The following is a 127,161-nucleotide window of genomic DNA, read 5'->3' as shown; positions in this document are numbered from 1 at the left end:
CATTCAGAGAAATATTTGCTTTTTTCCCCCCTCAGAAACACGAAGTACAAATTTGCTGTGCAGTTAACTAATTTAGTTAATAAGCAACTTCTGTTTTCAGAAAAAAAAAAAAAAGACTGATCTGGACTCCCACACAGTGTGACTAACTCGGGATGCTCCTGTTTGTAAGCTGTCCTTGGCACTTTAGGAAGGACCTATTTTCCCCTCTAAAACCCCTTCTGCAGTCTCGTAACCTCCGCAAGGTAGTGAGGTCTCTTTCACATGAGTCCTGACAAGAAGGCTCTTTCCACACTCATAGTAAGCCAATAAATGCTGACAGATGTTAACATCATTCTTAAAATTTGAGCCCCGCCCCCTTCAGATCTATCATGCATTGATGGTCAGCTTAAAAACGGCATAGCTGATGGGGACGTGTCAGTATTATTATTAGTGCTCATTTATATGCACAACTTCAGTTTGTAGCTTTGAAGTCTCCATAACTTTCTGTGTTGAAAAAAGTGCATAAGGATTTTCAGGTGAAAACAACAGTGTTAGTGTCTTAATATTCCAAATCCTGCATCACTGTATGACTCCATCTGCTGTTTTCGAAAGAAATTTGTGCCGTTCTAAGATTGGAGATCAAAGATTGGAGTTGGATGGTAACTAAGGATCAGTAACTATGATGTAGACAGGGAAGCTGCACTCCTGGCTGATTTCAACAAACCGAGATGACGGGGTTCTTTTCCTTTTGAGCTCTGTTGTTGCCCTTGTTTAAAATACATATTTACGGTATTTGGTGCAGATTCTCCAAGTTTTTAGTAACATTTGTTTTTTTGCAATATTTGCCTTTCATGAAATGGTAATTCCAAGTATATCTCTAAAGGCCCGGCAAAGCATTTGAATGGATTGCGTCAGCCATTGTGGAAGATTTCCCATTTTAGACCAGGAGGAATTTGTGGGGTCAAATGCTGAACAATGAAAGAGATTCTTGCTCATTTCAAGGCCAAGGAATCCAGTGGCAGTTGAGGGTTTGAATTGTAAATCAAGCCTGTCATCTCCTTGTCAACTAGGAAAAACCTCTACTCACTGTATGCACTATTAGGGTTTATTATTAGGGTTTTGTGTTGTTTTCCAAAAATTTGAAGGAAATTAGACTCATAGGCATTTGGTCTAAGTGAGCATTGAATCTGAACTTTGGAGAAGAGGAAGAAAAAAATAGAACTATTTAGAAACTCCTAAATGATTAGACAGTGTCTGCCACAATTATGACTGTATCTAACCAAATGTATGGGGTCACTCAGTATTTCTCAATGGGTGCTCTGTGGGGATCACACGGAGCCAGTCCATGGCTAACAGGCTGGACTTTACTGGCTTCACTATCCATGGCAATACTAACAGACTGAATTTATAATGAACGAATACATTTGCACGTGACATTTAATGAAAACTAGCCTCGTCTCGTTGTTTTCACCAAAAGCCATTTCAACATTTTTTTCCCCACAAACTCTGGTGAAACTTCTTCTCTGATCCTGACCGAGAATGGGGGGAATAAGGGGTCTGCACAACCTCTTGCCTTGCTGAAAACTTGGTTCTGGGCCAAAAAGCTTGAGAACCACTGCCTTAGCGAAGAAAAGGCACACTGTTTGGGGTGGTTTATTATGATGATTCAGGATTCATTATCCATTCCACAAATATTTATTGAACGCCTACCACGTCAGCTCGATGCAGTGGAGCCTGGGGTATGGCAATTGCCAAACAAAACTCGGTCCATTAAAATGTCCCAGCTGGTAAAACAACAGAATGGGAAATCAGAGGATGAGGCCTGACTTCTGAGGTCTTAATGCAGAACAACGTGGCCAAAATCATGGCTGGGGGATTTGCCCCACTTGATGGATGATGTAAGAGTATTTGCAGGTCTTTCAGAGGAGTCTGTTGAGAGAATAGTTATTACACTATTTGCTAGGAAAGAACTTTAATAATAGGCCATAAAAATAGGCCAATGGTCCTTCACTAATACATCAGACCAGATCGTACTAGTTGATAAAAGTAATGAAACCTGTGTGGTAGAGTGGTACCATTTAGTAAAACTATCGCAAACACCCACGCGGCAAGGAATGAGCAAGGGCGTGCTGTTTGCAGAGGGCGAAATGTGGGAACCGCAGTGCATCAAAATAAAGCAGTTGAGGTTCACACACTTATATATACACACCCACTCACCTCAGACTTTATTAATCACTTAAGCCCATTTTATTTTAGCAACTGCCGTTTTACCTTAGGACTTTTTTTCCAACGCTGTGTTGCCAAAGCATTTGGTCCATGGCATCCGTAGCGTGTAATAAATGGATACCAATTCATTCATGTTTAAAAAATACAGTAGTAGGTAGAGGATCCCGGATGGCTCAGTTGTTAAGTGTTTGCCTTCAGCTCAGGTTATGATTGAGCTCCCTGCTTGGCAGAAGCCTGCTTCTCCCTGCTTGTGTTCCCCTCTCACTGTGTCTCTCTCTGTCAAATAAATACAATCTTTAAAAAAAAAAAAATACAATAGTAAAATGACAGTGATCGCCAGCTGAATATATTGATGACGGAAATCTAAACTATTTGATATCTGACTATGTTTCTCAGATTAGTCATATCCCTCTAAATATAATATCCATACTCTGAGGGCTCAGTAAGGCAGAGTAAATCTGCATGCCTGGAGCTTATTCTTTCTTCAAGCATCAACACTGTAGAGTAATTTGGTGGTATTCACTGCGGCTCATGTGTACATTACACCTTGGTTACAGCCCATGGTAACCAATAATTAAGATAAAGCAGCTAATGGTGATATCAAGCAGAAATGCTGAACTCCTACCATTATAGGCTTGAATTTGTGGGGAAAGTCAGCATTTTGGTGAAGTAGGGTTTGGAGTAGAGTTGTGATTATGGTAGAAAAATGCTTTCTTTTCACCCTTACCTGGCAGGGCTTGGCTGAGCTCTTTCCTCACTTTGGATTGATGAATCTCTTTTAACCTTCAGTAGTGGCACTTCCAATCTTGGTACCACTTCCATTAATTAGGCACTAATCTAATTCCATTAGGCACTAATCTAATTATTATCACTAATTACTACTTTTAGCTGTACGCCATAAATATATTTATATGGAACTTTCTCGTTTTACTATCAGGTAATCTTAATATTGGTTAGTAGTTACTAGTGTTGGCATTCTTTGGTTACCTTAGCAACTAAAACTCTTATGTGGTAGCTGAGAAAGACTCACCTTATAGCAAATTATCTTTTTTAATAGGGAAGAGTTAATGTTAGTACTGGTAATGTTAGTACTGGTAATATTTGCTTACAGAACCTCCCCCACCCCACCTCCAAACACCACACACTTAAATATGAAGACCTTCCTCCATAATTCGGGCATGTCTTACAGGCCTCCCAACTGACCAGTGTGATTTTATGCTAAGTGAAATAAGTCAATCAAAGAAAGACAACTATCATATGATCTCTCTGTTATGAGGAATTTTGAGAGGTAGGGGGCTGTGGGGGATAGGGAGGGAAAAAAATGAAACAAGAAGGGATCAGGAGGGAAACAAACCATAAGGGACTCTTAATCTCAGGAAAAAACCTGAGGGTTGCTGGAGGGGAGGGGGATGGGAAGGATAGGATGGCTGGGTGATGGGCATTGGGGAGGGGATGTGCTGTAATTGTGTAAGACTGATGATTCACAGACCTGTACCCTGAAACAAATAATACATTATATGTTAATTAAAAAAAAAAAAAGAAATGAAGGAGCTGAAGATTATGTTCATAGGCTTATTGTAAAGAAGGGGAAATTGAGGTCCAAAGCAGTTAAATGATCAGGCAGTAGTTAAGTAGATCATGGTCACAGAGACAGAAATGTTCCAGGAAAGCACTGAAAATTTACTAGAAAAACAAAGCATATTTAATTAATGTATAACCCAATTACTCTGGTTTTTTTTTTCTATCTTGGATCACAATCACTTTCTAACCCTTTATTTTGGGGCGTAGATGTAAGTCAGCCTTCACAGGGGAGAGGAGAGATGCTCTGTGATAAGTGATGGCAAAATCAAATGAATTATGAGATTTGAGAAGTTATTTTAATTACTCATGACTCTCCTCAGACAAGGACAAGTGGGAAGCTTCTTCTAAAGATATTTGTGTTTTTCGCTTATTCTAAATGTAATAAAGTAATTTACACAGTGTGTGCCTGATCCAGGAAAGCTGTAAAATTATGCTAAGTTACTGTGTTGGTAGGTGATGGGTGAGTGGGCTGTCATTCCAGACATAGAGAGTGGAAAGGGTAGTACTTAGTAAAAATTGAATAATGAGGAGGCAGCGTGAAGAAGAGTTTGTGTGTGTAAATTTGTTTTGTTCTTTAATATCTGACTAGGAGTGTTATCTAAGGCAAGTCTTTCTGCTCTGCCTTTCAGAAAGTGAAAGCATGCACCTATTCCCCAAAGAAAGTCTGTTCGTGTCTGGGGGAAGGGTATAGTGACCAACAGAATAGCATTGGGGCTTTTTGCAAGACAATAAAGCTTCCTTGGAGGAAGGGTAGCTATTTCTGGAGTAGAAGCAGAGTTCCCTCTTTCCATGGTAAAGGTGACTTGCGATTCCTTTGGTATCACCTACAGACATCATTTTAAGGAAGCAATATCCTTCCTGTGCTTCAGAGATAAAGCAATAGTTTTTAGTCCCTTGATAGAGCCATGTCCCATCAGCAGCCCATGTAGCTTATTTAAACTCAACTCTAAAATTAGCAAAAAGTAAGATTTAGAAAATGGTTTAGATTGTGAAACTTAAATTTCCATAGTATTTTCTGATGTTTAAAAAATGTTTTTGTGTAAAAAAGCCACAAAAACCTGTGAACATCTCTGGAGTCATTTGAGGATGTTCCTATAATGAACGCCTTTGTTTTGTCGAAAAGCATTGTTTTATGTTACTGTAGGTTAGTGACCATGAAACTGTGTGTATGTACTTATGTCAGTTTTAGGGAAGACTTGTAAAGGTAATTTTGATGACGCTCAATTTTTGCCCAATAAACTTACCTTAGAGCCTACTCCCTACATAAGAAGGGAGCACACTGGAATGTAACATGGGACAGAGACTATAACATAAGGTTTCTCCCACATCCGAAGACTGGCAGGGTGATCGTGGCTGAATTATTGGACCGCTGCTCAGGTTGGTCACCACATTGGTGCTAACCCTGTTTATTGTCCCCTCCCTTGCTTTTCTAAGTAGCCAGCTCCAAAGGACAGGTGTGAGCTTTGCTTTGGAATCTTCTTGCTCAGGTGCAGTCTTACGGGTAATAACACAGTCCAGGTGGTTTTCCAGAGGCAGAATTTCTGCTGCAACAGCCCCATGGCATTTTTCTTCAAAGTACAATAAATCTACACTCAGGCAAACAATAGGAGCGCAGACGGCAGAAAGCCTGGCGAACTTCAGCAAGGCGGGACTCAGGCTTGCGTTCATGTTTATCTTGTCTAATTTGGGGATTGGCATAGAAAGGGGCTCCGAGCAATTGCTTTTCTCAAGTTTCTTAGGTAGAAGCAGGGGATATTCATGGATTTCTGTTTTCCTTCCTCCCTCTCCCCCTGTCCCTACAGATTTATGAGGAATCCAAGATGAATTTAGAGCAGGAGAGGCCATTCGTCTGCAGTGCCCCGGGCTGCTCTCAGGTGAGTGTGGGGATCCTTTGGTCTGTTCTGCCAGGGATGTAGCTGCCTTTTGACAGGGAAACAGCTCTCACTTGGCAATCTCACCTAATGTAGGCTTTGTTTCTTCACTAAGATATTGTGAGAACCCCCTCTCTACCATCACCACCACCACTGCCGCCATCATCTTCATCACCATCTTTCTCCTCATTATTACTATTTTCTACTTTGAATAGTTTGAACTGCTTCCCTCACAGCCCCTGAAATACATCAGCATTAGCCATTTCCATCCTTAACTTTTCCCTTGGAAGTCAGCCAGACACCTCCTGCCCACCAGATGTTCAGGACTGTTATTTCAGAAAGGGGAGGGAGGATGCTGCCTTTACAATAGTCACTTGATACGGGGCCTCTGGATTACTGGTGAAACAGCTCATCATCAGAGCTGAGTTGTTTTTTGTTTTGTTTTCCTCTTTGAGGACAATAAGCCCCCTATAACTTTTCTAGAACCCACAGTTTTTCCATTTATCTAAACTTTAAGAGGGGAAGTTGGCATGCCGTGCTAGAGAGTAAACCTCTTTGCCTCCAAAAGCTCTCATCAAGTGGAATCATTGCGAGGATTAGAAGAGATACTACATGTATTTTGTGTAAGGACCACACATAATAAATGCTCAATTAACGTTCACCATTGTTACTATTACTGCTGCTGTAATATGGGCTGTGTAGCAGAAATTCCCAAGCTTGGCACTGGTAACTCTTGAGACAAAATAATTCCTTGTTGTGAAGGGCTCTCCTGTGCATCACAGGATGTTTGACAGCATCCCTGACCTCTACCTTCTAGGTCTCAGTGGCCACTTCCCAGCTGTGAAAACCAAAAATGTCTCTTGGCATTGCTAAATGGCCCCCAGTTGAGAATGACTGCCGCCTGATGATTTTGCGTTTTGACTTTAGTTTTGCTTTTTTAAGATCCCTTCTTGTTTGGGGGGCCCCCTGATTTTTAGCTGATGCTCTCCCATTCCATTTTATGTGTTGCTGTAAGCTGTCTTTTCTCCTGTTTGGAATCAGGCAGGGTATAAATAAATAATGCCACAGACATGTGGTCACTGGTGTCAGACGCTGCTAGAGCTGGGACAGTGAGAGAGAGGCTGAGCAGAAGCTGTTGGGTTTGGCAGTTGGGTCCTGGCGGGTGACCTATGAGAGAAGAGTCCGGGTGGGGGCCAGGTTGGAAGGGATTAATGAGTGAGTGGGTGGTGAGGAAGTGGAGGTGGCCAGCATAGAGAACTCTTTCAAGAGCACTAGGGAATGATGGGAAACAGTGATATAATGGTAGTCTGGGAAGGAAGCAGCCTTCATTTTTAAAATGAAAGGCTAGCTGGGCGGGATTTAGTCAAGGGGAAGGAGAAGTGAGCATGCTGGATTGAAGATCCACAACCGAAGCACAAACCCCCAGAAGACAAGGGTGTGCAAGAGCCCGTGAGGGAGAAGGGGGTGCTATTTCTCTAAGGCAGGAAGGAATGGAAGCAGCACTATGAAGTTACATGCGAATTCTGAGGTAGAGACGGTAGTGAAGGTTGAGGAGTGCATTTCTAATGACCTAGAACTCAGGTCATTGAACAGGTCATTTCCTTGAGAAGGCTGTGAGTGAACTGGTTGGACAAAATGAGAATTGAGGATTTCCATAGTTTCTTGGTTTTAAGAAAAAACTCCAAGTCTTTCTCCTCAACCCCTTGCGAAGCTGCATCTAAAACTTGGTGTATTTTTTTTTTTTTAAGATGAAAGTGTTTCTTTTTTGACAAGTTCTTTAAAACAATGTGTGCATCTTTCAATTTGAAGATGCATTAGAATTGAGGAAATGTAGCAGTTGCCTAGTGATTCCAAGGGTCTCTTGGTGGGGTGTTAGCAAATCACAATTAAGTCTGCTGTTGTAATCATGGCATTTACTGTAGTGACCTTCCAGAACTTGGGGTCCTGCATGGGGAAGAAATGATGGCTGGGGATTGGGAAGGGGGAGCAAATGTGAGTTACCAGTGCCTATGCTACTTTGGCAATGAAGGAAGGATATTCCCCCCTTTTCCCTCATGGAAAGAAGCTCGGTGCTATTAGGAATGGTCTACAATACCAGGGAGGTTTTTTTGTATGCAGCTTTGTTCCAGGAGTAGAGAAGCTTTTCTTGCTCTTCCTGAGCGCACAGAGTCCATTGTTAATTTCACCACTCCTTTGCCCTTGGCGTGAACATGCTTTGAGTTCAAAGGGTCTCTCTCAGCTGTGTATCTGTAATAGACTGGACATCTTGGTTACATAAAATTTGCTGCTTTTTTCCTGCTAAATTAAAAAAGCCCTGTGATGTCCTGTGTTGTCTCTTTGAGGAGGTATTTATAGTTAATATGTCATATTATGGAAATTATTGTTATTTAGTAAGTAATCAGGTTAATATTCTGTTTTAGGCTATTATTTTATGGAACCAAAAAGTGGCTTACAAATACGAAATGTAGGATACTACCATGTTGTTTCTTGATTATATATATCCCAATAAAAATTATAATATGGATTTTAATGGAAAGACTAAGAAGTTTAACTTGTCTTTAAACCACACATGGTAGTGTCTTATATTTGATGTAGTCATTATAAGGTGTGATAAAGGAGCAAGAGAACAGATGAAGCTGCAGCAAAACCCCATGTCCTTATAAAGCAGACTTCTATGTAGTTAGAACTTGACATAGTTGCCAGGCTTTGCAGATTCTATATGCTCCAATTTATATGATACATGTGACAAATAACTAAGTGATATTTATTCCCCAAACTACTTTCAGAATATTCCAGAGGATTTAGCCCAGTGAATTCCCTCATTCACATGAACACAAATCTGTACTATTTGCAGAGAAGATTTCTACCACAGTATATAATGGTAATTGAAACTTCTAATGACTATCCTGAGGAACTGGGAAGCTCTGGGAGACTTTCTAAATTGTCAAAGATTCAGAAATGTTCAGCAGAGTTTATTGTCTTTTGTTGTGTTTTCATTTGACCTTGGTAAAGCAGATGCTCTATTAAGTTCAGTTATTAAAACACACCAGCTTGAGTGAGGAGAAGCTAGGATGTGCTGCAGTAACAAATCAACTCAAAGCTTCAGGGGCTTCAAACAGCAAAGTCTTATTTCAGTTGCCAGGCATACATTTCTATTGTAACTTGGCAGGACCCTCTTCTTAATCATCTAGAATTCAGAGATGCTCTTCGTAAATCTTCAAAGCTTTAGGATAATTGAGCAGTCGCTATTTCTAATATTGTGAATTGCCATGTTAAAGGGGAGAGGGTCTTGCACCAGGAATTAGGTGCTGACATGTGAGGGACATGTCACTTCCATTCATGACTCCATGGATAGAACTAGTTACATGGCCCCACTCAACCACAAAAGGGTCAGAAAATCCAATCCTACCATGTGACCAGAAGCCAGACAACTGAAAACATTTGAGAGCTGCATTTTATTTTTTTAAAGATTTTATTTTATTTTATATATTTATTTGACAGACAGAGATCACAAGTAGGCAGAGAGGCAGGCAGAGAGGGAGGAGGAAGCAGGCTCCCTGCTGAGCAGAGAGCCGGATGTGGGGCTGGATCCCAGGACCCTGGGATCATGACCTGAGCCGAAGGCAGAGGCCCCAACCCGCTGAGCCACCCAGGCGCCCCTGAGAGCTGCATTTTAAACAACTGTAATATCACTCTCCGAAAATTAAAAATGGCTTACTACATGGTACAGAGTATAGAATACTAAAAATTATTTGTCATATGACTATAAGTCATCTGTATACTTCTAAAAGATCACATAATGAGTGCAGTGTGCAAGGTCTTCATGAACAGAACATACTATACAAATGTTACAAGCATATTTGTAGGTGTTTATGTCAAACAGTTAAGCATGACATGTAATTCTTAATGTCTGACATGAATCAAAATTCTTTTCCTACTTCATGCATTTTTCCTACTTCTGGCTAATCTATAGAAAACATCTAGCATACTTATTATGGCTTAGACTATTTCATACTATTTTGTAGTATACTATTTTATACTGTTACGTAGAACAGTAACTACGAGACAAAAGTTCCAAATAATCTTGCGAAACTCCAGTGCTACTTGGGTCTAAATTCATTTTTTTATTTGCACATATTTTCTTCTCATATATAGGTAAAAATGAGAGAATTTACTTTGTCATGATGTCATCGTTAATTTCTCTTGTGAATATATATAAGCATTCATCCGAACACTCTTATTCTTCGAAGGTATAGCATAGTTCTATTGTATAGAATATTTGAATACTTTCAGCATTGTTCATTACCTTTTCCTTACTTATTCTTTAAACACAAATTTAAAGTCTTCCCCAGATGCAAACCTTTATTTCCTAAAGAAATACCTAGTTGACTGATGAGTCTTCACAGCTGATTATATTCAAAGACTATTTAGGAAGTAGAGGCCTATACAAGGAATTCCTGGGGAAGGTGTGGGGAGTCAGAGATGATGGCAGGCAAAGGTCTCCTATTTCATATTACTATTCAGTCAGATTTTACTGCAGCCTATTTAAGCCCCTGGTAAACTGTAAAGGAAATAATGATACATATATTTGGGTACAATTCAAAGGAACATCTCAGCACATTTGCTTGCAAAAAATAATTTGGCATTTAACTTAGCATGCTTTCACACTTTTTCAGAACTAATTTTTTGTTTTGCCTGTCACATGTGCAATGCTGAATACAACTTTTTCTCTGTGATGGCAAATATATATTTTAAGACTGAATGGCTCCTTTCCCCTCCCCCCCACCCCCCTTTTTTTTTCTATTTGTCTGACAGCGCTTCCCAACAGAGGACCATCTGATGATTCATAGGCACAAGCATGAAATGACTTTGAAGTTCCCCTCAATAAAAACAGACAATATGTTATCAGGTAAGGAGCCATCAGGAAAAAAGGCTCTGGGTGAGGGCATCAGCCGCATGGGAGATACTTGTTCTTATGATAGCATGATTTCCACTGGCATATTCTGTGCCTTGAAAACGTATATTTCTAAGGTACAGCAGAGGCTTCAAATAATGGTAAGCAGAAGTGTAATCAGTTAATGTGGTGTTCACTCAAATAACCAAAGAGCTGTGATTTCTCATTTTCAGGAATGTAAAATATTTATTACTGTGGAAGTTGGCTCCATATAAGTATTTTTTTAAAATCACATACCTGTAATCAGTCAAGCAGAACATCTTCATTGAGCATCTATGATGCATACTGTGCTGTTACGAGTAGCACGGGAGATGCAAAGATTGGTGTGCTTGCTGTTCTTGAGGACACCCCAATGTAGTGTATCTGTGGAACTGTAGCTAAACTAGAGGATGGGCTAAGATCTATTTTGCATGAGAATTGTAAGGAAAATGGTATGTGGCTCTAGTAGAAGGAGAATGCACACACTCTCTCTTTTGCAACAGAGGTGATCAGTGAAACTTTTTTTAAAGAAACTGTACCTTCCTCCTAAGGGGGAGATTAAATAAGATGATAATGTAGGGAACCAAAGCAAGGGCTCAGCAGCTGTGAGCAGAAATAAATCAGCATCACAATCAATCCATCAAGCAATTACCATTCCTTCCCATTTTGATGGCTGGTGCAGTGAATTAAAACGGGACAGAGCCAGGAGTGGGGAAACTTGAACTCTAGCATGGGGTCTTTCCTAAATGACCTTGGGCCATGCTAGTGAACAATTTGGGGCCTCGGTTCCTTTTTCTGTAAAATGGGAATGATTTTGTCTGCCCAGTCTATTCCACAGGCGCATTGTGAAGATCTAGTGCAAGAAGGTAAGTGAAAGTGTTTCCTAATCTCTGGCAGGGTAGTTGAAGCATTTCCTGTTACCCTTCTTAGGCTAGGAATATTTCACGAAGCCACTGTCTCCTTGGCATCATGAAAGAGATAATACACCCGTAAATTTGCTTTAAATGATATCAGAAGAGAAACGGACTGCCCTGGCAGGCCCGGCTCATATAATTTAGCATCTCTATGACACTTAAATTTTACAACTATTTTATTATCCCTAATATTAGTAAATCCTGTAAGAGTGTTGTCAGGCAGGTTAATATTACAACTCGTATTTTACTGATAGAGAAGAAGGGGCTTAGGGTGACGGAGCAGCCTTCCCAAGCTGCCCACACAGGGCAAAGATGAGGGTCCTTGATGTGGAGTCCTAGCCCCCTGACTTGCTCAGCGGGGACTGCCTTGTCTGGTTTCAGCAGCTGATACGCACAATCTCATACTTCTAGAGACAGAGCCATCCACACGTCTTCACAGTCCCGCCAGTGACTTGTTAATGGTGCAGATGTGTTGTGGTTTGGCAGAATCTCTAGTTGAAAGGCAGCCTCTTCCCTTGCCTCCCCTGCCACCCACCACCTCTCTCTCAGCCTGTTTGTTTGGATTGAACTAGTTAGCTCTTCAGAAATAGTTTTATCTTCCCTTAAGTCTAGAAACAGAGATGCAGAAACTTCAGAAAGTTCTGTAAGCATTATAAAAGCCTAGCAGTGTTAGGAAGAATGGTCCATTCTTTCCGTTTTATCATTGAGTTTGTTCTATCATTTACAATGTGGTGTAACTTCATAGTTCAACAAGGAGCAGATATATATGCAAGTAGGACGGTTGTAGACTGTGCGCGGCTCCTAGTATTTAAATGTATAAGTTTGCCTTTTATTTTTCCCAAATAGAATTCCAAAAATAGGCTTCTTGGTGGGAGAAGAGTGGGAGGTGGGTGTTAGGTTATGTGGTGATATTACTGCTTCGTGGTAAGTACCAGGCAGTATCTTTCAGGTAAACGGCTGGGGTGGCCCTGTAAGGAGCCCCATCCAAAGGTCTGAAAAAAAGGAATTAAGGATGTGTGAACACTTCTATGTGCTGCCTATAAACAGGCTTTTGATTAAGCTCTTGCAACTTTTCAGTTGTTCTTAACCAGATCTTTGTTAGCTTGAAGACATTGCTGCCAGTAATTGTAGTGCCAGCTGGGAAATTATTGAGAGGAAATTCTCTCTAATTTTTATTATGTCAAACTTGAAATAAGAAAATGAAGGGAGAAATAAATATGAGGGAAAATAGCATGAATAAAATAATGGCGCATTTTTCTTCTGCTTTCTCATGGTTTGTGTTGAAGCTAATATGACGCCATTTCTTACTCCAAGTGAAATTAGGTGCTACATTTTTAAACTTTCTGTCCACTTTCCATGCTTGTAGTGTCATAGAATTTTCTTGCTGGAACAGAAACAGCTGTCCAGTGCAGCTCATTACTTTGCATTTAGGTGACAGAGGTCTATGTTATGTCATGGGCCAGTGTTGTCCACGCTCCACTGTAATAGGCTGTTGGGTATTTTTGCTTTGTTACTTTTTTTTTCCAAGAAAGACTTTGATGTATGTATCTCAAATCTCATGTTAGTTTTAGCATATTAGATTGTAATTACAAATGTGACTGAAGTTTTACTTGTCTTATATCTTGATTTATTTAGGTTTGAATTTATCAAAGTCTCCAAAATCTACTGCAATGTCTTTTAGAATTTTATTTCTGAATGTACTTTAAGCTTATTTTGTGGTCTATCTTAAGGATGAAGGATTTCCTACAGCTTGAGAGAAAGTAACAGAAACAATAAAAAATAATATAAATTAAACCTGAAATCAGCAAGCATCAGTAGGGCAAAATTCTTCAGGTCCCTTTTAGGCCACTTTTTTTTTTTTTTTCCCAAGCAATATTCAATTACACAAAATTTCATTTCGGATGAATTGGAGTTTGGCACATATTATGAAGAGGAAGTATGGTAGGAGTGTTCATTACTAATTTCAGGATATCTGGTTAACTTGTATTTTGGAAAATTACTTTGTCCTACATTAATTGCAAATATTTCAGTCAGCAAGATAATTAAGATGCCACAGACTTTTTGAAGGTAAGTGTCCAAAGAGTTATGAAGATCTGAAATAATTTCCTAGCTTTGCCATAAAGTCCGCTTTATTTAGACCAGGTACAATCTACAACTCAAAACGATTGTAAATGATCTTTGACATGCTGTAAGGCAGAGTAGTAAAAGTGATAGTTACAATGTTTCATTAAGATGAGTCAGCTCGTTCGGATAGAGAGTAACCATAAAACCTCATTCCAGAGGGACAGCAATAGTTGGGGCATGAATGGGGTGGTGATGGTGGATTCTGAGGACAAAGACTTCTAGCCCCTTCTACCTTGGTCCTTCCATTCTTATTTGGTCCTCGTGGTACATTTCCGGAGTCCTGATATCATGATGGGCTTTAGTCTTTCCCTTCAGCTGTTCTTGTTGCAACTGAAAATCATTTCACGGTGAGGGCAGTTGCGATATCAGAGGTTTTAGGTGCCAAGTTTGAAATGGGAACCCACTGAGGACAATATACTTTAACACATGGGTTGCAAAATTATCAGCCATTATGTGACAAGAGATCTGTTTGGTTTGAAAATTATGATCAAATTTTTGTACTAGAGCGAAACAGTATGGTATTTGGGTCTATTTTAATGGTATCATCGCTAGGTATTCAGGAATTTCTACATCTTGCCCTGTCAGAAATTCCCACCTCACTTATTGACAGAGTTCCCAAGTTCTGTACAGGCAAAAACCAGAATGCGAATCAAAGTGCAGTTTTATTTATAGCCAGACAAGCAAATAAGCAAAAAATCTAAATGAGAAGAATATGCGTGTGTGCCTCTGTGTGGTGGAGGTGTATGGTGGAAATAGTGATCTAGAAGATGATGAATTTTGCTTCATGAAAAGGAAGTGAAGAGTGTTGCACACCTTTCCTCAAAAGGTTAAACCCAGGAAGCCTGAGAAGGGGATGCATGAAACCATGCCTTCGAATACCTAATGAATCACACCAGACATCACAGCCCAATTAGTGCCGAAGGCAACTGGTGTGTGCTTGGAGGGAAACGAGGGCAGGCGGCAGGAAGGTGTGGGAAGAGGGGCTGAGATTGCCCATTCATTTACACTTATTGATTCATTCAACAAACACTGAACGTGTCTGCAAAAATCCTGTTGTGCTCCGTGCTGGGGTTGCTGCACTGACCAAGACAGATGACCAAGTTCTCTTCCATGGAACTTACTGTATTCTACTAGAGGTGGGGAGGAAGAGAGATCATTCATAACACCCCTCCCCTGAGATTAGTAAACAAGAATGTATGAGTTAGTGACAAGTGCTCTGATGAAGATGAACATGACAAAGTGAAACAGGTGCCCAGTGAGCTGCTAAAGGAGGTCAGGAGAGGCCTTTCCACATTAGCAGCATTTCAACAGAGACCTGATGCTCAGCATGGTGGGCTCAAGTGACCTTTCTCCCTGTCTTCTGAATGAAGACTGAAAGCAGTGACACCATCCCACCGGACATGGTGTAGCTCACACACAGAAGAGATGTGAGAGAGACAGGCATCCTCAAGCATTCCAAGCATCTATCACAAATGATAAAATAGCTCTTCTCTGAACCCAGTTGTGTCCCTGGATTAAGTCTAGAATTAGGGAATGTCTCTAGTTCCAGGCTCTAAACCTAATTCTCGCCCTGGAGAAAGCAAGATTGTTGTTCAGTGGAGTAGAACACTTGTCTTCCAAGAGACTGATCATGATAAATTAGATAATTTCAGAACCCAGAGCCATTGCTCATGGCTGTTTGCTACAAACCTACTTAATAATCTGTGGACATTTTATTTTTTAATTGTTTTATCATTTTTTATTTTTTCAGAGAGAGAGGGCAAGGAGGGGCAGAGGGAGAAGGAGAGAGAGCCCCCAACAAAGGGCTTGATCTCACAACCTGAGATCATGACCTGAGCTGAAACTGAGTTTGATACTTAACCAACTGAGCCACAGAGATGCCCCTATCCATGGGCATTTTAAAGAGGAAGTCAGAGAAAAGGTGACATATCTCACTCCACATTCATTTTGGAATCCTGACTAAATAAGTAAATCTCTCTGTCTCTGTCTCTGTCTCTCACACACACACACACACACACACACACACACAGGGGCCATATTTACCTCCTCTTCCATTGATGGCAAAGGTACACCATGATTTCTCACTATTGAAATTATTCAGATCTTTATGGAACAGAGGGTGTTGGAAATGGCTCACACCAGAGGGCAGCATGATAATAATGGTAGCTACCATTTATTGCCTTATCTTATGCCTATATCGTGCCTCCTGCTTTATATACATTATGTCATTTAATCCTGGTCACTCTTTTCATATGAGCATATAAGATCGGGAGGATAAATAGTTTGTCCAAAGCTCCTGTCTGTGTATAATTCTCTCATTGTACATCTAGATTTGGTAGGCTCCATGTACTAAGAACATGTTTTAGTTTTAGATTTATGTTTGGATATACATTTATGAACTGTTTTCTCTTCTATTACTGGCATATTTCTTCAAGAGTCATCAAATGGAAAAAAATAGTCAAAGGTTTTCAGAAGGAGATTATACTGACACATTAGCATATAGGGGAACAAAGAGTGTGTTTTTATATTTATTTATTTATTTTAAAATATTTTATCTATTTGTCAGAGAGAAAGAGCAAGAGAGCACACAAGCAGGGGGAGTGGCAGGCAGCTCCCTCTGCTGAACAGGGAGCCCAGTGTGGGCCTTGATCCCAGGACCTTGGGAACATGATCTGAGCCAAAGACAGAAGCAACTGACTGAGCCACCCAGGCGCCCCAAAGAGTGTGTTTTTATTTTCTATTTTATTTTATTTTATTTTATTTTATTTTATTTTATTTTATTTTATTTTTTTAAAGATTTTATTTATTTATTTGTCAGAGAGAGAGAGCAAGAGCGAGCACAGGCAGAAAGGCAGGCAGAGTCAGAGGGAGAAGCAGGCTCCCTGCGGAGCAAGGAGCCCGATGTGGGACTCGATCCCAGGACGCTGGGATCATGACCTGAGCCGAAGGCAACTGCTTAACCAACTGAGCCACCCAGGCGTCCCAAGAGTGTGTTTTTAAATCAGATTTTCCCCTCCATTGTGACAAGTGGCAATGGGCATTTATATTTAGCTTCTATAGAAGTTAGCTTCTCATTCATGTTTCTAGCTGGTCAAGTAAACCTGAATTTTTTTTAACAACTCACCTGAACACCTCAGAGGCCTTGATCAGAGGCCTTTTCATATAGGAAAACCTGGCTTTCAGTCTATTCCATCTGGAAGGCAATCCTTTTTGACAAAGGCAATTAGGGAGTAAGTGGAAATTTGAAGCTTTAGCTTCCACAGTCCAGGGCAGGGCTTGATAAGAGATTCACCTTGGATCCCCTCTGTTCACCTAGCTTGCAGAGACATGATCCCAGTGTTCATAACCCTTTCTACTGGCTTAGCTCCTCTAACGTCAGTTAAAATTGTGCTTTGATTGTTGTTGGAACACTCTGGCTAGACCATGGCTGACAGTGAGTAGGGGTGGGTTATTTACCTGATTAATTTAAATCTCAGTCTGTGTTTTCTTGGAGCCATGTGTCATAGGAGATGCCCTTGTCAGAGAATTTTCTAGTTGACTCAAGGCCCTCTTAAGGGCATCTAGTCTGCCAGCTCTCCATCTTGACCATAAGTGGATCGCAGCATTCTATTCCAAAGTTCTGCCAGTGTGTCTCGTCTCTCAGGGACCTGGATCACCCAAGCCATGGGCAACCCTTAAACATTCCACAGCTATTGTTTAAAAACCCGGAGTTGCCTTGGTTTGTGCCATGGAAGCACTGCCTCTTGGATAGATGCAGGGAAATAGTAACCTCAGTGTTATGGAGAGGACCCCATTGCTCCTTTGTGTATTCACACTCAGTAAAAGGCACATTTATTGTAAAGGAGCCTATCTACAATTCCATGGAATTCTGTCAGTTAGTGATTGTGCCCCTTATAAAGGAGGGTATATTTTAAAATTCACTTAATGTAGACTTTCCTGATTAAGACTTTATTAAAATTCACACAGGGATAGGAACTAAGGAAATTTTAAAAAAGGCATTTGCTGAAAAATTCACAGGATAAATGTAACTCTAGAAAGAATATTAGAACTGCCTGAGAAAAATGCCTTTTCTGAGAAGCCCAACTCTTAACTAAAATAGATATGCTAATCCCAATGCTTTTCTCTCTTGGTTTGAGCAGCATTCTTGAGGAGTTCCATTAAGCTGCATTTTGTTGTTTGAATCTGAGTCATGCAAATAATAAAAATGCAATACCTTTAAAAAAATACCCTATAATTAGAATGGTCACCAATCCAAACTGATCTTTCTTATAACTGGTATGAATTAGTAGGGCTTTTATAACATTCCCAGTCACTGTCAATTTAACACAAAATGATGTAAAATTACCTAGCATAGCCCTTTAGTGATACCATTGAAAATATTAGATCAATGGGAAAGAAAATTCTGCTTCAGAAGTTTGCATTCTTCTTCTCTGGTATATTATGAGAACTCTACTTTTACTTTTTTTTTTTTTTTTTAATTGATGACTTGTTGCCTTGTCTTTTTATCATTGAAGAAAATGAAACATAGACAAACATGTAACTCAAGTGCAGCTCTGAAACGAAATAAGGTAGCAACCTATTATTAAATGTAGAGCAGACTAAACACTTTTTAAAAGAAGAATCAGGTTTCAGGCTTTAGCTTTGTGCTTGTCATTTAGACTTTGGAATGATCAGACTTGCTGGGGCTGAAGCACTTGACGCTAGGCAGACTAGGGACTGATTAGAAAAGTTAGTGAGTCCCCCCCCCCCTAATAGCTATAGCCACATATGTGTTGTCCTTCCCAGAGGTAGCGGGGTGCGGGATTTCCTGTTGTGTAGCAGGTGGGTGAATTTCCAAATCATCATGTCAAGCTTGTGGCACTCTTTCAGGTAAATACACAAGTGGGGTCTCTGCATGGCAGGAATCCTCTACCTAGCTATTTACAGAGGCAGCAGTCTGTGAAAAGGTGCTCCTTTTTTGAGGTACAGACTCACTATTCCAGGAAGGGAGACAGATATTGAAATATGACATTTGCAAGGGATTTTTAAAAAATCCCTTTTGCTGCCAATCTTGTCCGAGTGGTAAAAGAATTCTGAGGACATATAAGACAGGTAAAAGTGGCTAAGCTGCCTTACTTGCACAGGTCCCAGCTGTCTGGGTGACCTGAGAAGCAGCTGTGCTCTTTGCAATCTCCCCGCGAGAAAGCAGCCTGCAGGTTTTTTTTGTTTGTTTGTTTGTTTGTTTGTTTTTTTTTTTTTTTTTTTGCAGGGCCAATTTGGATTTGCAAAGGTAATAGCAAAAAAGTACTTTCAACTTAAGTAAAGCCTAAACTCAAAAGTTACAAACGTTGAGTTTAGCTTGAGATTTGGGGTTCTTTGTTTCTCGCATTCAGTTGGTCCTCACGCAAGTGGAAATACTGAAAGAAAGGTGAGCATAAGTCCTCCAACGAGCATCTGGGCTCTGAGTTCCCACTGCAGCCAGTTCCTGTAAGGCCTTGGATGGGGCCTGTAACTACTGAACACACCGTAGATATTATTCACCAGCGGAGCACCAGCCCCTGTTACTCACCATACAGAAATGGCTGTGGCTATGGCTGGTGCTTGCCCTTGGTTCTAAAGAAGGTGAGGTTTATCAGAATTTTAATTTATGGCCATGGATATTACTCACCTACATCAGGTCTAATTTCAGCTGGAATATTTATTTGACAAAGCATCCGTGGCTGAGAAACTGACTCTTTTATTTAAGCTGCTGATAGATTTAACTGTCCCCTTTTTGAAGATTGGCTCATTTCCTGGCTTACTTGGAACTGGTACCATGTGGGATCAAAGACAGCTAGAGACCTTGTATTAATTCTATAAATGTTAAAATAAAAGTTAAGCTCCATTTTCTGGTTCCTGTTGTAACTGGAAAGAATAGCTCATTCACAAGAAGAAAATGAATTAAAAATTAAGAACAGTGTGCCTTATCTCTTCCAAATGTGGATATAGATATGTTTTGCTATCCCCTTGTTATATCACACAGCAAAGAAAGTTGCATTTAGTAACAAAGCTGTGGCCCCCATCTGGGTCTTCTGCTCTAGGGATAGGAGGGAACCAACTCTCTTTAGGGCCCATGGCTCCTGTTGCTGAAGGGATAATTTTGCTGAAAGAAGACAGAAGACATTTCTCAACTTCCCTAGGGCTTGCCCTCCAAACATCAGTCTGAATTCAATCTGATGGCCCATCTCATGAACTCATCTCAGAGTTCAGGAGTGCTATGGACCCCACTAGGATGACTGTTCTCTCCACCTGGAATCATGGCCCTCAACCAGTAAATCTCCAATAGAGAAATATAGAGGAACAGAAGAAAAATTAAAACCCAGCAAACTAAATCCCTACTGATGACCAATGGTCTAATATGGCAGTTCTGTCCTGGGTTGTTTTCTCGGGTTTTTTACTCACAAAATGACCTGCGAGATAGTAGAAGGTCTGTAGGATTGTAACATGCTTCTATTATAGAGGGGTACAAACGATTCCAAGATATTTTAAAAGAGCCGGGGAGGGTTAGGATTGCCAATTATCAATACAGTTATGTGACTCAGTTTCTAAATGGGGCCTGGGGAGAGTTTTAGTTTCCTTCTAAGTAAAGGGGGTAAGAAGATTTCTTACCAAATGTGGTTGGTATGAAAATTAATGAGATGATGGATCATACACAGCACTTAGTATTATGCCTGACATAGAATAAGCACCCACTCAATGGAAGAATACGTACATACACACATATACACACACAAATGCAGACATATCCCTTTATTTCCACTCTTGGAAATTTGTGGTGTATTGTTTGTACACCACACCCAGTGCTCCATGCGATACGTGCCCTCCTTAATACCCACCAACAGGCTCACCTAGCTGCCCACGCCTCTCCCCTTGACCTACATACAGTGATTTTTGAAGAGAACCCATCACGGTGGTGATTTTAGGATTCATAGAAACATGTAACTTTAGAATTGTATTTGAAAGATGAGGAATATGAGGTCCAGAGAAAGTAGGTAATTTCCCCCAAATCACGCAGTTTTCAAGTCTAGATTTCTGGGTTGTCAGCATTGTCTTTTCCTTCAGATCCAGGGGAGAGTCTGGGCAAAGCACAGGATTTAGATTGAGAAGGGGTTATGTCTGAAGGTGAAAGAGGACTTAACAGTGATAAAATGTTTATGAACTGTGACCTTGTGCAAGGTACTTATCTCTCTATTTCTAAAATAATATGTGCCTACTTACCTCTTCAGACTTTGTGAGATCTAGACTCTAGACAGGCTGGGTGAAAATGTTTGTAAACTGCAAAATGCTTGTAAATACTAACTTTATCTTTTATAAGCACATAACACACTATATATATGCATATGTGTATAAATACATATATGTATTATATATATATATATAGGGGCATAGGTATATATGTGTGAATCTTAATAAATTAATGTGCTAAAAAACCAAACCCAACTTTTGCATGGCTTTTATCTGTGATGTCTGATTTATGACCATCTGTGGTGGGCTCTCTGTATATTGAGGAAGAGAGCTCAGTATCTGGAATTCGGGCTAAGAATGAGAAAGAATGCAGAAGGGGATTTTTGCTGCTTTGAAATTCAAGTCAACCAGCTGGGCACTTAACAGGTAGAAAAGCTGCAGGGAATCAGAAGACCTTACCTTAGAAGGGCTGACCATAGGAGCTATCAAGCTATTTTGAGCTTCATGAATATTAAGCTATTTCTTTGAATCTCAATGGGTAATTTACTGGGATTAACTGCTCTCTGTATGAATTAGGAAAGTAAATATGATTCTAGTTCCTCATCATACGGGACTGTATAAAGAGCATGTAGAAATGGCACATTTGTTTCAACCCTCTTCAGTTGCCTAGTAGTGATGTGTTCAAGAACTATGAAGAAAGAGATTTGGCGACTGAGTATGGTTTTAGGTGGACAAGTGCCATCATCAGTCTCACTGTGTGTGCTGTTGCCTTAGGTGGGAATAATACATGTGCCTATTGGAAATGGTGCCAGGGCTTTGGTTATAATCCTGGTGTCATCACATCTACCTGGAAGATCTTGAATGAGACCCTGAATCACACAGGACTTCCATTTTCCTCATTTGCAAAATGATTGGCTTGGCCATCTGCTGTTTCTGAGACAAGGACAGCATACAGTGTTATTCAGGAGAGATAACCATCCTTAGTGATTACAAAGGTGTAATTCTACCCCATTTACCTGACAGTATCTTGTGAGATCTAGATTATAGAGAACGTGTGTGAAACCACTGTGTAAACTGCAATATTTATGTGTCAAAAGCCACATAAATATTAAGTCACCCCCCTGGGACTAATAATACATTATATGTTTATAAAAAAATTAAAAAATTAAAAAAAAATTAAGCCACCAATAGCAGCTTCAGATTCTCCACTCTCCTAAGTAGTAGGCTGGCTAGACAGTCAAGAATATGAAAGAAATTCTATTCCTTTTAAAGAGTTTTCTCAGAACATTCCTTTGGCTATAGCAAAGGAAAATGAAATTAATAATTATATTTTTAATGGATGAAAGCTGAATGTGTTTGACTTGGAAACTTTCATCATCCTCTGTGACTTTCAAAATGAGAGAGAGAATTGCTGTATTTTCCATTTTCATTAAGAGAAAGGAATTAATGTGCTTGTTTGTTTCTTTTTGTTTTGATATAAACATTTACAAAACCTTTTTTATTTATTTATTTTTTAACTCCCAGCTCCCTAAAGTCAAGCTTGACATTGGCCCAGCAGATTTTTTTGGCCTGATTTTCGCTAAATCATGTTTTTTTTCATTTTTGGAAAAAGAAGTCATTCCACACATTGTGACACGTGTTCAAGTGATAGGAACCCCAGAAAGTTGATGGTGGGCTCCCTGGCGGTTGTCTGGCAGTTTGGAAAACCCTCACATATGCAGCATGCTACACATTGCATTCCTCCTATGAGATTTGTGGTTTTATTTTCTTCCCTATTGCCATCTTATTTAAAAGGGTAGAAAATTAAAGATGACGAGCTGGCATCTTTATTAGGGTGAGGGGAGGGGGTTTGTCAATTGAGCTCATGCTTGCTCCTGGCTTTTGAGGAAAAGAACCCATGTATGATCACTCGATCTCTGTTTTCAGATCAGACTCCGACTCCAACAAGGTTCCTGAAGAACTGCGAGGAAGTGGGGCTCTTCAATGAGCTGGACTGCTCCCTAGAACATGAGTTCAGGAAGGCTCAGGAGGAGGAGAGCAGCAAGCGGGTAGGTTGGCTTGAATGGACACCTTGTCAGGTGCCTCCCCTAACCCCCATGAGAATCTTCTGTGTGGAACCTTCGACGGCACTGCAGATTGGTACGAATGTCGCCCTAAAACAGTGTTTTATCCATTTGCATGTATTCGTCTATTTTTTTTTTTTTTTTTTTTTTTAAAGATGAATCCCTGATTCTCCAATATGGGAGAAACAGACATCTGAAATAGGAAATTCAAGCAAAAAAAAAAAAAAATTACCTGATTCTTGAACCTTGATTTGGATAAACACATAGACTCTTTGTATTCAATACTAGTTGTTTTACTTTGCGAAGTATTTCGTAGGAAGCCTTACATGGGTGTTACACACAGAAGACAAGAGGCAAAGAATAATTGTAGCAGTAAGAGACGAGGTTTTGTCTGATTTTTGTCCCAGGTTTTCATTGTCCGATTTCCATAATCTTCCTGGTAGACCTCCACCACTTTCAGTTATGTCCCAGTCATATTATTGAACGTCTGTTATTATTGGGAAAAATGGTTTAAATATACGTGTGGATTATTTGTTCTTACAAATGTAGAAAACCCACTTTATGCATGCCTCCAGAATATATTCAATTTCTCTTAATGTTTGCTTGCATTTTAAAATCACTTTGCAAGATTAAGGAAAAGGAAACAAGGTCACAAGTAAATGTGATAATGAAACTCTTTAGCATTTTTTTAATTGTTACCGTAGAGCATTACTGAATGCCCACAATGTACCAAAGAACAAATTAGACGCATTCCATGAACAGAGACTTAAAATGCGGAAGTGGGTTGAAAGGAAGGGCTGGTTAGGTTGTAATGGACTCTGAAGGTCCAGCTGTTCCATCCGGAGAAGATATTTTAAAAGGCTCTGATATTTCAAAACCTTGAAATTCTCCTCTACGTGAAATTGTAGTAATCCCCCTCCACCAGATTTTTTGTCACATTCCCACATTAAAACAGTCAAGGGCTTGCCCTAAGTCTGGGCTGCTTTCGGAAAAATCATGATAATTGGTGGAGGATACAGAGAGGTATAAAACCTCAATCAGCTCATTTTATTTATGTATAATTAATTTATACAGCCACTTCCCCCACTCCTCAAGTGACATGAAAGGCTTCCCCCTCACCTTTTTAAATGAATATTTTTTTAGCACTTACTTGCCAGGCACTGTTCTGAGCACTTAAAAATTTAACTTAAAAAAATAAATAAATAAAGGAGGGGTACCTGGGTGGCTCAGTGGGTTAAAGCCTCTGCCTTCAGCTCAGGCCGTGATCCCAGGGTCCTGGGATCAAGCCCTGCATCAGGTTCTCTGCTCAGCAGGGAGCCTGCTTCCCTTCTTCTCTCTCTGCCTGACTTTCTGCCTACTTGTGATCTCTTATCTGTCAAATAAATAAATAAATAACTTAAAAAAAAAGGCATACATTCTATATTTCACTGCAATAGAAATGTATTTTTTAAAGATGAAAATTACAAAGACAAAGAAGAACCAAAACGTCTAGTAAATTTTCTCTGTGTTGAGTTCTACATTTAGTTCTGGTAGATGTGGTGTATGAAAAAAAACTGAGGGATTAGGTACATTCATTCCCTCAAGATAGTCACAGTTGGCTTCTTAGATTAAACTGAACTGCAAGGAAGGTATATGCTCATTCCTACTGGTTTATATTGTCTTCATTTCTGAGAGAATGGTTTTAACTGAAGTATATGTTCTTGATTTTCCTACATTTACCAAGGACAGCTGTAGGAAGCCTACGGTAGGGGCGTGGTTTTAGATGTTCTCCTTTATGTAGTACTCATGATCTCCTATATGATGCCCCATGGGAGGAAATTCTTGCAGATCTGAATTCCAGGAAATCGTTTACTTCCCCTAAGGAACTGAAATATTTTCTCTGTGTGGACATGAGAATCATGTAACTGGTTCTGTTTCTCTTTTCGCTTTGACTGCTCGGTTAACAGAAAGCTGAGTTTACTGCTTAACTTTGAGAACTTTTTAGAACACTGTGATGAACATATTTTACTTCCCTTCAGACTAGACTTTCAGTTCTAGTTTATTATTCCCTCTGGTCCTGATTTTTTTAATTTAAAAAACATTTTTATGCTATACATTTTTTTTTCCTGAATTGTTTTTGAGTCCTTGTGGGTTGAGAAAGAGTATAAATTAACTTTATAAATTAAAATAATCAGGCAAGCAACATAGAGAAAAAAGACAATTACAGTTGTAGAAATACATATTTTAAATACATATTAAAAATATCCTTTAAAAAGTATCTTTTGAAAGTTGCTTTTATTTTTTAATTTAAATTTTAGTTAACAGATAGGGCAACATTGGTTTATGAAGTATAATTCAGTGATTTATAACTTACATACAACACCCAGTGCTCATTACAAGTGCCCTTCTTAATGTCCATCACCCACCTGGCTCATCCTCCACCCACCTCCCTCCATCAACCCTCAGTTTGTTCTCCATCCTTAAGAGTCTCTTACAATTTGTTTTCCTCTCTCCCTTTCTTCTTTTCCCCCTTTCCATAAGTTCATCTCTTTTCTTTCTAAAATTCCACGTATGAGAGATCATATGGTATTTGTCTTTCTATGATTTATTTCACTTAGCAAATATACTCTAGCTCCATGTCATTGCAAATGGCAAGATTTCATTCTTTTTGATGGCTGAGTGATACACACACACACACACACAGACCACATCATCTTTATTCATTCATTAGTCAATAGACATTTGGGCTCTCTCCATAGTTTGGCTATTGTAGATAATGCTGCTATAAACATCTAGGAGCATCTGCATCCTTTGAATCTGCATTTTTGTATCCTTTGGGTAAATACCTAGTAGCACAATTGCTGGATCGTAGGGTAGTTCTATTTTTAAGTTTTAGGAACCTCCATTTTGCTCTCCAGACTGGCTACACCAGTTTGCATTCCCATCAACAGTGCAAGAGGGTTCCCCTTTCTCCGCATCCTCGCCAACACGTTGTTTCTTGTGTTGTTAATTTTAGCCTGAATGTTGCTTTTCTGGTTTTGTGACGGCTATTCGGATGGGGAATTCTATAGCCAGCTTCCCTTGTGGTTTTTGGGTTGGGTGTCTCAAGAGATCACCTTCTCAAAACCCAACTTTACTTGTCCACACTGAAAAGTGGACAGCATTGAGGCTGTTGAGCTATCCTCTTCCCTCGCATCTTTTAAACCAGCAGCCAAATCAGCCTTGGGTGGCCGTAACTTCTCAAGACCTAATGCACAATGACTTATCCAGCAGTCAAATGGGCTGTGTTGATGGCTTCTGCCTAGCATTTCTTTGGAAGCCACAACTGGGTAAAGGAAAGTTGGGAGATACTCCTTAATCTACCATCATACTTTTATCTAAACTTTTGACCACATTTCTCTAACTACCAATATCCCTGACACGCTGCCACCCCCTGCTCCTGCTTCATTTAGTCATCTTCTACTTGAAAAGTAGGAATAAAAGCTCTCTACTCAATGCATACCTTATTATTACTGAAGGCTGTCTCCTTCCTTCCTTCATTTTGCTCTGCATTCAGATAATTATTTCTTTTTAATTCTCCATCTCCAACTTTCTTCTAATTTCTTTTCCTCTGAGTCTAATTATTTTATTTAAAAAACTGTGGAAAAATTGTGCTAGTCCTTCCCTCCACCTTTAACTTTCTAGCTGCAGCTTGGTCTAGAAAATTCTTTTCAGGAACAAAGAGAGAATAGATCCTCACTTAACCCTCTTGGCTGTCAATTGGGGAATTGTCTGTTCTATGGACAATCTCTAATCCTGATACCCCCAGCTCCTGCTTCATTTATTCATCCCCTGCTTAAAAAGTGGGAATACAAGCTCTTTATTCAGTATATCCCAATGTATGTATAGAATGAGGACAGGCTAGATGCTGGTCATGACAATGGAAAAAGCCTTAATATCTGTATCTATATTACATATAGAAGGCAACACATTCCAGTTACGTCAGTCTTCCACAGAAGTATAATAAGCTCATGGTTTCAAAACTCTTTAATGAGAGATTTTTTTCCCTTGGAAATGCATCCATCACTAACAAGCATCACAAATCTCAGTTCGTCTATGGCTTAGAAGTCAGGCTAATCCACGTCCTGAAATAGGTGAGAAACTTGTGGTCCTCATTTATTCATTCAGTAAATATTTCTGAGTGCTCATCACATGCCAGGCACTGTCCGAGCCATTGAAGGATACATTGTGGACTAAAGCTTGTTAAAAACAAAACCTTGCCTTCAGGTAGGTTACGACTCGTGGGCAAGACAAACAATAAGCAAGCAAAAACCATAAGATGAATAACATGTCAGAAGGTGATGCGTGTTCTAGCAAGGAAGGGGCAGAGGCAGTGCTGGGGATGCTCAGGGAGGGCGTTGGTGCTAAGTGGACAGACAGCAGAGGCCGGAAGCAGGAGAGCAAAGGCCGGAAGCTCTGCGTCAGAGCAGGTGTGTGTCAGGGAGAAGAGTGTTCTAAGTGCAGAGAGTAAAAAATGCAAAGCCCTAAAGCTAGAGGATGCTCTGTGAGTCCGAGGAATCACAAAGAGGGGGGATGTAATAATGTGGAAGAGTGGACACAGGAGGGCAGAGTCCAGAAGTGAGATGGGGAACCAGAAAGTTTCAAGCAGAGGAGTGATAGAATCTGACTTATATATTAGAAAATTCACTTCGGCTGCTGAGTTGAAAGTCAGTTGTTGGGGGACAGTAGCAGGGAGAGAGAGAGACCAGTTCCAGAGGCTGATGGAAGACTCTAGATTGAAGATGATGGCAGATTGGTCCAAGGGGGACATGGATGAGGGGGTGGTTGTTGCATTCTGGGTCTGTTTTGAAGATAGAGCCAGCAGGATTTGCTGGTGAATTAGATCTGGGGAGTGATAGAAAGGATGAAATCAGGAGTGGACCAGGTGTTTGGCCTAAACAACTAGAAGGATGGAGCTGCCCGTGGGAGGAGCAGGTTGGAGGGAAAAACCGTGGAGACTGTTTCTTGACTTCTATCCATTGAGTGAGCACATGGATATAGTGGTCTGTAAATCAGGAAGAAGTGACCCATCTGTGATCTAAATTTGGGAGTCACAGGCTTGTAGGTGGTGTTTCAATATATGAGACTTGATGGAATCACCTGGAATGAATGAAGATGGAATTGAAAAGAGGTCTGAGCATGGAGCTTGGCAGACCCCTCCAGAACCTCTGAGACAAGAGTATTCAGCTCTCCTTAGTGACCAGAGATGACACAGAAGGCCCTGAAGTGTGAAGAATCAAATCAAGTGTGGCGAGGCTAGTCGTAATCCTCAGCAGAACCCAGTAACGTGCAGTCATCCTGCTGATTTCATGTTCCACATCAGAGGAAACAACAGAAACAAAAACAAAAAGTTTTTTAAAAAGAAAAAGCAAGAGGATGGTGAATTGACCCTTTACATTTGATTTTTTTAAAAAAATGGAAGAAATAATGCTTGTCCAGGAAGTAGGATAGAGCTTCATCATATGATGGCAGTGGTGTGGGAGTGTGTGTGTGTGTGTGTGTGTGTGTGTGTCTGTGTAAGAAAGGAAGGGCAAGGGGCGCCTGGGTGGCTCAGTGGGTTAAGCCGCTGCCTTCGGCTCAGGTCATGATCTCAGGGTCCTGGGATCGAGTCCCACATCGGGCTCTCTGCTCAGCAGGGAGCCTGCTTCCTCCTCTCTCTCTCTGCCTGCCTCTCTGCCTACTTGTGATCTCTCTCTGTCAAATAAATAAATAAAATCTTTAAAAAAAAAAAAAAAGAAAGGAAGGGCAGTTGAGAGGACTAGAAATGAACCCCTTTGTCTTGCTGAGAGAAATATAACGTTACAGCCTAACGTGGTTGAGGACCCTGAAGATGAAAAGCACGGTGTGGAAGTGCTGAGCGCTGCCATTCTCCCACAGGACCCAAATTTGACTCATTATGCTGATGGCGCAATAGCAAATGAGGACATTTCCATGCTCTAGAATTCCTACCCAAATGATGAAAAGTGCAGTGTATTCCCAGAGGGTCCTGACTGTTGAACACAAGGGAACAAGGGACAAGCTATAATCTTAAGATCTTGGATCCCAGCTCGGTAGGAGTCACGGAACAGGGCATGGCCAGGTCAGCCTCAGCTCAGAAACGTAGGCTGCTCAATCTGATTAAATTCTGTACCTGGAAATCGTGTTACCCGACACCACCAGTGACTCGAGGAGAGAGGGGACGCAGAGGGAGGCCTTCTGCCCTCATACACAGTCTAGCTCAGTTAGTCCCTAGCTGGCACGCCTGCCCTCTGGGGAAGGCATGAGAAATGCTGAATGGGAAAGGAAAGATAGGAAAGATAGAGAGTGGAGCAAACACGCAACAGCTGCTCTGTTAGCCTGTTGCTTCTATGGAACTGGCGTAAAACAGTCCATCCCTCTTGCGGAAGTCTGGAGAAGACTCTCCGAAACTTAAAAACTTGGTTTTATTCTGGTTTTGAAAATGTCATCATGTTTGCTAAATCCTGGGGGATGAAACAAACTGGTTTTGATCTTGGTGTGTTTTGTTTTGTTTTTAATCAGCATGACTGAAAGGAAACACCCACTAGCGATGCTTGAAGAGATAACAATCTTATTTCTTCCCCCTGGAAAACCTAACCTTTATCTTACAAGGTTTATTTTTGTCATCCCATCTCAGGACATGCCAAATGTAAAGCTTTTTTTTTCTTTTTCTTCCCAGATTTTTCCTTCTAGGTTTACACTATGCCCTCAGCTTGAGTAGACTTTGATACTGGAAGACAAGTTGGCTTGGTCTTTGCATCCCACTCAGGGGAATGACTAAACCAGTGGAAAAGACCAGAAGCTATTTCATGTGTTCTAGCTCCTAGAATTTAGGATTAATGTGTGCGGTCTTACCAGAGGTTATTTAGAGTTGGTATCTATTGCCATGTGTGCTAGCAAATCAAGATGTGATCCGAGGCTCTGCCTCAATTTTAAAATGGAGTGGGAAATAAAAACTTACAGGGTTTTTTGGGGGCAAGGCGCCTGGGTGTCTCTATTGGTTAAGCAGCTGGTTCTTGGGTTCAGCTCAGGTCATGATCTCAGGGTGCTGGGATTGAGCCCCACAACGGGCTCCGTGCTCAGAGGGGAGTCTTCTTGAGATTCTTTCTTTCCCTCTGCCCCTCCCGCTGCTCACCTTCTCTTGCTCTCTAATAGTAAATAAATAATTCTTTTTTAAAAGACTGATAGGTGTTTTATTTAATTTTTTTTTTTTTTTTTTTTTTTTGGAAAGTCAGGGTATCCTCCAAGTGGCAAATGCACGGTCTGTTGCCTTGCAAAGATTGAGTACCTGATATCGAGTGTATTTGATGTGGATGATGAGGGCGGGCTCACGGTTTGGAGGAATAATGACCTAGAGGGGTACCAGGGGTTTGGTCATCTCTTCCCTTGGAGAATTTATATATTTGGATAATTTAGACTCAAATGGATGAGTCCTCACAACCTAACTTTCACACTGAGGAGAAAAAAATATGTTATCTCTTAAAGCTGAGGATCTAATCTCTAAAGCTGAATTATTTGGCAGTTCATGGCTCTGCCTCTAGCCCGTGTTCTAATCAGAATTAAAAGGGGGTGATGGCAGTGCAGAAATTACAGATAAATGTCTCAGCCTATGAGTGGCAGGTTTTATTGTGCTCTGAGTTCAGTATGAAGCATTTAAGTTTTTTTTTTTTCCATAGGTCTTATTGATACTTGTTATCCCATGGCATGTGTCCCGGCAAGAGAGAGGTCTTTGCCTGATGTCTTTTGGAGAATCTGTCACAAGACTTCCAGAGGCTAAAGCTAGAACAAGAGAGGGTTTCACTCATTCTGTGCTGTGACGGGGGTCGGCGGTGGTGGGGGGGGGTGTCTCCTATGAGGTACTCAGGTTTCCAATCGAAGCTACAAGGCGGAAGAGATTGGGAGGCTCGGACGCTGAGAGCAGGAAGATAGGTAGAACTTTAAGATACAATAGGAAGGTCACTGTTTAAGATAGAACAGGAACGTTACTGGAGAGAACTGGGCATTGATTCTGAAAACTGCTTACTTGTGTTGGGAATATCGTGGGATAAAATAGTATTTTCTTGCACCAGGATTTCCTGTTCAGTTGTGACAGGCTACAGTAATGATCAAAAAGTACTTATATATTCATGAAGTATATTCAGGCCCACGTATGACATTATGGGCATGTTATTCATGATCATCTGATTTCAGTCCTCTTAGTTCACGGGGATTAATTATGGGGGGTTATACCAGTACTGTGTTCCCCATCGAAGTGCAGAGGGATGAACTATCAAGAGAGACAGAGTGTGGCTAGGCCCCCACGGTGGAGAGCCGGCCGTAGGGCTTCTCTCCCACCTCCCTGTTTTGTCTCTGCCTCCTTGTCTACTGGCTGCATCCACTCCCAGGTGGTTTCTGTTTACACCTTCTTTTCAGAAAACTCATAAATTCTGACTTTGTAACAGCCACTCCTGACAGTTCCTTCAACTATACATCGAGTCTTCAGACTTGAATATTAGCCTCTAATCTCCAGCTGAGACCCACATTCCCATCTAATACACCTCTGCTCCTCTCAAGGGCCCCCAAACTGTGCTCAGAGCTTCCCTGAGCCAAGCTGCCACCCAGTCCGTCAGAGGCCTGTTTCCCCTACCGCAGGAGCCAGCTCTGCCTTCCCAGCCTCCTCTGCCCCCTTCACTGGGTTCCAGAACCTTTCTAAGAAAAGGGACCTTTCTTTATTTTCCCTTTCTGTCCCCTCAGGTCTAGACCATCATCACTTCCTCCTGGGTTATTGCTGTGAATTGCAAGAAACTTTCTGACCACTCACCTAACTTCAGTGAAATACCTAGCATTAAGTCTTGAAACATTGAATGCATTTTTTTAAATACATAAAAACTGACCAGAATTGTTCTTGCTGCTCTTTTGCTTCTGACCTGTAGTTAAGTCCAAAGTTTCTCCAGATATTGCCATTGTTAAGAGGGAGAGGGGTTAGTGTGGGAGGTCAGAGATATAGAAAGGAGTGCATTGGGAGCTGTTAGACATAGTCCTGATTCTGTGACCTCTTGTGCATGGAATGCATCTAAAAGGCCCAAAGCAGGGATGGGGAAGCTCTGAAGGGATGATGAAAAGAGCACCCCAAAAATAGCCCCAAACGCAGGAGAGCCCCAAAGGTCCCCAGGCACAGCCATCAGCCCAGACTCGGCCATGAGGATGACTTGTTCGCCCTGCCTTCCCATCAGGCGGCCTTCCTGTAGCTGAAAATTAGCCCAATTGAATTATTTGGCCGGGAGGCCTCTCCCTAAAACGATTACAAAGCTCAGCTTTAAGGGCCCAGAACAGGACAGCTTTTCCCAGCAGGAGACTTTCTCAACAGGGTGAATTTTCTGTTCCAGGTTGGGTTGGGTTCTCAGCGAGTTAAAAAATCACTCGTTACCTGTCAAGCCCAGCAGAATCACAACAGTGACTAGATGCCCTCCTCGGAAGGCATCCGTTTCCAGCTGTGAGTAATTCAGGCCTCGCCACTCGCCATACAGGCCGGGGGAGGCGGGTGCGTACCTGGGCATGGGGGGCTTTCTGCATCTGCAGAGGAAACTCACGCTGTCCTCTGGGAGGCCCTGCATGAATGCTCCCAAAGGCAGGAAGGAAAACAGAGCTGTTTGCAGGGCCGGATTAAAACAAAATGACTTAAAGATGAAGCTTCCGTTCTAGGCAGAAAACAGCACTCACATTTGGAAAATTGGCCCACATGTTCGACTCTGTGTGCATCTGTAGCTATGAATGACCTACCTGGGCCCCTCGCAGAGATGTGAGAAAAAAACCTGACATTGTAAAAAGAGAATAGGAAAATAACATAATGGTTACAAGCGTCTGTGCCTCCATCGTCTCATAAATCCAGGTGAACATTAAGTACAGTCCGGAGCAGGTATGGGAGTGATTTACTCTGGGAACCCTGCTTCAGCATTCGCGTGTTGTTAAGTTATTTCCATATTGATAAGGCTGAGGCCAGGAAGTGGCATTCCGAGCATTCCGCCTGTCCATATTTCCAGCATGTTGGCTGTCAACTCAAGCCTGTGGTGCAAGTACTGATTTTAGCCTCAAAACCCCCTAAAAGGACATTTTCTTTGTTCTTTACCCAACTACCACCAAAGCCAAAAGGCCTAGGAAATAGGTTTTTTTTTTTTTTTTTTTTGACCCCCTTGAATGACTTGTACCACGTTCTTACATTGTTGGGAACTGGCTGTTCTGGTGACCCGGCGGGGCTCACCAGCTGGCTGGATCGGAGAGGCGGTCAGGCTCCTCTTCCGTAGGCCCATAAAACGTCCCCTGCTTGCTCCTTGATATTTGGCTGGGTGATCTTCACACCCCAAATATGACGGGATCTCAGCTGCCGTCTTTTCCAGAACATCGCAGGGCTTCACTTTGTTTTTTGCTTTCTGGGATATTAGAAGCTATTTTTAGCCTGTTTGAACCTGTGACTCTTCCGTGTGACGAGGCCAGTTGTCTCTTTTGGCTCTAGAGTGAACTGGAATGCCGAGAGGCCTTACCCTCAGCATCTCCTCTGAGCACGAATTTTCTAACAAGATGCACGCACACTGGCAAAATCAGACTGTTGTGTATGTTGAAGACATTTTGACCTTTGTCCCGAAGGCTAATGTGAGCTGTTTCATTTGACAATGTTGGAGCTAGAAGAAGGGATAGTCCCACCTGCAAGCTCTCCCTTCTTTGTCTGGCCCTGTGGGGGTGTCTCCAGTTCTCTCCGTGGAGTGGGGCTGAGCCCTACATTTTTAATTTAGTGTGGCTGTAGTCACAGGCATCCCTGGGATCTGAGTGATGTGCAGAGCATACCATCTGTTACATGAAAACTTAAGAAGTTGATCCCGGTGCTGTCTGAGCCCCGCCTGAGCTGGCTCTGGGCCCCACCCTTTTCTGTGGCTTCATATTTGGGTGGGGGGCTGATTTGGGCTCTGTAAGCAGTCAGGTTCCCCAGAGAAGAGAAGCAGTCGTGTTCCGTGTGGCTCTCATGGGGCATGACTGCAGATGAGACGGCACTGGGCGTTGTGAGTGGCAGCCCCTCTCGGAGAACTTTTCCTGGCTTCTCTTCGTGTGATTTGTCATGCACAGAGCTCAGGAACTTTCCCAGAGGATTGACAAACGTGAGGCTTTTGTTGGATCTGTTGGTACAAGGAGGGGGAGGGGCAGGCATTCCTGGGGTGCATGTGAGCCCCACCCTTCTTGCCCCAATTGATTGGTCCCCAAGAGGCAGAAGGGAAGAAGACAGCCCAGAATTCTGGTGGGCCCTTTTTGGTATGATGTGCCAAAGTGTGGTGTGTAGGGTGGGAGTCGTGTGCTGCTGGTCCACCTGAAAATGGCCTCCCAGCACTCCCAGTGCTATTCCTAACAGCCCCGGCGTGGGTGGAGGAGAAGTAATGAATTCATGATGGGGGCAAGAAACCCAACTCTGTTCCATCACTCTCTAAAAGTCATGCATGACTTCATTTTCTCAGTGCTAAACTGGGCCTTCTGACAACTTTGGAATTATACGCACACATATAATTCGAACACAAAGTCTGGAGAATAAAAAAAAAAAGCTCATTCTTAGGTACATGGTGTTAGATGCACAAGTCACTAGAGCATCTCACCTTGAACGTTCTTTCTGATGTTTATTGAAATAGGTGGTCAAAAGAGGGTCCTGGGGCCAGATCCGCCAACTCCACATTCACAGAGACAGCACCGCAGCAGGGACATTGCTTCCTGAAGGAGCTTCTCTTTCCTGCACAACGGATTTTTGTTCTAGATCTCTGCTAGATGCTTTTGTCTTTATCCATATCATAGTAATGCACACATATGTGCGTACTTGTTTTAGACAAAGTGGGCAACCCGGGCTTTGGGAATAATTCCTCGTCATTCTGATCAGGAGCTAGAAATGCCTACAGGGTCCAACACTGGCTTTTACAGACATTTAATGTCCAAATAGAGCTACCTGCGGCCCTCCGATTTTGAAGAGGGTGCCACTGATTTGCCCACCAAGTGTGAACCTAAGAGCGAATCGACCATTTGTGGTGATGGATTTGTACAGATCCACATACACGTGCCTTCCCTTGGACCGCCTCCCCCCCATAAGCAGAGGTGCATATTGCCAGACAGCTGGCTAGGGCCAGGGGTGCAGGCTGGAATCACAGGGGAGAGGAGCTGCTCTGACCCCATTAGCACGGTTCTTCTAATGGAGGACTTACAGGCACAGGCTTGGGTTCCTGAGGCTGCTCTTGATACAATGGGCTGGTGCCTCTTAACAGAAGATCAGTTGGGGGGACTGTCCAAACACCCTTCTCTTTTCTGAGATTTTATATTTTGCCCCGTGACACAATCTCACAACACTACTGCAGGGCCTGCCTCAATCACATGGCAAAGAGGACTGAGAGGTCCCGTTTGTGCTGCAGTCACCCTGTGCATGGACACGTCGGGCGGTGGTGCTTGGGAAGCTCAGAGGGAGAAAGGGGCAGTTGTGGCTGTGATCTGTGTATGCGGGTCCGTGCGAGCCATGAATGGCGCTTTGTGTGCACGCGGGGAAAGGCTTGAAAGGGTCTTAGCCACTAAAGCCCTTGGCTTGGATGCTTTGTGGGATGGACTCACTGGCTTTTTATCAAAGAGCACATACCACTCCAGCAGAGCCATACCCCGTGAGTGTAAAATGGTTGACTCAGTGCAGTTTTCAAACATCCGTTCCTGACTTACGGCGCTCACATGTTTCGATCCGGTTCCTCCTCCTCCATTTCGAAGTCACGGCTCTTACTCCCTCATCCCCCCTGCTCAGGGTGTCTGCAGAGACTTTTTCTTTCAAGTCTGCCGCCGAGACCGTTTGACGTATTAGCCAGCGGGAGAATGAGGTCGGAACCGAGATGACTAATATTTGCGCTTGCCTCTCCTTGCCGCACTATAGAAGAAAGAGACCAGATCTGATCTTTAAAGTGGTCCTCATTTTCTACAGTCCCCCTGGCAGAGGGGACCTGCCCCGAGAGCCAGATGCCTTTCTTAACAGCTGTTTGATGATTCCGTGTCACCGGGCTCACTGCAAAATCAGGCATAGCCTTTTAATTACCTGTTCATGTTTTAGCCGTGCCGAGCTCCATGGCACAGAGAGCACGGCTAAGCCTTCATTGTAATGGATTTTTAGTAAGACTATCTCTGAGATAAGAGTCCTAAATCTTGGCAGTCTCTTTAGAGCACACACTCTGTGATTGCACACAAATTCTTGGCTCCCCAGAGCCATGTTGTAAATGGAGTGCGCCGCACAGGGCTGGGTAATAAGATACTGCAGATACATTTGAGAGCAAGGTGCACTTTTGCTTTATTTATGAAGATAGACATGCTGGTTGAGGGCTTAATCACAGCTGATAAATCATTTTAAGAAAGCCTATTAGAACCATATGCTGATTTTTTGCATTAATATAGTGTGTCTGTTTCCAGTCTAATAAGACAGGGTTTTCTCGCATGCTCTCTGTGTCTCTCCAGTGTGGACTATTTATCTGTTTAAGTGGTATCACTTGTGTGGGAGCATTTATCTCTTTAAGAGCTACCATTAATAAAAGAAGGTGAAAGGAAAGGGGGAAGGAAAAATGAGTGAAGGCACCCTTCACACAATGCCTGAGTGTGTGTGTGCGCGCACTGCATGTGTGTGTGTGTGTGTGTGTGTGTATGGTATTACAAAGGAAAGAGTCCAAAAGCTGAGAACAGGAAACATCTCAATTAGAGTTTCGGAAGACCATGGATTGGTCTTCACTTGGCATAAGGTAGTCATTTCAGCCCAGGTGGTTATAATACCGTAGGAAAAGATTATCTGAGTATGGGTGTGTGCGCGCATGTGCGTGTGTGTGTGTGCGCACACACACTGACATTTTGGTTACCTCACTTCTCCCCAAGCTAGCAGAGGTCTGCCCCAGGGATAGGTCCCAAGGCTCTTTAATGAGAGCCATATTGGGGCTCCAGCTCCGAGCCAAGTTCTGTTGATCACTAATTGCAGGGGTGCCTTGCAGATCTTTTCTATTATTTCCTGAGCATACCCCTGCTCTTTTTATTATCTTGCCAAAATTCAAACAGTCATAATTGCATGACTTATTGTTTATTTATAATCTCTTCTACTGCATCAATCACTGTATTTAATAGATTTTTTAAAAAAAAACAGCAAGAGTTTTTACCAAAAGACTAGATGTCTTTTACCTTCCACGGAGAAGTCATGTATCTGTGCATCCCCCTTGCCATTCTTCAAAGTGCATCTGCAGTACTCCTCCAGAATCCTGTTTCTGACCATATAAATAAGGGCTGTTTTTTGGGGCACAGAGAGAGCTTGTGTGCCAGAAAGATGTTTTAGGGAAGGATGTTAATTTATCCTTTAGGATTACATCCAGGTTGGGTTATGTGACTCCTAAGTTTCTTTCCAACTCACAGTTTCCAAGTTTCTATGAAAACAGAGTTTAGAGATAGAGAAAGTTGAAAATCCCATTTTATACAGATTTAGAAATATGACACCAAATCATTAGAGGTGGTGATTGGAAACTAGTAATAGTCAAAATCACCACCGTTCATTGGGTTCCTGCTGTTTGTTGGGCACAATGCTAGAATTTTTAAAAAGATTTTATTTATTTGTTTGTGAAGGAGAGAGAGAGGCTGAAGGGGGAGAGAAACAGAGGGAGGGGGACAAGCAGACTCCATACTGAGCGTGAGCCTCATGCAGGGCTTGGTGGATCATGACCTGAGCCGAAATCAGGAGTTGAATGCTCAACTGACTGAGGCCCGTCCCCTGCAGGCACCCCACAGTGGTAGAAATTTCATTTATATCATTTCCTGATCATCCCAACAATCTTGCGAGATACATGTTTTTACCTTCATTTTCCATAATAAGAAGTTAAGGCTTACGAGTGGCAGAAAGCCACAAAGCTAGGAGGTTACAGATCCAGTATTTGTGTATAGAACTGTGTGCTGGAATGTTTCACCTGCCTCCTGCTACTTCAGATCACCTTTTCCCATCTTTATTTCCTTATGGTGCATGTACGTTTTAATATACATGCTAATTTGCTGCTGGAAAACTGTTCACTGGAAGCTTTGCAAAACATCAAGCTGTGCTTGACCTTCACAAACACATGAACGACTCTGGGATGCACCCAGTATATCCTGGTCTTTAAGTATTCTAATTTAGACTTCCAGTCTCAGCTCCAGATTCTGCCATGCTCTGGGACTACAGACGGCAGGCTGGCCCCGAAACTTCAAGGGTACGCAGTCCACCGTGAATTCCCTACTCACCGAAACCCATTATTCCAGTTCTAAACCAGGCATGGGACAATGCTCTCATTTCTAGCATTTTGTGAGCAACGTCTTCTTGCTGTCGGGACATTTCCTTCCATGCCTGGTCCAAGTGACCACTCTTTTCCCAGAGTAAAATGAGTATGTGTCACATGGAGTTGTACTTGGAATGTACATTAGATTTTAGTAAAGTAATATGTACTCGGAACTACTGCCTCTGAGAAGAGCACACTTAGAATGCTGCTATGTATGGTCTCCCAGGGCATGCCTTGAGATTTAGGGGGTTGCTTATGCCATTATTTCTGGTGTCATAGGAGTTTTGACAGTAGGATAAAGAGTAATTTCTGGGCTATAGGCTGTGGGCAATATTTCATGTTTAAACATTGGATTTTAAAGGACAGCATTGCTGTGTACCGTCTCTTCACCCTTAACTTCCACCAGTGGAAATGTTTCTATTATGTCCTCCCAATTCAATCCAACAAACTTTTACTGAGGGCTTAATATGTCCCAGGTGCTGTGCTAGGTGGCTAGGCGCCAAAGCCACATTCTAGTGGGGGAGCTGCTAGTTTTGGGGTCTGAGGGAATGTTTGGATTTCTTGATGGGTTCAAAGCTCCTTGGGACTGTATGTATGGCCGAAATGGCAATGGCTGTGGCTCCATTCTTTATGATTTGACCCTGACTTCATGTATCAGTTTTCTCTTTTGTGTCATTTTTTTCTCTTGTGTCTTTTCTGCTCCAGGAAAATGGACTTTATCTCCCTTCCCTAAACCTATCTGTGGCCTCCCCACCTCAGTGTACTTGCCCGTATAGTTGTCTCCACCAGGAAGGCTTTCCCCTTCCCCTCTTCTTTGACCAAATCTAACCCATCCATGAAAGCCTGTGTCAAGTGCCACCACCTCTGTGAAGCACTGTCTGTTTTCCCCTCACCTGATGCAACCTTGGCCTCTCCTGAATCCCTATGCTGTTTTTCAAGTATTTTTCATGGCCTTCTAACGGCCTGTCTTGTGCTCTGGTGTTTGCTGTGTTTTCCTGTCTCCCCCTGGACTGTAAGCCGTGCTCTCGCAAGGCTCTCCCTATCCCCTTGTATGATGCCCACCGTACACACAGAAGGAGCTTCATGAAGACTTGTTGGAGTGGGTGAATGAAGGAGTGAGTGAATGTCCTTGCACATACGATCACATTGCCTGGTTTCTCTGTGCAGCAAGGAGAATGGAAATACCTTCTACCTCCAAAGAGAGGTGCCTCTTCGAGTTCCATTATCCAATTTCTTTTCAAGAAATGCGTTCATTCATGATAACTGAGGATACAAAGTATCTGATAATATGGTTGTCAGTTAATAGCCATTCTGTGCAGAGAATCTTGAATTGAAAGCAAGAAGGCTTTGAATGAGAAATTCTTCTATTCATTCAACAAAGTTTTATATGTGTTAGTCGTTGGGTTACATTAAGATATCCCTGAAAATGCCAGCACTTACAATCAAGGGTAATAAACGTCTTTGTGCCATAATGGTATAATGGGGTAAACTAAGGATTTCCAAGCCCATTACTGTGTGTGTGTGTGTGTGTGTGTGTGTGTGTGTGTGTGTGTGTGTGTGTTTGGTGGGGAGAATAGTAGGTGTCAGTGGTAGGTCTTGGTTAAGTGACCTAACATTATGAGCCTTGATCGTCCCATCTTTAAAAGGGTAATAAAACCCAACTTGTGGGTTGTTGGTGATGATAAAGCAAAGCTCCTGTATCAATTGTTGTAATGGATATGCAGCGGTGCTCGATGATTCTTGTCCTTTCCTCCTCGCTCTGCCTGCACCAAAGGATCAGAGGCTGCTGAGACTTTGATGCCAAGCTGGAATGGGAAATTAAGCAAATATTCTACGCCCATAATTTTTCCTGGATTTTGGGTGGCAGTTGTGACTCAGAAGTCCCTTTCACCACTGCAGTGGGCCAAGAGACTGAAGCCTTCCAAAGGTTTTAGTCATAGCTCAGAGGTGGGTTTAGGGTCTATGATCCATACCCAATGGGAGATAGTCTTTCTGTTGTTACAGGTGGATTCTTATAGAAATCAGAAGTCTCAGGGCTTCTCCAGCATTTCCTTTCACAGCCCAGGTAACGCAGGATACCCGCTATTTATTTTTAGGAAGATTTGGCAGATGTTGGGTAGGCCGACTTCCAGGTCAGAAAAAAACGTCCAAGAACGATTTCTTCAGAGCAATATGATAGAAATTCCTATGGGACAAATCGAAATTAAAGCATAACATCCTCAGAGCGCACTCGCCTCTTCCTCAGTTCCGGCTCCTGCTGGTACCATCTCATTTTGCCTTCTTTGGCATTTGAGTCACTTCTGGGAAAGACGTCCTTCTGGTGTCTGGGGTGTTTAGGACTACCAGAGTTTTGGTGGCTACAGAACATTGTTGGGAAAGAAAAAATAAACCCTCTCTTTCGGTACATCCACCGTCATGGCTGAGTTCAGGGTTTAGGCGGGTTTGGCCTGATGGGAGAAGAGCGTCTCTGCAGCCATGTGGGCTGGCCACACTGGGAGTGTCAAGGCCAGGTATGCACAGGAGAGGTTCTGCCTGCCTGTTAGTCCTTGTCCTTCTGGTGTTAGGGATCCAGGCCAGGATACTGGTCCACGCACAGGTCTATGCTAGCTTGGAACATGGGCCCTGCACCTTACAGTTCATTAATTCTTGCTTTCTCTTTTGTTGCAAATATTACAGATGAGGCCCTCTCTTCTTTACTTATGATACCTAAATCATCCGTGCTCTATTATACCTATGATGACAGGCGCTTGACATTTAGACACACACTTTGCATCCCTTACCAAAAATGAGAAAATTAGGGGCGCCTGGGTGGCTCAGTGGGTTAAAGCCTCTGCCTTCGGCTCAGGTCATGATCCCAGGGTCCTGGGATCAAGCCCCGCATCATGCTCTCTGCTCCACGGGGAGCCTGCTTCCTCCTTTCTCTGCCTGCCTCTCTGCCTACTACTTGTGATTTCTGTCTGTCAAATAAATAAATGAAATCTTTTAAAAAAATTGAGAAAATTATGAAATATTAAATTTATAATAGTGGCAGAATATGGACTTTTCCCGTTTGTATCAGATGAAGGCAACTTAGTAAATTAGAGCTGAGATATGCCTGCACCCTGCCCTTTTGTGAAAATCTGGTTAGTTGCAGTGATGCATGCCTACAGGGCTTTCCAGTTTTCAAGAATGAGTTAGGGACCACCGTAAGCACAATTGCTAATACCCCTTACTAAGTAAGGCGGAAAGACCAACTTTCTGCCCCAGTAAAAGCCTGTCCCCTTGTCTTTCCATTTGTGGCTAGAACCAATATTCAAAGGTCAGTGCCACACAAGTATTTCTATTTCAGTGTTTACCAAAATGACTTCCTTGGAAAATTTCTCCCGAGAAATATACTGCATCGGGGTCACCAGCATCACCTTGGACCTAGCTCAAAATACAAATTCTGGGGCCCCACCTTAGACTGGTTCACTAAGTCTGGGTGTAGCAAGTTCCACAATGTTGCCAATGCTACTGGGCTGGGGACCACACTGTGAAAACCATTGTTCTAAGAATTTGCATCGTCAGATACGTTCACTGTTTGTTTAGTCCTGTTCTTCTCCTGGGGACTCACAATACACATGGACATTTTAAAGGCCTGAAAAAGTGCTACAAGAAAGAAACTTTGTTCAACCCATTATTTTACTTATTTTTCTTACTTATTATTTGAACACAGAACTCTTTTCTTTGTGTGGAACAGCTATTAATATCCCACAAAGCCATGACCCACTTTGCTTGACTGTAATGGAAAGAGCTTGAGATTTCTAGACTTACTGGTCATGTGCCCTTGCCAGGTTACTTTTCAGCCTTCGTTTTTATCCACCTTCTGCATTTTTTATTATGCGGGTTTATGCATAGTTACATATAAAGGGTCTAGCACTTAACTTGAATATATTTAGGGGTGCCTGGGTGGCTCGGTTAGCTGGGTGTCTGACTCTTGATCGCAGCTCAGGTCTTGATCTCATAGTCGTGGGATTGAGCCCTGCATTGGGCTCTGCACTCAGTGTGGAGTCTGCTTAAGATTCTCTCTCTCTCCCTCTATTTCTGCTCCTCCCTCACCCTTCCCCCACCCCTTTAAAGATTTTATTTTATTTTATTTTTATTTGACAGACAGAGATCACAAGTAGGCAGAGAGGCAGGAGGAAGCAGGCTCCCCGCTGAGCAGAGAGCCCGATGCGGGGCTCGATCCCAGAACCCTGAGATCATGACCTGAGCCGAAGGCAGAGGCTTTAACCTACTGAGCCACCCAGGTGCCCCTCCCCCACCCCTTTAAAAAAGGAATATATTTAATAAATGGAAAGTGTGCTTTGTTTAGTTCAAGTTAGAGTTATGTTGACATTTGTCCCACTTTCTTTGACATTTTGGATGTATCCAAAGATTTCTTGAAACTTGAGGCCCATAGTTTCTGTCTTCAAGTGAGCAGATCTTAATACAAGCATAATTGAGTCTGCATTCATTGTTCTGTAATTATCAAGGGGGATGTTTTCATGATGAAGAAAAATGACCGGCAGGAACGTTTTTGAGGATGCCGTGACATCAAGAATGTTTAGCATTTTACTTCTAAATTATGTGAAAGTCGTTTATAAGCTTCAATGTGCTATAAAAATGAGTGGCCGATTATAATTATTATACTTTAAAAACGTTTTAGATTGAAAAAAGAGGCTTGCCATTGCAGAATAGGGTGTTTCTCACTTTCCATGGGAGAATGTGGTATCTCTTTCCCTTCTTTGATCATCCTCTGACCATTATCCTTCTGAGAATCTCTTTGGGAGGGGTCTCCATAACCTTAGGGCTGTTCTGGGCCTGTTACTTCAAGGTGGGACCCTAGGGAGGCAATGAGAATATAGTATATCAAATGACTTTGCGGTAAGTCCCCATAATCAAGGAGACAATCCAGTTGTTTGGAGGCAACACACCTGGAGGCGGGGGAGTGCGAGTTCTGTGGAAAGACAACAGATTCCTGGTGAACAACATGGGCATAGGGGAGTGACCCTAAAGCTATGGTCTGGCGCATGCAACTGATTTCTGTGACTGAGTTGTGTGACCGGCTAGCATCCTGGAAAGAGATCTCCCCCCAAGAATGCAGGGAAGGCATGAACAGACTGCGAGGCTTTCTGAAGCCAGAGGCGCAGGGAGTAGATGCTGAGGGCGGGAAGAGAGACTTCTCCCTGTGGCTCCCTACAGGGACCCCTGTTGGCAGGAAGAAAAGGGTGGATCAGGAAAGTAGGAAAGAAGTGAGGCAAGGGGGAAAAAAAAAATCACAGATGTCCCAAGTTTCCACAATTTTATCAAAAAATTTTCCATGACTCATCTTGTGACTTTTCCCCAAATTCAATATGATAAAACCACGACTCGAAGTATAATTAAGCTGTAATTACCCAAGAGTAAGAGGGTGGTGCATTTTAATCAACTTCTTCATTCCCTTAACCACCCAGTCCAAGGTGGGGAAAAACACAGAACAAAAATGGTCTCTTTTACTTCTTCTATCCTAACTCTCCCTGCTCTGTGGCCCTCTGGGTGGGGTGGAGGTGGGGGTGGGAGCAAAACAGAAAACATTCCAGAATACTTTCCTTCTTCTCCAAAGTAGTGAAATAAAGTGAGAGCCACATAGAGGGAGCTGGAGGACCAAGGTTCTCTGCTTGTTTGTTAACTCAACCCAGCTCCAAGCTATGTTTGCCTTCGGTACACTTTGCACTACCTTTCCACACGCTGATCTGCCAGGCAGGTCTTCTTGATGATGAGGATATTTGGAACCCTTGATTACAATTTGATAATAATATCGCTTACTGAGCATCTATTATCAGCCAGGTGCCTTCTGAACATTATCTCTTATGCCAATATGAGGTCCATAAGCTTACTGGATAAGAAATGAAGCTCAGAAATCCAGTTACTTGTTCTTAGTCACCCAGTGGGAGAGCAGGGATTTAAAATCAAGATCGTGAGATTCTCAGAGTCCTCTCTGACTCTGGAAGGAGCAGTGGTGAAGGTTAACAGGAACAAAAGCAGTTTGGATACACTGTTAGCGTTCGTGAATGCCTGTGGACTGTTTGTCATGGGCTCCCAACCCACCCAACCCTGTTTTCCTCACTACACCGGATGAGAAGGGTCAGGCTTGACCTGGAAGGTGTTGAAAGACTGGCCACTGCGTGCAGCTCATCCAAGGGGACAAGGTTCACCATTGCCGTGACCTGGGAAGGTGCTGTGGTCCAGCTGGACCCCTCTCCAGCCGCTCAGGGGTGGCTCGGGCTGCTGTCCAGAGTGCACTAAGCCATAGCCAATGTCAAGGGCTCCTAACGTCCAAGCAGGAAACTGTGACTGAAAAGCTGAAAAAACATATGATCCCATAAAAAGCCGCCTCTGGGGAAACAAGCCATTAGTCAGCCTTATTTATTTATTTTTCCTTCTTGCCGCAAAGTTCAATACAAACGGAGGAGCTGTGATTATCATATAAAAGGCTATGCAAAATTGCCCTCCCTGTAGATGCTGAAGAAAACTTTACCCTGGCCCTTGGCCATGTTAACTTTGTTTATGTTCCTCAGATTCTGAATGCTTTGACCACAGTTGTGTCAGAGCACAAGTGTGTCTCAAAATAAACAAGCAGAGGGGGAACTCTCCAGAGCCCCCTCTCATCTTCACCCGCATTTCTGCCTTTTATCCTGTCTGATGACAGAGGCTGGAGGCACAGGGTGGTGGTGGCCTTATTAAGACAAGCTCTTCTACAGGAAAAATGTGCTTAATGAGCTTAGGAAATACCTTGTGGTCATGAAAGAGTAATAAAATTTCTGCTTTCTTGGGCGAGATCAGGAAACCTTGACTGTCCACTCAGTTTTTGCCAGTTTCACTTGGGAATGTTCTTTTGGAAGGTCAATTTTTTTTTTTTTTTTTTTTTTTTAATGCGTGGCAGGAAAAAAGAACAATATAATAGTTTGAGGAAGGCCCCATGGTCCATCCACGGATGCAGGATAGCAACACCTCTGGTCTTTTAGAGATCCCTTGGTATTAGAGATGTCTGTTTTTTTTTTTTTTTTTAAATCTCTTACATCTACATTAGTTCACTGTCACTACTGTAATAAAGTACCACAAACTGTGGCTTAGAACAATAGAAATTTACTGTCTCACAGTTCTGGAGGCTGAAAGTCCATGATCAGGGTGCTGGCAGGGTTGATCCTTCTGAGAATAGTGAGGAAGAATCTCCTGCATGCGTTTCTCCTAGCTCTGGTGGTTTGCTCCACTCATGGGATATTCCTTGGCCTGTAGAAGTATCACCCCAATTTCTGCTTGCGTTGTCATCTGGGTTCTCCTTATGGGTGTGTCTCTGTCCAAATATCCCCTTTTTATAAGGACACTAATCCTATTGAGTTAGGGGCCCACCCTGTTCTATCTTAACTAAATACATCTGCAGCGACTCTTTCCAAATGAAGTCACCTTCTAAGAGAGGGGGGCTGGAATGTCAACAAATAAATTTGGGGAGGGACACGATTTGACCCATAACACCATCTGACAGACTTATCCAAGTTCTCTTTGACATAAGAATTCTGAAAATAGGCTAATAAAGAGGGGTGTGTACACACTAACTAAAAACCGAGGTTAAAACTCCATTGGTAGAGAGGGGTCTGGCTGGCTCTGTTGGGAGAGTGTGCAACTCTTCATCTCAGGATTGTGAGTTTGAGCCCCACATTGGGTGTAGAGATTATGTAAATAAATAAAGCCTACAGAACTTTATTGGGGGAAAATTAATGGTTTAAGTTGAGACTACAGTATTTGCTTGTGAAGCAGGGCATTGTAGGGTTTGGGGGAAGGCAGTGCCATTTTGTGAGGACACTCAGATGGTCCTAAGGAGAGATCCATGTGGTCAGGAACTGGGGCTTTCTGCCAACACAGCTGTATAAATGACCCGCCTTGGAAACATCTTCCAGTCCCAATCAAACCTTCAGATGAGTGCAGCCCTAGCCAATGTCTTGACTGAAATCTCATGAACCATGAGCCAGACCACTGACTTACATCACTGTTGAATTCCTGACCTGGTGAAACAGTGAAGTTACAAATATCTATTGTTTTAAGAAACTAAGTTTGGGGATAGCTTGTTATGCAACAGTAAAGATCTAATACAGCTCCTGGTACCCCAACCCTGGAAAAACAAAACTGTATTTACTTGGTGAACAGTAACCTGAACAGCAAGATTGTAAAATGGTAAGAGCACAGAGTTCTGAGCTAAGATATCTGTGTTCAAATCCCAGCTATGTGATCTTGGGGAAGTTGCTATACCTCTCAACTTTAGTTTTCTCCTTTATAAAATGGAATAATAATAATAGTACCCATCTCATAGGAAATAGTTAACATGAACAATAATTTAGAACTGTGTTTGCATGTAGTAAGATTAATTCCCTATTTTTGAGAACACAGGGGTGGGAAGATAACACTTAGGACATGAAATGTCTTACAGTTGAATTAGGGTGCATATTGAAAGGGGTGACCTTTTAGAACGTGCATAATGAAGGTAAGACTGGCTTTCATAACCTACCTTCTTCAGCCTTGGCAAATATATGAACATAATAAACATTAGGAGGATAAGTAAGATATCTTGTTACAGAATAGATACTGAGGCTTGTTCGAGGCCATAACACACAAGAGAACAGTAATTGCAACATCGGTCCCAACCAAGCATCTATCCTCCTTTCCTTTCGTTTATATGTACACTTTATATGGATATGGTGAGTCAAGTCATCTTGTGGAGAATTCCTGTCAGAAAGTGTCACAAGGATTTCCTGAAGGAAACATATTTTAACCACTTCACCCAGGCACCCCAGGACAACATATTTTAAACTCTACTTGATAAAGAAGTTTCCCATTCATAATTTCTAAAAGGCTCGAGGATATATTTATGAGATTTTGAGCTCTGCATTTTACATGACATTTTCTAAGAAGCTTTCAATGGGCTTAGTCCTGTACTGGGCAGAGAACGCCTCCTCCTCTGTTCTGAAGGACCTTGAAATTCCTACTCTTATTTTTACTTCTTGGAACAATAACCAAAGCTGAGTATATTGTGGGGTCCCCCTCCTGAGCCAAAGCCCCAAGAGGTTCATGTTCACCGTCTTGCTCCTCCCTCCTCTCCCCCCACCTCTTCTCCTCCTCCTCCCTCTTTTCTCTCTCTCCTCCTCATCCCCTGGCCCCCCCTTCTCCCCTCCCTCTTCCTCCTTCTCCTAAATGATGCTGCCCTATAGGCCGGGTCAATATCTCCTTTAAAATTCAAAAAACAGGGTGCCTGGGTGGCTCAATCGTTAAGTGTCTGCCTTCAGCTCAGGTCATGATCCCAGAGTCCTGGGATCCAGCCCGGCATTGGGCTCGCTGCTCAGTGGGGAAGCCTGCTTCTGCTGCTCTCACTCCCCCTGCTTGTGTTCCCTCTCTTGCTGTGTCTCTCTCTGTCAAATAAATAAATAAAATCTTTAAAAAAAACAAGTGTAAACATTTAATGAGTCGCAAGACAGGTCACATTTGGGACTAACATTTGCTTTCAGCACAGGGTGTTTCAGTTATATTCTGGGGCCCGGTGCCTGTCACTCATCCCTGAAAAAAAAAAATCTGTATCCGCTTTGTGAACAGTATCATCCTGAAAACCTCTGGTGAAAAGAATCTTAGACCAATGGTGCCTCGGGCCTCAGGGATAGGAATTTCTAGAAGAAAAAGAGGAAAATGAAGAAAAAGTCATTTTGATTCAGTTGCTCTTTCATATTATTGTCTCCCTCTCCAGTTTACCAGAGAATTGCCCACTGGCTCTTGTCTTGTTCTCAGATTGGAGTACAGTCTTTCAGAGGTTACTCTGTATCCTATAAGACAAGGCACTCTTTATTAAAGAGAATGGGGAGCCCCTGGTTTCTAGGAAGGGCTGATGGAGGCTCTGGCCTCCATGTCACAGCCCCGCCCCACTCTTCCAGCCAGAGCCCTTTCCACGCTCTTCCCTATCCCAGTGGAGGGGAAGAACAGTGTGGACACCTTTACTTTAGGGAAGTGAAAACACTATTTTAAGCTACCTAGCAATTAAGGCAACCTCCCCCTTAACTGGGGGGCCTCTCACAGAACTATTACTGCAGCAAGATATTTCCAGTCCTGCGTTCCAGTGTAAGGTGTGTGTTTGGGGCTTACTCCTTCTTTGTCCACTTTTCTCCAACTTTGAGAATTTTTAAACAAGAGTAGAATTCTCAGATCATACTTTCTTCTCTTCATGTCCACTTCCTCTTTCGCTTCTCTTGCTTTTCTTCACTTAAAGTTTAACTAAAAGGCCTGGATTTTCCAACACCTTCTTCCTTATCCTCACAACCACCATTTACACAGTTCTTCCATGTGAATTCATTTACTCCTCACAGCAACCCTATGAGGCAGGGGCTACTGTTTCTCCCTGTTTGGAGATCCGAAAACAGAGCCACAGAGAGACCAAGTCCTTTTCTTAGGGCCACACAGCTCCTAAGGGGCTAAGTCCACCTTTGAATTTCCCTGGTCTGGTGTTGGAGTCTGAGTTCTCAAGCCCCCGATGTCCCACGTCACTTCCATTATTACTTGCTTCTTTTTAGAAATTCAGTCTTCCCTGACAATTTATTTCTTACCAGAGGACTTCTGTGTTGAAGCTCCCACTTGAGGTTCCTCCCAGTCTTAGGTGAGTGAGTGAGATAACGGTGAACCCTTGGCAGTAGCGGGATCCCCCGTTTATTCCCTCTCCACAGCCATGCGGGGACAGCCATGCCAGAAGCATTGGGTCACTTTGATTTGATAACAGACTCACACCTCTTTGCAGGAATACTCATACTCTGACTGGTGTAGGCTTCGTCCCCTGCTGCCTGTAAATATCCTCTAGAGTTAAGCTGTTTTCTTTAGGAATAGACAGGAGGGGAGGAAAGATGAAGGATGGGAGGAAGAGGGACAGGGAGGAAGGGGAAAGAGAAAGGAGGAGAGAAGGAAGAAAGGAGGAAAAGAATATTTACTGACATGGTGACCATGAGTTTCTTTGGAAGGATCTTTTTTCTGCCCTCCTATGCCTGGTCATCTCTGTAGCATGCTTCTTTTTCTCCTGGGTTGGGCCATACTAACTGCCCTCCCACTGAGATTGTACATTTGGAAGCCTGGTCATGTTCTTTGGATTTCCTGTCTAAAAAGAAGGAATGAGGGAAAAAAAAAAGTTGAAACACATCAGTTCTACTCAGGGTTCCAAGCCCGGAGCTGTGAATGGGTCCCTCCAACATCCTGAGTCTTTCTTGTGGGAGCCAAAGTGTTTATTGTCACGATTCACTGCTCACAGAAAGTCTTGATTCCCATTTGTGTTAACAGGCAGCCTGCTGGAGAAACCAGCAGGCCAGTGCTCGGAGAGCACCTGAAGCCTATAGAGCACTCTGTGCAGCTTCCTTCTTTCTATTTCAAAGACACAGAATAGCTTTAAGAGAAGAGTGGAGAACACGTGCTGTCAACTTTGCAGAGGCTCTCCAACATGGCGTCCATATTTCTCGATCCCCTTTTGGGGTGGGCTTCACCTTCCTTGGCTTCTTTTCCATTCCACGTTGAGGTGTCTCTCTCTCTGGCTTGTTGTCTTTGTTGCTGGCCTGCCAAGTCCTGAATTCCCTTCCTGGTCTGAAAGTCCATAATTCTAGGGGTGGGAACTCTGTCTCGGCTGTTTCCAGGCCTGATCCAGCTCAGACCTCAAGTTCTTGCAACAGGGTTTGAACAGCTTCATGAGGCCGCAGTGTGTTGGTCTGACCAGCCTGAGGTTTGTGGAATCACTTAATGAGTGAGATTCGCTTCTGGCATTCCAGTTCAGAGACAGTCATCCATCTTAAATTATTAAGGTTATTAATAGTATTAGTACCATTATGAAGAGTGTCTACCACTGGTTTCTTAACATTCTCCAGGTACGGAGCATATACAAATTCCTTGAGAGTGTTTCTTGTGGCCCATGTCGTAGTATTTCATGCCAAGTATTGTTTAGTTTCACTTAAATCCTCACAGGGCCCTAAAAAGTAGCTACCTCATGCCCGTTTTATAGATGAGACTGAAGCACTGGGCAGTTAATTAACTTGCTTAAGGTCAGTCAGTCTGCCAGCAAGGAGAGAAATGTGAAGTTGAGCTACTAAGCCTGGCTTGTTTTTCTCTGAAGCCAGTACTACTCTTACCTACGTACGTCATGGTCCCTTCCAGACACCAGCTGTGTGTCTCATGACTGTGCTGGAAGCTTAACATGTTACACTTGGATTTAATCTTCATCCTGCAAGTTGGTAGGATTAGCTCCATTTTTCAGGTGAGGAAGCTGAGATTTAGAGAGGTGGAAGATGACTACTCTGGTGTATTCAGTGGAGTCCAATAAATGTTTGAATAGCCCTGAATTTCACCATCAAACCACCAAAGGAGTTTCTATAACATGCATTTAAAGACTTTCTGTTTCTCAGAAGAGCAGAGTGTCTGCAATTATTCAGAGCCTGCGGTCGTTAAAAATTACACCCTGGGACAGCTTTACCTGATGTGGGGGCCTCAGAAGGGACACGGAGGAGACGCAGCTTGCTGGGGTTACTTGGAGGGGTTTGCAACACGATTTAAAGATGGGCTGGGCCAACAGAGGCAGAACTGGGGATCAGCTTGACGTTCCTGTCAGTGAAAAAGAGGGAGAGAGTAGTGAGAGAAACATGAACGCACAGCAAAAAGGATCACGTTTAGAAATCTTGAGAATTCACAACTCATCTGCTGCAAGCAGTCAATTTCAAGGCTCCTATGTCACACTCTGTATATTCACCTCCTTCTGTTTCATTCAGTCTTTGTTTTGGGTGAGCAGTTTGGGGTCCAGTTTGAATTTCTAACCATGCATCCCTTACCTTGTGTACAGGAAGATTTAGACCTTTCACTAATAAATCCCTGTAAATGAAATGTGGCCAGGTTCAAGTAAAACATTTTAAAATGTCATTTGAAAAGTACTGGGGGGAAAAAAAAATCTATATGTCGCCTCCATGGTTCCTTAACTCATTTCAGCTAGGCCCATGGACCCAGCCCTTGCCGCAGTCTCTCACCCTGCTGTTTCCTGAAAGTATTTGTAATGGAGCTAACATCATTTGCTCAGCTGTAAATCCTCTATTCTGGGCACTATGTAAGTATTCAGAGGGACAGTGTGGTTCAAATGCCAATGTTTTTCTTTAAAGAACAGTGAGCAAAAATAGACTTCGGTTTTTAAAATTGAAAGCCAAGATAAAGTTGGAGGTGATGATGGACTGGAAAAGGAAAGACGCCTGACAGGTATATCTTGTTTTTTATCGAGAGCTCAACGATGTGCCCGTTAATGTTCTGAGCGCGTTTGTGTTACTTCTCCTAAAAGGAAAAAAGCAAGCAATGGAGCATACCTATAAGACAGATGCCGCTTTCACCCCCACTTTACAGATGAGGAAACAGAGGAAGAGATAGATTAAGCAGCATGCTCAGAGTCATGTAGCTGCTCAGTGGTAGGGCTAGGATTTGAACTCGGGCGAGCCTCACTCTAGACCAGACACTGTCTTTATATAACACTGCGAAGGAAAGAAGACCCCTGTGTCATCATTCTGGGCCACCCTTCTCTGAAACCCGTAGGAAACAGCAGTGCCCCAGCCTCAGCTGACGCGTGGCGATGCCTGCATCAGTTTTTCTAAAAGACTTTGTGCTGACTCTGAATAGGTTACTGACTCATAGAATATTCTAGCCTTTGGCCCCCCTGGCTCTTGGAAAGAGCACTGAATCTGGAACCTAAGGGTTTGTGTTCAAATTCTAACTCCATCCATCACTGCCTACCGGAGCCATGAACAAATCCCCTGAATTGTTAAATAGCAGTAATGGGGCTACAGTAATATTTCTGTCTACTTCACAGAGTCGCCCGAGATGAAATGAGGACTCTTCTCTTGTAAACAAACTCTAAAAACTCTCCCATAGTCTACAGAGATTGAGGGAAAAGAGGGAAGTCCAACATCATCATAGTTCTGAGATCTTAAAACTTTAAAGGGATCTAGAGACCATGTCTTTGCTTGACATTTGGGGAGAAAACTTAAAACTAATTTACACTCATTGGAGCTAAGGAGAAAACTTGGCTTTGGATTTTAATTTCTTTTAAGTAAAATCTGAGTATTCAAAGGTTGATTTTGCCAAAGACAGTGGCATGGGAAGTGTTGAAAATGCTTGCATCTTTTTCAAATAATGGCCGCGTAATCGTATTTTAGCAGTGGCCAGATATATTTATACCCTTCCTTTACAAAACAGTATCTCCAAACACTGTGGGAAGAATGTATCTTCTGCCTCCGTCTGTCAAGATTTTCTATTTTTTTGGTGTCAATTTTCTAAATTGGTATTATCTAGGAACCTATCCCTTTAAATAAAATTTCAAACTTATTGGCATAAAGTTTTAGAGAATAGCCTCTCTTTATCTTTTTGTTGTCTGTGGCATATGGAAGTAATGTCCCACTTTTTATTCTTGATATAATAATTTGTGTGCCTTTTTTTCCCCCTGGATAGTCTTGCTAGGTGTTGTTCAATTTTGTCAGTGTTTTCCAAGAATCAAGCTTTGGCTCTGTCAGTTTTCTTAGCTGTATATTTGTTTGTTTTATTGAGTTCTACTTTTATTTTCATTAAATTTCTTCTACCTCCTTTGAGTGTAATTTGCCCTTTTTTGGTAACTTCTTTTTTTTTTTTTTTTTTTTTTTAAGATTTTACTTATACATTTGAGAGAGAGAGAGAGTGAGTGAGCCAGGAGTCAGATCCTTAACTGACTGAGCCACCCAGGCACCCCATTTTTGGTAACTTCTTAAGATGGAGACTTAGATTGTTGAGTTTTTAGCCATTCTTCTTTTCTAATTGTATAGCCAAGACTATGTATTCCCTCCTAAGCACAGCTTTAGCTATACTATATCTCACAAGTTCTGATATATTATATTTTTTATCATTCAATTAAAATATTTTCTAATTTTTATTGTGATTTTATCTTTAACCCATGAGTTACTCAGAAGCATAATATTTCAGATCCAAATGCGTGGGAATTCTCTACTCATTTTTCTGTTATTGATTCTAGCTTAACTTCATTGAGATCAGAGAGCACATTCAGTATAATTTTAATTCTCTGAAATTTGCAGACACTTGCTTTATGGCTTGAAACTAATAACCTGCTATTGCATTCTACTTGAACAGTTTTCCTCTGCTATCTTTTAGTGTCCCGACTGGAAAAGCTGTTGTATATACTATTGGCAAGTTGCTTAACCTCTCTGTGCCTCAGTTTTCTGTCTCTAAAGTGGAGATAATAGTAGTGTCTTCCTCAAAGGGGTTTACATTAGATTTGGTAACATGTTAAAAGATTTTAGGATGGTGCCCGGCCCATAGTAGGTACTCAGTAAATGTTAGCAATTACTAATTAATTTGATTATTGGTTATTATGTTGGATTTAATATAAATATCCCCTGCCTGTCTGTAGTGCACTGAACCTATCTGTTCTCATTTGCTGTTAAACTGTAAGGCATGTGTTTTGAATATTATTTAAGTCTTGCAGCATTCTGAAGAGGTAGATACTATTGTTATCTGTGTTTTACAAATAAGAGGATTAAGTGCAAACTAGGTAAGAGACTTGAATGGAAGTCTCTGTTTCTTAAGATATTAGCAACCGCCTGTCTAATTCACATCTATATTCTTAGCTCATATTTCATTCTAAACCAATAAAAGAAGGAATAATTTTGCAATCAAGTGTTTTTGTGATTGACATCTTTGTCAGGCATTCCCCATGGATGTCTCCATCCTTCCGGCCAGAGGGAGATATCTTCCCTAATTGGCAGATTAGCCTCACCTCAGCCACTCAGTTTTAGTCAGACAAAAGGCAGAGTCCCAGTGAGCTGAAATTCTGTCCGGGCTCCCAGCCCTTAACACCCTCCAAAGGCAAACCCCACCGTCATTAGCTTGTGGGAACTCAACAAATGGTGGCTGATGGACCGTCATGGTATCGTTCTGAAAATAAGCACAGACATTTTTGGTTACCAGTCCACCGTCGCCCAAGTCGTAAAGCAAGTGAAATCAACATTCTTTCTCATTCATTGGGCATAAATTGTTATGGCTGTTTCCAAGGATGCATGGTACACGTGTAATGTGGGGGTCTTTCAGGGAAATTTGACATAAAGCTGGGTCCTGAGAGACCAGTTTGTATTTTCAAGGAACATTGAAGACTTTAACATATTTTTTGAAGGGCATTTCCAAAACCCTACTGGTGCTAGTTTTGCAACCTATTTTATACTGTGGAGTACCTAGTCTCCTACCTAGGATGATTTCAAAGGGGCTGGTATCATTCTTCTGGGTGTCCTAAATCTCCTTGGGTGCTCTTTAATTGCATAATTTTAATCCTTTAGCATGTTACCTTGATACATTGTTTATTGGTTTTAATGCACAATCCCTTGGGAAAGACAGCATTAAGTTTCATTAGTTGTTCATACCGTGGGTGAATGCGATTTTGATTGGCTCCTAAGAGAGTGTTTTGGTTTGGATTGAAAAAGGCCAGGGGAGAGGGGGAGGTTATAGGTAGAATGGGCATCTAGGTTTAGAAGGGCTGGGTGAAAGGGTCCTCTTGTCCTGAGGCGGGGCATGGGATAGCAGAGGAGGCTTCATGTTTTGCCTGAGGCTGCCACTGTCCACATCCTACCATGCATCCAAATGCCATTTAGTTAGATAATTGTGGTAAGCCTGTAGCACTACTGCCATCATTGTCATGTCACTAAATTCTGTGTCGATAAAAGAGATTGCTTTTCTTCTGGTTCTTTGGTTACACACAGGTATTCCTTCCTGGCATTAGACAGATCATAGGGTTGTATCTGGTATTAATGGCAAAGAAGAGTTGAGAATGGGATTCTCAATGGGAAGGCGGGATTTTAAGAATGTCAGTAGGAACTGTTATAATGGAGGAACCTACGGCTCTTGCTCGCTCTGCTGTGATACTCAGGAGCACGTGGTGGAACTTCCCTTGGTGGACCCGTACCGAGCCCAGCTTGCAGATTAACTGACACTCTTTATTCTCTCTTTAAACCAGATCTGCTGATGCCCACAACAGCTCGAATGCTTGCAACCACCAGCTCGTTAGTGTGTGTACCAGATATCTGTTGTATTTATTTTCAAACCGTCGGTGCTGGTTGTATCTAATTAGTGCCATACCTTAATTAAATAATGTATACATGAATAAAATATGAGCATGAAAGGAAAGACCTAATTGGAATGCTTGCAAAGAATACAGGAGAATTGCTTAGAAATAGTATCAAATTGAGTATGCGCAAAAACTGTAAGAAATTGTGAATACGTTTGGGGAAATACAGACAGGTTCTCCACTCAGACTGTTTCTCAGTGGTCTTTGAGTTCTCACTGTTCTGTTAAAAGCCTAAAACTAGAAGTCATTAACTATACATTCAGGGTGTGGTTTATGTGAGACAGAATTTGCAGATGCCCAAAGCAGACCCACACTCAGAAAAGGCATTGGCCCTACATCAGAAGATTGGCACTGTGTGTGCATGTCTATACATTTTAAGTTAACAAGATGCTTAAAGTATACACCTATCGTTTTCATGGTCCCTCCCACTTTATTCAACTTTTTAGTTAATAAACTACTATTGTCAATGGCTTCTTCTATAGTTAAAAACCTCCTTGCCATTCTCTTTATGTTGAACTCAAAAGTTGGCATTATCTTGATCCTTCTTTCTAGTTTCTCCTGAGAATCCTATGATACAGCCACGGTTCTTAAATTGTTAGTGTCTCTCTTGAGGCTATTTATGGTTTTTGCCTATATTATCAAATATGCTTACTTGCTGCCAAATAAAGATGTTAATGCTGCTGGCATTATAATAATAGCCATATTTGACAAGGGCTTCATTTGTATCTAGACTCTGTACTAAGCACTTGACTAATATTATCTCACTTAATCCTCACAACAACCAAAAATGAGGTTCCATTAGTATTTCCATGCAACAGGCAGTTGAGCATGGAAAGGAAAAGCAGGTTGCTCAAAGTAACACAGTCAGTAGATGGCAGAGTCAGACTCCAACCCAGATGGAATCCATATCCTAACTCTGATACTATTTATCTTTAAGTATCTGAAGTCATTGTTGCTGCTTATTATGTTTATGGTGGCTTTTGGGAGGCAAGGGTGTTGTGGAGCAAAACTGACCACCTGCCAATGTTCTTTTTATGTCCAGAGGGTGAGAGAACATTGGTTGTTTCAGACACTGCGTTGTCTGGGACCAATTCTGTTAAATCTTGAGGAAGAGACACTGGAGAACATAAGCATTAAGCACTCAGACTAATAATCATTAATGCAGACGGTCAGGAGTGCATGTGCGTGCACGTGTGTATGTGTGTAAGCACGGGTGTGTATATGTGTCCCCTTTCCCCGCTGCTAATGAGGAGCTGGCATTTTAGTGCCCTTTTGTGCCACTGTGCTTTTAACTGCTGTTAAGATAAGGAGTAATGTCCCTCCAGCTGTACATAATAGTGTTGTAATTCCATCAAGGGTCTTTGATAACTTCATAAACCCTGACAGAAAAGCTTGAGTGGATTTTCATGTCACCATAACACCAAGATGGAATTACAGCCTTAATTTACTGGGTGTACATTTTGGGGGGTACATTACTTAATGTTTAATCCTGTTAAAAACAAATCAGCTGATGCCATCTGGCTATTTCCACTTCAGAGCGGCCTCCCAGCCTCCCCAGGATTTTGGATCTTTGTTCTTCTTCAGGCTGCTCCTTCAGATTCTTATTTTCTGCACCCTGGTAATTACTCTGATCAGCATCATGATGAATATCTCTTGTCCATACAACTTTCTTCTTCGTCGTTTACAGACCCTTTTCTCAGACACGGTCCTGTTAGCCTTGTCAGAACCTCAGTACTTGCTTTCTTCTTTGCACTAGCCCAGCTGAAATTTAGTTATTTGTGTTATATGGAACAAATGTCTGTTGGCCGTTTTCTGAGAATAAAAGCAATGTGTGCACGTTGAAACTTTCAGACAGTGCAGGAAGGCATAAAATGAAAAGTAAAGTTTCCTTTCCTTCTGCCTTTCTAGAATGCCTCTCCCCACAGGTGATCCCTGTTAATAGTTTCCTTTTATATCATTCCAAAAAAATTATTCATCTACCATAATTCATAGCATCCCAGGAAAAACATTATGTATTTGTTTGGCTGTCTTTTCATTTATCTCTCTGTTTCTTCCTTTTCTCTTTAGTCAAAGGAGATTGTTGGTGCCGTGTCATTTAAAAATACTTAATTGTATATCTGAAGCATGGTTCCATATCATTACAAGTAGCTTTCCATCACTGTTTGTAGCAACCACGTAAGAGTGTCAGTTATCCAAAAGTCTGTTTTTCAAATATTAGTTTAGGTCATAAAATGTGTGGGTAAAGGATACCTGAGTTTGAAGAGATAGGCTTTCCTTGGCCACATCTTGTCAGGACAGATCTCAATCCAATCCATTGGAGAAAAAGGAAATGGATTTTTTTTGTACTGAAAATGACTTCCTATATTTTGCATTTAATGTAAAAGTGGATCATTCTGAAACTGTCTTGCAATATGCCACATTCCTGTGGGTCTAGTAGGGGTTGAGACAAGGAGTATGCAAAGTGTTTGGGGAGGCACTCTGGAGCAGTGCCTGGAGACCCAGTCATGTAACCTGGAGTGTTTCTGGCTCCCGTTTTGTTGTTTTGGGTGGGAGAGGGGTGATTTATCTAGGCCTCAGTTTCTCCATCTGCAAAATCGGACAGTTTGGTAGATCTAATAGAAAGTGAATGGAGGTTAGGAGAATGGGTGTATTTTGAATTCCAGCTCCATCAGTGAATCGCCATGTTGGGCAAGTTATTTAACAGATCAGAGCTCAGTTTTCTCACCTGTAAAGTGGGATTAGTCATATGTACTTCATATGGGTGCTGCGGTCATTAAATAGGGTGATTATTTTTGCCTTGATAAAAGGTGAGTTTTATGAGTACTCTAAGGCTGCTTCACCATCTTTAGCTGATGAAGTAACTTTCTTTGGAGGTGGCTGGATTTTTAATGGCTATTATCTTTCCTGGACTTAGCTTTTATTGTTGTCCCATAGATTTCAAACTTCTAATGTAATGGAATTGACGTTGAAGGGTGACTTAGAGGAGCTGGTCTCATTGCTTGATAGTTGCATGTTGTTTGTTATTTTCTCTCTTATAGCTTGGTACAGGGTGGCTGTTTTGTAATCCCGTCACTCCAGAAATCTGTGAGCTTTGGGTGTTGTGTTGGAATGCTAGTTACAGGAGGTTTTCAGTGTACTCCTGACTTTGGGAGAAAGGTCTACACTCTCCAATGTGTATTCTGACTCACCTTCCAAAACTCTAGCACTTTCTCTTTTTAACAGAAGAGCAGTCCATTGCAGAGTTCCTAGGATGCGCGACTTTTTAATTTAACTTTTGCTCTAATAGACTTCCTGCGAGGGGATGCATACTCCATAAACACAGACACTTCAGCAGCCTCATACACTTGCCTACTACTCTGCAGTATATTAAAAAAAAAAAAAAAAGTGGCAGTAGATTTTCCTAGGAAAACAAGTTTCTCCAAAGGACAGGTCTCCTAAGATAAACAGTGCACTCTGGGGTGACATACAGGATAATACCCAGGCTCATCTCTGCACAGCCCTGAGACGGCAGAGCTGTCATTTGGAAAGCACACTGTTGCCTCCTGAAGATACTGCTCAAGCTGGAAGCAGAGGAGGGAGTGTGGGGGCGGGGTGGAAAGATCCATTAACCTAGCTGATGTGCAGAGGCGGCAAGACACAATATAAATCTAGAAACTGCTCTGCGTGGTGAATGCCCCTGCAGGAGTTAGAGTAACAGACAAATTAGCATAATGTAATTGGTTGGCAGGGTCAGCCCCTCTCTGTGAGCATTAGCCATGGGGATGGTAGGAAGAAGCAGATAAAAGATTGGGGGGGGCAGCATTTTGTCTGTCACGGTGAAGAAGGAGCTTTCATTTCAGCACTGCATAGATCAGTTGCCATTGTGGAGATAACTGGATCCTTCAAGTTAGTAAAGTTCTGATCTTTGAAAAATTCCTTCCTTCAAAACAAAATCGAATAAGTCTGCTTCATTCCCCTGGCCAAAGCCAAAACCCAAACCAAACAAAATCAAACAATGTAAGTTAAAAAAAGAAGAAGAAAGAGAAGGAGAAGGAGGCAGGAGGAAGGAAGGAAGAAAGAACTGGAAGGAAGATTTTTATTTTTTCTTTACTAATCTATTTACTGGAAAGCGCTGGGAAGCGCTTTCTGGAACTTTGAGGGCTATGTGTTATCTTTTGACTGATATGTCTCTGGGTGATTAATTTGTTGAAGTTACTTCACTCATTGCCTACTTGTTGTGCAAGCACTACCTTATCCTTTCCAAGGGAGGCGAAGATCTATTTCTTTTCTTCTGACCTAAGCATCATACCAGCCTCTGCAGAAAAGGAGGCAGAAACCCTCCCTTGTTCCCATAGCAGTTTGCACCTGGGCCATTTGGCTGCTCATGTGATTTTCAGAAACAGAAATGTAAAAGATCACTCTGCTGCTGCCATATATTTAAAATTTTCATTTGCTTTCTTTATCTTAAAGTTTTCTTTCCAACTTCAGGTGCAGAATTGAGTTAATCAACATTATTTTGCAGGTCAGAGTACTTTGTCATCGTGGGTTTGGGAAAATCTCCACTTCTGTTCCATTTTCTGTCTTCTGTCTTTAGTTCCTACACCATTTACCTCGTCTTCAAGCAAACCACTCCAAAATATTCATCATATATTTCTTTTTTTGTCTTTTAAAGATTTCATTTACTTAATTTTTAAAAAATGATTTTATTTATTTATGTATTTATTTGAGAGAGAGAGAGAGTACACACATAAGCATGGGGGAAGGGAAAGGGACAAGCAGACTCCAGACCGTGTGCGGAGCCCAATGCAGGGCTCAGTCCCACAACCTCAAGATCACAACCTGAGCCAAAACCAAGATTTGGATACTTAATTACCCAGATGCCCTTATTTATTTATTTATTTTTTTAGAGAGAGAAAGAGTGAGAATGCATGCACATGTATGGGGGAGAGAAGCGAGGGAGAGGCAGAGATAGAAGCTCAAGCAGACTCCTCACTGAGTGCATAGCCTAGGCGGGGCTCAATCTCATTACCCTGAGATCATGACCTGAGCCAAAATCAAAGAGTCAGATGCTCAAGCAACTGAGCTACCCAGGAGTCCCATCATTGTATCTTTTTTTTTTTTTTAAGATTTTATTTATTTATTTGATAGACAGAGATCACAAGTAGGCAGAGAGGTAGGTGGTGGTGGGGGGAGCAGGCTCCCTGCTGAGCAAAGAGCCTGATGTGGGGCTCGATCCCAGGACCCTGGGATCGTGACCTGAGCTGAAGGCAGAGGCTTTAACCCACTGAGCCACCCAGGTGCCCCCATCGTATCTTCTTAAATCTGCATGTACCCTTATAAAAATATAGTAGTGTGTATGTGTGTTATTGAATAGTAATACACTATAAATCTTCTGCTATTACTTTTCTTCATCCAATGCTGTTTTAAAGACCTATCCTTGTTGCTTTTCATTGTACTTTTTCATTGCTTCTAACTGCTATATAGCACTTCCTGGTATAACCCCTCTCATTCTATTTATTCATTACCACAGTCAATTTTCAATGATTTTTATCATCTCAGGAAAGAAACTCCATGCCCATTAGCCATTGTTGATCATCCTCCATCCGCTTGGTCCTAGGCAACTGTAGTCTTCTTTCTGTCTCCATGGATTTGTCTATTCTGGACATTTCATATGAATGGAATCATGTAATATGTGCTCTTTTGTGACTGACTTCTCTTAGTATGATGTTTTCAAGGGTCATCTGTTTGATAGCATGTATCAACACTCTTTATGGCCAAATAATGTTCCATTGTATGGATATACCACATTTTCTTTATTTATGAGTTGTTAGACATTTGGGTTGCTTCCACTTTTCAGTTATTATGAATAATAGTGTCGTGAACATTTGGGTACACATTTTTATATGGATGTAGTCCTCATTTGTCTTGGGAATATACCTTGGAGTAGGATTGCTGGGTCCTATGGTAACTCTATGTTTAAGGTTTTGAAGAACTGCCAGACTGTTTTCCAAAGTGACTACAACATTTTACAGTCCTAACAGTTTGGGGCTTCCAAGCAGGGTCCATTATTGCAAGGACAGACTATATCACTGAACTTATATGTGGTCGGTGGTAAAGACCTGGTTATTTGAGGGGTAGGGGATCTCCATGGAGCTTGTGTGTGGACTTCAGTCTCTATGTGGCAGTGATTTTCATCTAGAGTCACCTTTTCCCATCTCAGTAGCTCAGTTTTAGGGTTATTTTACAGGTGATTATCTGATCAGTTTTATCCACTGAAAATGATGAAGCTGTGCAGGATTGGGAATCAGGAAAGCTGAATTCAAGCTCTGATTTTGCCACTTATTCTGTCTTCTCAGTAAGTTGTCTGGGTTTTGGCTTCTTTGTTTATAAATTACATGCATACATATGGCCCCACCCTTAGCACAAATAGTTAGTGGTTGGGAAAGTAGTGGTAGAGCCATAAGGAGTTGAGAATTGTTCATTCAAACCTGGCCTTCCAGGCCATTATGATTATACATTTGTCAAGATAGGAAGTGAACATACTTAAAAGTTGATTCGTGACTATAAACAATTTAGTCAAGTGGGATGTAGACCTCCATTTGTATACTTGCCTTGTACCCTACAAATAAAAGGGGGCTGGGTCATGAACATGATCTTTGTATGGCCCTGCTTAAGAATATAGGGACATATAGCCTATGCATATTTAATTCCTTAAATTGATCCTGGGTGATTTCCAGAATGACCACAGAAATGTACACTATGACCACAGAAATGTACACTATAATAGCATATGGTTCCTAAATCTTCATGTTAGCACCAACCCTAGTAATAATCTGTGTTTCTATTTCATGCTGTTCTCATTTTAGTTTGCATTTCTCTGATTTCTAGTAACTTTGAACATGTCTCCATATATGTTTTGGATATTTGGGCTTTCTCTTTTTTGAATTCTTATTCATATATTGTATCTCTTTTCTACTGGGTGTACTACCTCTTTTTTGTTTATTCTCGGGATATATGTACATTATAGAAAGAAAAAGAAAAAAGTCAATGACTTTTAAATTGTAACGGAGTCAGAAAAAAGCCATAGCTCCTAAAAAAAAGTCAGTGTTACTTAAAAACAACAACAAAAAACCCCCAACCCTATATCTATATCTATCTACCTCTATCTATATGAGAAGTATATGGCAAATTGTCTCCAACATAGATTCTAAGCAGCCTTCTCTTTATAATTACATAGATTCAGAACGTATCTTTCTAGATTGCTGCCTTTCAGTTAAGATTATGTCTTTTTTTCTTAGAACAGGTTTGAGACCAGTGTTGCCTGAAACCCATGCAAGTGTGGAGATCATATCCCCTTCACTCTCTTTTTTGTCCCTGCTCTTAGGAAACAGTGTCTGCATAGGGTGGCAAAGATGCTTTTGGATGTTGTGGGGTACTGCTTTGCTTGAATTCATGGAAGGGAAGTAAAGGCCAAGGAAGCTGTTTGCAGTGGCTGTGTCACCCTGGCCAGAGCTGGAGGAAGGATTCAGACAGAACCCTTCTTTGTATTCACAATAATTCTTTTGACATCTTGAAGTTCTGTATTTGGCCAATGTGACTTCCTCAGTCTCCCCTTTTGGAATAATACTACTTGTAGTGTTTGTCTCTCCCACTTTTTCTTTCTCTTTAGGTCAGGAGGTCGTTTAGTTTACATTGTTTCATCCCTTAACAGTGAGTACAACAGTGATTAATCTCACCCCCATGGAAGTGCTACTTGATCGTCAAGATCCATCTTTAGTTCCTTGTTGAAGACCTCCCTGACTGCAGCAACTGACAACGGTCTGGGTCTTCCAGAGAAACAGAACCAATAGGAGATATATATCTACCTCTCTATCTCTGTCTCTGTACAGAAAGAGGAGAGAAAGAGAGAGAGATGGGAGAGGGGAAAGACTAGGAAGTCTGAAGCTTATAGAGCAAGCAGCCTGGCAGACTGGAAATTCAGGCAAGAGTTGATCTTGTAGTTTGTTTGTTTAAGATTTTATTTATTTATTTGAGAATGAGTGTGCACATGGGGAGGAGATGAGCATAAGGAGAGGGATAAGGGGAGAAGCCCAGCAGACTCAACACTGAGCACAGAGCTCAATGTGGGACCCCATCCCAGGACCCTGAGATCATACCTGAGCTGAAATTAAGAGACGGACACTTACCTGATTGAGCCACCCAGGTGCTCAGTTTTATAGTTGTATGTTTTGAGTCCTGGATATTGTAGTTTTGGGTCCAGGATCTGCAGGAAGAAATGCAGATAGGGTTTCTACATTGAAGTCTTGAGCAGAATTGCTTCTTCTTTGGGAAACCTTAGTCTTTGTTCTTAAGGCCTTCAACTGATTGAATGAAGCCCACTCACATTATGGAGAGTGATATGCTTTATTCAGAGTCTTTGGTTTTAATGTTAATAAGATTTTAAAAATGCCTTCACAGCAACATCTACCTTGGTGTTTGACCAGACTACTGGTCACCATTGTCTAGCCAAGTTTACCATGAATTTTACCATAACACCTCAGGACTCTTGAACCACTCATTTGGCCTGTAATCATATGCAGGCTAATGATATCTCTGGCATTATCTTCTTTTTTGACATTTAACTTTTTCTAAGTGTATGAGGTTTGTCTTGCCAATTTCTTGAAGACAGGGATTATATCTTCTTATGGGTGGGATGAGACACATGTTGCACTTAATTTTTATCCAGAAAAAATGAGTGCACAGAAGTGGCTTTTTGAACATAACATCAAAGTGAATATTTAGAGTTAAGAATTGATCTTTAGTGTTTTGTGTCCTGTACTTTTTACTCCCTAGTTGCAAATAAAATACCTCAACAAATTCTCAAGAAAATTTTTGATTGGAATTTTAGTAGGGTAAACTTTTTTGGCCAGGCAATTATATCAGTTCCCTTCTCTGGGAATCAACTTGAGTTTAAACTCTGAAACTGGCCTATGAACTTGACACTGTTCTCTTGGTCTTTTTCATACCTGAAACACCTGGTCATTGGTGTGACATTCTATGTTTCGAAGAACATTTCTGTTTTCCTTTTGGTTTATGCGTTTACCTTTTCTAGCCTTTCTTAGCTTCCTCTTTCAGACCCTGGATAATTAAGTGTGTGCTAGTCCTATGTATTTTGGGGCATTAGATCACAGTTTCAGTGAAATACAATGGACCTGAGTTCTGTGGTTTTCTTAGCCATTGGTGAAATATCCCCTAAGGTGTGTTAAGGCTGTATATCTCAGACTTACACAATAAAATGACTGTTGTCATTGACCTTCATGGTACCACCCTAAAAACAAAATATAATTATAGTAAGATAGCTGAGTGCCAGGACATTGGTAGGGCCAAATGGATATAGAGAGAATCAAACAAATGGTCTTATATGTGTTGGCAATTTGCCAAACTTCAGACCATAAACTCCATGATGCTAGCTAGCACAAGAGATAAACCTTCTGAAACATCTGCATTTTTACTGCCCTTTGGAAAACACAGCAGATTCTTCATATACTCACATGGTCAGCTGTCCTGAGGGCTAGTTAACACAAATCATGTGGGTTTTTTTTTTCCTTAATTAACTTCTTTGTTAAATATTACCACACATTATTTTTGCTATCCATTTTCCCCAGGCCAGAGGCTCCCCTACTTTCTTGGAGTTTAGGCACTCTCTGTGTTTCAGTATTCTTTTTACACCACACCTTGGCCAAAAGAGATCATTCTGCATAGTAAGTAGTTAGGTCCAAGCAACTTAGTAAGTACATAAACATCTCGGTAGCTATTTGAAATAAATAACAACAGGTATTGCCATAAAAAAGAACACTTTTGTTTTATTTTAAAATAACCATAATGACCTGCTGATAGGAGTGTGTACCTGTTGGGCTTGGTACAACTTCCCAAACCATCGAATCTCAGCATCACTCTTGTCTTCTGTCCCACATTTATTTTTGTGTGGTATTTGCTTTTTATCACAACAACCACCAAAAATCTAGCTTTGCAAAGTTGTGATATAATCCAAAGGAATGCAGTATGATCTAATGCTGAAAACACAGACAGCCTCTGAGTTTGTGCAGTGTCCAGTAAATGTCAAGTATTGCCATGTTTCCCTCAAACTTGAAAAGCTCCACGCAGCACCCAGGGGCTACCAGGCACACGATTTGGGAACTGCAACTGCATTAATTATTAACTAATGCATTAACTGCATTAAATGTGAATTATTAGATCAAAGGTTAAAATCTGTCAAATGTAGGAAGAATGGGAATTTTTTTTCTTATTAACATATAATGCATTATTTGCTTCAGGGGTACAGATCTGTGGATCATCAGTCTTACACAATTCATAGTGTTCACCATAGCACATACCCTCCCCAATGTCCATCACCCAACCATCCTAGTTTTCCCCTCCCCACTCCCCAGGAACCCTCAGTTTGTTTCCTGAGACTAAGAGTCTCTTATGGTTTGTATCTCTCATGATCCCATCTTGTTTCATTTTTCCCTCCCTACCCCCATGACCTTCCGCCCTGCCTCTCTAATTCCTCATATCAGAGAGATCATATGAAAATTGTCTTTCTCTGATTGACTTCTTTCGCTCAGCATAATACCCTCTAGTTCCATCCCCGTCATTGCAAATGGCAAGATTTCATTTTTTTGATGGCTGCATAGTATTCAAGAATGGGATTTTCTGATTTGTACTTAAGACTGAAATTTCTCTTCAAGGGATCACATTCTAACACAGTCAACTCTGGGCACCTAGCAGCTCTTCTCTTTCATAGGAAACTGTATGCCTGTGTTCAGGGTAGCATTTTCCCCTTCTTCATTCTCTGTTTCTTGAAATACACACAACTTGCCATGTTTCTCTTTAGTTCCAATCAATAGTCATATTTACCAAAACAGCCTGGGGAGCAGTGTTGTTTATTTCATTGGATGCCTTTTGTTTCTGCAATGTCAACTGCCTGTTTCATTCTGGTTATTAACTGGTATTAAGTCTCCTGAGCGTAAGAAACTTAGAGCAGCCCCTCCAGAATGGAAAGAGAGAATGCTGTTTTCTTGCAGAGGTTACACGCTGCGATACTTGTCACTTCTGATGGTTTGCTCCTAGCCTTCAGCCAGCCGTGAGCCAGCAGAGGTCATATGAGCTCAGACCACAGAGTGTATCAGCCACTTGGTTGGTTTCTTGTGCCTGTGCTCCAGCCTCTGCAGTGGATTTTAATACCTTGGCCTTTGGCTGCTTTTCTGAAGAAGTCTCATGACATCACTAAGCTTCAGGATTGATGATATTTTAGCCTCACTTTATGTCTCTATTTTCTCATAAAGATTTTGCTCCTGCTGCTTTTGCTGTTGTCACTTCTGCCATTGTGTCTCCTTCCTCTTCTTGTCCTCCTTCTTTTCTCTTCTTCTTCCTCCTGTGCCTCCTCTTCCCCTTTCTTGGCCATCTCCTCCTCCTTCCCTGGGCTTTACTTACGAACATGTCTACTCTTTCCCTCACAATATCTTAGCCCCAGAGAAGGGAACACCAAGCCATTGGATGAGTGGCTACTGCAGTTGGAGGTCAGTGCGATCTCTCTTGATCTAGAACATTTTCCCAAAGGGCAGAGAGGTTAGGAATAGGAGCGCTGCCCAGTCTCGGAGATGGCTTAAATCAATGCCCCAGATGGCCGCCATGGGCATTGTTTTCCCTTTCCAATGTAATAACTCTCAGAGGCTGATCCTGCTCACTTGCCTCAGTCCCTTCTGCCTTCCCCACCTCCTCTCCTGGAGCGCCACCCCATTCCCTCTCTCCCGCCAGCCGCTCACCACCTCGACTTCTCTGCTTGAATTTTACATTTCACTTTTGACTCCAGCCTGTAAAATGTTCTCGTCGCCGTCCCCAGGCAGGTGGATGCCGCCATAACTCCCGCATGATATCAATAACCCACGCTAGTGAAGCCAGTGAGGTAATTTTCCCTGAAGCTCTAAATATAATTTAACAAGTTAAACACTGTAACATTGTGGTGAATGTGCTATTAAGGGACTGTAAATTGCTTACAAAGCATCAATAAACACAGTGCCCTAAAGCGAGGGGCTGTTAAGACTTTATAATCTAAAGCAGTATCACCCCGAGGCTGTAGCTTCATGTCAGATAAAAACAAAGCAGCTGAAGTCTTCAGTTGATGCCAAACGTATGGAGGAACATGACAAGCTTTAGGGGGTAATTACTTTTTGAGTACTTGATGTGGATTTGCTGGGAAGCACGTCTGTTATCAAATTTGCCAGTGATTCATAGGATTCTCCCATTTCCCCCAGAAAGTGGGGGAAATAACGTTGCTGGTCCTAATGCCAAAGCTGTTGGTGCGTGACCCCTATCGAATCATGCTGTGTCATTTTCTTGGGAGAACAGGGTTTCAGTATGATCTACTGTCACACCTTGGGTTGTACCCTATAGGATTATGTGTGCAGAAAAATATTGTGTGTAATTAAATTATCTTTGGTGTTGTTCAAAAGATGCCGAGTTTTAAAAGTGCAACGCCCTCTGTTGGGAGCGAGGTCATTCCTATTTTAGATTTTGCAAGCCCTAAAGCTTCTTTCCCTTTCCTTTTCCTTCCCCTGATGTGCACTCAACCATAGTCAGATCCTTTCTTAGAACACACTCCTTCTGTAGTTCCTTCTCAGGTTCATATCCTCAGCCAACTGATGACTAACCCTTTTTGTGTTTTAACTGTTATCCAGAGTATTTGGTCTAAAATATTTGCATTTGAGTTCTGGAAAGCTCTTAGCATTTTACAAATGTTACCTCATTAATCACACAGCCATCAGACTGACAGTGTTTGCCTTATATTAAAAGTGGTGGAAAAAGGAAAGCTCCAAGTGGCCCAGAGACCTGACCAAGGTTGCGTGGTGCATCCAGGGCGAGAGGGAGAGAGCTCGCCATCTCCGTCACTGTTCCGTCCCCCAGTCCCTGCACCCTGTCACCACCCAATGCCACTCTCTGGGATAGGGCCTTCAGGTCTGCGTGATCTCAGTCAGGATCACCTCTGGGATTTCTAACTGTTTTCTTCTTTATTCCTGACTAACTAGCTGGGTTGCATCTTAAGCTTGAACAGAAGCCCCTGAGTAGGATTAAAAGGTTCATTTTCTTTTCTAATCATCAGGGCTCTCCCAAGATTATGGGGACTTTCTACCTTGTGCCCTTGGGTTCTAGTATGAGATACTGATTCCCTGATGACAACCAGTAACTGTGAGGGAAGAATGCCTCATTGGGCTTCTGAACAACATGCCGAAGGCCCTCTGTTCAGACACTACCATGGCCAAGAAGAAGCTCCCCTCTCAGCTGGGCAGTCTTGAGCTTGCCCCATCTCCCTTTTCAGCCCCATCCTTCAGGCTCCATCCCGTGTTGTCTGGGACTTTGTCTGTCCATCGGGTTGCATCAGGGTTCCTGCTGCCTGGGCTCATCAGCATGGAGGTTAAGAAGATCGTAGAAGGAGGGAGAGGTTGCAAGAATATTGGATCTGGGCCTCATAGTCCACTAGGGATGGCTTTGGTTCTGGGATTTCAAGAATTCATTCTCTGTGGTAAAGTGTGAGGTGGACAAGATCCGGGAGATACTTCTTACACATAGATTACGAAAACTGTTTCCAGCTGGGAAACAGGTCACCGGCCAGGAGAAGTTTCCACTGATGCCAGTCATCCGGGCTCACTAGTCATATAGTTTCAAGCATGGCGGGCAAGATTCAGTTTTCTTGCCTGGCTTTCCTCATACCTATAGGATACACTTGAAGTGAGCTACCTACATCTTGAAGACAAATTACAAAAACACTAAGATCAAACAATTGTGTGAATAAAAACAACCTCATCTTATTTCTGAGTGGCTCCAGTTAATTTCCAAAATCTGTAGCAGTGTAGGACACTCCCCTTCTCACCCATCCTTAATTTATTTCTTGAAACACAGTCCAAATATATCATGGAAGATGCACCATAACTTTCCTTTCTTTCAAGTAATGCATTTTTGTGTAAACATGTTGTTTATGAAAGAACCTTTTATGGACCTTTTGTGTTGCCTTTGTGTTGCTCTAGAAAATACATTTTAACAGAATTCTCCCCAGCCTGGCATGTAATGTTTCATTAGCCAACATAACCTTGTTTATTTGCTTTTTAAAATTTTATTTGGGAAAGGAAATCAATTTGCACCCCTGACATGCTGCCAGGTTCCTGTTTATAAGCACACAATAGGCAACTTGGAGGGGGCAAAAATATATAGTTTATGATTTCAACATTAAGTATGACACAATCTGTGTATGAAACCATAGAAGCAATAGTGTTTTCCTGTCCCTGCAGCCCTGCTCTGCAGGCTCAGCTTTTTATCAGAGTGTTATCCAAGTGTGCACAGAATAAATGGTCTTAATTGTGCTGGGCACTTTTAAGTGTGAGGAAGAATTGTCAGGACAAGAGGAGCTCTTTGCTGGTTTTTGTTTTTGTTGAGAAAATATGAGGAGCCACTGGCTGAGACTCATAACTGTGCTGTGTTTTGGGGAGGTTCAACCTGTTCCTCCAGTGCAAGTAAGAGGGTCCTCAGAATTTCTGCTGTCAGGGATTCCGAGTGGCTGCAGGGAGACTGGAGGGGCCTGAGGGCCAGTATGTCCATCGTCAAAGAGAATCTCTTTCCCTTCACTCTAAACGCTTAATGGTCATTGTGAGGAGTTGATGGGCATCTCTGGAGTTGACCCTAACTCTTGCCTCTTTGGAGTGCCTGCCAGCTTTTTGCATCCCCAAGTTGAAATAATTACCTTATTAGTCCAACATATTGAGGTCTGATTTAAACGCAAAGTCACTCCCTCCATTTCATAGAAATAAAACTCTAAAATCATTTGTTATGGTCAAAACAGCACTGAATGAGGAGTCAAGAGATCAAGACTCTTGTCCTGTTTTAGCCTCCACTTAGATGTGGGCTACTCTCCCCTGGCCTCCATTTTCTTTTCTGTCAAGTCAGGGAGTTGGGATCAAAGGCTCCCTATAGCATCTTTCACATTTAAAGTTCTAAAGGCAGGTACTCAGATGTTTCTTTAAAAAAATCTTTTCCTTGGGGCACCTGGGTGGCTCAGTCGTTTGGACATCTCATAAGAAGAGGTCTTGATAAATTTAACTCCACTAAATGGAAGGGAAAAGAGGTGTGTTTTAACCTTGACATAGGCCTGCCGCTGGACTTCTTCAAAAGTAACCAGACAACATTCAGATATTTAAAAAACAGAGACTTATCTGTGGAGCAAAAATAAATGAATACACACATATATATTATCAGCTTATGGATGTGAGTATCAGCACATAGGGAGAGCCACGAAGCCTTTTGTCCAAGGACCCACTTACTGAAAGATCCAACAGTATGGGTGTGGTTCTTATCTGGGTCCCTGACTCCCCTAAGATCCCATCTTATCTTTACTTCAGATTTAGAAATATTATTTCTTAGTCTGTCAAATAATCAGTGACTTGTTCCTTCTTGAGATTGTCAGTAGAGCCATGGCACAAGAGGAAGCCAAGATGGAAAAATATAGGATTTTCAACTTACCAAAGACCAAGGACCTGTAGACTTGGCATTCTGATACGAGAGTTGAAAAGTTACTGGGGGAGTTTATCTAGATAGACGTTTCATTGGCCGTAATGCTTCTATTCAGCAAGCCAGCCCATAAATCCTGACAGTCTAGCATAGAAAAATGCACCTTCTACATTCTTTCACTTTCCTGCCATCTTTCGGTGGAGCATTGAGCTCAGCACCATCACGGCTCTATGGTACAGAGACACCAGGTGTCAAATTCTTCCCTCTGGGACTCCCACATAGAAAGCTGTTCTTATTCCAAGCTTGATTGTTGCACCAGGAGGAATGTAGATGAATTGGAAGCTGTGTCCTAAAAGTGAGACGTTGTTTTGAGGGTGTGTAACTGGGTTCAGAGGAGCCGTGCTTGCCTCTGCTCATCCTTGCAGGGTGGGGCTGGGTTACTTGGGCACACTGTGGGACAGGCTTCGCTCTGCCTTATATTGTTTTTATCAGTCTCATCATGATTTGTTAAGCACACAGATAAATGCAGAGCAAGTTCAGTTAGTAACAGTCCTGTCCTTAGATGGTTTAAATTAGAGAGAAAGGAGATAAACATACCGATCACATTTTTTTTTAGTCATGGTAGGTGAAGTGCAGACTGGTCACTATGTCCCACAGGGGTTTCTGATATTCTGGCTCTCTTGCAAATCATAATGTGTGTCTATGTACTATCATGTGTGCATGTATATGTGTGTATATGCATATGTATAGAGAAAATATCTGGAGAGAGTAAAATGTTAGTTTTTTTCTGCATGTTGGGATGATGGGTGATTTTGTTCCTTCCCGCTTGTTTTGTTTTTTTCCTCCTAAATTTTCTCTAATGCAAGTACATTGCTTATGAAATAAAATAATGCAAGTTTAATCACAATATACTTGTACTACATATTTTCTATCCAGGCCCATTCTTCCCCTTTTCTACTTTGCTCTCTGCCCTGAAAGGCTGACTTTTTTTTTCTCCAAGTGATGACATCTATTTATTTATTTTTTAATTTTTCAAAATTAACATATAATGTATTACTTGTTTCAGGAGTACAGGTCTGTGAATCATCAGGCTTACACAATTCACAGCATTCACCATAGCACATACCCTCCCTGGTGTCCATCACCCAGCCACCCCCTCCCTCCCCTGTCCCCTAGCAACCCTCAGTTTGTTTTCTGAGATTAAGAGTCTCTTATGGTTCATCTCCCTCTCTGGTTTCATCTTGTTTCATTTTTCCCTCCCTTCCCCCCACAGTGCCCCACTCTGCTTCTCAAATTCCTCATATCAGTTAGATCATATGATAATCATCTTTCTCTGATTGACTTATTTCACTTAGCATAATACCCTCTAGCTCCGTCCACATCATTTCAAATGGCAAGATTTCATGTTTTTTGATGGCTGCATAGTATTCCATTGTATATATACATCACATCTTCTTTATCCATTCATCTGTTCATGGACATCTAGGTTCTTTCCATAGTTTGACTATTGTGGACATTGCTGCTATAAACATTCGGTTACATGTGCCCCTTTGCATCAGTACATTTATATGAAAGGCTGACCTTTAACCTGTGTTGTCCTGTTGGATTAGGGCCAGTAAACATAGAACTACCATCACAGGTTCCAGAGAGGGAGAAAAGGGAGCCTGGTGTCTGTTCTCCCAGCTGCTTCGGTTAGTTGTCTTCTTTGACCAAGGGTCACAGGTCCTGCCAGGTGCCCTGTCCCCACAGCTCTCCCTGGTGTCCTGCTAACTTCTCTCTCTCTTTCTTTCTCTCCCCCTTGAGTTCTGGTAGCCCCTCCCCTCTCTCACTTCTGTATGCGTAGGGACACTAACAGTTCCCTACTGAAATTGGCCCCAGGGTACTACTGCACAATGGCTTGTGGCTTCCCTGAACTCTGCCCGCACCTTTACAAATAGTTCCTTTATTAATCACACCCAAGTTATGCAATTTGAGTGTGCTGTTTTCTGCTGGCATCTGGAGTGATACAGTAGTCATACTCTCTCATTGAAATTGTACATGGGTCTGCAGCAAGTCTGCCAGACTAACAAAAGCATTACTTTCTTTCTGTTTGACTAGAATTTTATCAATGCTGTGAGATAGTAGTGTCTGATGGTACAATAGAGTGAAATGAGATTTTAGAAACTAAGGAATGTGAAAGTTTCAAAAGACTGGTGTGGGAAAACAAATTCAAGACTTTTAAAGAAGTATTTGCAAAACGTGACATCCCAGGGAGAAAGAACTAAAAGGGATTTCTGCTGGTTTAAAAAAAAAAAATGGAGTCATTGGATTTTCTGTGTTTTTTCTTTTTTTGCATATTGTTTAAAGCATAGGGATCAGAAGGGGTTTGGTGCTTTTGCATTGGAGTGAGTGAGGAAGGAATGGATGTCATAAATGGGAAAGGATGAACTAAGTAAGGGAAATATGGATTCAGGCAAGCACAGTTGTAATTTTAGAGTGCCCAGCCTTAGATGTAAGGCTCGTTGGGAGGTAACATTTGAGCAACCATTTGGAAGAGATGACAGAAGGAACTGTGAGGATAATGAGAAGAAACCTTCCCATTGTGGGGGCGCAGTGATTACCAAGGCTACTGGATGTTAGCAGAACATTAGGGAGGTCAGCACATGTCTAGAACAGAACGAATAAGGAAGGACTGGTAGGAAGTGAGATCAGATTGGTAGTAGGTGTTATCATGTAGGTTTGGGGATATACCTTGTATGCCTTGTAAACATAGAAACCATCTCATTGATGCCCATTGTATTTTCTGGATCCGTAACGATCCAGAGAACCCCAATTACTGGTAGGAATTCTTATTTTAAAAATCATTCTTGGGACGCCTGGGTGGCTCAGTGGGTTAGGCCACTGCCTTCGGCTCAGGTCATGATCTCAGGGTCCTGGGATGGAGTCCCGCGTCGGGCTCTCTGCTCAGCAGGGAGTCTGCTTCTCTCTCTCTCTCTCTCTCTGCCTGCCTCTCTATCTACTTGTGATCTCTCTCTGTCAAATAAATAAATAAAATCTTAAAAAAAAAATCATTCTTTCCAGAGGCTTCTTTGAGGACTGTTGTGTCCAGCGGTGTCCAGTGCCCCTATGCTACCCAGCAAGTGCTGTTTAGTTTGGTATAGTCAGAATAAAAATGTTATCTCTTTCTGTTAGGATTTCATCAAATAAGACAGACTAAATCTCTCACTGATATCCTGTGTTGCATTATGTAATTTGGTTTTTAGTCTCCAACAAACACCGGTAGCTATGATTCAGTTTGCTTGGAAGCAATGGCGATTGAAGTAAACTTGTCTTCCAATAAAACATCCACTTCCCAGGGTAGAAGTATGCTGCTTAATTAATATCGATCATTAGCACAGCATAGCAATAACTTCTGTTTGTGAGTACCGAACAATTTACAAAGCAAGGCCATTCATGACAAGCCACCTGACGGGTTCCACCAGAAGCGAAAAGGAAGGGCAAGCACTCTTATTCTCTATTGTTTCAGAGGAGGAAGTCTATCTTGTAGCACATTTTCCTTCCCACTGAAGATCACATTTCTATTTTATGTGAAGAGCATGCTGTTGCCAAATATTCAGGAATGCAGATATCCAACCAATGCTCCAGGCAGGGGAGTTTTCAAGCAAATTCATCTCATCGGCCAGCCCTACCTTCCAGCTCATTTGGCTTGGAGAGAAGAGCTGAGGAAGCAGGGCTTAGGGGAGGGAAAGACAAAATCTCTTCGTAGATCTGCAATATATCATTAGCAGCTTTGAAAGAGTGCTACATTTTTATTTCTGGTCATTAAGTAAGTATTTGGTTCTCTTTGAAATGCTGAGGAAACAGACCCTCAGCATCCTTGTGGTGAGTTTTTGATGCACTCTTACTTCTGGTAATTTTACATTTTCTGGGAAGAAAGGAAGATAGATGTGTTTAGCAATTCTAGAATGGGCCATTTGCCTCTTGCCTTGTTATACCAGGGAAGAAATGGGCCATTTGCCTCTTGCGTGGCTATACCAGGGAAGAAAAGCTTCAGGAAGAAAAGCTTCCTGAAGCTTTTTTTTTCCCTGTGCCATGCAGAAGTGTGAGCCTGGTAATGCCATGGGTGCCATTCACGTCCTTTGCCCATCCCTGTCTTGGGACCCCAGTTCCTTCCTTGTTGGTCATCACTTCACTTTGGTTTTTCCTGTTTATTTTCCAGTTACTTAGGCAGGCTTGTCTTGCCTCACTTCACCCAGTGATTTGAATTGACCAAGCACAAGGCAATTTGAGGAGACTGCTGTGCTGTTTCTGGCCTCTGTTGATAGGACTTATGAGGATTCAAATCAGCCAAAGTTATCTCTTTCTATCTCAATGCTTAGGATGACCATGTGTCCAACAAGAGGGAGTTGTAAATTGCTTGCTCTTTATTCCTGTACCAGCACCTCAGAAATGATGATTCATTTCTCCACTCAGTCATTGGTTGTCTAGTTCATTGTTGGCACTGAGCTGGGCACTAATGATAGAAGAGAAAGTGAGACAGACACTTTCCCTTCCTTCCAGGAATTTATCATATGTAACTAGGATCGATAATGGTAAAAATATATATGTATGTCATTGGAAATAACCATGATAAACATTGCACCTTCTGACAGGCTATAAAGGAAAGGGTTAGGGTGCTGAGGTAGAAAATAACAGGGAGGTTTCTTTAGTTGGGGAGGTGACATTGTGAAGGCGATGTTTAAGGTGAACCTGAAATGAAGAGAAGAAAGCAATCTTTCCAAGAATGAGGGGATGTCAGAAGAGAGATCAGAAGAGGTAGGATAATCTATATGTTGTTAAAGCTCTTTTCAAATCATTACTGTATCTTCACTTTATAGTTCAAAGGAAGCAGGGGCATATTATTCTCATTTTTTTCTCGATAAAAACACTATCAACCATTTTTTTTTTCTTTTTGCTTGGAGGATGGGATTTAGCTATGCAGAGAGCAAATTCTGGGCCTGGAGACTGTCCCTGTAAAGGTGTGAAGGGGAGACTTTGAACTCTTGAGTTGTGTAGTGAGTAGAGAAATGTGGCTAGAGAGCGGGTTGATACAGGGGACAGGGATATATAGGGTCTTTGAAGGCAAGGCTAAGAGTGGGCTTTGGCGTTGTAATCAATGGGGAGCTCTGGGAGGTTTTAGAGCTAAGGTATGGCATTTGGGAAAGTGCTGATTCATATCAGTGTATTGGACCATGAGGTCTGGAGTGGTCTGGGAAGGACCGGAAGGGTGGAAGCCAGGAGGACAGTAGGAGCTATTAGTGTGATCAGGAAAGGAGGTGATCATCTGGAGCTCATAGGATAGCAAAAAAAAGACAGATGCGGGGGTCATTATGAAGGCAAAATCAAGAGACTAAGAAGCTGAGCAAGATCATGTGCTTAATGGTGGCGCTCACAGGAAAACGCAGACCCATTGACTAGCCCTGCACCCTTTAGGCCATGACTTTATCAACTCTAGATGACATTGTCTTTCTTTGTCTCTATTGCTTGTGTAAGTTAAGGTAGTTTTCAGATTCATTTGTTTTTCATACCCCTCTGTCCCTAAATTTCCATATTACCTCTAAACTGTAGGCCTTCTGGGAGAGTTCTTACTTTTTTTTCTTCTTTCCATAGCCCTAGTTACACTCCCTACATGTTCATTCGATAAGACTCTATGTGACAGGTATTTTATTAGGCCCGAGGGACAGCTATGTGAAACCAGACCCAATTCCTATTGTCAAAGTCTTTACAGCTAGAAGGGGAAGACTGACCTTAAAAATAGGTAAACATACCAATGTGTAATCAGAACTTTGAAAGAGGTATTTATGAGATACAGTGGAGGACAAAGGAATTATTACTTGAGTCTACCTGGTATAGAGGTGGTGTTGGCATTGGTTGTGATCATAATGGTAATGATAATTATAGTAATGGCTACTAACATTTATTGGACATTTAATGTGTCCAACATTGTACTAAGTTATGCATTTGTATTACCTAACTTAATATTTATAAAAATCTTACAAGTTACAGTTATTCCTGTTTAAGAAATGAGAAAACTGAAGCAAAGGGAAACAATAAATTTGCTCAAAAGCACACAGCTTTCCTTTATTCACTGAATAATTGAATTTATTGTGTATCTACAAGGTGAACATTAAGGAGCAGACACTGGTTGTCCTCAGATGAACTTGGTGTAATCTTTGCTGGAGGAAACTGTTGTAGAGATAAGTCAGGCACTTTAATGGTGGTGTGTAAAGAGCATTATGGGAGCTCGAAATAGGAAGCAGTTAATTGGGTCAGAAGGAGTGGGAGAAGGCTGCACAGAGGAGGGGACATCAGCACTGGATCTTGGATTGACTGCAAGGAGGAAATATTATGTTCAAAGGTAAAAAAGAAACATGAAATGGTGTAGAATAGTCAAGAAACATTGAGGTCTGTGTGTGTGAGTGAGAGGGGAGAAGATAGAGAAGATGGGAAAGATTGATTGAAATTAGATTGTGAAAAGCTCGAGTCCTACATCGGAGATATGGCCAGCAAAAGTGTCTAAGTAGGCTGGTGCTGCAGCTTTCTTGAAGAACTCTTGAGAAACGAGGAATTTTACCAGTGAGCTCTGAGTACAATATTTTCAGTGGGAGTAGTTTCTAATTTCCAAGATATCTGTAGATGCATCGACCATGGGGATGTGCTCAACTGTAATTCTAGTAACCTGAATGAAGTGGCATCATCTCCTTCCTTTTAACCCATATGATTATATTTAGCAGGATTAACCAAGACAATAAAGTGGGAGGTGAGAGGAGAGACACCGACAGTCCATGGCACCAAGAATCAGAACAGGAAGGAGCAGGATCTTTGAGAGACACCCAAAAACTCTTTCTCACAGTCCAGGGTGGCACCTGAGAAGACATTTATTGTCTCGAGCATTTTACTACGATATTAAATGAATAGCTATAAAATTCTTACAGGGATGGTTCAGGGCTCTGTTGTCTAAACCCAGTATTAGAGAGGATGACAGAGGTCTGGGTTGGAGGAGGAGAGTACAGTCCGGTCAGACTGATACTACTCTGTATCCTGCAGACTTGAGTCTAGAACCCCACTCGGAGGCGGGGCTGCTTACTTCCTGAAAACGGGTGAGTAGGTGAAGGCCACTGAGGGTCACATCAGTGTGCAAGCTGCCTTTCTACCCACTGTAAAGGAAGTTGCCTTGGAAGTTGAACTTGATTCAAACTTTGGAGAGATTATCTCTCTCTCAGCCTATTTCTTTTCTTTTCTTTTTTTTTTTTTAAAAGATTTTATTTATTTATTTGACAGAGAGAGATCACAAGCAGGCAGAGAGAGGAGGAAACAGGCTTCCTGCTGAGCAGAGCCCGATGTGGGGCTCGATTCCAGGACCCTGGGATCATGACCTGAGCCAAAGGCAGAGGCTTTAACCCACTGAGCCACCCAGGCGCCCCATCTCTCAGCCTATTTCTTAACTCTGGGAACTGTTGACCAAGGTGAACTAAAATCAAAGAATGAGTGAGTGAGAGTTGGTTGTTTTGATAGTTTGATACAAGTATCATTCAACAGTTTTTGAGTTACAGCTTTCTTCCCTAATCTTAATCTGCGCTGTTTGGTGTAACCCAATCTAGAAAGACCTATGCAGGCAACATGACCTTAAGATGATCACTAATCAATAACTTTGAAGTGAAGTAATGGTATAGTCCCAGGCTTTTGTAGGTATGAAGATGGTGGTGATGACATTGACCCAAGTTAGTGGTATGACTGTAATTCTCAGGATCACAAAGCAGCATTAATAACTTCTTTTAATGTCCTTAGAAAAGATATTAGATACAGTTTATTTTTTGCCATGTCATTTTCCACTAGAAAGTATTTTTACAGTAAGACTGTAGAGGCAGTATGGCTTAGTAGGTAAGAGCCTGGACTCTGAAACCAGATGGCTCAGTTATACCACTTCATAGTGGTACAACTTTGAGCAAGTTACTTAACCTCTCTGTGCTTCAGTTTCCTCGTCTGTAAAATGAGGATTAATCATCCTATCCACCTCCTAGACTGATAAGGATTAAATGAATTTTCTGATAAATGGCAATGCTGTATGAGCACTAGCTATTATTAGTAATACTTCTGTTAAAATCAGGCATGGGAAGTAGCCACCCAAAATGAACGCTACTCTCTGAGCTTCACATTTAGAACTATACACTATAGTAAAAGGAGAAAAAGTACATGTGTGCAGTCGGCCTTGTGATGGGGCCTGTGTCATCTCATACAAGACTCCCTACATCCCTGTCCATTAAAGGATAATCTCAATTTTAAAGATGAGGAAGGTATGGCTCAGAGAACTTTATATGCTCCGGAGGATAGGGAGCTGATCTGAGCTGGAGTCCTGTTCTGGTGCTCATGGTTTCGTGTGTACTATGGTTCCCTTTAGAATTCTTCTGGCATAAGTAGCAAACTCTGAAAAAGCAGAATTTAAATGTACATGTCACAGCTGGTATTTTCACAATGCTCTGTGCTCTCCTCTCCCTTCCCCTCTTGCAAAGTTTGTCTGAGATGGTTTCTTGTCTTACGTGGTTCCTCTTTTACTGTACAGCTACACTAAGGAGAATGTTATGGAGAGAGAGGCCACTGGCATGGTCCCTGATCTCCTCTCCAGCCCCACCATGTTCCCTCTAATACTTCACTGTCTCCTCTGTCATGGAGCAGCCTACTCTCTTAGTAGAATTCAAAATACTCACACTGGTATTCTAGCACCCAAGAGCATGTGAAAGGAGGAGTGAATCCTTCCTAGACCTCTAGAAAGCTTAGTTTCTTTTGGAAGGTTAGAACTTTTGTTATCCTGTGAATGTCTCAGACATCTTTTGGATGCAATTCATGGATGTTTACATCTGGGAAGTTCTGAAAGTCTTCGTAACTGCCCGGGCATCATTAAGATGCAGACAATTCCAAGATTGCACAACTCGACTTGTAAACGCGTGTCGGGATGACCCTGGCTCTTTATAGAGAAACCCATAAAGTCTCCACAGCTTGGCAGTTGGACAGAATATAGATTTGAAGATAACATTTTGGGACCTTATGGGAATCAACAACCTTTTCCTTGTATGCTCCAACTTTTACTTCCATTTGTGGTCCACTGCCCTTCATCCCTCATTACCACACCCTGAAATTATATAGGTATTTATAAGAACGTATATTCATATACATTGGGTTGTTTTTTTGCATATTGTATTCCAAGCCCATGCATGCAGAAAGACAATTACCACTCTACCTCAAGCTCACGGAGTATGCAATCAAGGCTCATTATGCCCCCAGTTCTCATCCCATTCACACCCTTTATGTCTCAAAAAAAGAGTGAATGGAGAGCAAGGAATATTGCAGGATATGAAGGGAGTGAGAAGTCAAACAAACATGCAGAGAAATTGGAACCAAAAAGCGAACAATTTAGGTGAAATAGTGAAAATAGTTTGTGGAGTTTTCATCTTTGAAGTTTGAGAAATTTTACTTTGTGTTGGATCCGTTTCTTGAATCATGATCCCTTGGGTCTGGCATAAAGCTATAATTTTCAGAAGGCTCATTTCTGCAAAAGCTTATGGTTATGGAGAGAAATCAATGTCTGTAGGCCCATGAATCAGAGTCTAAAAAGTCTGTTTGAGTATTTAAGGTCTCATAAAATGTAACATAGAGAGAGACTTGTGGAGTATCCGAGCCGGAAACAATCATGGAAACAAGGTAGTCCAGCCCCTGCTTTTAGGGATGAGGCTAAGTGCTGGGGGAGGTTGAATGATTTATCTAGGTCCCATGGCTGCAAGTAAGGGTAGAGATCCAGAACAAGGACAGACCTCCCAACCCCTAAGCTAGTGTATTTCCAACATTATCACATATTACTAATTGTTTGGAAGCACTGAGCCCAAGCATGAACCATGGATCATGTAAGTGAGAGAATCTTAGCAATAGAAGAAACCTTGGAGGTCATGTAGCACCATTTCCCTCCTTGATGCAAAAATCCTCTTGGTGACATCCTTGACAGATGGCCACTAGTCTCTACTGGCTTAACTCCGATGCCAGAAAGCTCAGTGCTTTATAAGACAGCTTGTTTTGTCTTTGGACAAAAGATTAAATTTGTATTTTTAAAGGATCAGTCCAGAAGGAGTGAGGGTGGCTAGAGGTGAATGGCATATTTTTAGTGATGGTGAGGAATTTTACTCTCTTTACCATCTTAAATTGAGAATAAATATGCTGACCCTGTGGTGTCTTTGCAAGGATTAGAGCTGAGTGTATAAAGCATCTGCCATAGTGGTTGCTTCAAAATAAGAGCTCAAATTATAGTCATCATCGGCTTTTATCATCATGATCCCATTTTTTTGAAATTATGCCCTCTGGAGCAGCATAGACTATGTCTAATCCCACAAATATTTGAATGCAGTTAGCATGACCCTCTAAGTCTTTTCTTCTTCAGACTAAATATTCCCTGATTCTTCTACAGTTCTTCCGGTGATGCATTTTGGATGCCTTCATTGCTTTCATTCCCTGCTATTTGTCAATTTCCCCCTTAAAATGTGGTGGCCAAATGTGGTCAGTTCAGCGTGCTCTCCAGTGGAATAATTACTTCCCTTGATCTGGACATTGCACTTATCCTATAGCAATTTAGATTTATGTTAGCATTTTTGGAGGCTAGATCACAAATTTGGCTCAAGTAAAAACCTGACTCTACTACCCAGAACATAAGCTGTGCCTCCCAACATTGTGTCAACTGTAGATCTGACAAGCATGATTTTTACATCTTCATCCAAGCTGTTGATAAAAATGTTGAACAAAAGAAGGCCAGGGGCTGAGCTTCAAGGAACACTTCTGATCCTTCCCTGCATATTGACCCCCATCCGCTGGTTTGGTGACACTGTTTGGCTAGCTCCAAATCTCTGCACCTATACTAGCAAAAATAACTCTGCAAGATGTAGTCACTCGTTGTGTTTTTGAAATTGGATATTTAATTTATCCAGAGGTAAAATGCCATTCTTTTTATCAATGAAGACAGGTTTTGAACCTATAATTGGGAAAATATGAACTCAGAAAATAATTTCATGTTTGAGTTACTATGTAATGCTTAAAGGAAAAAAAAAATAATCTTCTCTTAATGTGAAATGATAATGCTTGCCTAATTATTTATTTTTCCAAACCGTTTTGAAATTACTCTCTGGGTCTGGGGGAAGGAGTGTGGAGAATTTGTGGGTTTCATGTGTGGTAGAAAGAGGAGATTATTGAAGAATTAGAATACAAGTTTGGTGGAAGAGGATATGAGTTATAGTCCTGGATAGTTTCTAAAATTCTTTTTAATGATTCTCATTAAAGAGGTCGTTCTTTCTTTCATTTAACATGCTTCTCTCTGAAGAAATCAAATCAACTTCTTTGTGCTACAGCACAGATCGGTTTTTCCTGGTGTTCATGCTGGAGATAAGGAATAGTTGTTGCCAACCTTTATGTCAAAGTGCTCAAAGATTCAGAGCTCACTTCTTGGCATCTCCCTCCAAGGGCTCATTTAATATTTTCCCAAAGGCTTTACTTCCAGTCTACATTCCAGGTTTGTGGGTTTCATCTTAACTCTGGTCCCTTCTATTTCTCTAGCCCATAATCAAACAAGCACCTTAATATCCAAAACTCTATTACCATGAGCCTACTTTGAGATCTCAAGGTAAATAGACAAAAATTAGCACTCTCAAAAGTTGACCAGAAAATAAAAGACCTCCTCATACCGAATATTTTAGGAATGTCATTTTATAGTTTATTTACTCACTCAGGATTTATTCAGCACTTATTATATGCCAGGTACTGATTTAGGCAACAGAGGCAATGGGGAGTAAAATCAGATTTAGTCTCTTCTCAGATTGTGCTTATGTTCCCTAGGAAGAAACATGTTAATCAAACCAAAACAGTACTGCAAAGGAGAGGGTACCCATCAGTATAGAGGTCAAGGAGGTCTTCCTCATGTGATGCTTAGTCTGAGATTTGAGGGTCAAGTCAGGGGAGGGCACAGGTAGCAGAAAATAGCATAACCCAAGCCCCTGTGCTGAAATGGAGGTGAGCAGTATGAGGGCAAGAACATGCTAGAAAGTTGGAGTGAAGAGCAGAGAGCAAAAGTGAGAATAGCATAAGATGAGCTGGGAGGTAGGAATGGTCCCTTATAGGCCTTGTAGGTCACACAAAGAGTGCTCTCAATGTCTTCTGAACCATGAAAGTCATCTAAGAAGCTTGTAGGGTGGGGGTGGAGGAGTGTGGTTGAGTAAGGAGAATTGTATGATGTGATTAGTTTTGTATTTCAAAAAGATCACCATGGCTGTATATGGGCAAAAGGAGAAAGGGAAGCCATAGTGAGTGACAGACCAGTTAGAAGACTGCTGTCTAGTTGGGTCTAGATGCTGGTTGGGTGTAGATTGGTAGAACATAAAATGGAAAGAGAATGAAAGATAGAAAGATAGAAAGAGATGAAGGGTGCAGTAGTTGGGGTCTGCCTATGGAAGTGATGGAAAAGAGGTATCAAGGGTAACTCAAGGAGAGTTCATACATTTTATATCCTTTTTTAAACAATTTAAAGATTATTATTTTAAATTTCAGATTATGTAGCTCTAGTCATACATAATCCTTAATAGCACAGCACAAGAGAATTAATTCTAGAGATTTATTTATTTATTTGACAGGCAGAGATCACAAGTAGGCAGAGAGGCAGGCAGAGAGAGGAGGAAGCAGGCTCCCTGCTGAGTAGACAGCCTGACTCCGGGCTCGATCCCAGGACCCTGGGATCATGACCTGAGCTGAAGGCAGAGGCCTAACCCACTGAACCACCCAAGTGCCCCAAGAGAAACAATTCTAAAAGGAAAGTCTGAAGTCCTTCTGTGCCTGAGATTTATTACTGGCAAAGTAGATGACTGTGAGCAAGATGAAAAATTGTTGAGTATCTCCGAGGATCCAAACAACGGAGAAAAAATAAGTATCTGTAACTGTTGACTTCATCAAGGCCTCATTAGGACCCAGGGAAATACGTTAAGGCTCACTTTCAAAAGAAGTAACAGAATTATCTTTATTTTCATTATTATTTTAGTTCAAGTCTCTAGACCCTATAAAAAGAACTTAAGCGTATCCCTGCACTGCCACTCCAACACAAATCACCGTTTCCTTTCATCTTGCTTTGACCAACCCCAATATTTTCCCACGTCAGAAAAACCTTCTAGTGTATAAGAGGAGCCTTTGGACCACGTGTGTGTATATAAGCCTGTTCATGCCTCTGGGATCCCACGATAACACAGTCGGCTCACAGTCTAAGCCAGGTGCCCAGTTTCCATCTGGACTCCTGACAAACTGTGTGGTCAGGATTTAGAAATCAGAAATCTGGGAAAGGCGCAATGTGATGGACACAGCCACCCCAAATACCATATATGTTATCACCATCATTTAACACATAGTGCAGGAAATCCTGTTCTTTGCAGAAGAACTTCAAAGAACCACTTCTAGTTCTCCTGGGTAACATTTATTTTTTTCTTTGCTAACCCCAAAGCGCAGACAGATATATATTTTCCCTCTAGTAAATTGCTAGTGACACTCCATTTCTTTCCTGCCATCCTCAACCCATTGTCCAACTGACCTCTCGAATTTCACTACCCTTCTAAGCTGAAGAGCTGTGCTTAGCTGTTTACAGAGGCCCACTTACTTGGCTTTACCCTGTACTTTCCCTTTCTTTTTTAGGCTCTGAATTTCTTACCTTTTAGCTCTGCCATGTTGATGAGACTTCCTCTACCCCCATGTGAATCCTCTTCTTTTGTCCCAGTGACTTTTTTTTTTTTTTTTTAATAGGAAGAGCTGTCTTTTAAGACAGCTTGACCTTGCATATTTTACCTTACTTTTACATTTTAAACAAAGAAAACTTCATTCATGTCATCAGAAATAAGCACATGATGTTAGTTCCCTTAAGTGACTCAGATGTCTCATTTAGGCCTTCACTAGTTTATTCGTGTGACGTATGTTTGCTGAGTGCCTACTGTGTTCCTAGCACCACGAGAGAGAGCTATGAACACAAACATTCTGCGTTCTAGAGGAAGACAGTGAACGAGTGAATGAACAAGCAGTCATTGTTCTGTATTCCATTATTCCATTAAAATCATTAGAGATTGATTTTATGGAAATGCAGTAGAAAGTTGCAACTTTTGCTCTTGGCATTGGATTCCAGACACCCAGTCATCTGTTGTAGTTATCTATCCTCACTCTCCAGGTAGCTGAGGCTGGGTCATGAGTACCCAGATTATGATTTGGGAAAGTAGTACTTTCCTGGGGGGAAAAAATAGCTGATTGGTTACTCTCCTAGGACTGCAAAAGAAACAATAACCCAGTGTGAGTGTCATTCAAAGCAGGTTGCTGAGCAGTTCTGCAGTAAATCATAGTATTGTGCACTTAGAATGGAAATCATTTTCAAATGCAGTATATATCACACCAAGTCAGGGAAGATATGCACCAAATGTCTCTGATATAAACTTCACATCAGGATGGCGACAGAGTGATTAGTGAACTTTAAGGTATTTTCTTATATGCTTGACTGTTAGGGTAGGTAGTTATTTTTCATCTGATTATAGTTGTAAGTTATAACAAGACGGATGGATTCATGTCTTGCCAGAAGCCATAACTCTTTACTTAGTTGACATGACCAGATTCTCAATTTCATCCTCTGAGAGCTTAAGAGCACAGTAAGACATTGACTTCTTCTGACCTTTCTTCTGTCTTCTCTGGGCAGAATATCTCGATGCATAACACAGTTGGTGGGGCCATGGCAGGGCCCGGAGCTCACCAGCTTGGCAGCACCCGGATGCCCAACCATGACACCAGCGTTGTGATTCAGCAAGCCATGCCGTCACCCCAGTCCAGCTCTGTCATCACACAGGCACCTTCTACCAACCGCCAGATCGGGTAAGGAGACTTCCTCGGCTGTCTCTGGGGCCTGGTTGGAGCTCAGAGAATGTTTCGGAGTTTCTCCTTGTTTCTGGTGCTCACACTGGATGAGACAGAAGTTGGTGTTCCTGGTTGGTGTGAGATCACCTGACATGTAGAATGATGTTTTAATGGGAGAAGGGAGGGAAGTCCCTATGGGTTGGAGACTGTTTTGTCCTGGACTTTAGGGGCCAAAGCAAGTCATTCTGTGCCATCACTTCTTCAGACAAGATATATGACTGTGGAAAGCACTTTGGATGTTATGGAGAAGAGAACATAGTTTTCAGGCCAGATGCTTAAGGATGGTAAAGGGAAGTTTCACGAGTCCAATTCCCTCCCCAAGAGTGTGTCCCTTGGTTCCTAAGATCTGCTGAGCACATCCCCTGGGTCTTTCATGTATTTCCAGTCTTCCTTCCTTTGATGATTCTTCCTTGCTTCTTCTCCTTGTTAATACCTCTTTATTAGCTCTCCTCTTCCTCTGTATTGGCCCAGGTTCATTCCTGGAATAGACAAAACAAAACAAAACAAAACAAAAAGCCAGCCCTTTCCCCCTCATTTATGTAAAAAAGACAATAGTAAGGTATTGAGCAAAATTGGCAGAAAGGTCCTGTCAGCATCCCAGACACTCTGTATTATGAGATGCAAAGAATTTTCACTTCTGAGTCTCAGGTGACAGCTCTACCCCTGGCTATTTAGAGTGTGGTCTGAGGACCCGCAGCCTGGGCATGAACGGTGAGCTTCTTGGAAATGCAGAATCTCTGGCCTGCTTCCTTATCTTCAGGATGATGGTGGTGGTGTGTCTTCTTTCCACCCTCACAAGAGCAGAGTGAAGAGGAAATAAAAGATTTAAGAGCAGTCGGGTTCTCAGGAAGAAAAGGTAGTAACTTAAGCCAAAGAGCTCTGATAAATTTATATTGCTGGAAGCTGAGAACTGCATGCGGTACATTCCCAGAATTCTCTCTTTAAAATAGGAAAGGGAACTTGTGGTGCTTGGTATGTGCATCAGAATTTAGTGTGAATATTCAGTTGAATATTAGATATGGTGATTAAAACAAAAAAAAGCATTAAAAGCTGACCCACAATTTTCCAGTGTGTCTTTCCCCCTTTGTTTTTGTTTTTTAAAGATTTTATTTTTAAGTAATCTCTACACCCAACATGGGGCTTGAACTTACAGCCCCAAAGTCAATAGTCGCATGCTTTACCAATGAGCCAGGCAGCTGCTATCCCCTCCCCTCCTTTATTAATGCCTGTAGAATTTCAGATCAAGAGCGAGCACCAGGAACGACATTGGCTCCTTCCTTTTTAGAATGCCCTAGAAGAGGGGGTACTTTGTCTCTCAGTGTTTCTCAGCTTCCCAGATGGGCTGTGATTTGTGAAGACCCATCTTAACAAATGAGAGCTCTGGGCAATGACTGTTTTGTGAGTCTGTCATAGGTACATTTGGTTTCCCTTTTAAGAAACAGAATATTACTCTGGCCATTCGAATGCTTAGCTTTGTTGGAAGAAGCCAATACTAAATGAGCTAGTATCCCTGTGAAATATTTCTTTTCTTTTCAAATGACTATGGGAGCAAATATTGCCACCATCTACAGCAAGAACCTATAATATACTAAGAGGGTGGGGTGGGTTCTTTAAAGACAGCATCTAAATGTCACGGGACTCCTTCGCTCTAGTGGCTTGCCTTTGGGCAGACAATTCACAGTTAGACCAGCTAATTATAATTATTTTATTTTTCTTTCAAGGGGAAAAAAACATAAAATGTGTTGGAGTTTACTAGCAATTTTATAACATTCCTTCCCCCCTGGAGTTCTCCTGCCTCCTCCTCAACCTCCAACCCAACTACCCTCTTGGAGGCCCTTAGTATTCAGCCATTGTTAGTACAAGACTGGGTTTTGTGAAACAGTCTTTTAAGGGTTAGCACTCAATTCTGAGATGGGTGTTGACTCTGTCAATAATTTACCCAGCTGGCCTAGGGCTGTACCGTTGGGTGACATTTCCAGGCTATGTCACTGTGCCTGGATGGGTGGGAGTGTTTCTCTGGTACATGGGACCTCCCAACCCACTCCATCTTCTCATTTACTCCCAATCCTGGGGTGCTGTGTGTCTCTCCTGGTGTGTTCTAGGAGATAATTGTCACTTTTGGGACTCTGTGTCATTGCCAAGCTTGAGGGAAGCTGTTTCTTTTCTTCAGATCCTTCCCTGTCGTGCTTACCATGTTGATTCCAACCCACACATCCTGTCATTTCCATTTTCCCCATGTGACCCGTCCAAAACCTTGCCCGGATGGCCATGGGGGCTCAGCAAGGAACAACCCAACCCATCTCACCAGTGGATTCAGAATGAAACTCTAGGTGGTAACATTTGGGGATGGTGGACTCTTTTATTTCTCCCAGCAAAGAGGAAATGAGTACTTATTTTAAAACATGAGTTTCCTCTGGAGACTGTGTCTTTAAATGAGCATTTGAAATTGCAGATAGTTTTTGTTTTTTTTTTTTGAGACTGCACAGAACCATATTGTAGTAATATTCTGATTTTTATCACAACCTCAAATATTTAAGTGTCAAAATCTGGCCAAGCCACCTGCAAATGTTTGCCATGGCTACTGGCCAACAAAAACAGCAAACAGCAATGAAAGTCTTCATTCAGGCTCAGCGCTTAAGCTGCATCCAGGCAGGGAGGCTGGGACCCACCTGTGCCCACGCACAGTGCTTTTTGCTGTGGCCAGTGGGTGTGTGTTCACGACTGGAACTTTGTGGGACAGGGAGGGGGCCGCCTGTCTCCTGCTCCCCCTCTTTCCTTCCCTTTTCCTGGTGCTTGGCTTCTGCTGCCAACCTTACTTTTGCTTTCTTTTCTGACCCTTCTTTTCTGCTGTATTTAAGCTTTAGAGGCTTGTATGTATGGGGAATTGGTGCAGACAAGGAAAGGCTTGGAAATGGGAATAGCACTGGTGTCCGGGGAAGGTTTTTGGGGACCGAATTCATGCATTTTTGTAAGCATTTGATTTTCATACTGTTTGAGTAGGCACTGAGCCAGTGTAGAACAAAATGGGTGGAAATGCAAAAATCCAAAGAAAGAAATGTAAAAGTAGGTAGATAAGCAGCACAAGCAACTTCCATGCCATCCCATATCCTCCCCCCGCCCCCTCCAACATACCTATGCCCCGTTCCATCAAAGTAATGCTGTTATCCCGATAGAAACTAGAGGTAAGTATAAATATCCCCAATCGCACTCGTGTGGTTAGGCAGGCTAGAAAAACACACGGTGCTAGAGAGTGTGGGAGGCATCCCCAAACTAGAGACTACTTGTGCTTAGTCAGACTGGCAGACGCTCTGTCGGGAAGAGTGTCTTTGGCTGATTGATGGTAGCATTTTAGGAGATAAGTTTTCCAGATGGGGAAAAAAAAAAAAAAAGAGTTGAGCCATGGGCTGTGGGGGAGACAAGTGAGACAGAAAACAAGCATGTGTTAAATATAGATGAAATCGATTCAGCCTTGGACCAAATATGTGGCAGATTCCAAGCAGTATCTCTATTGCAGTCATTTTTATTAGTTATCATGTAACAGGCTCATTAATTCAGGATTAAGTCAGCAGAACCTGGGGAAAATGGTAGATGGACATGTAGTGGTCATGTAAATTCCCTTTCTCTGTCTCTCACTCTCTCTTTGTCTCTCTCTCTCTCTCCACCTGAGATGTTTTTGTAGGAGTCAATAAGCAGTTGAGAAGGTGGCTTAATCTTAGTAGATCCTAGCTTTCCTGAAGAAGCCTATTGCTCTTTATGGAGTAAGTGCAAGCAAGTAATTCGGGCTCACCAATTCTTCCAGAGAACAACCAAGACAGTCTAGAACGTGGAGATCCATGAGGATGGACATGAGTACAGAATTCTGATCGGTTGTAGGAGACGCTGCCACAGTACCTCATGCCTTTTCTTCCTGGATTCTTTCTGTATTCCAAATGTTCTACAGATTCTGTTCTCTCTGGGGATCTGGGCAAATAAGCAAGCTTGCTAGGTGATTGGTGAAAATTACTCGATCATAATAGTTTACAATATAGAAATGTTCTATACATAACATCAAAATATACAAGAGTTCCTACCAAGGCCCATATTTGGCAGAAGTTATCTGGCTCATTGTGGAATATTCTAGTTAAGGTATCAGGAAACTTGAAAATATGGTCACCAGTATGCGTCTAGGAAGCCATGTATGTATGAAATTCCTCCTCAATTTTATATCACTTATATTCCTGGCACAGACGTGTCCATGTTCGTGTGACATCATAAACCCTATTTGCATGGGCTTGTGGCCGGGCAGTGACGACCGAATACTTAGCCAGAAATCTATATAAAATGCCATAGAAGGAAATCTTGTTTTATGTAAAAATAAATAAATATGTGCCTCCTCTCACCCTTTCTGCACTCCTCTCTCTCTTTTCTCTTTGCAATCCCTGACGCTATGTATCATGCAGAATATCAGCCATAGCTCATCAGACATTACCAAGGAAAATAATAATAATACCAGTAGCAATAAAAGCTTGTTACATCTCAGATGTGTTGCCATCAAAAGCAGTACTACCTTTTCTACCAGAGTCACATGGCTTTGTTGCTGGAATTGCTGTTGCTGTTGGTGGTGTCCATTGAGATGGGAATGGTCATCGATCTGAAGATTTTTGTGTCATTGTTGCTCGGGGCGGTGGGGGTGGGGAATGGGAGGTCCATAAATGACGCTGTCACAGAAAAGAGCATTTAAGGAAGACTTCAGTAAGACAGCTTATCCTTCAGGAATGTGCTTGCTCTGTAAATGTGTAGGTGTGTGAAATCACTATTAAGAGTTTTCTTGAACTGGGCATGATTAAGACTACCGCTGCCCACCACAGGCTGATGTTAGTGACATCCAGGCCAGTCTTCTTTCTGCCAGAGGAGGCAGACCAGCAGGTCCCAGGTCACTGGCCCATAGCCCTTTGCCAGGATAGCTTGAAGACCTTCTTGAGGAATTCAGAAGAGAAGCCATTACTTCCTGCTTTGTGTTTTGCTGAGTATCATGACTATGAACATTGCTTTATTGTTAGAAAGTTGCTGGATCTTTCACAGCCCCGAGAACATTTACGAGGGCCCTTCAGGGGGATGCTTTCTGAAAGGGTTGACAGACTTAACCATATGGCTCCTGTTAAATCCCATGCAGAGCCTTGAGAAATTACCTCTGACAAGGGGGCCAGCAGCCTTCCACTCACAGAGTTTTATGTGTGGAACGAAAAATTAAGTACTGATACTTGAGGAAATATAAGGTTTCTTAACATTCAGAAGTTGTAATACCACATGGTATTGTGGCCAGATGAAGGGGGCAGAGCCAGAATGCCAGAGCACATGGCTGTGTATTCCAAGAAGTAGAAAAGTATCCTTGCTCTTGTCTCTGAATCTGGCTCCTGCCTCGGATTCTCCAGGCAAGCTTTGTGTGTCTTGGTACTACAGCACCTCAGCTGGAACACAGCAAGCCTGGTATCTCAGCCACTTTAGAGGGGTAAGGTTAAATACCACAAACCTGGTAGCTTGAACAACAGATATTCATTTCTTGCAGTTCAGGAGGATTGAAAGTACAAGGTCAGGGACCTTGGTCAGCAGGTGTGGTTCTTGGTGAGGACCCATTTCCTGTTGGCAGACAACTGCCATCTTGCTGTGTGCTCACCTGACTTCTTCTTTGTGCTTGGTGGGGGTTTTGGGGTTGGGGAGAGTTAGTAAACTCTGGTATTTCTTCCTCTTATAAGGATATTGATCCCATTATGGGGACTCCACCCTCAAGACCTCATCTAAACCCAGTTACTTCCCAAGGCCCTACCTCCTAATACCATCACATGGGGGGTGGTAAGGTTTCACCCTGTGAATCTGGGGAGTACACAAGCATACAGTTCATAAACAGCTAGTGTTGTTGGGAGAGAACCTTGGAGGTCACTCTTCAATGGCTCAAACTTTTTTGTTAGAAAAGCTCTTGGTTACCAGGCTGATCGTGAAGACAAAGAAGCTGCCATTTATCCAACATCTGCTACGTGCCAGGCACTGACCTAGCATTGCATTTTGTTTCCTATCATTGCCCAAGAGCCCAGGGAGGCAGATGTTCTTTGCTCCAGTTTTATTGCTCAAAGAAGAGAAGTAACTTGTCGAGTATAATTCAGCCAGTGAAATGAACAGTTTTGAGTGTAGGTCTGTTGGACTCCAAAGCACGTGCTTTCCCTCTACTCCTATGCATAGCTACCCCAGTGCTGTGGAAGACACATGAGCTTATCTGACCATTTGGGAGAATCATCTACCCACAGGAGTTGGCCAATGCTCAGTCTGTCTGGTTCCAGTGTGAGGAGCTTCTGTGCTTTCACACACCTGCAGCATGGTCAAAGGCAGAGGGAGACACCTTGAGTCTCCAGTAGCTGCTTTAGTCCTCCAGGAGAAAGAGGCAGGTGGTCCCTGGCCCCCAAGAAAGGGAGATCAGGGACTGTCTTGGGCACATGGAGCAGAGAGTTGGTCTCTCCTGGGAGAAACCAACTGGCCACATGCCCTCCTTTGTAAGAAAAACCAAAGTCACCACAGAGAGTGCTCTTTTTTCATCCATTTGTTTGCTCTGCATTTGGCTTCTTTGTCTGAAGGAAGACCCCTATTCCTTGACCCAATGAAGTATGGCTTCCAGACTTGTTCTGATTCCTGCTGTGGATAGGTGTCTTTGCCTGTGACTTCCTCCCCTTGGAGGAGGATTTCATTTCCAGATCTTATGAACAGAAGCCCTGCTCACAAAGTTCCAGAAGCTTCCATTTAAGTCTCTCCATGTGTATCTCCCCCCACCCCATTTTAGATAGGCACCAATGAGGATCTGCTTTTAGAACAAATAGCCCAGGATCATTTGGTTTGTGTCTATCATAAACCTGGACAATTTTTCTTTTCTGCAGCATATTGAAAAGACATACCTGGAGAGCAAGAGCTTCCTCAGAGCTAAACTATGTCAGATCAGAGGAGAGTCTTGGGAAAGTATTGGCCATGAGTTCAGAGGTCACAGGTTTGGGATAGTCCAGGCTCTGTCATTTAATAGGTTTTCAGCCTTGGCCTAGTGCTCCACCTCTGTGGGCCTCAGTTCCTTCATCTGTATACAAAAAGGTTAACTAGCTGGTGGGAAGTCAGTCCCAGCACCAAACTTCTCATGCAGTGCTACTTTTCTGTCTCAAATTTATTTTCTCTTTTGGTTTGTTTTCTTCCAGGAGCTGAGTTTGGTAAGAGCTCTACTTACGTGTTCACAAATATGTTCACATCCCACTGTGAATGAGAACAGAGTAGGGCTTGGGAATGCTTGGGAGGAGGGGGCCAGTACAGTCAGACTGCGGTCCCAACATAGGTAGCCAGAGAGATCTGATTTCCAGGCTCAACTCCTGGGTAAATAACAAGAGTTTCATAATTCTTTTCCATGGGAATGAATATACCCATTTTACATTAGAGTAAGGTGAGGTTCAGAGATTATGTGACTTGCCCCAAGTCATACTGATAATGAATGGCAAGAGCCAAAACCAGAAGCCAGGCACCTACACTGCACTGTTCATGGGTCTAAGTGAATTTAACTTCACCAAGATTTGGTTGGTAAAATGGGGCAGTATCACTAGAAAATTCTTGAAGTCCTATTCCGCACTAAACAATGTTGTGATTTTCATAACAAGTTTAATTTTGAGAACTACTTGCCAGGCAGTTTCTTTGGAGACATAGTGCTACGTGTGTGGCTATGTGTAATTTCCTCCTTTGCACTAATCTTCCCAATAAATTGTTCTTTTATTGTCATTTTGCTGTCTATCTTGTTGTTGGAGATTGAACAAGAAAAATACCTGAACAACAGCATAATAGTGAAAGATATAAAACAAGTCTGATGCAAACGCCTAGAACAACTCTGTGGGAAAATGCAATTCACTGTCTTCTTTTCTAGCATTATCATCATTTTGGAGCTTACTTTGTGGAAGACTTGAAACAGAGGACTTTAGCTTATATCAATATTTAACGTTTTCCTAGATATCCTAGTTATCCTTGGATAAGGTGCCAAATAACTAGACAATGGGGGTTGAGAATATATGTTTCCCATAATACAAAATCCAATAATTAACTGTACCTCTCTGTACTTGTCTTAGCTTCTAATGGGGATTGGCTCAGTATTTCCTGTTCTTGGGACCAGAAACGGATGCCTTGCTGGCTCATCGCTGTCAGTTTACACGGAACCTGGGATGGAGTTAAAGAGAGTCCCAGGACTATGTGTAATCATTCCTTGGTGAATGCCAAAAGGGGTACTAACATGGGGAAGTGATTAGTCTTTGCTGTGCTCTGCAAGGTATGTGTGTTAGGAGAAATGAATCAGATAAAGCAGGTCTGATCCTTTGTAACAGGTAGGACACTTCGCTCTTTTGAAGACTGTGCATGTCCACTTAATGTGGCAGTGTCTCAAGTAGACATTTCTGATCACTTGTAGTTTTCATATTCTTAAGTACTGTGCCTAAAGTGTAAATAACTCTCATCTGAACTGATTAACAAGTATTTTCTGAGTTAAGAGGACTGTTATAGGAACTTGCAGATAGCCCATGGTACCCATTGCATATGCCATGTATTTATGTAATGGGACATCTTGGGATTCAAAAGATTAATTCAATAAGTTCTCTCATGTGTATTTTTCAATAATATTAGATCAAATAGATTTTTCTCTACAATAGTTTTTTATATCCTTTCTAATGAGGATTGAGTTAAAGATTACATAAATTCTATGGACCTTTTGCCTTTGGTGGGATGAGAATAAAACATAAACAAACACTTAATTTGGTCTTGGATTTTGGATATAAAGGAAATCCTTGATATAAATTTCAGTTACATTCAGTTAAATTCTGTTTTAGTGAGGCACAGGGCGAAGCCAATGCTGGAGACTGAAAGCCATGGCTAGTGGGTCTGACTACCACTCACAAGTTCTTTGAAAAGACCCCATGACCTCTCTGGGCCCTACTTTTCCATCTTATAAAAATAAAGAATGAAACTAGATTGCTTACGGAGTGCCCTCTTCTATCTCTTAGGAACAAATCTGTTTCTTTTTCATGACTAACACTCTGCCCCAACACTGCTTGGCTGATACGGATTGTGGAAGAAGAAACTCCATAAAATAGTTATGTTCAAATTTAGTAGGCAATCTAGTAATCCATTTGCCTTGTATGTTGTGCTTTGGGTAAATATTAATGTGAAATTCCTGTAGAGTAATAAACATTCTTAATGGTACCAGACACGTTTAAAAGAATTTGGAGTTTTATAGTTTCACCCCCTTTGGCAGAGTGCATTTGGGCTGGTGAATAGGGTGGTAAAGTCTGTAAAATGATAGGACCCTTGTGAGTGTGGGGTAGAGACATGCCGGCATGTGCTTGGGTTGCTTTTGCAGGGTTGCAGAACTTTGCAGAGAACAGATGGCCCCCAAACATCTTTGAAATGCCAGAAATGACTTCCCCAATAACCAGAGACCTATCGTATATTGGTTCAGATATGGTAATTCACAAACCAAATGCACAGCACTTCACAGCTGACCTCAAGTCTATTCTAAAAAACCCAGAAACATTTTTGACACAAGAATCATAATGACAAGTGCAACAAGAGACACCCATCATCAAGTCACCAAACTACTGAACATATGTTAAATGGACAGTTTTGTTCTCAGAATCTGTAGGGGTTGGGGGCCAAGCATTTGGCAGACTCTCAGGGATCACTACGTAGCATGACATTTCTTCTCACTTTTCCCAGTGGCCTGCTTAAACTAAATATCTGACGAGATAAAGTATAAGTTGTTAGAGTAAAGAGAAGTAGAGGGTAGAGGCTGCTCCCACTTCAGTATCATTTAGATTGTTTGAATGGAGCCATTCTGATGAACCTGTAAATTTAGTGAAACCAAAGTCCACCTCTAACATCTTTCTATAACCCTTTGCTGAGCCAAGGTATATTTTTAATGAAAAAACTTAAAAAAAATGCAGCTTTATAGATGCATATTTCAAATTATAGCCTCTTAAAAACATTGGAAGAATGAATTAAGAATGGGGCTACCCGGCTGTCTCAGTTGGGGGAGCATGCAACTCTTGATTTCGGGGTTGTGGGCTCAAGCCACATGTTGGGTGTAGAGATTACTTAAAGATAAAATGTTTTTTTTTTTTTTAAAGATTTTTAATTTTTTCTTTGAGAGAGTGTGAGAGCAAAAGAGATCACAGAGGGAGAGGGAGAAGCAGATTTCCCACTGAGCAGGGAGCCTGGTATGGGGCTTGATCCCAGGACTCTCTGAGATCATGACCTGAACTGAAGGCAGATGCTAACTGACTGAGCCATCCAGGTGCCCCTAAAGATAAAATCTTTTAAGAAAATAAAAATAATCCCAACAAAACTGTATAGTGTTAAAGGAGAGGGGGAAATTTTAATGTCCAGTTATATCTAAATGAGATGTATGTGTGTGTGTACATTCATTTAATAATATTTTGCCTTATTGGAACATAATTTAAGCCGTTTGACATGTATATTATTTTATTCAAAATGCTTGAAGGATTTTTCTGGGTGCGTTCTGTATATTCTTCATAGCATGGTTTTTCATGATGCCCCGAATGTCTCTATCATCTCCTCCTTACATGACAATGAACTATACCAGCACCTTGGAACTGTTTTTAAATAAGAGCCCCAGTGATAGACAAGTATAATAAGATTTGAAGAAAAAAAAAAACTCACATGGATTCACATTAGTTCCTTTACCTAGTTTTCAGAAAATTGAAACAATTTCCTCATTATCTAGAAAATGACCATTTGGCTGATGGATTACGTTTTCAGAAGGAGCCACTTTTTATTTCTCTGACCCCTTGACATCATTGGCATGTGGGATGAGATACTTAGGTGCTAATGCTGATGTCCCTGGAAGGTGGTGACAGCTGAATCTGAGAGCAGGGGAGGGAGAATCAACTCAGGTGGTGATTCCCTCCATGTGAGGAGGAAGGTGAATATTTCACAGAAAATTGGCTTTGCTACTAACCATGGGTTTGGGGCTTCACTAAAGAAGGATTTAATTTACCTGGAGATTCCAATTGATAGTCACAGTAGAGTGAGGGTGCGAGGGCACTCCCCTAGAACCCTTTCTCTCCCCCACCTTCCCTCCCTCTTTACTCCCCATCTCCCCTAGAAAGAAAGGAGAAGACATCAAATTATTTGTGTCTGCCATTTGACCATGGCTCTGGCCAAAGGTCTGGAATGGGAGAGAGTTTAAAACTTTTAACTAAAAGAAAAATAAGAGAGGGAGAGAGAGAGAGGTGTCAATTACTAGACATGTCCCAATACATCCTCATTGTGTGGATAGCTGCTGTTTATTTAATTTAACTCTGTAGTCAAGCACTTCATAGGAAACTAGAGGAGTGAGTTTGTCCAGATCTCTTTTGGCAAATATGTGTGTGTCTGTGTTTGTGTGTGGGAAAGAAAGAGAAAGAGAGTCAGAGAGATGGAGGGAGGGAGGGGGTGGGAGAGAGAAAGACAGAGAAGGGGAGAGAGAGAGAGAGAAAGAGATTTTTATAAAAAGAGTGTGTGAAACATTGGCTGCCCCACCGAAGCCACAGACAACCAACCTTATATTGAGTCCACCCTGTTCCATAATTATTACTGCCATTAGGAATAATTATTATTTGCTTCATTGAGTTGGCAGTTTGGAGGCTGCCTGAGACAGAGGCTTTTCACAGGAGCTGTAGCACACAAAGGACCAAGCAATCACCCACAAGTACTTCAACATGTTTGGACGACGTCCTTCTCTTGGTTCACTTCATTGGGTTTCGTACACATCGAGCTTCAAATTGAATGAAGAGTTCATCAGATACAAACCCAGCAGGAATGAGTGCCAGCACCCAGAAAGCTTTTTTTTTTTTTTTGATGAGGAATTCTTGGTTTTTCTCAAGTCTGGAGTTGAGCATTCCCTTCACACTGCTGTGTTCCTTTAATTAAAAATAGAAAAGTAAGTAATACGTAGAGTCTTCACTGAGAGACTGGGCTGGAAATGGTATGAGAGGAAAATGTGGAAGAGCAGGAGAAGCAGCAAGCTTATTTCGGAGGCAGAATCTTCACCACCTTAACGTCATTTTCCCCTGATTTGTTTTCACTCCTTGCGCACAAACTCTCCAGATTCCAGAGTCTGTACGGTTTCCTTTTCCCTTTGCCATATCCTTCTGAATCACCTGTGCTGTGGGCATCCTGCATGCCCTTCACAGCTAGAATGTGGCCAGGTATTTTGAATGAGTGATGTGCTCCCAACAGAATCTCTGTCTGGCAGAAAGGCTCAGCAGGTCATTAAAGTAAGAAGAGCATGACAAAATGTTCTTCCAGACGTTATTTTTCCCATAAGACTCCTTGGTTCCTTGCCAACATCTGTACCCGTCACAGGCCTGCGGGCACTTAAAGAGAGCAGCACACACCCTCAAGTGTGGGGTGTCTGTCCCTTCCCCTTAAGCTCTTCCTTGTATAGTGGCTGCCTGTAGCAAAAGCAGCTGATTCAGACCCCTCAGGAGCCTCCTAAAAGCTGCTGATTCAGAAGAAGGAAAAAACCGCCAGCAGCTTCCATTTGACACATCAGGCCTGACACAACTGAGTGAATGTCAGCTTTGTTTCTCCAGACACCCAAATAGTCTGCTGTCCATCCCGAAGCCAACCAAGATTCCTAGACAGGGTCAGGGAAGACCAGGGCGACCTTGCGGGACATGCGGGAGATGCCGTGTCTGTGGGATAAATACTCCTCAGTCAGTCAAGAATGGGAGTAACTGGGTACACACATTCTCCAAGATGTTGTGCCCCAGTGGAGTGAGTAAGAGGAATCCCCTCCCCTATCCTAGGCATTGAAAAGTGACTTCTATTATAACACATCATTAAATGGCTTCCTTGGGTGAACGCCCCTGTGTGAATAAGAAACAAGTCAGTTTCACTGCAGTGATTTTCAGGGATTTGTGATCCTGGACATTATATGTACAAAAACTATTTAGAGGGAAAATTTTACAAAGGAGCATTCCTGTCCTGGTTTTTATAAAAGATGGCAAAATAGTACTGTAAAGATAAAAGAAATCCAACACTTTCTTCATAGTAGTAAAGCTTGTCTTCGGGTAAGTTTTCCTGCTAGGGTAGAGTTGCTGCTTTTTCGTTTGTCATTTGTTTTAGAGATTTAGGGGAGAGAAAGACCAGGGAAATGGTCTTCATTGGCATGGATTTTAATTAAGGTGGAACCTTAATTTGTTCATTTTCAGTGGTAACTTTCACGAGGAACCATGTCTTTACAAAGCTTTGTGGAGCGTGTTGTTTGTATCAGTCCTTAATAAAGTCCCACTGTTACTTTTTTAATTCAGTGTTCCTGTTGTAACAAGTCTTACCATGGGCAGTGCTTATTTTAAGGATATTTCTGTAGAAAGCATTTGATCCGTTGTGTTTTAGTATTGGATTTCTCTAGAAAGATGGGAGTTTTCTAAAGTCTCGTTTTTTAATTGGTTTTTATAGTGATGGGTCCGATGTTTCTTCTACTGAATGCTGTCTCACCACCTATTGACTTAATTTTAGGTCCTTTTCTAGAGTTAAGCAATGAAAAGAACCTTCACGTTTTGTTAATTGTTCCAGAATGTGGTGTGTGTGGTGAGTTTTTAGGGAGCTTCCAAACAGAACTAGGCACTGTCAGAAATGACCGTCACACTAGACAGCAGACCCCAAGGGAGAGGAGGTGACATCACAGTCTGATATATGATGACATCAGGGAAATAGATTTTTTCTCAGCTGCACAGAGATTTTTTTATTTAAAAACAAAACAAAACCGCCTACTCTAAAAGATGAGCAGATAGACCCCAGTACGTTATAGTGTGATATCTACGTGCATGTTATGAAGATAAGTTATTAGGATAGAAACAGGTAGAATCCACTACGCTGGGCCCTGCAGAGCCTGCTTCAGGCTGCCAAGGTTAGGGAGGTTAGGGAGGTGGAGTTCGGCCCGGTAAGCAGGCACCCTATCTCCCAGGTATTCCTTTACCCAGAACACCTCCACATTTTTTCACCTATTGACTAGTTTCTACCTAATCATTTCTTTCAATAAAGGCTCCTGCAGAAAGAAAGAAGTTTATGCACTATGAGAGAAAAAGTGGAGTTAGGAGCTTTCATAGGTACTACCCTGAAGACCAGCTTCCTAGAGAAGAAGTGATACCGTCACCATCATGGAAAAGAAATGGGGTTGGGAAAACCAGCCATGGTTTCTGGAGTGATGGGGGAAGAGTAAAACATGAAAGGACTTTCAGCAATTGGTTGGGAAGGAAGAAAATTGTCTAAAGGAAAACCTAAAGCCTTCATGGGAATTTGTACATTTTAATCTCTCAGGAAAAGGTAGAACAACAACAACAAAGGAAGTCAGATTGTTTCAATTCACTGTTCCAGCAGGATACATTAACACGTGGGAGCATAAGGTCTGAAGTCCTGAGAACCAGCAGCCCGGAGAGGCAATGTCACGGCCGGCAGGGGGGGCTCGGTCGCCTGGGCCTCACCCTCCATCTTCCATCTGTAGACCTTCACTCTTGCACCATTGAAGTTGAGCTCTCCAGGATTTCACTACTATTTTTCTTTTTCTCTTCACAACCTCACTTTGCCCACAGTCCAGTCTGAACTCTGCCTCTTGGCATCCCTAGAAGAATAAGTATGTGTCTCTGATTTCTTCCCCCTCCACAGGCTCAGCAGGTCCTGTGTCTTAGGCAAGATTCAGTGATTTCTATCTTTAGTTACCATATGTGTCCCCCAAAAGATCTGTTGAAACCTTAACCCCCAGAACCTCTGAATTTGACCTTATTTGGAAATAGGATGTTTGTCGATGTCATCAAGTTAAGATGAGGCCATATTGGATTAGGCTAAACCCTATACCCAGTGTTGGCTGTCCTTAGGAGAAGGTCATGTGAAGACACAGGGAAAGGGCCGTGTGACAGCAGAGGAAGAGACTGGAGTGATGTGGTTGTAACCCAGAGAGAGACAAAGTTTGCCAACAACAACCGGAAGCTAGGAGAGAGCCATGGAATAGATTGTCCTTCGAAGCCTCCAGAAGGAAGGTAGTGCTAGCTACCTCAATTTCAGACCAATACCCTCCAGAACTCTGAGAGAATAAATTTCTGTTGTTTTTAAATCATCCAGTCTGTGGCAATTTGTTACAACCGTCCTAAGAAACCAATGCAAGTTTTCATGTAATTATAGACCTATTTGTTTTGCCAATAGAATTGTGGTAAAAAAACAAAACAAAAAAACAACTATCACTTTATTCTCCTTTATTCAGCTGCACCAGATGTGCAGATATAAACATCAAGAGAGAAAAAAAAATGCTAAGAGTAAAAATTTTACTACTCTGGAGAACTGGTATCTTGGAGTTGGGACCAGTGTTGTGGGATACCCCCCAATTCTCCATTTGTGAGGAAAGGGAATGAAGAAGCCTTCTCTAAGTCAAACAGATCTCATTAATGTCTTCTGATGAAAGATGTCATTAGAGATACATTTTTACCTGGGCTGCCCACCTACACAGCCATAAAAATCCACTCTGAGGTAAATGGAAGAGCGTGGGGATTTTCTTTAACCATTCTTCTTCCGCTCAGTGGTCTCTGCCGGATTCTGAAGGATGCACTTTTTGTCCATTAAGCTGTCTACCCCATCATTTGCAATGAATGAGAGATCAGCATTGTTCATAGGTGTGAAGGCTTCTAAAATCAACCTTCCAGAAGTTTTTAGGAGCCGATGACGTTCCCTGAACCCTGAAGGCCAGGGTACCAGTGACTGGTCGGAGGAAGGATAGCCCAGGCTGATGGGTTTTGTTTTCGTGCACGTGTGTGTGTATCTGTCTGTCTTCAGACTAATTCCTTTTAGCCCCTTAGCCAGCAGGCTAGTGCTCGTTTTCATGACTGATCAGGGTTTTAGCTGCTGTTCTCCTAATACATGTTTTTGAAAAAGGAAGTGACACATGTGGCAGCAGTGTTCTTTTGATCTGTTCACTTTTCTTAATTCTTCTTGAAGCATCCTTCTGCCTCCTTCTCTGGCTCTGAGCGATTTAAAGGAAAAACCCTGGAGTTTATATGCTCCGAGAAACCTAATGCTCCGAGAAATCCAATAAAGCCCAGCATTGTGGTGGGGGGGTGAGGGGTACGAGATGACCACCCAGAGCGAGAGCCCAAGTGGGAGGGTATTAAAGGCAAGTAGACACATACCTTCGTGAGGCTGCCTCGAGGTAGGGGTCGTCAGGCTGCAGACACCTGTGAAAGTGGGACTCGACTAACACTTACTTTGGATGTTGGAAGACTCCATGTTTTCCATCAGGGAAGTCGGTTCACCCCTCAGTGAATGAATACAGAGCTCTCGTCTTGCCCACCCCCTCACCCTGCCCTTAGTAGCTTTGGGTTGGAATTCTTACCTCTTAGGAACTTTGCATTTTTGGATCCAGAGCCATCCTGGGTTTCCTTTTTCTTAACGGTCTCATCAAATCGTGATGCCACCTTGATTTCTTTAGTGTTTTTAATAAACCAGAAAACCAAAGCAAAGCCCCCGGCCAAACCACTGAGCTGATGTGAAGTGACACCACCCAGAGCTCACGCTGCTTGCGGTCTTCATTCTTATTGGCTGGAACTCGGGCTGGGCGTTTTCCAAACACATGTTTCTGTCGGAGTGTGGGGGTGCCGAGTCCCGATGAAAGCGCCATCGGTGAGCATGGTGGCAGCTAGGGTGGGCAGAGAAGGGGAGGACGCAGAGTTCCCCAGAGCAGCTCAGAACTCTAGGAAGGATCCAGAATGTTCTTAAGATTTTTGTAGAATAATAATAACCACGAAGAAACTACTGCAGTTCAGCCCAGTGAAAGCAACCGGGTCATTGTCCCCGCCAGCCCTCTGACAACCCCTCTTTCTCCCGTGCTAGGATCTAACGTTGAACCCTTCATGGGGCTTAGTCTGTCCTTCCGTAGCTTTCTCAGTTTCATAAGAAGTAGAGAATAATCAGGGTGAAGAAACAGGGTCAGGATAATTGAATCACATTCACCAGCAAGCGTTTTCCTTTGGCATGATAAAGAGAAGTAGGGAGTCATCATGAATCTCTGACTTTGAATGACTTAAAAAAATCAGCCTAAACACAAAATAAGTTTTAATTTCCGGGGTTTTCTAAAAAGTGGCTTGTAAGCAAACTTCAGTAAGAAATACGTAGCAACACGTGGGAAAGAATGGGACACCCCAGCGTGGCCTCGGATGTGTTTGTCCATCCCACAAAACTGCCTTCTGGTTTAGCATCACTCTTCCCATCTGCCTGACTCATGAGGGCTTCCATCTAGAGTGCCTGGCAGCACACCCTTGTAGGGCATTCCTGATGGGAAAAGGCCAGAGCTGGTGTGGACGGAGTGGTCCAGCCATTGCTTCCAGCAGCGAACCTCTTGGGGCGCCATGAACCCCCGATTACGGGACCCACCTCAAATGTTACAGTAAAAAGTAGATTGTTAAATGCATAGGTTTCTAAATATTCAGTTCTGTATTTATATTGGGCTTTATTCCTCCCAAAAAAGGGATTTGAGGAGACTTGAAGTACATACAACAAACTTAAACACATGAAAATCTATGGAAGAAAGGAAGTGGTGTGAGAGAATTCTTAGACTGGACGAGACGGTTTGCTGCTGATGACCTTTGTCATGAGTGCTGCCATCTTTTAAGTAAAATTCATGTCTGAGTCTGTCTACGCAGAACACTTCCTCCATGAGTCACAGACTTTGAGGGAAGCACTGAAGCTTGCCCAGGTCCTGCGGTGGATTGTTGGGGTGTACGCTCGGGGCTGGGCATCAGCAGCGTGCCGTTTTGGACCACGTGTTAATGAGCACTGAAAGAGCAGGCCAAAGGTAGCAGGATTCTTCAGGAGTTAAAAAAAAAAAAAAAGTTTGGTGAAACTAAGCAGGCCATTGTAGAGGTGGATCGAGAGGGGGGTGGGAGAGGAGGGCAGACTCATATTAAAATCCTGATATAAAGTTCTAAGTGACGAATAAGAGGCTTAAATACATAAGGAGCAAGGCTAAATTTGGACCAATTTCCTGTGAAATCTCTTGTGTAATATTTTCAATTTGTGCTTGTTTAATGTGGTTTATTTTCCTAAGGTTCACGGTATAGGTTTTAAATTCAGCCTTGACTACACACATGTGTCGAGAGGTTATAAAACAAGAGCCAGCTCAGACCAGTCTCCAACTGGATACCCTTTGGTGGAAAACATTACCTCCTTTTCAGTACCTAAAATTTCTTCACAGGCCCTGAGTTCGTCTTTTCCCCATCCAACTCCCCAACTTGTTTTCCGTCACCTGGTTTCACCAGGACATATTTGGTTTCGTTAGTTCACCTAAGGATGCTACAGGGCCCCTTCCATCCCAATCTGGACTCCAGGGTTATTTAGGGAAGGCCTCTGGACCCAGATTCTTGACACAAAAGAATAATTCCACCCTTCTAATAAAAGTAGAGAAACTGCCTTAGGCTTTCCAGAGGCCTCTGATTTGTGGTACAAGGTTCACGTTTTGGCCTCTAATGTCCTAGATAATTCCTTCTCTAGGATGGGGCCATTACCTGCAGAGCAGTATTGTTTCTGGTGAATTGGATGTAGTACCAAGGACCTGTATGTCAAAGACCTTAACAAAACTAGATGGGATCTCTGTTGTTCATGGCACTTAACTGTATCAGACCTTGTGTTATAGCTACCTGGTGTTCGTCTTAGACCTTAAAATAAATATCATGGCATATTCATTTTTATGTCTCCTACAACACCTAACACTTTACATAATACGCAGGACTGTATGAGTGAAAGTGCACTTATGCCTTTGGGTATGGAAGGGTTGAAAAGCCACATCGTGTATATGCAGACTTCCCTCATTTAAATAGTAAGAGAGCTATAGGAGAGATAATGAGCTGTACAAGTGTTTCTAGTGTTTCTTTCCATCTTTGCAGTGCCTGGGTGGTTCAGTCGGTTAAACGCCAGACTCTTGGTTTTTGCTCAGGTCACGATCTCACGGTCGTGGGATCAAGGCCCGCATCAGGCTCTGCGCTGAGCATGGAGCCTGCTTAAGACTCTCTCTCTCCGCTCCCTGCCCTCCCCCACTCCTGTCCCCACTTGTACATGTGCCTTCTCTCTCTAAAATAAATACATAAATGCATAAATCGGTGTTTTTATCTTCTTTACTACCACTCAACAAAATATTTTCATTTAGTCAGTCATTTTTCCATTCAACAAACATCAATTAAGGACATGTTTTGTCTGAGGATCCATGAGCCTTCCAACTGTAGGTTGCAGGACCAAAAAGGACCATTTACAGTTCTAGCTCTCATTTCCAGCTCTGCCTATGCCACGAGGTGCAGTGACGTGGAAATCCTGCCTCTTCTCCTTGCCTCCACTATGTAGTTGTTTCTTCTGGGCCTGAGAGGCTTTCTCAAGATTGTGGATCTGGGCTCAAAGTCGTCAAGAAACTGTTCTCCAAGTTGCTGTTTTCCCTGGAAGGGGCATGTAATTACTGGCTCATGCTGGCTTTCTGACCCCAGATATAGTTTCTCTTTTCTCACCTGCCTGCTCACTTTCTACAACTTAAGTGTAGTGTGGTGCCAGGAAACCAGCAGCGCAGGAACGTGAGCTTCACTCTGCGGTCACTCACCTTATCCCCTGATGTTCTGTTGCGAACATTTTCAAATATAAGAAGCTTAAAGAATCACTACCTCGATTCTACTATTCCATATCACTACACGTATAGTTTATACACTTAACCCACCCTCCATTCATGTGTCCATTCATCTTATCTTTTGAAACATGTCAAAGTAGCTTGCAGATTTCCCCCCTTCCCCAAGCACTTCAGTGTCTGTATCACTACAAGGCTCATGATATGTTTAAGGTTCTTTTTTGTTGTTCAGGTTTATAGAGAATGAAGGCACAGTTCCCCAGTGTATTCATGGCCACTTTTAATGACGGATGTTATTTTCTTTCTTGGCTTTTCTCATTATCAATAACTAATCATGAAGATAAAAAATATTCTGTGATGTCTAAAGTTAGCACATTTAGGTGGTGAGTATTCACAAAGTTTTTTCCTCTCCCTGGCCATGTTTATTCGAGTCAGGAAGGAGCAGAAAGAGAACAGGAGTATGAGGCTTCCATGTTCAAGGTCTTGTTTTGCAGACAGACTACCTGAGCTCCTTCTACCATCTCTGTAGTCACCTCCTTCTTCCCATCTTAAGTCCTTTGTTGCTGCAACAAGAGGAGAGACAGTGTGTGTGGCGATAGGGGACACGAGTTTTGGCACCATAGAACCTAAATTCAAACTCAAGTTCCCTTGACCTTGGGCAAGTTACATTTAATCCCTCAGTGCCTCTATTCCCTCTATGGAGGTAATATTGTCCTCCAAGGTAGTGATGATTCAGTAAGATAATGGATATAATTTATCTGGCACATAGTATGGCCTCAGTGATTTTTACTGCCCTTCAAATATCAGGAAGTGGGTGGCCAGAGGTTAAGTGTATATGTGTGTGTAGTTAATTTAGAAGGGATTCAGTACTTTTCAGATTACCAAAATGAGTCTTTTGAATGATCAATGAACTTCTGAGGAAATACTCAACTGTGTATTCCCCACCCCCACTGTTTTAATGGAAATGAACACTGTGTAACATCAACTGAGAAGTCTCCTTTTACCTCAGAAAGGAAAACCCCTGGATTTTCCTCACAATGTCCCTGTCCTGTGTCCCCAGAGTCATGCCTTAGTAAGGGAAGAGCAATGGCCAAAGGATATCATGTTTCCTCTACATGGTTCCCAGGGCTTCCTTTTATCGCCCTCGCCCTGCAAGGACGACAAGAACCCTGGTTCGGATGCATCTTCTCTCTCTTTATTTCCTCAAGTCTACACACTTATATACGCTTACATGACCAATCAGCGAGCAGGGTACAGGAGGGAGCGAATCAGGCTGTGCACCTAAACGAACAACTTCGCTAACAACCAATGCTGTTTACTTCCTCTTTGGGCGTTCCGCTTAGGCTCAGGAGGCAATCCTAACCTGGCAACTAGCCAGGCGCCATCTTTTAATGGTGGAGGCCGCCCTGGCCAGGGGCCTGCCTCCGACACCTTTGAAGCTTGAAATCACAAGGTGGTTTCTTTTTTGCTCAACTTAATACCATCCCTTCAAGTAGCAGGCTTAGAACTCAGGAGTCTTCTTGGCTTCTCCTCTCTATGGCTCTACTTTAGGCCAGCCACACATTGGCTGGATTTTCCTCTCTCTTTCCCTACCAAGCCTCACCTTTCACAGCAGCTTGTGTGGTAACCCTGCTTGTGATACTCAGACATTTGTAGATTTCTGTAAGTCTTGTGATTATTTCTTAGAAACTAATGTGGGGAAAGTTCAACCTTTTCTAGGAACTAAAAGACAGTTACTTCTTGCTTCCACTTTGCCTTCAGAAATGATAAAGGGACAAGTGTGAAGCTGTGGAAGCTCTTCCAGAAGGTGAACAAGGTCCAAGGAAGACTGGCCACAAAGTACCATCAAGAGGGACCCAAGAGGGACAATCTGAGTCAGAAAAGGACAGATATTAGGCATAATGGATTGTGGGTTATAGGGAAGGGAAAGTTGCAACTCTGATATGTCCCTGATGCTATATTAGCCACTTCCCAGCAGTCTGCGTGGGACCTGCGTGCCCTGCGCGTGCCAGATGCTAGCTAGCTAGGTCAGCATGCTGAAGAAGCCCGGAGTTTCCACTGAGCTGAGTTCAGACGGTCACACATGGGATGGAGTATGGGACAGCAAGGGCAGTGCAGGTTCTGAAACTGGAGTTGGAGCAATTCGGGTCCCTCAGCCCCTTCAGCTTAGTCTTATCAGATCAGGCCGTCACGGAGCAGATAGACAGGTAAGTCTCGGGGACCTCTGAACCCAATTAAAGTTATACCACAAAGAAATCAAACTCATGTGGTTTGCATTTCAGAAAGCTACATTTGGTGGGCTGTTCCTGTTTTAATTCGGTAACCTAATGCAGACCATGTGAACATTTGAAACGCTTTTAACAGTTAAACCAGCTCAAATAACACAAAACCAGAGCAGCAATAAAGAATGAATTAAAGCTGATTGCAACTGTGGCCAACATAATTTTTTTCTTGCAAAGAACTTGGGCGGCAGTGGAGGGGGGGATAGAATGCAGGACCAGTGGGGGACGAGTCCTGTACCCCCACTTTCAACTTTGAGTAAAGCAGTGGGCACTTTGACTTCTTTTATTTCTTAAGCAAATGTTTGAAACAGATTAACTTAGAAGGTGTACTTAAATCTTGAAGGGATTTTGGATGAAGGAGCAAAGAGGGGTTGATATCCTTTAGAACTGACAGCTTGGTAGTTAGTAGCCCTGTCTAAGACAGTTAGCTCAGTGGGCAAGGGCACGGTGCTAAGCCTTCCAGAGGTCAAGAGTTCAACCCTGCATGGGTCACTTAGCCTCCTACTGGAGGAGACGGAACAGCAAACCTGTTTGAGTGCCACGGTCTGTACCTCCCACACGTCTCCAAAGGGTGACCCAGGAATGAGAACTGAGACAACAGTACTGTGCCTCTCCACGTACACTCGTGCTGCTTACCTGACCGAGCTGCTGAATCCCTCTGTGTCTCAGTTTTCTCTTTCTTAAAATGGGGATACAGTTACAGTTCCTATTTTAGAGTTGGGAGACTGAGGCCCAGGGGAATTAAATTCCTTCCTCAAGGTCACATAGATAATAAAATGGCAGGGCTCGTCTCCCGGCCCAGGTAGTCCAATATGAAGAACGTCAACATGACTGCAATATACCACTCTAGCAAGTCATACATTTCAGGGACAAATCTAGTCACTGCTGATGAGAGCAAATGGTATGAGCCTCAGCGGACCTCTTAGCCTCTCGCCAAGAGAGCCTTGACCTTGGTGGCAATGCAACCAGACTTACCACCGTGGGCAGCATAGGTGTACAGTTGTAGTTCCCTTCTTGTTGGTTGAGTTGCAATTTGTACACACATAGAAGATACCTCCAGAAGAGCGATCGTGTGCTCCATCAGTGGATGAAGACATTTCTGTGAATAAAATCTAGCAATGATGGTGACTGTGCATGGGATTTACTTCCATGTAATTCCAGTTACTTGATGGGAGAGCCCTCGAATCTGACAGATGTTGCTTGGTCCCAACCCCATGAGATGTGCCTCAGGTGACAACTGACCACCTGCCACATTTCCCAGAATGTGCTGACTTTGTCAGACATCCAAAGAAATGAGGGAGGAAGGACCCATTAATTTCGGGTCCATTAGCAACTGAAAGCCTGCCAAGCGCGAAGGAGTAAAGCTACAGGAAGAAACTCCATTCGCAGACACCTGAGAGGTTATCACCAGCCTCAGGGAGCCGGGTAACCACCGGTGAGTGAAGGGGCTCCACTGAGCCCCTGAATGCAGGTTCCTCTCCTAGTGGTGGGAAGCCCGTTTGTCAGTCTCTTCTGCAGGCAGTGTTAAGTTCACCCGTCTGTCTCTCACAGGCACTCCTCTCCTGAGGATGAGAAGTCTGCCAACTTTGCCCTTATACAGTGGAAACTGGTATCAGTGTTGCCTGCTTGAAACCTTAAACAATATCTAAAATTAGGAAGAATAAATAAAAAGGTAAATCTTATCAGTGGTTTCTTTCTCTTAAGGTCAAATTGTTAATTAAAGAAAGTATCTTAGACCAGGTAATTATTTTCACAGCCCTGTTCTGTTATTAGTGGGGAGAAGTGGGTTCAGACACTCAGGGAATGTGATGCCTGTTTGACTTGAAGGTAAAGGAAAATCTAGTTACCTCCCTCTGCAACTCTGGTTACAAGGATTACAGCCCACTTCACTCTCTTTAAGGTCTGGATAAACATAGACTGCCTGGTCTCCAAAACATTCCTCAGGTTATTGGTCTAGTTACAATGAACTCTCTAGAAAAGTTTCAAGTTCTCCTGATTTCCCCAGGCCAACTCTGCCCTCTTTCTGTGGTATACCTGTGTGTCTTTTAACATGTCACTTACCCAGCTAGATGGGGCATGTGATGTACCTGGAGCTCTGTAGACAATAAGTAAATAATTATTGAAGAGTACACCTGGTGAATAGAGCAAGGCAGACTAAAATCCTGATTGACATTATAGATAAAAATCCATTTTCTGCCTAATAAATTTTTTTTCATCTCAGACTCTATTTCAGCATCCACTGTCAGTTGGCCCAACCTGTGACAGGATCCTTCATACATATGAGGCCCAGCTAACCAAATCCTTGATGTACAAAGAGTTTTAAATTATTCTGTTTTATCTGCTAGAATTTAAAATTTCTGTTAAACAGTGTCTACGAGCCACTCTAGTTACATAAGGACACAGCATTCTCTGAACTTTATATGGTTCAGGAACATGAGTTGCCAAAGATCTCTTTACACCCTACTTCAGTCCTTGAACAACCTTCCTTTTTAAAAAAAATTTGTTTTTTTAGTATTTGTCTTTCAAAAAATATTTCTTGAGCACCCTACCCTCCAACCCCACATCCAATGCCTATGCTCTCTATGAAAAAATATATTTTATATATTATACATATCTATTTTATATAGTTTTATAGATGTAAATAAATAATTAAAACATTATGTTATCTATATATTTATTTGTCATTATGTGCCAGGCATGGTGCCGGGCTCTGTGGAAAGTAATGGAGAGAAATATAAATTGACTTGATCACAGAATGCACAGTCCCATGAGGGGGTGATGGGCATTAATTGAATATTTATACAAATGCCTTAAAATTGTAACCCTCTAAAGCCTGTTGTTATGGAACCATCTAGTAGAGGAGCTTGACTTTGCTAGGAAGATCAGGGAAATTTTTCTGAAAATTTTTGAAAGTTGGGGGTATCACCATCCCATAGTAATCAGCTCACTCAAACTTTACGGTGGTTTTGGAGACTATCTATCTAAATAGATGAATGGCCACTCAGTGGTATAATTTAAAATAAAGTATTAAATAGTTCAGCAGTTCTTTCTTTTTCTACCTCAAGTGGCATGGTATACCTCCTTTCCTTGGTGGGTTCTGCTTATATCTCACACTTTACATAGCAAGCACTCAGCTGTGCAAAAATGATAAATCACTTTAAACTTTAGCCAAAGTCTGAATGAAAAGAGGCCTCCTCTTTCTACTTCTCAAGCCTTCCCACCAACGTGGTCTTAATTTCAAAGCTGGTGATGAAGATTGAACATGGAAAAAGGTCTGGCTTATGGCTTTTCTTTTGGCAGCAGCAACCTTGGGAATAATTTAGAGATCATATTTCAGACCTATTTTGCCCACCATCAAAGCAAAGGGGATAGGAACTGATGCTTTTGAAATTGGAGGGGCCAGGCCCGTTTTCATGTTACTCCCGTTGAAGTTCTCTGGCGTCACAAGTTCAGCAGACGGATATCGTACGTCTACCTCTGGTATGGTGTTCTGGGTTCCTTGGGAAATACAATCCTTGGCCTCACTTTCATCATGCCTACCACAGCGTTTAGGCCAAGACCTCCTAAATCACAACGTCATGCAGCCCGCTCTAACTGGTAGACCTAAGCATTGGGATTTCAATGACCCCTCCCAAAGGGGCCACCTTTCTGACTGGAAGATTCTTCTCAGAGATAATATAGTACAATTTTTATGAGACTTTGTGGTGTGCAACAGCTCTATGGAATATGATGAGTGAATGTGTGATGATGAGTGTGCACTCCCTCCAAATTGCTTTGACTAAATATTCAGGCAGCCATGGCAGTGGGAGCAGAATAAAGGTGATCACTTCAAAGTCAGAGATGCTCTAAATAAAACAAATGAAAATTTTACTCTTTCCAAAGGGCAAAGAGAAGAGCCAACCACCCTGAATATTTCAGCACCGAATTTCTTGTGTTGCATATATTATAAGAAAAGTACGATCTACCCTGCAACTTATTTCCATAACAGCACTCTGGGATCCAAAAGAAGTGAGTCACAGATGCTTAGAAGCATCTCAATTGCTCACTTTGAACAGTACATATTAAATTATTGAAAGGAGGATGCACTAGGATTGTTTCTTACTATCATCCTGTTGAGCTAAAGCAAGTTTTTTTGGTCACATGTGTAGTCTTTTGAATAGGTTAAGAGCATGAACTTATAGCAGTGTGGACCCGTGTCTAATCCCTGGCCTGGCCAATTAACTACTGTGTGACCTTGAACATGCTCACCTTTTCCATGCCTTAGTTACATCATCCTTAATGTGGGGATAATAGCAATCAGCTCACATAGCTGTCACCAGAAATAAATGAGATATTGCATATGTAAAGTATTACCATTATGTCCATTATAAGCACTCAGTGGTATTCACTATTATTATTATTATTTTTTTTATTTTTATTTTTACTGTTGTTAGCACAGGATGGTTTTTCAATAGTGAATTGATAGTGATGGATTTGCAATAGTAAAAGGATCCCAGTATGTCTAATGACTTTTAAGTCTTGGTGCCAAGATAGCACTATACTGTGCTGATCCCTGCATGCTCACTGGTGAAATTTGCACTGCCACCAGGCCCGTGATTTAGAATGAAACCTGAAATGCATGATGTTCTAGCTTGAATTCAAGAATGTGGTTAATGTGATAGTTGAACCTTCCTGAGTCAAACTCGGAAATTACTGGATCCATTATCTCCTTGGCAGGGTAAGCAGTGCAGCTCTTTTCCTTTCCCAGTTACAAAAATGGATGTTGAAGGGACATTCCTGGAACCCAAGGGATGGATGAATATGAGTTGCATGAGGCCTTCTACTTGACCCTCCGTGACTGCATTCTGATGAAGTGTAGACATTAGGCCACCAGGAACAGGCGTTCTCTCAGGAGCAATACAAGGGAGGAGCACACCTCTTTGCAAATGGAAAGCTGATCTCTTGGTCCTGCTTATTCTATCACAATAGTGTTCAGATGTCCACAAGGAACTCTGAATGATATGTCATTTCCAGTGCATTCTCTACCAATAAAATGTGATAACAATACCTTTGGGAGTGTTTAGAGAGACTTGATGCCAGATCCAGAAAGAGTATCTGGAGGGCCTAGCCTCTATGCAAGTCATATTCTATGCAAATAATTTTTGGAAGAATCTAACTTAGATTTGGATGTTTCTTTTAATCTGGTGTCTGACCAGGTGGTGTTTGACCAGGATAGGGTGGGGGGAGTGAATGTCCTGTCCTTAGTCCCATCTGAGGACCACATTAACCCCTACCTCAACTCTGGAGCCTCCTCCATCCCCTGACTTGGGGCCCTGATGAACCACAGCTTAGCTGAGCCTTTCTGGCTCTGCTTAGAAAGGATTCCCAGCCTGTGTGGGAGTTAGGGTGGACTCTATGGCATGGGAGATTGAAACAGCAAGGAGAGAAACAACATATCTCATGGGATAGACTGCCTTCCACTGGAGGGAAAGCAGACAATACTTGTTCACTACATTTGAATTCTAAGAAGGTAGAGAAATGAGCCTAGGATTATACTTCTTTGGCAAACTGATGTTGACTTCCCTGTGAAGGAAAAGGCAGGACAGAGAGCTGGAAGTAAGATTTATTTATTTATGAACTTGCACTTTATGAGTCATGTCATTTAAGAGAAGATGTGTGAAAAGGATGGGTAATCATTCTGAGGTTTAGCAGAACCTTTTGTGTGTGGCAAAATGGTTTTTTTTTAATTTAAGATTTTATTTTATTTTATTATTTATTTGACAGAGAGAGGGAGATCACAAGTAGGTAGAGAGGCAGGCAGAGAGAGGGGAAGGGAAGCAGGCTCCCTGCTGAGTAGAGAGCCTGATGCAGGACTTGATCCCAGGACCCTGAAAACGTGACCTGAGCCGAAGGCAGAGGATTAACCCACTGAGCCACTCAGGCGCCCAAAATGTTTTTAAAGCCATCATGGGGGCACTTGGGGCACTGTTATTATAACTTCCCATGATGCATTTGGTCACTCCTTGTCCCAGGTTAATTATTACTGGTGAGTTGATTAAGCTAGTGTAGTATCATTCACCTCAACACAGAACTAGCCGTTCAGCGTCTTGTGAGCCACACTCCTTCTTCATGTCACTATCTATCATGAACTTATCTGAAAACTGTTACCTCTGTTGAGCTGATGTTGCCTAGTTTGCATTCCGTGCAGTGACCTGAGAGTGTTAAGAAGGGCAGTGTATGCACAACTGGTTAGTTTTCCCTACAGAGTTTAAAGGGGACTTTGGGGGCACCTGGGAGGCTCAGTTTGTTGAGTGGCCGATTCTTGATTTTGACTCACGTCATGATCTCAGGGTTGTGAGTTGAGACCTGTATTGGGCTCTGTGCTGGGCATGGAGCCTACTTAAGAGTCTCTCTCTCCCTCTGCCCCCCCACCAGATAGTCAGTCAATCAATCAATCAATAAAGGGGGTATTGATGTAAAGTAGGGCAGGATTATTTTTTTGCTCTATGGTATATTTTAATGGAAAGAAATATCTTCATTTTTTTAAAAAAATGAGGGACACCTCACATCATCATTATCATTATTTGTGTCTTAAGTGACTTAGAAAAGGCAAATGAGACTCATAGCTTTGCTGACTCAGTATGATCTGATATACAATGTAAACATTCCTTCTCTTTTGTGGACTGACAAATTTTGCTGAGATTTTTCTGTATGGAAAGATGTTTGCTTTCATACAGTAAATTATGTGAGATTAGAAGCATTCCCTTTTCTTCAGACTGTGTTGGCAATTTGATCTGTAGGAGGTGATTGAAGCTCCCACTTTGAACTAAATTACTAGAGCTTAAGTCTGTCTCTTAAAGTTTCATTTTAAGTTTATTTGAAGTCTATACAGGAAAGAGAAGAGAGGAGAGTGATTGAAACAAATATACTGTATTATCTCACATTTTATTTGAGTGTTCTTCCTCAAACAATGCTAATTAGGAAAGATGTGAAAATAAGCTCATAAATACATATTCTTGGGTTTTATGCTTATCCGTTAATTAAAACTCAACTGATGAGGATGTCTAGAAATATTAAAGTAATTTTATAAGATGCTATTTGCAAGCATTTTATTTGATGTTAAGTTGAGACTGTATTTTGGGGAGAGAGGGGGGATGCATTCAGGAGGACTTTTACGGATACTTTATCTAGCCAAAGAAGATGGCCCATTTCACAGCATAACCTCTGTAAAGATGAGTCTTTAAGTGTATAACGGAAAGGTGTCCATAGCTCTACACTACAGCGAACTAGCAAAGTTCTAAAATCTATTTCTATCTTATGAGTGAGGAACTTAGTTTTTTAAAGTTCCAGGGCAGGCCCAGTTTTTCTACACTGTTTTAGTGAGAACTTCTTTCTTTGATTAGTTTACTGTCCTTGTAAGCCATTGAACACATCAGGAAAAGTGAGTTAATGCCCGGATATGAGAATCATTCCACAATGATCTTTAAGTTACCTATTGTCTGTCCTTTTGTGATGTGACCTGCCTTTATAGAAATGTCACCTACAATTTAATTTCTGTTTCTTGTGATATCCATAGGGACTCAATACTTGAGCTATTAAAAGGGAGCATGCTACATTGAGAGGGTTGGGACTAAGGTGTTTGTGACAAAGAACTTACGCGTAGGAGTAGGGGTTTGGTGAAGGGTGTAGGTAGCCCTTACATCATACTGATGCCTGCCTCCTCCCTGCCTGTCTTCCCCTCTCCAGTTCCATATGCCACCCTTTACATCTCTGTGTGCCTAGACCTTTCTTGGATCCTGTCCTCCTTCCCACTCGCCTCTTTTTCAGTCTCTAATGTGGTCTGGAAAGAAAATGCTCTTTGCATCCAGGTGTTGTTGAACAAGAAATAGAGAAGCAGTGCAAAACTACCCCGGCATAGGCTCGGTGTGCCCAGCCAAACACGCACGTGCAAGACTTACCAATCAGAGCAGCCCCATGAGGATGAGACCATGGGACTCAAGTAATTTCATAGAGGCAGAGTCTTTTTAGCATGTTTTCCTGAGAATCTCTTTGTGATAAAACTCACTTTAGCAGGAAAATGTGTTTGTTTGATGTGATAATACAAGAACCAAGGACAACAGTGAGAAGAGAAGTTACTGGCTAATATATAATATTTGTGTGAGAGAAAAATTCTGTAGGCCAGACAATCTTTCAGAGGTTTTTATTTGTTTCAAGATTTGGTGCAAGGCAAAGGCAAACTATTCATATTTATATTTTATTACACATAAAAGGTAAAATGTAAAAAATTGTACCACTAGCACTGTCCATATTGTATGAAAGCCAAAGGTGTGAAAGATGGGCATGGGAGCTATCAAATATTTTCAATACATATCTTAGGGTCTTTAAATGTGTGTCTCTTCTAGAGGAGTTGTGGAACTCTATAACACACTCATAAATAAATAGTTCAACCCAAATTAACACATTTTAGGTAAGAGTTTTGACAGCAACAGCCTTTTTCCCCCTTATCCCCCGACACCTGCCAGAGTGTCTGTAAAGGGTCATTTCCACCAACACCCGCTTCATGTTCTTTTCTTTTCCCCTGTCCACTTTCTTCTTGGGTATATTTGATCCAAAACGTGGGAACCAAAGACCAAAGGAAGGGAACTTATAAAATCTTCGAGACCAGATTATCTCCCTTCAAATGACCACTGTGTTGGTCTTCATCTTGGAGGATCCTTAAGACCTTCTTCATTCATCTCTCTTTATTTGGGAGGAGAGGAAGTGATGCCTGGATTTACAGAGTAAACTTTAATAGCTCCTTTCTATTTTAGTGTATGGGGGATGTAATATAGGAATTGTTTTAGAGACATACAAGATAACAATAAGAAAAGAAAAACCACGAGGGTAGGAGCAATACAAAACAAAAATGGAAGGAATAGTTGGAAACAATGGCATTTGGCAAACTAGACAAACAGGGATGCACTCTTCAAAAGTGTTGAAGGTGCAGGTGTTAGAAACAGTCCTGTTGGGTTTGAATCCTGTGTCCATCGTTTGCTAAATATGTGACCAGGAGAAAGGTGCCTCAGCCCCTCCTGGGCTCAGTTTCTTCATCTGTGAAATGGAAATGATGACAGAAGCTGTTTTTTTTTTTTTTTAAGATATTTATTTATTTATTTGACAGACAGAGATGACAAGTAGGCAGAGAAGCAGGCAGAGAGAGAGGAAGGGAGGTAGGCTCTCATTGAGCAGAAAGCCCGATACGGGGCTTGATCCCAGGACCCTGGGATCATGACCTGAGCGCAAGGGAGAGGGTTTAATCCACTGAGCCACCAGGCACCCCAACAGAACCAGTTTTAAAGGATATTTGTAATGAATAGAGGAGTTAGTCCACAAGCATTGGGCATGGAGCAGGTGCTCATATGCATGGTATCTTAAGGGCTTACAATGACAGCAAAAGGAAGACAGCTCTACACTTGAAACTGCTAGTTACAGTGGGCGTATTTCAGTGTATAAAATGGTTGACAGATTAAGCAAGGCAGATCAAAACCAGTCAGTACTCTTAGAGATTGCTAATTCAGTTCTTCTATCTAAAGAAAAAAAAAAAAAACAGCTAATTCTGGACTCTGTGGAGGTCATGGAAGTATTACTGTAGTTAAATGAACAAATAAGAGTCTAGGATAAAAAGGTCTGTTTGGGCAGAAAGTTTTTAATAGAGGTGTTTTTGTTCTGTTCTGTTTTGTTTTAAGTACAATAGAATTAGGATGCATTATTGAGAACTTCATATGGTCACCAAAAGTAAAAACTGTAACTTGAATGCATGGTATTCTTGTATAATCAGGGATGGATTTGTGAATAGATTATGGTACGATCTATTTTCCTCCATTAAAGAAAAATCTTTACCTTATTCTATGAATCTGATTTGTGTCAGAATTCACACATTTGGATTAAGGGTATGTTTCTAAATGTCCTTCAATGGATGAAGAATTAACCAAACTGGATTCCATTAATACAATATTGTTGAAATGACACAGTTATAAAGATGGAGAGCCAATTAGTGGTCGTCAGGAGTAAGGGTTGTTGGAAGGACTGGAGGTGGCTATAAAGAGGTATCATGAGTAATCCTTAGGGTCATAGAACAGCTCTGGATCTTGGTCATAGTACCAACTATACATGTGTTAAATCTCACAGAACTAAAGACACACATACACATATACACACACATTCACACACACGATGAGTGTATGTAAAACCGATGAATTCTGTGGATTGTGGTAATGTCAATTTCCTGGTTTTGATATTGTACTATAATTATGCAAGATGTTACTATTGGAAGAAACTGGGTGAAGATAGGGATACACAGGACCTCCCTGTACATTTCATGCAGTTTTCTGTGTATCTATAATTATTTCAAAGTAAAAAGTTCAAACATCAAAGGTATATTTATTTCTAATTTGATTATAACTTTGTTGATTTCCACAACACTGCTGTCACATGATAAGGTAATTCCCTATAGGCACCGATGATAATCACTTAAAAGACCAACTGACCGACAGCTCTGTGAATGTGAGCACCTTAAAGGTCAGCAACTGCATACTACTCCAGAACTCATAAATTCACTGTTTTCCGTTGCTACCAGATGAAGATTCAATGACAGAAACCTTTATGTGTAATTAGGCCAAGTCTAAAAAAACATGCAGAATAATTTTTCCACAGCCTTTGAGAACTTAGCCAATATGACCCAATATGTTTTATTTTGATCACAGCCTACCCACGGAAGCCTTTTGATCACATTTAAGGAGGAATCGGGCAGTCCCTCATCTGAGTCCTTGTTCCATGTAGCACGGGCTCCCTTATCACTATTCCTGTAAGTTTCCTATCTCAACCAGGTGGCAAAGCCGGAGGAGATGCATTGGCGTGCAGTAGACTGTTCAGAACTTGGGCTTCCCAACCAGGTGGAAGTTGTCTCAAAGAAGGTCTTTGTCGGCAGTGGCCGCTAATGAGCAGTGACTGCAGTCTGAATGTGTGTGACATCCTGGTGTGGGAGTTTGTATTTAGCTTGTAGGTATTCCAAGGGGTGTGATGTTTTTGAGGAATAATAACTGATTTGTATGCAGCCCTTTTCTGCCCCTAGTTTGGATTTGGATTTTGGATTTTTTTTTTCCCATTCTGGTTCAAAACCTGGGAAGCTTCCATTTCTCATTCAAAATGCTGATTTATGCCCCTACCTTTTTTTAGTTGGTTAGTCTGTTAGTTAGCTGGTAAGTTACAGCCAGATGTGCTTTTAGTTTAGAAAATAGAGTGTAGAAGGTTTTGCTGTAGATTGAGGGGTCTTTAGGTAATTTGTAAATGTATTCACAGAGGTCTAACCATTGTTGATGTAAGGAGGAATGTGTCCTCAGGAGATCTGTGGCTGAGAGCTGGATTGTTTCACAAGTTTAAGGGCAGTGCTGACGTCAGAATCCATGTAGCATATAGCATTTGTAGAGAGGTATGCACAAAGGGGTGCTAATCCTCTGCATTTGGGTGACACTTTCAAAGTTTTGAAACCATTACATGTGAATCTTTTTGTTATCTAGAGGGCAGGTATGATACCCACCACCTACACTTTTTTTTTTTTTTTTTTTTTTTAACAGATGTAGAACAGAAGACTGGAAGGGTCATGACTTATTCAAGGTTCCCAGCTCAGGAAGTGAGGAATCAAGGACTAGTTAACCCATTTTTTATTTTGGTGCTCTTTTCACCAGAACGTTCTGCTTCTGCGCCCATCCTGATACCAAAGAAATGTGATAAATTCTGTTTCTTCTTTTTATTGGCTTTAGATATTTGAAAGAATCTGTTTATGATGAGATCTGGGTTTATTTTCTGCCATCAGATACTTATGTGGCGAGAGATTAGACTTGAGAAGTTTAGTGAAGAGATCATTTTTATGGCCATTGATCTTTTGAATATATGGTTCCCTATAGAACTAGGTAATAGAAGGCAAGACTGCATACTAAGTAGTGCTTGGTGCCAACTTACCATTCCGAGAAATCAAAACTTTCTTCTTTTGTATATTCACCTATTTTAGTGGTTTGATTAATCTATGTCTTGGCTCTTTCATTGGTCAGATAATCTGTCCAATTAAGGAACTACTGCTCTGTCTAGGTCATGAATTCAACAGATAATTTGGCTTTAAATGATAAATATTAAATGAGTAAATAAATTATAAAATTAGAGAATAATAAAAGTCATGAATATAGCCCTCTCTGCAGTTCTTCTCAAGATAATATCATGTTGGTTGTTTTCAGTTTTGTGCCTTAGTTTTTTTCATCTGTTATACCACCATAGATTAAAATAATCCTATCATTAGGATCAAAATTATTTTATTTGAAGTGGAGGAGTTCTTAATGACAAACATTACTCTTAAATAAATCATTTTAAACTAATTTATCCACTTGCTTTATTTTTAAAATTATGCAAATTAATGTATTACTTATATTATATTCCAGGACCCTGGAAGAATTAATATATTTTCTTTCAATCATTATGTGACAACAGCTTGAGGGAACATGGAAAGAACCCAGGAGCTGATGTTTGTAGACAGACTTAAGACACAGGAAAATGAATTCCTTCTCTTATTTAAAAAAAAAAAAAAAAAAAAAAAGTTGAGATATACAGGAAGATCTTGAAGAACATCAGGAAAAGGACTAGCCTAATAATTTTGATAATTTGGATTCTTCTAATCCTGGAATGGTTTATATAGAAGAGTATCAGGTCCAGAGAGAACTGGATATCACACACACCCAAAAATACCCTTGAGTGGTCCTGATAAGAAAAAGGAATTATTCATGTTTGAATAATTGGCAAGTGAAAATTTCGAATTGTAAACCCAGGAGAATTCTACTTTAAGTGAGAAGAGTATTGGTAGATTCAGAAATAAGTAATCCATAATGCTTTGTACTTTTGTATTTTGGCCAAATTCTTCTAGATATTGTGAGAAAACACAAATTGCTTTCTGATTTTATCATCAAGCATTAATCTTGCATCTCTTTGCAAGATTTGCATCTTTTTGCAAAGATGCAACACTTCCAGGCATGTGTGGGAAAGAGCATCCAAAGGGTCTTCTTCTTTTCTGTTTTTGGCCTTCATGCTTGGAATTCCCTTATTCCAAAAATATCTTTTTGGGGAAACCCAAACAATGTGCTAAAATTAATACCCAAAAGGAAATGAACTGGAGTTGACCTTTGCTGCTTCCTGCTCCTTGTTTCCTTCTATTTTAGCAACTTTCTCAAAAGTGGCATCTGTCCATTTCTGTTCTTGTTATCAGAGTCAAAGCTGATTTCCTGACGATGAGAGGCAGGAGTGAGAGGCACAGGGATTTGGGCAAAATAGTGGGTTTGGCAAATGGAGATTAGAAATGCCAGACACAGAAGAATGCATTCGGTATGATTCTACTTCCATGAAATTCTAGAACAAGCAGGATACTCTGTAGAGACAGAGAACATGTCAGTGGTAGCCTCGGAGAAAGCTGGCAGGAAAGGTGCAGGAGAGAAATTTTTGGGTGACAAAAATGTTATCTTGATTGTGTTGGTTGTGACGTAAGTGTAGACACCTGCTGAAATTCAGCAGCTGTATATTTGAAATAAATTCAAATAAATTTAGATTTAACTAAATCAATTTAATACAAATTAAATTTTCAAAATCAAATAAATTTGGTAATATGTCTTTTAAATCTCAATAAAGTTGATTTTTTAAAAAATTACAATGAGAATGCAATTTGAAAAGCATTACTGCCAATTCCCTGCTAGTCCTCTAGTTTTGTCTTTAGTGCAGAGGACATGACAATATTTTGGGGCAATATTTTGATAGTAATAACTACTTTTCATGTTTTATAAGGTTAAGATGTCCATGCAATACCATCAAAAGATAATGTGTCTCACAAAACAGGATTGTTCTACTTAATTAGAGGTATTTACATTTTACTCCTCAAGATATCCCTTGCCTGTGGGTAGAACTATTATTTTGATGAAAAAATGTTAACATATTAATTTCACTGTTGTCTTGCTAAGGGTGAATAATTACCTAAGAAGTTATCCCCATGTCCTCTCATTGAAATTGCACACCTTTTTATGACCTTTCCAGAAGACCCATCTGGTGCACCTGCTCAGCTTTGTGTGAGAATAGCTGCTCATCCTCAGAAAAGGGTTCTCAACAAGCAGACTTGGCTCGTGTTCATTTGCCCCCATTACAAAATGTTCCTAGTCTGAACTGGTTCTTTATAAACCTTCTCAGACATTGATAGATGGGGCGTGGTCTTCCTGGTCCATATGCCCATTTTCCTAAGAATATTCCTTATCCCATATTCCTTAAGAATACCATCTCCTATTACTCATATATGGTAGTCAGAAATAGCAGTTTATTGGGTGACAAGTTTAATGAGCCTTTTGAAAAACTAGGTTATGATTTCTCTAGTTAGACTTTGAGGCAAATATAAAGTGATTATCTTGCTGGGCCCGTTTCAGGGATGTTCTAGCTAAACTACTAAACTACTACTATTTAAAATACCCGAGGCTTAAAAAGGTATATGCTCCCTCATGCTCATGGCAGCATTATTTACAAAATAGTCAAGACATGGAAACAACATAAGTGTCCATCGATGGATGAATGTATAAAGATAGGCGCGCGCACACACACACACACACACGCGCGCGCGCGCGGATACATATACTGGAATATTTTTCCATCTTAACAAGGAAGGAAATCTTGCCACTTGTGACAACATGAATGGATCTTCAGGGCGATAAAGTAAGTGAAATAAGCCAGACAGAGAAGGACTAATACTGTGTGTTCTCACTTCAGTGCAGACTCTAAAAAAGAAAACCAACCCTAGAGATACAGAGAGCAGACTGGTTATTGCCAGCGGCTGGCGTCAGGGTTGGGGAGTAAGAGGGCTGAAATCGATGAGAAGTAGCCAAAAAAGATAAAACAACAAACAAACAAACAAAAACCCTGTAGTGTGAGGATAAAACTAATCTAGACATATGTAAAATGCGGGGACACGAGGCTGAATGTAAGGGGAAATAGGCAGAAGTTGTACAGGGGTCCTTTAAGTAGGAGCAAAGCAGTGCGTACCTACATGGACTGGGGGCATATGAGGCCTTCTAGGGACTTCCAAGGGAAGTAAAATGCCAGGACAACCCAATCCATAATAAGAGACTGGATTTACTTTTTGAGAAAATAATACCCGTTATAACTGTTGCCTTATGGATCTGAAGACCTTAAACTAGAGTTTTAAGGTCTCAGAGTTTTAGTGACACACACGACTCTTGAGTTACTTGCTCAGAGTAATTCACTTGGATGAAACTCTGGAAGTCTGATGCATCGGAAGGGAAGTGGCTGAATGCCTTTTTATTTGCAAAACCACGAAATGATAAAGACCCCGACTTACCCAAAGGAAGATCAGTGCCCATAGGTTTATGATGTGCATACTTGAAAAGATACTCTCCTTGTTAACGAAATAAAAAAGCCAGACTTGGGATTTGGCTTGCTTTTAGAGCTCACAGCAGTACAGTTAAACTGCATTTCTCTTCCTCCCTCCGACTTCCTTTGTTTTTCTCCAGACTTTGCCCTTTGAAACAAACACTGAACAGCTCAGGACGTGGTATTTCCTGGGTAATGTCATTGGCTGTGAGCTTTGTTTATTAATCATGACAGTAGGGCATTGGGAGATCTTATATGGCTTCCTCTTGCACCATACAGACACACACATGCACACACACACATACGCACACACATGCACACAGGCACCACACACAAACTCTCAAACTCCTTTGGCCCTTCATGTTTCTTTGTGTCTTTCCTCACTCTTTAAGACAAGGCAGGACAAGGAATGCTTTTTTTTCCCCTTATGTATGTTTACGTGTTTCAGCTTTTCTGGTTTTTTTTTTTCCCCTCTTTTCTTTTGGTTGTGATTTTTTGATAGTGGTGGGGGTAGAGGAGTACAGATGGAAAGATAGGACTTCAGCAGTAAAATGCCAGAAAGTTCCTTTTGAGAATGACATAACTGTTTTATATTATTTATTAAAACAGAGGTTGGTGTGGGGAGGAGAATGTTAAGGGGAAATAAGATATAATTGAAATTGCTAACTAGCCTATGGTCAGAGCCAGGTTAGAATTTAAGGATGCTGCTCTCAAAGTTCATATTAAAGCAGTCCCAGTCTCACTGCTTTCTTGACCCCTGTCCTTTCTTCCTTTCCATAGCTCAGCACATTGAACTTGCTAGAATTCTGGGTGTCAAGACTTACACAGATGACCTAAAACTATTTTATTTTATTTTTTTTTAAAGATTTTATTTATTTATTTGACAGAGAGAGATCACAAGTAGGCAGAGAGAGAGGAGGAAGCAGGCTCCCTGCTGAGCAGAGAGCCCGATGCGGGACTCGATCCCAGGACCCTGAGATCATGACCTGAGCCGAAGGCAGCGGCTTAACCCACTGAGCCACCCAGGCACCCAACCTAAAACTATTTTAGAAAATCATATTTCATTGTTTACTCCTTCAGAGGCCATTACAGCTTTTCTTAAAACTAGGGCCCTGAAATCTCTCAGGATAGGGGCCAACCTGATGGTTTGACATGTGTTGACATATGAGTAATCCAGAAGTCATTAAAGGTTGATGATAGGAACTATTGGTTTTATGTAAGCTTAAGTATGGCCTGGCTTATATATGAGAAGAATGGTATCTCTACATTTCCTCTTAAATTAGCTTAACTTAAAGGGGGAGATTTTGTAATTTTTGGCATAAATATTAATTAACCATAATAGTCATTACTATTCATTCCTAATCTGACCTACTTGTGTGTCATGCTATATCTGTGGTTATAATAAGAAAGTCAGATAACTCCTCTTGGAGCTTACCCTCTAAAGTAGGATGTCAGAGGTATGACTTTAAATAGCATTTAAATAGACTTTAAATGACTAAGTTGTATGTTTAATTTTTGAGAAATGCATGTTCTTTTGACTCATGCATTTTAGACATGGCTCAGTTTTTTTCTTTATGGGTTCTAGTTCTGTGGGACAGTATGTCTTTGCTTTGAAGCCGTTCGCGCTGCTTCTAGTGTCTGTCTTGTTGAATTTTTCAGCCCTGACCTCACCTGCTTTAGGCTCTTTAACTTCAGGAGCTCATTTTCAGCAGAATTTGCTTTGGTTGGTAGTTGAGCACTTCAGCAGAATTTGCTTTGGTTGGTAGTTGAGCCCAGAGTGCTTTCTCTCTCCTCTTCAGGGCATATGGGATGGGCATTTGCACACCTTGAGCCCTGGGATGATTGTTACAGTTAGCACATGCCCATTTAGAATACTATTTGTTAAATAAATACAACGCCTGGGAGGGATTAGAAATATTTCACTATTCCTTAGCATAGTGAAAAAGGTAGTTTTTTTTTTTTTTTTTTCAAAATAGACTCCTGGATTTTCTTTTCTTTTCTTTCTCTCTTTCTTTCTTTCTTTCTTTTTTTTAAGATTTTATTTATTTGAGAGAGAGAAAGAGTGAGCGAGAGAGAGCACAAGCAGGGTGAAGGGCAGAGGGAGAAGCAGACTCCCCGCTGAGCAGGGAGCCCGATGTGGGACTCGATCCTGGGACTCCGGCATCATGACCTGAGCTGAAGGCAGATGTAACCGACTTGGCCACCCAGATGCCCAAAGGTAGTTTTTTAGAACAGTCTCCTTGAATGTATTTTTACTTTGTTTACTTTTGTCTTTAGGTTAGGGAGAGTCATATGGAAGGTTTTTTTCCTTTCCTCCTGCCCCGCCTTCATTCAATGAATTGTTTTTCACCTTTTGGTTCCAGTATGTCAGGAACAAAGTCCAGCTTGTTGAGTTTGGTGCCCTAGGGTGTGTGGTGGTGGTTTGGTCGGCTGCCTGCAGCCGCAGTGGCCGAGTTGTGAAGTCTGCGTGCATGTTGGCTGAAGCCCACAGCTGTGGTGCACTCCAGCCTGTGGTCGACTGGGCTCTGGTACAAGTGCCAGGAAGACAGATGGCAGAGAGGCGCATACATGAGGTCAGAGGTGGAAGGGGGTGAGGTCAGCTAACGGCCTATAGGTTGTATGAGGTTACCGTGGTGAGAGAAATTTTGAGGGGCCTGGATCTGTGCCCCTAGTGTCAGATAGTGTTGATTCGGATGGCTAAATGTTAGCATTGTTCTCAAAGAAGAGTTGGAAGTCTTCTAAGGGTACCCTAGTAGACCTTTGTTCTTTTCCTTGTCATGAGCATCTCTTCCTTTCCCGCCTCGAGAGCATGTAACCCACACGCTTGGGTCTTCAGATGTCTTCAGGTCCCACACTCAGTCTCTCATGGCACATTTAAAGGCTATAGCCATGCCTGCTGGTGGTTCGTCTTGGGTTTCTTTCTGTATCCCAGCTGGGTAAATGGGGGGAGCTGGCAGTAAGGGGAAGGGGCCATAGGGAAGGTGGTGAAAGGTGTGCTCAGAGGTATCTGGCTTTGGGTTTTTACAGAAGTTGATAGCATTCGGCTTAGTGACCACAATTCAATTATAAGCACCGCACAGCCATCCTGAGTGACTCCATCCTTGCCAAAAACTGCAGTGTAAAGGCGGCTGCATTTTTGTTAGCCTAGCCTGATGGATTTTTAAGTATATTAACCACATACATTCACACGAAGGGGAAAATTTACTGCCTCAACAGAGGGACCTAAATCCCCCAGGCTAAATAAACCCAATGAAAACACAAGAACTGCATTTACCGGCCTCCCGAAGATAAGAATTCAACCTTTAAAAAGGTTCCTTCAAATGAAAAATGGATGGCTGAGCTGCTAATGGCCCGGCAACCTGGGGATTTTAACTCTTCCCTAATGTGCGAGGACCTCGGATCAGTTCCAGCTTCTCGGGATGGGGGATTTTTCATCCCCCATCCTGGAAGGGCCAGTCGTAGCCTTGGAGATTTAATGACGACCTTGGAGGACAGACTGTTTTGGCAGTTTTGTGTGTTGCCTCTGTTTCTCTTGTGTGTGGGGGGGGCGGGGGGGCGGTATGTGTGTAAGGAGAGAGAGACTGAATATGTGTGTATCTGTGGGGAGAAAGGTGGGGGCCAAGGTTGGGAGAGAGTACGTGTGCTCCAGTTTTTCCCATTAGCATTTGGTTTAGGGGAGAAGCCGAGGGGAACTTGGTCTTTCCTCTTAAACTTAGGGGAAGACTAGAGGGCTAAGAATTTACCGAGTAGCATGATCCTGTGATTCTCTACAGAAATGGGCTATCATGAGGGTACGTGTGAGTCAGCTGATGTCCCCGAAAGGTTCTCAGTCTTCTGGTGCTATGGAGGGTCTCTGAAGCTTGTCACCCGTAATCCCTGCCACTGGGTTGAGAATAAGTTACAAGGACGTCCATGAA

General features: G+C 41.9%; 1 protein-coding gene across 1 annotated transcript; it reads left to right on the top strand.

Annotated features, from left to right (window-relative positions):
• Positions 1 to 5,593: 5,593 nt before the first annotated feature.
• Positions 5,594 to 100,364, top strand: LOC309857836 (cyclic AMP-responsive element-binding protein 5-like). Its single transcript, XM_082750591.1, has 5 exons — positions 5,594 to 5,660; positions 10,473 to 10,566; positions 22,758 to 22,879; positions 85,650 to 85,822; positions 100,280 to 100,364. Exons 1-5 carry the CDS (start codon positions 5,607 to 5,609, stop codon positions 100,290 to 100,292), a joined length of 456 nt encoding a protein of 151 aa, XP_082606717.1. The 5' UTR covers positions 5,594 to 5,606; the 3' UTR covers positions 100,293 to 100,364.
• Positions 100,365 to 127,161: the final 26,797 nt, after the last annotated feature.

The sequence above is a fragment of the Mustela nivalis genome, assembly GCF_964662115.1.
Source record: "Mustela nivalis genome assembly, contig: HAP1_SCAFFOLD_1370, whole genome shotgun sequence".
Classification (NCBI taxonomy): Eukaryota; Metazoa; Chordata; class Mammalia; order Carnivora; family Mustelidae; genus Mustela; species Mustela nivalis.
This window is presented reverse-complemented; position numbering and strand designations above follow the sequence as displayed.

Coding starts and splice junctions, on each gene's coding strand:
- LOC309857836 (XM_082750591.1), top strand. CDS start 5,607: ATGAATTTAGAGCAGGAGAGGCCATTCGTCTGCAGTGCCCCGGGCTGC. Junction 10,567..22,757: donor AACAGACAATATGTTATCAG/GTAAGGAGCCAT, acceptor CTCTGTTTTCAG/ATCAGACTCCGACTCCAACA. Junction 22,880..85,649: donor AGGAGGAGAGCAGCAAGCGG/GTAGGTTGGCTT, acceptor TTCTCTGGGCAG/AATATCTCGATGCATAACAC.